The sequence below is a fragment of the Bombina bombina genome, chromosome 1 (assembly GCF_027579735.1).
Source record: "Bombina bombina isolate aBomBom1 chromosome 1, aBomBom1.pri, whole genome shotgun sequence".
NCBI classification, from domain to species: Eukaryota; Metazoa; Chordata; class Amphibia; order Anura; family Bombinatoridae; genus Bombina; species Bombina bombina.
The window spans coordinates 1,447,922,895-1,448,067,073 of record NC_069499.1 but is presented as its reverse complement, the minus strand read 5'-3'; the positions used below and the strand labels follow the sequence as shown (position 1 = coordinate 1,448,067,073).

At 40.2% G+C, this 144,179-nt stretch overlaps 1 protein-coding gene across 1 annotated transcript; it reads left to right on the top strand.

The window, feature by feature from the left end:
- Positions 1 to 43,580: 43,580 nt before the first annotated feature.
- On the top strand, positions 43,581 to 132,363 carry LOC128652650 (zinc finger protein 239-like). The gene is made up of 5 exons (XM_053705584.1): positions 43,581 to 43,786; positions 57,667 to 57,748; positions 67,042 to 67,168; positions 68,883 to 68,996; positions 130,225 to 132,363. The coding sequence occupies exons 2-5, from the start codon at positions 57,674 to 57,676 to the stop codon at positions 131,079 to 131,081; spliced, it is 1,173 nt and encodes a 390-aa protein (XP_053561559.1). The 5' UTR covers positions 43,581 to 43,786; positions 57,667 to 57,673; the 3' UTR covers positions 131,082 to 132,363.
- Positions 132,364 to 144,179: the final 11,816 nt, after the last annotated feature.

Sequence of the window (144,179 nt, the reverse complement as noted above, 5' to 3'; positions counted from 1 at the left end):
AAATACCAGACACCTATACCTTTTAGATTACCGTTAGTAACAACTTGGAATAAGAGGCACTTACAGATATATTGGTGCCTGTGGGTTACTGTACTAATACACTGGTCTGAAAATACCAGACATCTATACCTGTTAGTTTACCATTGGTAACAACTTATAATATAAGTCACTGTGGGAAAATATCTATACCTACAGGGAGTGCAGAATAATTAGGCAAGTTGTATTTTTGAGGATTAATTTTATTATTGAACAACAACCATGTTCTCAATGAACCCAAAAAACTCATTAATATCAAAGCTGAATAGTTTTGGAAGTAGTTTTTAGTTTGTTTTTAGTTATAGCTATTTTAGGGGGATATCTGTGTGTGCAGGTGACTATTACTGTGCATAATTATTAGGCAACTTAACAAAAAACAAATATATACCCATTTCAATTATTTTTTTTTACCAGTGAAACCAATATAACATCTCAACATTCACAAATATACATTTCTGACATTCAAAAACAAAACAAAAACAAATCAGTGACCAATATAGCCACCTTTCTTTGCAAGGACACTCAAAAGCCTGCCATCCATGGATTCTGTCAGTGTTTTGATCTGTTCACCATCAACATTGCGTGCAGCAGCAACCACAGCCTCCCAGACACTGTTCAGAGAGGTGTACTGTTTTCCCTCCTTGTAAATCTCACATTTGATGATGGACCACAGGTTCTCAATGGGGTTCAGATCAGGTGAACAAGGAGGCCATGTCATTAGATTTTCTTCTTTTATACCCTTTCTTGCCAGCCACGCTGTGGAGTACTTGGACGCGTGTGATGGAGCATTGTCCTGCATGAAAATCATGTTTCTCCAACATAGGTGTGTCCGGTCCATGGCGTCATCCTTACTTGTGGGATATTCTCTTCCCCAACAGGAAATGGCAAAGAGCCCAGCAAAGCTGGTCACATGATCCCTCCTAGGCTCCGCCTTCCCCAGTCATTCTCTTTGCCGTTGCACAGGCAACATCTCCACGGAGATGGCTTAGAGTTTTTTGGTGTTTAAATGTAGTTTTATTCTTCAATCAAGAGTTTGTTATTTTAAAATAGTGCTGGTATGTACTATTTACTCTGAAACAGAAAAGAGATGAAGATTTCTGTTTGTAAGAGGAAGATGATTTTAGCAACCGTTACTAAAATCGATGGCTGTTTCCACACAGGACTGTTGAGATGAAGTAACTTCAGTTGGGGGAAACAGTGGGCAGACTTTGCTGCTTGAGGTATGACACATTTCTAACAAGACTTGGTAATGCTGGAAGCTGTTATTTTCCCTATGGGATCCGGTAAGCCATTTTCTTAGTTTAAACATAAGAATAAAGGGCTTCACAAGGGCTTTAAAGACTGGTAGACAATTTTCTGGGCTAAAACGATTACTTTATAAGCATATTTAATGGATTATAACTTTGAAGAGTTATTTTAATCTTGGGAATTGTATTAAAAAAACGGCAGGCACTGTATTGGACACCTTTTTCACTGGGGGCCTTTTCTAGTCATAGGCAGAGCCTCATTTTCGCGCCACTAATGCGCAGTTGTTTTTGGAAAGCAAGGCATGCAGATGCATGTGTGAGGAGCTCAGATCCACTGAGAAAGCTTATTGAAGGCGTCATTTGGTATCGTATTCCCCTCTGGGCTTGGTTGGGTCTCAGCAAAGCAGATTCCAGGGACTGTATAGGGGTTAAATGTAAAAACGGCTCCGGTTCCGTTATTTTAAGAGTTAAAGAGTTTGGTGAATTTTGAACAATTCCTTCATACTTTTTCACATATTCAGTAATAAAGTGTGTTCAGTTTAAAATTTAAAGTGACAGTAACGGTTTTATTTTAAAACGTTTTTTGTGCTTTGTTATCAAGTTTATGCCTATTAACATGTCTGAACCATCAGATAGACGATGTTCTGTATGTTCGGAAGCCAAGGTTCCTCTCCATTTAAATATATGTGATGAATGTGACAAACAAAGTAGGGACAATGATGCCACTGATAATAATAATAATAATGTTGTATAATGATAATAATGTTGCCCAAGATGATTCCTTAAGTGAGGGGAGTAAGCATGGTACTGCATCATCCCCTTCTATGTCTACACCAGTCTTGCCCACTCAGGAGGTCCCTAGTTCATCTAGTGCGCCAATCCTCCTTACTATGCAACAATTAACGGCTGTAATGGATAATTCTATTAAAAACATTTTAGCCAAAATGCCCACTTATCAGCGAAAGCGCGACTGCTCTGTTTTAGATACTGAAGAGCATGAGGACGCTGATGATAATGGTTCTGACATGCCCTTACACCAGTCTGAAGGGGCCAGGGAGGTTTTGTCTGAGGGAGAAATTTCAGATTCAGGAAAAATTTCTCAACAAGCTGAACCTGACGTTATTACATTCAAATTTAAATTGGAACATCTCCGCGCTCTGCTTAAGGAGGTGTTATCTACTCTGGATGATTGTGACAATTTGGTCATTCCAGAGAAATTATGTAAGATGGACAAGTTCCTAGAGGTCCCGGTGCCCCCCGATGCTTTTCCTATACCCAAGCGGGTGGCGGACATTGTAAATAAAGAATGGGAAAGGCCCGGCATACCTTTTATCCCTCCCCCTATATTTAAGAAATTATTTCCTATGGTCGACCCCAGAAAGGACTTATGGCAGACAGTCCCCAAGGTCGAGGGGGCGGTTTCTACTCTAAACAAACGCACTACTATCCCTATAGAAGATAGTTGTGCTTTCAAAGATCCTATGGATAAAAAATTAGAGGGTTTGCTTAAAAAGATGTTTGTTCAGCAAGGTTACCTTCTACAACCAATTTCATGCATTGTTCCTGTCACTACAGCAGCGTGTTTCTGGTTCAAAGAACTAGAAAAGTCGCTCAATAAAGAATCTTCTTATGAGGAGGTTATGGACAGAGTTCAAGCACTTAAATTGGCTAACTCTTTTACCTTAGACGCCACTTTGCAATTAGCTAGATTAGCGGCGAAAAATTCAGGTTTTGCTATTGTGGCGCGCAGAGCGCTTTGGCTAAAGTCTTGGTCAGCGGCGACCGACGCCAGTCTGGTGGGCTGGGGCGCGGTCTGGGAACCCCTGAAAGCTCAGGGTCTATGGTCTCGGGAAGAATCTCTTCTCCCGATAAACATTCTGGAACTGAGAGCGATATTCAATGCTCTCAAGGCTTGGCCTCAACTAGCAAAGGCCAAATTCATAAGGTTTCAATCAGACAACATGACGACTGTTACATATATCAACCATCAGGGGGGAACAAGGAGTTCCCTGGCGATGGAAGAAGTGACCAAAATAATTCAATGGGCGGAGAATCACTCCTGCCACTTGTCTGCAATCCACATCCCAGGAGTGGAAAATTGGGAAGCGGATTTTCTGAGTCGTCAGACATTTCATCCGGGGGAGTGGGAACTCCATCCGGAAATCTTTGCCCAAATAACTCAATTATGGGGCATACCAGACATGGATCTGATGGCGTCTCGTCAGAACTTCAAGGTTCCTTGCTACGGGTCCAGATCCAGGGATCCCTAGGCGACTCTAGTAGATGCACTAGTAGCGCCCTGGACCTTCAACCTAGCTTATGTATTCCCACCGTTTCCTCTCATTCCCAGGCTGGTAGCCAGGATCAATCAGGAGAGGGCTTCGGTGATCTTGATAGCTCCTGCGTGGCCACGCAGAACTTGGTATGCAGACCTGGTGAATATGTCATCGGCTCCACCATGGAAGCTACCTTTGAGACAGGACCTTCTTGTTCAAGGTCCGTTCGAACATCCGAATCTGGCCTCACTCCAACTGACTGCTTGGAGATTGAACGCTTGATTTTATCAAAGCGTGGGTTCTCAGATTCTGTCATTGATACTCTTATTCAGGCTAGAAAGCCTGTAACTAGAAAAATTTACCATAAAATATGGAAAAAATATATCTGTTGGTGCGAATCTAAAGGATTCCCATGGAACAAGATAAAAATTCCTAAGATTCTATCCTTTCTACAAGAGGGTTTGGAGAAAGGATTATCTGCAAGTTCTTTGAAGGGGCAGATTTCTGCTTTATCTGTTTTACTTCACAAAAAGCTGGCGGCTGTGCCAGATGTTCAAGCTTTTGTTCAGGCTCTGGTTAGAATCAAGCCTGTTTACAAACCTTTGACTCCTCCTTGGAGTCTCAATTTAGTTCTTTCAGTTCTTCAAGGGGTTCCGTTTGAACCCTTACATTCCGTAGATATTAAGTTATTATCTTGGAAAGTTTTGTTTTTGGTTGCAATTTCTTCTGCTAGAAGAGTTTCAGAGTTATCTGCTCTGCAGTGTTCTCCTCCTTATCTGGTGTTCCATGCAGATAAGGTGGTTTTACGTACTAAACCTGGTTTTCTTCCGAAAGTTGTTTCTAACAAAAATATTAACCAGGAGATAGTTGTGCCTTCTTTGTGTCCGAATCCAGTTTCAAAGAAGGAACGTTTGTTGCACAATTTGGATGTAGTTCGTGCTCTAAAATTCTATTTAGAGGCTACAAAGGATTTCAGACAAACATCTTCCTTGTTTGTTGTTTATTCTGGTAAAAGGAGAGGTCAAAAAGCAACTTCTACCTCTCTCTCTTTTTGGCTTAAAAGCATCATCCGATTGGCTTATGAGACTGCCGGACGGCAGCCTCCTGAAAGAATCACAGCTCACTCCACTAGGGCTGTGGCTTCCACATGGGCCTTCAAGAACGAGGCTTCTGTTGATCAGATATGTAAGGCAGCGACTTGGTCTTCACTGCACACTTTTACCAAATTTTACAAATTTGATACTTTTGCTTCTTCGGAGGCTATTTTTGGGAGAAAGGTTTTGCAAGCCGTGGTGCCTTCCATCTAGGTGACCTGATTTGCTCCCTCCCATCATCCGTGTCCTAAAGCTTTGGTATTGGTTCCCACAAGTAAGGATGACGCCGTGGACCGGACACACCTATGTTGGAGAAAACAGAATTTATGCTTACCTGATAAATTACTTTCTCCAACGGTGTGTCCGGTCCACGGCCCGCCCTGGTTTTTTAATCAGGTCTGATGAATTATTTTCTCTAACTACAGTCACCACGGTATCATATGATTTCTCCTATGCATATTCCTCCTTTACGTCGGTCGAATGACTGGGGAAGGCGGAGCCTAGGAGGGATCATGTGACCAGCTTTGCTGGGCTCTTTGCCATTTCCTGTTGGGGAAGAGAATATCCCACAAGTAAGGATGACGCCGTGGACCGGACACACCGTTGGAGAAAGTAATTTATCAGGTAAGCATAAATTCTGTTTTTTCTTGAAGGATGCAGACTTCTTCCTGTACCACTGCTTGAAGAAGGTGTCTTCCAGAAACTGGCAGTAGGACTGGGAGTTGAGCTTGACTCCATCCTCAACCCGAAAAGGCCCCACAAGCTCATCTTTGATGATACCAGCCCAAACCAGTACTCCACCTCCACCTTGCTGGCGTCTGAGTCGGACTGGAGCTCTCTGCCCTTTACCAATCCAGCCACGGGCCCATCCATCTGGCCCATCAAGACTCACTCTCATTTCATCAGTCCATAAAACCTTAGAAAAATCAGTCTTGAGATATTTCTTGGCCCAGTCTTGACGTTTCAGCTTGTGTGTCTTGTTCAGTGGTGGTCGTCTTTCAGCCTTTCTTACCTTGGCCATGTCTCTGAGTATTGCACACCTTGTGCTTTTGGGCACTCCAGTGATGTTGCAGCTCTGAAATATGGCCAAACTGGTGGCAAGTGGCATCTTGGCAGCTGCACGCTTGACTTTTCTCAGTTCATGGGCAGTTATTTTGCGCCTTGGTTTTTCACACGCTTCTTGCGACCCTGTTGACTATTTTGAATGAAACGCTTGATTGTTCGATGATCACGCTTCAGAAGCTTTGCAATTTTAAGAGTGCTGCATCCCTCTGCAAGATATCTCACTATTTTTGACTTTTCTCAGCCTGTCAAGTCCTTCTTTTGACCCATTTTGCCAAAGGAAAGGAAGTTGCCTAATAATTATGCACACCTGATATAGGGTGTTGATGTCATTAGACCACACCCTTTCTCATTACAGAGATGCACATCACCTAATATGCTTAATTGGTAGTAGGCTTTCGAGCCTATACAGCTTGGAGTAAGACAACATGCATAAAGAGGATGATGTGGTCAAAATACTCATTTGCCTAATAATTCTGCACTCCCTGTATACCTGTAGATTACTATATAAATATAAGGGTCTGGAAATACCAGATATCTATACCATTTAGTTTACTGTGGTAACAGCTCCAAATATAAACCACACTCCTCAGTTAACTAAATATGGCTGTTAATATTGAGTATATTAGTAACAGCTGGTAGTGGAAATTAAGGGTGAATATATCTAAACCTATACCTGTGGGTTACAGTATGGATACCTAGGTCTGGAAATACCCAACACCTATACATGGGATATTCTCCTTCCCAACATGAAGTTGCAAGAGGATCACCCACAGCAGAGCTGCTATATAGCTCCTCCCCTCACTGCCATATCCAGTCATTCTCTTGCAACTCTCAACTAAGATGGAGGTCGTAAGAGGACTGTGGTGTTTTATACTTAGTTTATTTCTTCAATCAAAAGTTTGTTATTTTTAAATGGTACCGGAGTGTACTGTTTATCTCAGGCAGTATTTAGAAGAATAATCTGCCTGCGTTTTCTATGATCTTAGCAGAAGTAACTAAGATCCTTTGCTGTTCTCACATATGCTGAGGAGTGAGGTAACTTCAGAGGGGGAATAGTGTGCAGGTTTTCCTGTAATAAGGTATGTGCAGTTAAAATATTTTTCTAGGGATGTAATTTGCTAGAAAATGCTGCTGATACCGAAGTAATGTAAGTAAAGCCTTAAATGCAGTGATAGCGACTGGTATCAGGCTTATTAATAGAGATACATACTCTTATAAAAGTGTATTTTAAAACGTTTGCTGGCATGTTTAATCGTTTTTTTACATATGTTTGGTGATAAAACTTATTGGGGCCTAGTTTTTTCCACATGGCTGGCTTGAATTTTGCCTAGAAACAGTTCCCTGAGGCTTCCCACTGTTGTAATATGAGTGGGAGGGGCCTATTTTGGCGTTTTTTTGCACAGCAAAAATTACAGACACAGACATCCAGCTTCTTCCTGCATGATCCAGGACTTCTCTGAAGGGCTCAAAAGGCTTCAAAAGTCGTATTGAGGGAGGTAAAAAGCCACAGTAGAGCTGTGGCAGTTGTTGGGACTGTTTAAAAAACGTTTTTGTCATTTGTTATTCCGTTTTTGGTATTAAGGGGTTAATCATCCATTTGCAAGTGGGTGCAATGCTCTGCTAACTTATTACATACACTGTAAACATTTTGTTAGTGTAACTGCATTTTTTCACTGTTATTTCAAAATTTGGGAAAATTTGTGTTTCTTAAAGGCGCAGTAACGTTTTTTATATTGCTTGTAAACTTGTTTTAAAGTGTTTTCCAAGCTTGCTAGTCTCATTGCTAGTCTGTTTAAACATGTCTGACACAGAGGAACCTACTTGTTCATTATGTTTGAAAGCCATGGTGGAGCCCCATAGGAGAATGTGTACTAAATGTATTGATTTCACCTTAAACAGTAAAGATCAGTCTTTATCTATAAAAGAATTATCACAAGAGGGTTCTGTCGAGGGGGAAGTTATGCCGACTAACTCTCCCCACGTGTCAGACCCTTCGCCTCCCGCTCAGGGGACGCACGCTAATATGGCGCCAATTACATCAGGGACGCCCATAGCGATTACCTTGCAGAAGATGGCTGCAATCATGAATAATACCCTGTCAGAGGTTTTATCTAGATTGCCTGAATTAAGAGGCAAGCGCAATAGCTCTGGGGTTAGGAGAGATACAGAGCGCGCAAATGCTGTTAGAGCCATGTCTGATACTGCGTCACAGTATGCAGAACATGAGGACAGAGAGCTTCAGTCTGTGGGTGACATCTCTGACTCGGGGAAACCTGATTCAGAGATTTCTAATTTTAAATTTAAGCTTGAGAACCTCCGTGTATTGCTTGGGGAGGTATTAGCTGCTCTGAATGACTGTAACACAGTTGCAATTCCAGAGAAATTGTGTAGGCTGGTTAGATACTATGCGGTGCCGGTGTGTACTGACGTTTTTCCTATACCTAAAAGGCTTACAGAAATTATTAGCAAGGAGGGGGATAGACCCGGTGTGCCCTTTTCCCCACCTCCTATATTTAGAAAAATGTTTCCAATAGGCGCCACTACACGGGACTTATGGCAGACGGTCCCTAAGGTGGAGGGAGCAGTTTCTACTTTAGCAAAGCGTACCACTATCCCGGTTGAGGACAGTTGTGCTTTTTCAGATCCAATGGATAAAAAATTGGAGGGTTACCTTAAGAAAATGTTTATTCAACAAGGTTTTATTTTACAGCCCCTTGCATGCATTGCGCCTGTCACTGCTGCAGCGGCATTCTGGTTTGAGGCCCTGGAAGAGGCCATCCAGACAGCTCCATTGAATGAAATTATTGACAAGCTTAGAACGCTTAAGCTAGCTAACTCATTTGTTTCTGATGCCATTGTTCATTTGACTAAACTAACGGCTAAGAATTCCGGATTCGCCATCCAGGCTCGTAGGGCGCTATGGCTTAAATCCTGGTCAGCTAACGTGACTTCAAAGTCTAAATTACTCAACATTCCTTTCAAGGGGCAGACCTTATTCGGGCCTGGCTTGAAGGAAATTATTGCTGACATTACTGGAGGCAAGGGTCATACCCTTCCTCAGGACAGGGCCAAATCAAAGGCCAAACAGTCTAATTTTCGTGCCTTTGAAATTTCAAGGCAGGAGCAGCATCAACTTCCTCCGCTTCAAAACAAGAGGGAACTGTTGCTCATTCCAGACAGGCCTGGAAACCTAACCAGTCCTGGAACAAGGGCAAGCAGGCCAGAAAGCCTGCTGCTGCCCCCAAGACAGCATGAAGGAACGCCCCCCTATCCGGAAACGGATCTAGTGGGGGGCAGACTTTCTCTCTTCGCCCAGGCGTGGGCAAGAGATGTTCAGGATCCCTGGACGTTGGAGATCATATCTCAGGGATATCTTCTGGACTTCAAAGCTTCTCCTCCACAAGGGAGATTTCATCTTTCAAGGTTATCAGCAAACCAGATAAAGAAAGAGGCATTCCTAAGCTGTGTGCAAGACCTGCTAGTAATGGGAGTGATCCATCCAGTTCCGCGGACGGAACAAGGACAGGGATTTTATTCAAATCTGTTTGTGGTTCCCAAGAAAGAGGGAACCTTCAGACCAATCTTGGATCTAAAGATCTTAAACAAATTCCTCAGAGTTCCATCATTCAAAATGGAAACTATTCGGACCATCCTACCCATGATCCAAGAGGGTCAGTACATGACCACAGTGGATTTAAAGGATGCCTACCTTCACATACCGATTCACAAAGATCATCATCGGTTCTTAAGGTTTGCCTTTCTAGACAGGCATTACCAATTTGTAGCTCTTCCCTTCGGGTTGGCCACTGCCCCGAGAATTTTTACAAAGGTTCTGGGCTCACTTCTGGCGGTTCTAAGACCGCGAGGCATAGCGGTGGCTCCGTATCTAGTCTCATACAGAGATAGTTCTGGCATTTCTGAGGTCGCATGGGTGGAAAGTGAACATGGAAAAGAGTTCTCTATCACCACTCACAAGAGTCTCCTTCCTAGGGACTCTTATAGATTCTGTAGAGATGAAAATTTACCTGACGGAGTCCAGGTTATCAAAACTTCTAAATGCTTGCCGTGTCCTTCATTCCATTCCACGCCCGTCAGTGGCTCAGTGCATGGAAGTAATCGGCTTAATGGTAGCGGCAATGGACATAGTGCCATTTGCGCGCCTGCATCTCAGACTGCTGCAATTATGCATGCTAAGTCAGTGGAATGGGGATTACTCAGATTTGTCCCCTCTACTAAATCTGGATCAAGAGACCAGAGATTCTCTTCTCTGGTGGCTTTCTCGGGTCCATCTGTCCAAGGGTATGACCTTTCGCAGGCCAGATTGGACGATTGTAACAACAGATGCCAGCCTTCTAGGTTGGGGCGCAGTCTGGAACTCCCTGAAGGCTCAGGGATCATGGACTCAGGAGGAGAAACTCCTCCCAATAAATATTCTGGAGTTAAGAGCAATATTCAATGCTCTTCTAGCTTGGCCTCAGTTAGCAACACTGAGGTTCATCAGGTTTCAGTCGGACAACATCACGACTGTGGCTTACATCAACCATCAAGGGGGAACCAGGAGTTCCCTAGCGATGTTAGAAGTCTCAAAGATAATTCGCTGGGCAGAGTCTCACTCTTGCCACCTGTCAGCGATCCACATCCCAGGCGTAGAGAACTGGGAGGCGGATTTTCTAAGTCGTCAGACTTTTCATCCGGGGGAGTGGGAACTCCATCCGGAGGTGTTTGCTCAACTGGTCCATCATTGGGGCAAACCAGAACTGGATCTCATGGTCTCTCGCCAGAACGCCAAGCTTCCTTGTTACGGATCCAGGTCCAGGGACCCGGGAGCAACGCTGATAGATGCTCTAGCAGCTCCTTGGTTCTTCAACCTGGCCTATGTGTTTCCACTGTTTCCTCTGCTCCCTCGACTGATTGCCAAAATCAAACAGGAGAGAGCATCGGTGATTCTGATAGCGCCTGCGTGGCCACGCAGGACCAGGTATGCAGACCTAGTGGACATGTCATCTCTTCCACCATGGACTCTGCCTCTGAGGCAGGACCTTCTAATGCAAGGTCCTTTCAATCATCCAAATCTAATTTCTCTGAGACTGACTGCATGGAGATTGAACGCTTGATTCTATCAAGGCGTGGCTTCTCCGAATCAGTCATTGATACCTTAATACAGGCTCGGAAGCCTGTCACCAGGAAAATCTACCATAAGATATGGCGTAAACATCTTTATTGGAGTGAATCCAAGAGTTACTCATGGAGTAAGGTTAGGATTCCTAGGATATTGTCCCTTCTCCAAGAGGGTTTGGACAAAGGCTTATCAGCTAGTTCTTTAAAAGGACAGATCTCTGCTCTGTCTATTCTTTTGAACAAGCGTCTGGCAGAAGTTCCAGACGTCCAGGCATTTTGTCAGGCTTTGGTTAGGATTAAGCCTGTGTTTAAAACTGTTGCTCCCCCGTGGAGCTTAAACTTGGTTCTTAAAGCTCTTCAGGGAGTTCCGTTTGAACCCCTTCATTCCATTGATATTAAACTTTTTTCTTTTTTTTTTAACAATTTTTATTGAGGAATTATACGATACAGTTGACATGCTTTTATAGAAATGCACAATACAATAATAAGTTGATATAGAAAAAAACATGCTGATAGGCCCTGAATAGTAGTCCTCATTTTCCATCCCTTTGAGTAACATTGCAGACCGCTCATGGGTCTTCCATATTGTAATATAAACACAAAGATAGGAATTGTATAGATATAATGCATAAAAAAAAAAAAAAAAAAAACAACAAATGAACAAAACAATAATAAAGAAAAAACAAACAAAGACAAACCATAAGTTGTCAATAAAGGGTGTCTGCTGGACAGGCATTGCTTGAATTGATATAACCACTTATCTGCTAATCTATCAGGCTTTTTTTTTTTTCTCAAGAAGTGTAATGTGTAGAGGCTAGATAAAATAGTGGGCAAATTATTTGTCATAGCAAGGAAGAGAGGGGGGGGGGGATAATATGTAATGCCTTATGTGAGTATACTGGATCAGATATGTAGTTAACTGTTAGATAGGGGGACAGGGGACATGATGCAGGGTAGCACTAGGGGATGTACAAATTAGTGCATTAATGGCCATGTCCCCCCTCTAAAGTGTATAGGCAACTTTGTAAAGATATTAAGTGGGCAAACTATACTTTATTGGGCCATATCCCATTAGTGGGTGTAGTCACAAATAGTTGTGGGATTGGTGGGTCATACTTGGTCTACTAAGATGCATATGGCAATATCTATAATAGCAATGCAAGATGAGGGAGGGGGAAGCTTAACAATATCGCTGAATCACGAGCAACATTAACGGTATAAACAAACCATTGATTAAAAAATAACAGTTAGTAAAGTAGTACTGGAGCAGACTTGGTTACCTCCATATAAATTAGCCCTCTGTGTAACCTATAACTATAAAACAAATGCATACTCGTGATTAAAGTTACATAATATACCACTCTCAGAATGTCTTGACTGTTTACCCCTCTCCAGTTTTAATAACAGTCTCTCCTCTTTGAACACGGATGTGATCCCCGTTCCTTGCTGCCAAGATATTGCCAAAACATGCGGCTCCACCAAAGTTAGTCTGAGAGTCTCTCCACCCAGCAGCTATTACTGTAAGATAGTAAGGGTAGATCATGCCACTGTATAGGAGCTCACGATCATATAGGATGCAGGAACATCAACCGCCAGCGCATCATCATGTGAGCCTGTGTCTTCCTTGAATAAAGGACTCGCCTGGGGCGGAGAGACCGCATCTCCTGATACCTTCAGTAAAAAAGTGAAGGGCTTTACCTCTATAGCGGTCCGCGGGGCCAAATGATGCCACGCTGATACCGCTTGTCCCACAAGGTGAATGTACAGGGGTTCAGAATGATCGAGTAGCATGTCTGATGCTATCGCAGAGTGACTGTGTATACCGGCTCGGATGTCGGTGAGTGACCCCCAATCCTTATGTCTAGCTGGTGTGAGATGTGCGTTCTCAGGGGCCAGATTTTCTCCTCTCAACCTGTCGCTTGATGAAACCAGCCTAAGTGCTTCTTCGGGTGCAGTCTGCGTAAGGAGCAAAACTTCCCACCGGGCATCTGAGATATGCTCCTGACAAGCTTTATCTGCTGAGTAGCGCTCCCTAGTAATAAACCCCTGGTCTGACGCTTGTGTGAGACCCAGTTTCCCAGTGATCACCGGCTGAGTGATCTCCTCCTCATGTGGCCAGCTGCGATCTCTAGTGTTGTCGGCAATGCCAGTGCTGGGATATTGTGTTGCCCCTGACTGTCTCTCCGGGCTTTTTGCGGTCGTTTCCTTCGCTGTTATGCGATTTATCAGGTAGTCATATGGGGCCTTTTCAACAAGTTTGGTCATGAGATATGCAAGTTTTTCGGGAAAGTCCTCATGGTATAGCAGGCAGTCCCCTTCCATTATGTCCGCCATGTTTTAGAGTTATTTCGCCTCTCCTCCAGAAGCCTTGTAATCAAGCAATTATAATGGGTAATGTAATAGGTAAATGTCCAGTTAGTAGTATGCTTTGAAGAGATTCAGTAAGTTGGGCTAACCCAACAGCACTAATGACCCGGCTCTTCCCGGGGGGAGGTGTTGGCCTAGAGGTATCAGGCCGCCGCCTTAGGCCTTAATACTCCGATCTGAGCCCCAGTTTCATAAAAGCAGCAAGATGAGGTGATATAGGACCGCAGTCACTATTACTGTGGTAAATATTTTCTTGTTCTTGCTGAAAAAAAACTAATAATCGGCGGATTATTAGGGATTCTTCTGGAGCCTACAGAAGATACGTCCTGCCAAGAACGTTGCACGGACACGCCCCCGATATTAAACTTTTATCTTGGAAAGTTCTGTTTTTGATGGCTATTTCCTCGGCTCGAAGAGTCTCTGAGTTATCTGCCTTACATTGTGATTCTCCTTATCTGATTTTTCATTCAGACAAGGTAGTTCTGCGTACCAAACCTGGGTTTTTACCTAAGGTGGTTTCTAACAGGAATATCAATCAAGAGATTGTTGTTCCATCATTGTGTCCTAATCCTTCTTCAAAGAAGGAACGTCTTTTGCATAATCTGGACGTAGTCCGTGCCTTGAAGTTTTACTTACAGGCTACTAAAGATTTTCGTCAAACATCTGCCCTGTTTGTCGTTTACTCTGGACAGAGGAGAGGTCAAAAAGCTTCGGCATCCTCTCTCTCCTTTTGGCTTCGGAGCATAATACGCTTAGCCTATGAGACTGCTGGACAGCAGCCCCCTGAAAGGATTACAGCTCATTCTACTAGAGCTGTGGCTTCCACCTGGGCCTTTAAAAATGAGGCCTCTGTTGAACAGATTTGCAAGGCTGCGACTTGGTCTTCGCTTCACACCTTTTCAAAATTTTACAAATTTGACACTTTTGCTTCTTTGGAGGCTGTTTTTGGGAGAAAGGTTCTACAGGCAGTGGTTCCTTCCGTTTAAGTTCCTGCCTTGTCCCTCCCATCATCCGTGTACTTTAGCTTTGGTATTGGTATCCCACAAGTAATGGATGATCCGTGGACTGGATACACTTAACAAGAGAAAACATAATTTATGCTTACCTGATAAATTTATTTCTCTTGTAGTGTATCCAGTCCACGGCCCGCCCTGTCCTTTTAAGGCAGGTCTAAATTTTAATTAAACTACAGTCACCACTGCACACTATGGTGACTGGATATGGCAGTGAGGGGAGGAGCTATATAGCCGCTCTGCTGTGGGTGATCCTCTTGCAACTTCCTGTTGGGAAGGAGAATATCCCACAAGTAATGGATGATCCGTGGACTGGATACACTACAAGAGAAATAAATTTATCAGGTAAGCATAAATTATGTTTTTTACCTCCTTGTGTACATAGCTTTTCTGTGACCATTACTTTACTTCAATATTTACATTTTCTATATAGATAGGGATGCAACAGGCAAAAGCAGCAGTTTCAAATTGCAAAATAAAGGCAAAGATGTTAAAAGTTTTAGTGCAACCTGAGCAAAAACATTTAAATGGACATTAAACACTAAATAAATGCTAGATAGAATGATGCATTCAAAGAAAAGATTAGTCTGTGAATAACATGTAGATTATTTTTTTTAAAGTTGAATTAGCTGTTTAAATATTGACATACGTTTTATGAGTTTTAGTACCTATAAAGCAATGGGAGCTGCCATGTTGTAACTTAGGTTACCTTCTCTGCTGAGGCCAATTAGACACAGTTATAAATAGGTCACACTAGAATGTGCAGCCAATGGCTGTGTGGAGTATAACAGTGTTCTGCGCCTCCATTTCTAACAGGAACTGAAAAGCTCATAATTTACAGGGGACAAAATAAATAATGAAAGTATATTGCAGTTATTTTATATATATATATATATATATATATATATATATATATATATATATATATATATATATATATATATATATATATGTAGCCCTTCCTGTTGAACATTTTCCTGTGAACTTTTGCACCTGTATACAATCTGCAGGAGATGTTGCCTAGGCAACTATTAGACTGGTTGGTCATGTGATCAAGTGAAACTGAAAGAAGAGTGTAAGACACAGGAGGAAGCAGACATGTCAGAGCAGTGAAGGTGTGTGTGAGGCCTGGCTGTGAGAGAGCTGCAGACTTCATCTTGTAAAGTAACAGCATTCCTCTGCTGATTTAGTGTTTGCTGCCAGCTGCAGTCTGTCCCTGTTAGAGAGCTGTGGAGAAGAATGCAGACAAAGTAAATGACTGGCAGACCTTGGAGTTTTCTTTCAGCCTGTGCAGAATCCTGTCAGTGGTAAGAAGTATCCTCTCTCCTTGTCATACTGACAGGGCATTCTGTCCATCACATAAACTTATAAACAGCTCTTCCTGTGGATTGCAGTTTCCTATGAGCTGTAACTGTTTAAATGCATGTGGATTACCTTAAAGGGCCCCAACATTTCTGTGCACCAACTGGTACCCATCAGCCATTAGGGTGAAGTCTGAGGGTGGGTTCGCAGGTGGTTTGGGAGGGTGCTGGGCCTGGTTAGAGAGAGTTGGTGTGTTAGTTAGTCACTGTATTTCTTGCCTTATTTTTTATTTGCCATAATCCTTTAATACATGTTCATACTGTTTTACTGTTATTACTGTGTGTGTTGTAGTTATTTATTATGTTCCTGTCTGGGAAACCCATTCTTGCCCTGGATGCCCAGTCAGGTGGAGGCACTGCCACAGTCATGTACCCCAACTCCCAGGTAGCGGAGACTCAGGATCAGCCTGCAGAGCACATGGAGGTAGCTGGGGTAAAGACCCACAGGGGTAATTGTGGGCCTAGGCCAAACCCCGTTACATTTGGTGGTACTGCTGAGATAAATTGGGGTACACCCAGTAAGGATACGTTAATTCCCCGGCCCACACTCCCATTTGTAACAGATTGGGCCCAGCAACAGAAGGTACCATTGCATCATGCAGTGATGATATGCCAGGTACCTCCCTATAGTGAAATAAAACATATCACCAAGTGCGTAGAGATTGTACTGGGAATAGAGATGGCTACCATCAGAGATATCCTGCATGATTCATACGGTCAAACTTACATGTTAGTATATTCCCATGCAGATTTGAGAGGCCGTCATAGGCCTACATGTCTATACCTTCTTGAAGCAGCTCCTGAAGGATGTCGCTTAGTGTATGCTCTCCCTGATAAGGAGGAAGGGGTTACACTGCAGCAACCCTCCAGTATAGGCCAAAGAGACTTTAATGTATCAAGTTATTCCCAGATTCTGTCCCCTTTGTCAGAGAAACCCGCCAGGAGATTACCGGTTACCCCTGTAGAGACTGGGGCCATCCCCAAACGAAATGTCTACTTTTCCAGTGTGCAAGGGACAACTGCCCCTAAGACCCAAGATCTAGTGGTTCCCTCATCTCCAACATCCCCAAAACCAGGCGATTCCCTATTGAGAGCCACAAGTTCAGGAGAGAGTAACATATCTGAAATACTGCAAAAACTTTCAGAAGCCATAGTAACAGCTACCCATACCCACAGTTACCGTAAGCTGAAAGTGTTTTCTGGGAATCAGCCTGTTCCTGCCGGGGAGGAACCCTTTAAGGCCTGGAAGGATAATGCTGTACAATTATTGGAAGAATGGTCTTGTACGGATAACATAAAAAAACAACGGATAATGGAGAGTCTTCGTTTCCCAGCTACGAATATGATAAGGCTGTTTAGGGGAGTGAATGAACAAGCTACTGCACAAGATTACCTGAAAGTTTTGCAGGATGCGTATGGAAAATCAGAGGACTCTGATGATCTATTAATTAAGTTCCTAGCCACTAAACAGAAGGAACATGAGAAAGCTTCAGACTATATCAATCGATTACAATTGTCACTGGGAAAACTGTTTCATAATGGAGCAGTCACTGCATCTGAGTTGGATGCTCGACTATCCAAACAAATTCAGAAGGGAGGCCTTAGCAATGATCCAGTCATGATCATGTTAAGAGTTAAGTTGGATGATCAAGTCTTGTCCTATTCCACACTGATCCGAAAAGCAAAAGTACTGGAGAACCAAATGTCCCCATCTCCTCCACAAAAAGGAAATTCTTCTAAAGCTGCAGAGAAAGAGGATATGGAACTGTTCGTCCTTAAAAAAAAGGTAGCTGAATTAGAATTATTGTCTAAGTCATTGCCAAGAAGAACAGATTATTCTCCTACCAGGAGGCAGCACCGCAGGGAGACCACAGGAAGGTTATTCCCAGAGGAACAGTCCCCCCAAGGGAACTGTTTTAAGTGTGGAAAATCAGGACATTTCAAGCGGGAGTGTCCCACTAATTCATCAGATACAGGAGTGGAAGTGCTAGCTATTGAGCTGGAGGAGGCTCAAGTTACCAGTCCTTTCAGGAAAAGAGGAAAAAAAACCACACCCATGTTATCTGTGGGGGCCAAGATCGGGCCCAAATCTCTGATACAGTTACAAATAGAAGATATTCATGCCTCGGCCTTGTTAGATACTGGATCCCAGGTCACCATCATTAATAGAGACTTCTATGACCATCATCTAAAACATATTCCCCTGGAGCCAGCAGGAGAGTTGCAGTTGTGGGGAGTGGGATCTCAGGCCCAGCCTGTAGAGGGATGTATAAGAGTGACAATAACCATCCCACAGTTAAACACAGGAATGATCTGCCCTATGGAATTGGAAGCTCTTGTATGCTCCATGAAGAAAACAATGTGCGCCCCAATAATTTTGGGTACCAACGCAAGAATGGTGCAGGACATGTTCAGGGCCTACCTAACTGAAGTGGGAGATGTATCTCTAACCAGACTGATGGAAGTCAGCCCTGTTCTAGGGAAAGAGTGCCATCGACTAGCCCTACAAGCTAGACCAGGATCATGCCACTACTCGGGGAAAGAACCTTTATTTGTAAGGCCTGGAGAGACTAAGACTCTACGAGCCATAGCATCTATGCACCATGAAATATCAGGAGGAACCAGGCAATACCTCATTGAGTCCTTGCCTGAGGAGGATGCAAAAAAGGGGTGGACTCTCATACCTGAGGTGAAAGACTGGCGGAATCACTGGTGTAAAGATTTTCCGATAATGATAAGAAACTTAACACCCACAGAGATCAGAATTGATCGTCACCAGAAGATTGGTGTGATTCACTTGTTGGACCAAGTCTCTTCAGTAATGTCTGTAAAGGCAGAACAGGGAGGTGATCATGAAGGACCTATAGTTTTTGAACTGGAAGATTCTCCTCTACCACAAAAGTGGAGAGATAGCCTCCGATCCAAATTAGCTACTCGAGAGAAAGTCTTCTCCAGGAAAGAAATGGATGTGGGATGTGCAAAGAGTGCCACACATGCTATCAGACTTTCTGACCCAGCTCCTTTCAGAGAAAGATCAAGGAGAATACCCCCTCGAGATGTGGAAGATGTCCGGGATATACTCAAACAGATGGAAGAATCTGGCATTATTAGAGAGTCCAGAAGTCCATATGCCTCACCCATAGTGGTAGTTAGGAAAAAGAATGGCACAGTCCGGCTCTGCATAGACTATCGGACTTTAAACATAAGGACTGTGCCAGATCAATATACTCTGCCACGGATAGAAGATCTGCTAGATGCCCTTTCTGGAAGCCAGTGGTTCAGCGTTCTGGACTTGAGGTCTGGGTATTATCAGGTACCCATGAAGAAGGAGGATCAGGAAAAGACAGCTTTCATCTGTCCCTTGGGATTCTACGAGTTTACCAGGATGCCCCAAGGGGTCACTGGAGCTCCCGCCACCTTTCAAAGGCTGATGGAGAAGACTGTGGGGGATATGAATCCCAAAGAGTGCCTAGTCTATCTTGATGACCTCATAGTGTTTGGAAGGACACCAGAAGAGCACGAACAGCGATTGCTGAAGGTGTTGGATCGACTCCAAGCAGAGGGTCTGAAATTATCAATAGACAAATGTCGGTTTGCCCAGAACTCTGTTACATATGTAGGTCACATTGTTTCCGCACAAGGTGTGACAACTGACCCGACCAAAATTGAAGCGGTGATGAACTGGCCCAGGCCAGATAACATCAGTGAGCTGCGCTCATTTCTTGGATTCTGCGGTTACTACCGGAGGTTTGTGAAAGACTATTCAAAGATTGCTCGAGAGCTACACAACCTGTTAAAGACTACCTCTGCTATAGAGGGTGTTAAGGCGCCAAGTCCTAAAGACTCCTTCGGAAAGAAATGGACCTCAGGATGCGAAGAAGCCTTCTTAATCTTGAAGAAAAGACTCACAGAAGCTCCTGTATTGGCATATTCAGATCCTGAGAAACCATATGTGCTCCATGTTGATGCCAGTATGGAAGGCCTAGGGGCCGTATTGCATCAGAGCTACCCGGAAGGGTTAAGACCAGTGGCCTACATAAGTAGAAGTCTAACTGGTGCAGAGAAAAACTATCCGGTCCATAAGCTAGAATTCTTGGCGCTCAAGTGGGCAATTGTGGACAAGTTACATGACTATTTATATGGAGCAACATTCGAGGTAAGGACGGATAACAATCCGCTTACTTATATTCAAACAACAGCAAAGCTGGATGCCACAGGGCATAGGTGGCTGGCAGCATTGTCGAACTATAGTTTCAGCCTTAAATACAAGCCAGGCCCTAAGAATGTCAGTGCGGATGCTCTGTCCCGCAGACCTGGACTTCCTCCTCATGAAGAAAAGGAGGAATGGGAAGAAATCCCTGTGCCTGGGGTAGGAGCCCTGTGCCAAACATATGTAGTGGCTGAGAGGCAGGATGAGTTCTCTGAACTCAGAGGAATAGACTCCATATGTCACTCCCCAGAAGCCGTACCAGAGGTATTCTGTGCTCCTGCAATGCTCCAACAGTGGTCTCACATAACCAATGAAGACAAGAAGAAAGCCCAGTCACAGGACTGGTATATAGGGACAGTCCTCAAGGCAATGAGAGCCAAGAACCCTAAATTACTGAGCTCCCTTCCCATTGGACAAAGAGATTTGTACCGGAGAGAATGGAGTAAACTACATCTAGAAGATGGAATCCTTTATAGAATTATAAAATACCATGACCACCCTGGTCGAAAGCAGCTAGTGTTACCTCATAGATATCGGGGAATGGTCCTAAGAGCCCTCCATGATCAACATGGGCATCTTGGGGTAGACAAGACCTATGGCCTGGTACAAGACCGGTTCTATTGGCCTCGCATGAGAGAACATGTTGAACATTATGTGAAGACCTGCAGAAGATGTATTCAGAGAAAGACTCTGCCTGTGAGAGCTGCCCCTATGGGCCACCTGAGAAGTACAGGACCCCTGGATCTTGTGTGCATGGACTATCTATGTATTGAGAATGATACTACCGGAATTGGGAATGTTCTGGTAGTAACAGACCATTTCACCAGATACGCTCAGGCTTTTCCCACTAAAGACCAGAAGGCTGTGACCGTAGCCAAGGTCCTCTGGCAGAAATATTTTATGCACTACGGTCTGCCCAATCGAATACATTCTGATCAAAGTAGAGACTTTGAGAGTAAGCTGATCAAAGAACTGTTGGATATGTTGCAGGTTCACAAGTCCAGAACAACACCCTACCACCCTGAGGGTGATGCCCAGCCTGAGCGTTTTAATAGGACACTCCTAGACATGCTCGGGACTCTGAAACAAGTGGAGAAGCGGTCCTGGAGTAAGCATGTAGAAGCCATGGTCCACGCATATAATTGCACAAGGCATGAGTCTACAGGATTCTCACCCTATTTCCTAATGTTTGGAAGGGAAGCCAGACTACCGATAGATGTCCGGTTGGGGGTGTCCCCAGATGGGACAAAGTCAGACTCTCACTTCCAGTATGTGAGGACCCTCAGACAAAACCTTCACAGTGCCTACGAGTTGGCCACTCAAGCTGCGGCAAAAATGGAGGAACGCAACAAAAGAAGATACGATACCAAAGTGAAGCATCGGGAAGTCCAAGCGGGAGATAAGGTTCTCCTCCGGAATCTAGGGGTACCTGGGAAACACAAATTAGCAGACAGATGGAAGGATACCGTATTTGAAGTTGTGTCTAAGCTAAAGGGGCTGCCAGTGTATAATATAAAAGGCCCAGAAGGCCGGATCAAAGCTTGGCATAGGAACCATCTACTACCAATAGCCTATATCGATGAAGAGGAAGGGAGTAGTAGTGAATGGGAGAAAAGCACAACGGAGAGTCCTGAAAATGAGGCAGTAGAGACTCCAGAAGCTCTTAGTGCTGAGGATCAATGGTGGTCTCCTCCTGCTGAGGAAACACAGCACTTTCCTTCCTCTCCTCCCTTAGCCTCCTCTACATTGAATCCCAACAGCCCCAACTTTGTGCCTGGGACCCCAAAAAGAGACTCTTGTATCATGGGAGAGCCAGGGTCTCAAGCATCTGGTGATCTCCCCACCCAAGTGGCCAGAGCTGAAGATTCCCAGGCACATTCTGGACTTCCTCAGAGAGAACAGAGACTGGGTACTAGAATACGACAGCCTCCCAGGGTTCTTACTTACGATCAAGTCGGAGAACCCAGTTATGTACATATGCCCCAGGTACAGTCTAAAATGGTTGATTTTCTGTATGCGGTTGCGGACATTATGAATGTTGGAACCCCTCTGTACTAGAATAAACTGTAAGATAGTTAACATTTGTTTATAGGACTGTTAGTGCATTTATTATTATTTATATGTTTTGTTTTTTCAATTACCTCTTGGTGGAACCTTGCCAGTGGAAGGCAAGGATTTTACGAGGGGGAGAATGTAGCCCTTCCTGTTGAACATTTTCCTGTGAACTTTTGCACCTGTATACAATCTGCAGGAGATGTTGCCTAGGCAACTATTAGACTGGTTGGTCATGTGATCAAGTGAAACTGAAAGAAGAGTGTAAGACACAGGAGGAAGCAGACATGTCAGAGCAGTGAAGGTGTGTGTGAGGCCTGGCTGTGAGAGAGCTGCAGACTTCATCTTGTAAAGTAACAGCATTCCTCTGCTGATTTAGTGTTTGCTGCCAGCTGCAGTCTGTCCCTGTTAGAGAGCTGTGGAGAAGAATGCAGACAAAGTAAATGACTGGCAGACCTTGGAGTTTTCTTTCAGCCTGTGCAGAATCCTGTCAGTGGTAAGAAGTATCCTCTCTCCTTGTCATACTGACAGGGCATTCTGTCCATCACATAAACTTATAAACAGCTCTTCCTGTGGATTGCAGTTTCCTATGAGCTGTAACTGTTTAAATGCATGTGGATTACCTTAAAGGGCCCCAACATTTCTGTGCACCAACTGGTACCCATCAGCCATTAGGGTGAAGTCTGAGGGTGGGTTCGCAGGTGGTTTGGGAGGGTGCTGGGCCTGGTTAGAGAGAGTTGGTGTGTTCGTTAGTCACTGTATTTCTTGCCTTATTTTTTATTTGCCATAATCCTTTAATACATGTTCATACTGTTTTACTGTTATTACTGTGTGTGTTGTAGTTATTTATTATGTTCCTGTCTGGGAAACCCATTCTTGCCCTGGATGCCCAGTCAGGTGGAGGCACTGCCACAGTCATGTACCCCAACTCCCAGGTAGCGGAGACTCAGGATCAGCCTGCAGAGCACATGGAGGTAGCTGGGGTAAAGACCCACAGGGGTAATTGTGGGCCTAGGCCAAACCCCGTTACATATATATATATATATATATATATATATATATACAGTATATATACAATTTATACCTTTATATTACCATCTCAAAGTGTTTAATGTCCCTTTAATGGCTCCTGTTGACTTCTGCTACTGATGAAACTGTCGAAAGGGAAATCCAACACCTTTGTGAACAGCTAAAAATTGTAGCAGTTTTGTACTGTGGCCTGTCAAAACTTACTAACTTTAGAGTTGAATATCCCAAAGAAGTGATTGCATGTTATTAGTACATCTGCTATTAATCTCCCCCTTTGCTCTTTATTACTGATGGTATAGTTCATGCAGCTCCCAGCTAAAAACATTGTTCAATAATCGCTATTTTGAGCATTACCCGAAGCTTTAGGTTAGCTACCTCTCTGGGTACATGTTTTTATTTTTGTAGTTTGCGAGTTTATCTTTTTTTTGTCTTGGGTATAACCTAGACTAGAGAAATAATTTTCTAGTAATAAGTGAGACGTTACTGTCAACCTATATAAATAGCCCAAATGGTTGAGCCAATTCCTCATTATAATGAATGTGTAAAAATGTAAGACATATCGATAAATAAATAAAACAAGCATCCACTATGTTTATTTTAAAAATGTGAATCAGTAATGTATTTATTTTTTAATGTAAAACCAGTTTCATTAACATATACGGATGCTTAGCTGAGACATTTTGCAAGTTGTCAGCAAAACTAACTGACTTTCTAGTTTTGATGTTAAAACAAATAATCCCTATACTTATGTTTGATGCAGATTTTATTCTGCATCAACTTCATGCAACTGCAATTGCCTGCCAAAAAGTGGCCGAATGCACGATCCTGTTGGTAGTTGACGAATCTCGTGCTGACTCCCTCATAATAAGAGACAGGACATACAGGGAATTGTAGTTCAAAGACCCGAAAATGTATCAGGTCACGAAAGGCAAGAGAAAGGTCTAGCAACAGACTGGAGCTCAACTCTACACAGGAATCATGTGACCTCCACTCAAAGTGTTTATTTTTTTAATCAACTTTAATGTAACAAACAACCTATAGACGATCATTCTGAAAACTAAACATTTTGCAGCTTTCTTGTTCTTAATATTCATTCACAGTGGTTTATGCTGATTTTCATTTAAAAGGTAACCACTGTGAATGAACATTAAAGGGGCAGTAAACTTACAAACTTATGTTATATAATTCTGCAAATAGTGCAGAATTATATAACATTAGCTTACCGGCAGATTTATACACTAAAGTATTGCAGAAATTTTTTATGTAAAAGCTCCTTTTTCCAGAACACCGCTCCTTGCTCTACTGAGCGTGTCTGGTTTTTCCACAGCGCATCGCTGCAACACTGTCTAGACACAGTGTGTCCGGTCGTGCCATTAAAATAAATGTAGGGGGGCGGAGCCAAGCCAGCAACAGAGATACCAATTAGTTTACAGTGGTAACAGCTCCAAATATGAACCACACTCCTCAGTTAACTAAATATGGCTGTTACTATTGAGTATATTAGACTATACAGGCCTGAGCCAAATTGGCGTTCTGCGACTGGGGTGAGGTGAATCCTCAGGGCGGTCTATGTGACATAAGATGTCAGACAGTTATCGTAAATAATTTAGTAGACATATCGGTTAAAAACATAGAAAAAACACACAGGGAAGGGAGAGGGAGGTGGCCCTTCACTGCAGAAAAAAATAAATAAAGGCAGAGGGAGGGATGGGGAGCTACACTACAGAAAAAAGGTGTTCCTAACTAACGATAATGGGGGGAGGGGGGGACCACTACATTACAGTAAATGTGTAAAAAATATATGTATGCTATAGGTACTGGCGGACAGCTGCCAGTACTAAAGATGGACGCAAGTAGTGGGAGGAGGAGGGTTGAAGAGCTATTTGGGGGGGATCAGGGAGGGTTGAAGAGGATCACTACACTGCAGAAATAAAGAAACTGTCAGCCAGTACCTAAGATGGTGGAGACCAGTAGGGAGTGAGGGAGGGAAGAGAGCTGTTTGGGAGGGATCAGGGGGTGGGAGGGTAATATCTACACTACAGCTAAAATTTACTTTACTAGCTAGCTGATTTAACCAAGGTAACCACTGTGAATGAACATTAAAGGGGCAGTAAACTTACAAACTTATGTTATATAATTCTGCAAATAGTGCAGAATTATATAACATTAGCTTACCGGCAGATTTATACACTAAAGTATTGCAGACATTTTTTATGTAAAAGCTCCTTTTTCCAGAACACCGCTCCTTGCTCTACTGAGCGTGTCTGGTTTTTCCACAGCGCATCGCTGCAACACTGTCTGGTCACAGTGTGTCCGTTCGTGCCATTAAAATAAATGTAGGGGGCGGAGCCAAGCCAGCAACAGAGATGGCAGCTTAGATAGTTTGCTCCGTGCAGATCAAGCCACAAAAGTGCTTTTCCGGAGAGGTGCAGAACATAGAGGATCTCAGCAGACAACTATCTGGCAGACATGACAACGCTGAGAAGCCACAATGTGCGCAACGATTCATACTGAAGACGGCTGCAGGGGAGCTCAGCGCCACCTTGCCTAACCTCGTGGCGAGGTGCAAGAAGTTGAGACGGCCGAGGACTTGATCAGCTAAAGCGGCAAGCAGGGAGGTGTGAGTAATCAGCCTAAACACCCAAGGCGGATTGTTGTATGGGGCAGAGCACTGAAAAGAAGAGGCTGAAAACAACGGAAGCCAAGCGTAGTTGGCCTACTACAAATCTAGGGCCAGAGTGAGGAAAAGCTGACGACTAACGGCTGGAAGGTGAGCTGATAGCTCCTCATTGCCTTTATCACCTTTTTTTTTTTTCTGTCTATCATGCCCAAAAGTATAAAGAGCCAGAGAATGGGAAGGTGCCATAGAATAAGGGCAACTAGATGAATATAATACCTGCCACCACCAAGATAACAATGGCTCTGGGCATGTTGTATATCTGTTATAAAGGAGATAGCTATATACAGGGCAATAAAGGGACAGATATAATTATGTTTTAAGATTGGGACCCTACCACTGGGACCCTAGCGGAAATACATTTTACTGGAAGAGTGAGAGTATAGCTTGCATTAAAGTTCAAGGAGAGAGAGGCCTAGAATATATTTGGGCACATAATTTTAAATCTGCACGCAAACAGTAGCCTCTAGAAAAGATTTAGTGAATCCGTAGAAAAGGAAAGGCACTGTTTAAGCACTATACCTCATATACAGTTGGGACACTGACAAGTGTTACAATGTCAGCAAGAAAATTAACTAAGTTCACGTCAGCAGGAAACGCGGCGGCAGCCAGTATGTTTTTTAAGTACTCAAAGGAAGGAAATATTACAGATCGATAGGAGGCAGACTTGGAGGAAGACGCTGAATTAGAGTCCTTGGAACAGAACAACCCAGGTGACCGAACCCCGGTCACTAAAGCTGATATCAAAAACCTGTTGTCTAAACAGGATATCAATGTCAACTTTGAAAAACTGTAGGGTAAAATGGATGCCATACAAACTACCGTCACCAATAGCCTTGCAGAAATCAAGCAGGACATCCAGGAACTGGGTACTAGAGTGTCCGCTCTGGAAGATACAGAGAACTCTACAGAATAAAAATGGATACCATTTCCCAACAAGTTGACATATCTATAATCTAAACGACAAGCTAAAGGACTTGGAAAACCACACGCGAAGATGTAATATTAGGCTTAAGGGAATACCGGAGTCTATCACACAACCTGCAGCAGTACTTAAAACATCTCTTTCAGTCAATAACAGGCCACAAAAGGGAAGAGGCTTTCCAAATGGAGAGAGCACACCGGGCCCTCAGAGCTAAGCCAAAGGGGGACTATCCCCCGAGAGATGTCATAGTTAAAATGTTCTGGTTTCCAGAGAAAGAAGCCATTTTGCAAGCTGCAAGAAAGAACCCAACCTTCAAGTTTCAAGGTTCGGTGATCCAGCTCTATCAGGACCTGTGCATGAGAACCCTACAAAGACAGAACTCACTCAGGCCTCTCACTCTCTCATTACGCAAAAAACAGGTGAACTACCGCTGGGGATTCCCCTTTGCCTTGCATATTCATCATGACAGCAAGGTTTTGACAATCAGGAATCGTCAAGATATACCAGAAATATGTAACTACCTGAAAATGGACCCCCCAGAGCTGCTAGCAGATAATCAAGCCCCAGAGATAAATTCTACCTTGCAAAAAGACGACTCTGTTAGAAGATCCAAATGGACAGAGGTCAACAGAAAGAAACCGAAATAGAGTCTCTTAAGGATTCAACACTCCATAGCCATCCGAGGGTACCCCCGGGACTAGATGGAACTCACAAGCTCTCCGTATTCAGCATTGCACCAGCAGCTCACAAGTGCTGCTGGTGCAACGCGGCCCCCTGCAGACTCGCGGCCAATGAGTAGCTAGCACGGAGGTGTTAATCAACCTGATCCTACTCAATCGGGTTTAATTGTGGCAATGTCTGTCCGCCTCATCAGAGCAGGTGGACAGGGTTAAGGAGCAGCGGTCTTTTGACTCGCCAGAAACACGGGCCCACAAGCTCCATACGGAGCTTGATAAATGGGCCTCTTTGTCCTAGCCAAGAGAGGGTTTTCTGAGAGAGTTATTTTTACTCTCATTCAAGCTCGTAAGCTGGTTGCTCGTCGCATCTATCATAAGGTGTGGAGGACCTACTTATTCTGTTCTCCAGGATGAACTGGAGAAGGGCTTTTCTGCAAGTCCCCTGAAGGGAGAGTTTTCGGCCCTATCTGTGTTACTGCACAAGAGGTTTGCCGAGCTTCCAGATGTGCAGCCATTTGTTAAGGCTCTGCTGGGATCAGACCTGTGTTTAGATCTAAGTCTTGAGGTTTAAATCTTGTCCTTAAGGTTTTGCAATGGGCTCCGTTGGAGCCTATGCATTAAGTAGACATTAAATTGTTGTCTTGGAAGGTTCTTTTTCTACTAGCTATTACTTATGCGCGAGATTGCTGCCTTGCAATGCGACCCTCCTTATCTGGTGTTTCATGCCGATAAGGCTGTTCTACGAACCAAGTTAGGTTTTCTTCCTAAGGTTGTGTCAATTTGCAAAATCAATCAAGAGATTGTGGTTCCTTTCTTATGTCCTAATCCTTCTTCGTCGAAGGAACGTTTACAACGTATTTCTGGATGTGGTTTGTGCCTTGAAGTTCTATCTTCGGGCTACGAAGGAATTTAGACAAACCTCTTTCTCTGTTCGATCTATTTTCCAGGAAGCGAAGGGGTAAGAGCCTCTTCAACTTCCTTATCTTTTTGTCTGAGGAGTGTCATCAGTTTAGCATAGAAATGGTGGGACATATGCCTCCTCTGAGGATTACGGCTCATTCTACGAGAGCAGTGGTTCCTCTTGGGCCTTCAAAACTGAGGCCTCTATGGACCAGATTTGTAAGGCGGCTATCTGGTTCTCCTTACATACTTTTCCCAAAATTTTACAAGTTTGATGTTTTTGCCTCAGTTTTGCAGGCTGTGGTGCCCTCAGATTAGGGTACGCCTCTTCTGGCACCTTTTTCACCCTAATATTTCTCCTACTGTTCCTTGTTCCCTCGGCAGAATGACTGGGGATATGAGGAATTGGGGGAGGTATTTAAGCCTTTAGCTGGGGTGTCTTTGCCTCCTCCTGGTGGCCAGGTTCAGTATTTCCCACAAGTAAGGAATGCAGCTGTGGACTATTCCCATACAGATGGAAATTAATTTATCATGTAAGCATAATTTATGTTTCTGCACTATGTGCAGAATTATATAACATTAGTTTGTAAGTTTACTATCGCTTTAAGTACAAGAAAGCTGCAAAATGTACAAGGCTGAAGTTGTCTTCTTATTTAGTCAGCTTCTTATTCTGCAACTGATTGCAATTTGCAAAATAAAGATTTATAAACAAAATATCTACAGTTATTTTTATTTTAAATAAAATAATACACTTTCCAAAAACCTAAACAAACTTACATTTTATAAAAAGAAACGTCCTTCAAAAACTGTCAGTCAGTGACAATGGACGTACCTGGCCACTTTGAAAGACTGTTAGTCAAAAGATCGTGGGACAGCCGCTGTGGAAAAAAGAGCAAAGCCACACTCTCTAAATATAATCCTTACGCGTTTCGAAGCGTTAAACGTGCTTCTTCATCAGAGGAAGTTTTTAAAAAAAGGGATCAGGGGGTCGGGATGTGTCAGGTGGGAGGCTGATCTCTACACTAAAGCTAAAATTAACCCTGCAAGCTCCCTACAAGCTACCTAATTAACCCCTTCTCTGCTGGGCATAATACAAGTGTGGTGTGCAGCGGCATTTAGCGGCCTTCTAATTACCAAAAAGCAATGCCAAAGCCATATATGTCTGCTATTTCTAAACAAAGGGGATCCCAGAGAAGCATTTACAACCATTTGTGCCATAATTGCACGAGCTGTTTGTAAATAATTTCAGTGAGAAAGCTAAAGTTTGTGAAAAAAATAGTAAAAAAAGTAAACAATTTTTTTTTATTTGATGGCATTTGGCGGTGAAATGGTGGCATGAAATATACCAAAATGGGCCTAGATCAATACTTGGGGTTGTCTACTACACTACACTAAAGCTAAAATTAACCCTTCAAGCTCCCTTATTAACCCCTTCACTGCTGGTCATAATACACGTGTGGTGTGCAGCAGCATTTAGCGGCCTTCTAATTACCAAAAAGCAACCCCAAAGCCATATATGTCTGCTATTTCTGAGCAAAGGGGATCCCAGAGAAGCATTTACAATAAGGTGACTAGATTTTTAAAATTAAATCCGGGACATTTTTGTCTTTTATTGGCAAATGTTAAAAAACTATTTTATTAGCATATTTTCCTCAAATTATAAATGCAGTGTGTTTGGTATAGGTTTATGGAGCACACACAAGTATAAATATACACACATGCACATACACATACACACACAAGCATACATATACACCAATGCACATACAAGATACATATACACACATGCACATACAAGCATACATATACAAACACACACAAGCATACATATACACACATACTCATACATACAAGCATACATATACACACACACAAGCATACAAATACACACATACAATCATATATATACACACACAAATATACATATACACACATACTCACATACATACAAGCATACATAAACACACACACAAGTATACATATACACACATGCACATACACATACAAGCATACATATATACACATACACGCAAGCATACATATACACACATACTCAAATACATACAAGCATACATATACACACAATAGCATACAAATACACACATCATACATATACACACATACAAGCATACATATATACACATACAAGCATACATATATACACATACACACATACTCACATACATACAAGTATACATAAACACACACACAAGTATAAATATACACACATGCACATACACACACACATACAAGCATACATATACACACATACACACAAGCATACATATACACATACACACACACACATATATATATATATATATATACACACACACAAGCTTACATATACACACATGCACATACAAACATACATATACACACATGCTCGCACACACACACACACACAAGCATAAATATACACACATGCACATACAAGCATACATATACACACATGCACATACAAGCATACATATACACACATGCACATACAAGCATACATATACACATATGCCCATACAAGCATACATATACACATATGCACATACAAGCATACATATACACACATGCACATAATTTTTCCAGGGACAGTCTCCTCAATCCGGGGATTGTCCCCTAAAATCGGGGACGTCTGGTCACCCTAATTTACAACCATTTGTGCCATAATTGCACAAGCTGTTTTTAAATAATTTCAGTGAGAAACCTAAAATTTGTTACAAAATTTGTGAAAAACTGAACGATTTGTTTAATTTTTTCGCATTTGGCAGTGAAATGGTGGCATGAAATATACCAAAATGGGCCTAGATCAATACTTTAGGTTGTCTTCTAAAAAAAATATATACATGTCAAGGGATATTCAGGTATTCCTGACAGATATCAGGGTTCCAATGTAACTATCGCTAATTTTGAAAAAAAGTGGTTTGGAAATAACAAAGTGCTACTTGTATTTATGGCCCTATAACTTACAAAAAAAGCAAAGAACATGTAAACATTGGGTATTTCTAAACTCAGGACAAAATTTAGAAACTATTTAGCATGGATGTTTTTTGGTGGTTGTAGATGTGTAACAGATTGTGGTGGTCAAAGTTAGAAAAAGTGTTTTTTTTTTTCCATTTTTTTCTCATATTTATTTTTTTATAGTAAATTATAAGATATGATGAAAATAATGGTATCTTTAGAAAGTCCATTTAATGGCGAGAAAAACGGTATATAATATGTGTGGGTACAGTAAATGAGTAAGAGGAAAAATACAGCTAAACACAAACACTGCAGAAATGTAAAAATAGCCCTTGTCCTTAAAGTGAATGTAAATTTTGATGTTAAAGTGCCCGGTTTTTAAAAATTCGATTAAAAACAGGGGCACTTTAATTCATCAAAATTTACATTTCACTCCTGTTGTGAAAAAATACTTACCTTTTAATCTTGACAGCCGATCCAGCTTCCTCCAACCGTCGCAAAGCCTCTTCCTGGGTCTAAAATGAGGAATCCGGCTTCCTCCAATCACAGCATTGAATCAGACACTGATTCCCCCGGGGGGGGGAAGCCGTGATTGGAGGATGACCTATCCATAATTTCTGACGTCAGAAATTGCTTGCGACGACCGGAGGAAGCTGGAGCTGCTGTCAAGTTTAAAAGGTAAGTATTTTTTCACAACAGGAGTGAAATGTAAATTTTGATGAATTAAAGTGCCCCTGTCTTTAATCAAATTTTTAAAAACCGGGCACTTTAACATCAAAATTTACATTCACTTTAAGGACAAGGGCTGTTTTTACATTTCTGCAGTGTTTGTGTTTAGCTGTATTTTTCCTGTTACTCATTTACTGTACCCACACATATTATATACCGTTTTTTTATTGGCAAATGGTAAAAAACTATTAGCATATTTTCCTCAAATTATAAATGCAGTGTGTTTGGTATGGGTTTATGGAGCACACACAAGTATAAATATACACACATGCACATACACATACACACACAAGCATACATATACACACATGCATACATATACAAACACACACAAGCATACATATACACACATACTCAAATACATACAAGCATACATATACACACACAGAAGCATACAAATACGCACATACACACACACACACACATACAATCATATATATACACACACAAGTATACATATACGCATACATATATATACACATACACACATACTCACATCCATACAAGCATACATATACACACACACACACACAAGTATGCATATACACACATGCACATACACACACACACACACATACAAGCATACATATATACACATACTCAAATACATACAAGCATACATATACACACACAGAAGCATACAAATACGCACATACACACACACACATACAATCATATATATACACACACAAGTATACATATACGCATACATATATATACACATACACACATACTCACATCCATACAAGCATACATATACACACACACACACAAGTATGCATATACACACATGCACATACACACACACACACACACATACAAGCATACATATATACACATACACACAAGCATACATATACACACATACTCAAATACATACAAGCATACATATACACACAATAGCATACAAATACACACATACATACAATACATACATATACATACACAACATACATATACACACTCACAAGTATACATATACACACATACACACACATACAAGCATACATATATACACATACACACATACTCACATACATACAAGCATACATACACACACACACAAGTATAAATATACACACATACACATACAAGCATACATATATACACACATGCACATACACACACATACAAGCATACACATATACACATACACACACAAGCATACATATACACACAAGCATATATATATATATATATATATATATATGGCACTGTTTTTTCCATTTCAGGAGTCATTTCAGGAGTCTGATGACGGGCATCACAGCCCGAAAACGTTTACTCGTATGAGATAATAAAGCACATTTGTAACACGGCGAGTGCCTCTGTTCACTTGAACCACCAATCAATATATATATATATATATATATATATACACGCACACACACACACACACACACAAGCATACATATACACACACACATACACATATATACATATATATATATATATACACACACACACAAGCATATATATACACACATGCGCATACAAACATTCATATACACACATGCGCGCACACACAAGCATAAATATACACACATGCACATACAAGCATACATATACACATATGCACAAGCTCTTCCCTCCTGACCTGCGCGCTGCCTGGGGACAGCTCAACAGGAGCCGGGGACAGTTCAACAGGATCCGGGGACATTTCTGGGGACATCATTTCTTTTAAGTAATTGGCAAGAGTCCATGAGCTAGTGACATATGGGATATACAATCCTTCCAGGAGGGGCAAAGTTTCCCAAACCTCAAAATGCCTATAAATACACCCCTCACCACACCCACAATTCAGTTTTTCAAACTTTGCCTCCTATGGAGGTGGTGGAGTAAGTTTGTGCTAAGATTTCTACGTTGACATGCGCTTCTCAGCATTTTGAAGCCCGATTCCTCTCAGAGTACTGCGAATGTCAGAGGGACGTGGAGAGTATTACCTTTTGAATGCAGTGATTTCCCTAGCGGGGGTCTATTTCATAGGTTCTCTGTTATCGGTCGTAGAGATTCATCTCCTACCTCCCTTTTCAGATCGATGATATACTCTCATATGCCATTACCTCTACTGATAACTGTTTCAGTACTGGTTTGGCTATATGCTATATGTGGATGGGTGTCTTTGGTAAGTATGTTTTTATTTCTTAAGTCACCTCAGCTATGGTTTTGCACTTTATGCATTTATATAAAGTTCTAAATATATGTATTGTACTTATATTTGCCATGAGTCAGGTTCATGTATTTCCTTTTGCAGATTGTCAGTTTCATATTTGGGAAGGTTAATATTGATGAAATATTTTTTCTTACCTGGGGTTTAGTCTTTTTTTTCCAATTGACTACTTGTTTTAATTTGCGGGCTGTCTTAGGCTCGCGGGTGCGCTAAATGCCACACTTTATTGCGTCATTCTTGGCGCAAGAATTTTTTGGCGGCGAAAAGGGCACGTCCGTTGACTCAAGTTCATAATTTCCGTCGTCGTAGTTGACGCAGGGGTTCACACAGGGTTGCGTCGTTAGCGACGCGAGTGTGTCACTTCCGGACATGGTTGGCGCAAAAAAATGTTCTAGTTACGTTGTGCGTCATACTTGGCGCCCATTTTTTTTCATTATTTATTGCCCCATTACTTTTGCCTCTTGCCTTTTTCTAAGTCAGAGGGCTATGCTATTTGCATTTTTTCCCATTCCTGAAACTGTCATATAAGGAAATTGATCATTTTGCTTTATATGTTGTTTTTTCTTTTACATTCTGCAAGATGTCTCAATCTGATCCTGCCTCAGAAGTATCTGCTGGAACTTTGCTGCCTGACATCGGTTCTACCAAAGCTAAGTGCATTTGTTGTAAAATTGTGGAGATTATATCTCCTAATGTCATTTGTATTAGTTGTCATGATAAACTTTTACATGCAGATAGAGTGTCCATCTCTAATAGTACATTACCGGTTGCAGTTCCTTCAACTTCTAATGTACATGATATACCTGTGAATTTTAAAAAGAATTTGTTACTGATTCTATTCAGAAGGCTTTGTCTGCATTTCCACCTTCTAATAAGCGTAAGAGGTCTTTTAAAACTTCTCATAAAGTTGATGAAATTTCAAATGACTGACAACATAATGAATTATCCACTTCTGATGAGGATCTATCTGATTCAGAAGATCCTTCCTCAGACATTGACACTGACAAATCTACTTATTTATTTAAAATAGAGTATATGTGTTCTTTGTTAAAAGAGGTGTTAATTACTTTGGATATTGAGGAAGCTAGTCCTCTTGATATTAAAACTAGTAAACAATTAAATGCTGTTTTTAAACCTACGGTGGTTACTCCAGAGGTTTTTCCTATTCCTGATGCTATTTCTGACATTATTTCTAAGGAATGGAATAAGCCAGGTACTCCTTTTAATCCTTCTGCAAGGTTTAAAAAATGGTATCCTTTACACAGTGGTTGCAATAGAGTTTTGGGAAAAAATCCCCAAAGTTGATGGGGCTATTTCTACTCTTGCTAAACGAACCACTATTCCTATGGAAGATAGTACTTCCTTTAAAGATCCTTTAGATAGGAAGCTTGATTCTTATCTAAGGAAAGCCTATTTATATTCAGATCATCTTCTTAGGCCTGCAATTACTTTGGCTGATGTTGCAGCTGCTTCAACTTTTTGGTTGGAGAATTTAGCGCAACAAGAATTGGATTCTGACATATCTAGCATTGTTCGCTTACTGCAACATGCTAATAATTTTATTTGTGATGCCATTTTGATATTTTCAAAATTGATGTTAGATCCATGTCTTTAGCTGTTTTAGCTAGAAGAGCTTTGTGGTTTAAATCTTGGAATGCTGATATGACATCTAAGTCTAGATTACTATCTCTTTCTTTCCAAGATAATAATTTATTTGGTTCTCAGTTGGATTCTATTATTTCAACTAATGGGGGGAAAGGAGTTTTTTTGCCTCAGGATAAAAAACCTAAGGGTAAATCTAAGGCTTCTAATCGTTTTAGTTCCTTTCGACAAAATAAGGAACACAAACCTAATCCTTCCCCCAAGGAATCTGTTTCCAATTGGAAGCCTTCCTCAAATTGGAATAAATCCAAGCCTTTCAAGAAACCAGCCCCTAAGTCTGCATGAAGGTGCGGCCCTCATTCCAGCACAGCTGGTAGGGGGCAGATTAAGGTTTTTCAAGGATGTTTGGATAAATTCTGTCCAAAATCAATGGATTCAGAGCATTGTCTCTCAGGGGTACCGAATTGGATTCAGAGTAAGACCTCCTGTGAGGAGATTTTTTCTCTCACGCATCCCAGTGAATCCAGTAAAAGCTCAGACTTTCCTGAAGTGTGTTTCAGATCTGGAAGTTTCAGGGGTAATCATGCCGGTTCCTTTTCAGGAACAAGGCCTGGGGTTTTATTCAAATCTATTCATTGTCCCAAAAAAAGAAAATTCATTCAGACCAGTTCTGGATCTGAAAATTTTGAATCGTTATGTAAGAGTACCAACTTTCAAGATGGTAACTATAAGGACTATTCTGCCTTTTGTTCAGCAAGGACATTATACGTCTACAATAGACTTGCAGGATGCTTACCTTCATATTCCGATTCATCCAGTTCCTGAGATTCTCTTTTCTAGACAAGCATTATCAATTTGTTGTTCTTCCATTTGGCCTAGCAACAGCTCCAAGAATCTTTTCAAAGGTTCTGGGTGCCTTACTCTCTGTAATCAGAGAACAGGGTATTGCGGTGTTTCCTTATTTGGACGATATCTTGGTACTAGCTCAGTCTTTACGTTCTGCAGAATCTCACACGAATCAACTTGTGTTGTTTCTTCGAAAACATGGTTGGAGGATCAATTTACCAAAAAGTTTTTTGATTCCTCAGACAAGGGTCACCTTTTTAGGTTTCCAGATAGATTCAGTGTCCATGTCTCTAACAGACAAGAGATGTTTGAAATTGGTTGCAGCATGTTGGCACCTTCAGTCTCAGTCATTCCCTTCAGTGGCTATGTGCATGGAAGATTTAGGCCTCATGACTGCAGCATCGGACGCGATTCCTTTTGCTCGTTTTCACATGAGACCTCTCCAGCTTTGCATGCTGAATCAATGGTGCCGGATTATACAAAGATATCACAATTAATATCCTTAAATCCCAATGTTCAAGAGGCCTCTTTTGTTCGGCCAACCTGGACTGTAATCACAACATATGCAAGTCTTTCAGGTTGGGGAAGCTGTCTGGGGATCTCTGACAGCACAAGGAGTTTGGAAATCTCAAGAGGCGAGATTACCAATCAATATTTTAGAATTCCGTGCAATTTTCAGAGCTCTTCAGTTTTGGCCTCTGTTGAAGAGAGAACCGTTCATTTGTTTTCAGACAGACAATATCACAATGGTGGCATATGTCAATCATCAGGGTGGGACTCACAGTCCCCTAGCTATGAAAGAAGTATCTTGGATACTTGCTTGGGCGGAATCCAGCTCTTGTCTAATTTCTGCGGTTCATATCCCAGGTGTAGACAATTGGGAGGCGGATTATCTCAGCCATCAGACTTTATATCCAGGGGAGTGGTCTCTCCATCCAGATATGTTTTCTCAGATTGTTCAGATGTGGGGTCTTCCAGAAATAGATCTGATGGCCTCTCATCTAAACAAAAAAACTTCCCAGATACCTGTCCAGGTCCAGGGATTCTCAGGCGGAAGCAGTGGATGCGCTGACACTTCCTTGGTGTTATCAACCTGCTTATATCTTCCCGCCTCTAGTTCTTCTTCCGAGAGTGATCTCCAAGATCATCATGGAACAATTGTTTGTGTTGCTAATGGCTCCAGCTTGCCCCCACAGGTTTTGGTATGCGGATCTTGCTCAAATGTCCAGTTGCCAACCTTGGCCACTTCCGTTAAGGCCGGACCTACTGTCTCAAGGTCCGTTTTTCCATCAGGATCTCAAATCATTAAATTTGAAGGTATGGAAATTGATAGCTTAGTATTAAGTCATAGAGGTTTCTCTGACTCAGTAATTAATACTATGTTACAAGTTCGTAAATCTGTCTCTAGGAAGATTTATTATCGAGTTTGGAAGATTTACATTTCATGGTGTTCTTCTCATAAATTCTCTTGGCATTCTTTTAGAATTCCTAGACTTTTACAGTTTCTCCAGGATGGTTTGGATAGGGGTTTGTCTGCAAGTTCCTTGAAGGGACAAATCTCTGCTCTTTCAGTTTTATTTCACAGAAAGATTGCTAAACTTCCTGATATTCACTGTTTTGTACAGGCTTTAGTTCGTATTAAGCCCGTCATTAAATCAATTTCTCCTCCTTGGAGTCTAAATTTGGTATTGAAGGCGTTACAGGCTCCTCCGTTTGAGCCTATGCATTCTTTGGACATTAAACTACTTTCTTGGAAAGTGTTGTTCCTTTTGGCCATCTCTTCTGCTAGAATAGTGTCTGAGCTATCTGCTCTTCCTTGTGAATCTTCTTTTCTGTTTTTTCATCAGGATAAGGCGGTTTTGTGGACTTCATTTGAATTTTTACCTAAGGTTGTGAATTCTAACAACATTAGTAGAGAAATTGTTGTCCCTTCTTTGTGTCCTAATCCTAAGAATCCTTTGGAAAGATCCTTACATTCTTTGGATGTGGTAAGAGCTTTGAAATATTATGTTGAAGCTACTAAAGATTTCAGGAAGACTTCTAGTCTATTTGTTATATTTTCTGGTCCTAGGAAAGGTCAGAAGGCCTCTGCTATTTCCTTGGCTTCTTGGTTAAAGCTTTTGATTCATCAAGCTTATTTGGAGTTGGGTCAAGCCCCGCCTCAGAGAATTACAGCTCATTCAACTAGATCAGTCTCCACTTTGTGGGCTTTTAAGAATGAAGCTTCAGTTGATCAGATTTGCAAAGCAGCGACTTGGTCCTCTTTGCATACATTTACTAAATTCTACCATTTTGATGTATTTGCTTCTTCTGAAGCAGTTTATGGTAGAAAAGTTCTTCAGGCAGCTTTTTCAGTTTGATTCTTCTGCTGCTATTTTCAGTTTTTCTTTTCTTCATAAGAATAACTTATATTTGGGTTGTGGATTATTTTTTCAGCCTTTGGCTGTTTATTTTTTATCCCTCCCTTTCTAGTGACTCTTGCGTGGAGTTCCACATCTTGGGTATTTGATATCCCATACGTCACTAGCTCATGGACTCTTGGAAATTACATGAAAGAAAACACAATTTATGTAAGAACTTACCTGATAAATTCATTTCTTTCATATGGGCAAGAGTTATGATTTTTTGTATAAAGCACAATTATTCCAAATTTCTTTGTTGATGCTTTTTACTCATTTCTTTATCACCCCACTACTTGGCTATTCATTAAACTGAATTGTGGGTGTGGTGAGGGGTGTATTTATAGGCATTTTGAGGTTTGGGAAACTTTGCCCCTCCTGGTATATCTCATACGTCACTAGCTCATGCAGGCCCATTTATCAAGCTCCGTATGGAGCTTGAAGGGCCGTGTTTCTGGCGAGTCTTCAGACTCGCCAGAAACACAAGTTATGAAGCAGCGGTCTAAAGACCGCTGCTCCATAACCCTGTCCGCCTGCTCTGAGCAGGCGGACAGAAATCGCCGGAAATCAACCCGATCGAATACGATCGGGTTGATTGACACCTCCCTGCTGGCGGCCGATTGGCCGCGAGTCAGCAGGGGGCGGCGTTGCACCAGCAGCTCTTGTGAGCTGCTGGTGCAATGTTAAATGCGGAGAGCGTATTGCTCTCCGCATTTAGCGAGGTCTTGCGGACCTGATCCGCAGTGTCGGATCAGGTCCGCAAGCCCTTTGATAAATGGGCCCCATGGACTCTTGCCAATATGAAAGAAATGAATTTATCAGGTAAGTTCTTACATAAATTATGTTTTTTCCAGGGATAGTCTCCTCAATCCGGGGACTGTCCCCTAAAATCGGGGACGTCTGGTCACCCTAATTTACAACCATTTGTGCCATAATTGCACAAGCTGTTTTTAAATAATTTCAGTGAGAAACGTAAAGTTTGTGACAAAATTTGTGAAAAAGTGAAGATTTTTTTTTTATTTGATCACATTTGGCAATGAAATGGTGGCATGAAATATACCAAAATGGGCCTAGATCAATACTTTAGGTTGACTTCTAAAAAAAATATATACATGTCAAGGGATATTCAGGGATTCCTGACAGATATCAGTGTTCCAATGTAACTATCGCTAATTTTGAAAAAAAGTGGTCTGGAAATAGCAAATTGCTACTTTTATGTAGTGCCCTATAACTTGCAAAAAAAGCAAAGAACATGTAAACTTTGGGAATTTCTAAACTCAGGACAAAATTTAGAAACTATTTAGCATGGGTGTTTTTTGGTGGTTGTAGATGTGTAACAGATTTTGGGGGTCAAAGTTAGAAAAAGTGTGTTTTTTCAATTTTTTTCTCATATATATATATATATATATATATATATATATATATATTTTTTATATATATAGTAAATTTTAAGATATGATGAAAATAATGGTATCTTTAGAAAGTCCATTTAATGGCGAGAAAAACGGTATATAATATGTGTGGGTACAGTAAATGAGTAAGAGGAAAAATACAGCTAAACACAAACACTGCAGAAATGTAAAAATAGCCCTTGTCCTTAAAGTGAATGTAAATTTTGATGTTAAAGTGCCCGGTTTTTAAAAATTCGATTAAAAACAGGGGCACTTTAATTCATCAAAATTTACATTTCACTCCTGTTGTGAAAAAATACTTACCTTTTAATCTTGACAGCCGATCCAGCTTCCTCCACCCATCACAAAGCCTCTTCCTGGGTCTAAAATAAGGAATCCGGCTTCCTCCAATCACAGCATTGAATCAGACACTGATTCCCCCAGAGGGGAAGCCATGATTGGAGGATGACCTATCCATAATTTCTGATGTCAGAAATGGCTTGCGACGACCAGAGGAAGCTGGAGCTGCTGTCAAGTTTAAAAGGTAAGTATTTTTTCACAACAGGAGTGAAATGTCAATTTTGATTTATTAAAGTGCCCCTGTTTTTATTCAAATTTTTAAAAAACGGGCACTTTAGCATCAAAATTTACATTCACTTTAAGGGTAAGAAATTGAAAATGCTCTGGTCATTAAGAGGTTAAACACATAGGTAGATCTGCAGAAAGGGAGCAAAAAATAAATAAAACGTAACTTTTACTGTCAAATCGTTGAGGCTCTAAGAAAGCCTAGGCGAAACGTGTGTTAGGCGTTCGCCTGTCTGGACATGGTTATACTTTATTTGTGTGCTCTCTGTGATTGATATACAGGTAATTCTGGTGATTCCTTAGTCACTGCAAGCCCGGACCTTTTTCACAATAATTGTAAGCAGCTGCCTACCAAGAGTCTGATAAGTTCCATCCTTCACCCACCTTTGCGGGCAGCACCAAATCATAGTCAGTAGTTTATTAGGGATCTTTTTCTATCTCGGTGGACATCTTACAATGGGCCTCTGACAATGTTTGAATCTGCTTAATTTTGCAAACTTAGAGCCTCAACTATTATTGTCTTATTTTGAAATAGACAATTGTAGTGTGTTTAATCCAGATGCTCCAATATTTGTATTTTAATATTTCTGCGGATCTACCTGTGTGTTTAAGTGTGTGCCAATTAGTGGTTTACCAACCACTAGGGCACCCCCCCCCCCCCCGCACTCCCCTAAGGAATTTGAGTGTATGGGTTATAGATGGAACCATAATTTGATGAATAAGTCAGTTCTATACCTATCTCATTGATATACACTTCATATATTTTACCTTTTCTGAATAAGTAACTGGTATTTTAAAAGGGTTAAAATCCTTTGAGCCATTAATTTCTACGTGGATACATACACAACGTGAAGCCCTTCATAGGATAAACATGTTTTCAGCCTGGCCCAATGGTTTCTATGGCCAAAAACTATTGCCATCCTTGCCACTTCATATATTTGACCTTTTCTAAATAAATAACTGGTATTTCAAATGGTTTAAAATCCTGGCAAAGAAACTTTTTCAAAATAGCAGTAACTTATTTAGAAAAGGTAAAATATGTGATTTGACAAGGTCGACACCGGTTTGTTTGTCATAAAAAGCCTTGGGCCTGGCTGAGAACATGTCTGTGCTATAAAGGGGCTTACGCCCTGTATATATCCACACAGAAATGATTGGCCCACAGGAGTTTAACCCTTTAAAAATACTACTTATTCAGAAAAGGTAAAATATATGAAGTAGCAAGGTTGTCACCAATTTGTTTGCCATAAAGAGCGTTGGGCCAGGCTGACAACATGTCTTTCCTATGAAGGGTTCATGCCTTGTATATTTCACACATAAATGAGTGGGACAAAGGATTTTAACCCTTTCAAATTACCAGTTACTTATTCAGAAAAGGTAAAATATATGAGATAGCAAGTTTGGCACTTGTTTGTTAGCTATAAAAAGCATTGGGCCAGGCTAAAAACATGCTTATCCTATGAAGGGCTTCACGGCCACGCCGTTTATGTATCCACACAAAAACTAGTGGCCCAAAGGATTTTAAAACGATAGCACCAGATTGTTTGCCTTAAAAAGCATTGGGTCAGGCTGAAAATATGTCTATTCTATAAATGGGGTTAAAGCCCTGTATATATCTACACAGAAATGAGTGACCCAATGAATTTTAACCCTTTTAAAATACCAATTACTTTTTCAGAAAAGGTAAAATATATGAAGTGGCAAGGTTGGCACCAATTTGTTTGTCATAAAGAGCGTTTGGGACAGGCTGATAACTGGTCTATCCTATGATGGGTTCACGCCTTGTATATATACACACATTTTATCCTTTTTTAAATACCAATGACTTATTTAGAAAAGGTAAAATATACAAAGTGGCAAGGTTGTCACCAATTTGTTTGCCATAAAGAGCGTTGGACAAGGCTGATAACGTCTGTCTCATGAAGAGGCTCACACCTTGTATATATCCACACATAAATGAGTGGAACAAAGGATTTGAACCCTTTTATAATATCAGTTACTTATTCAAAACAATCAAAATTATGCCATGTTTGCCATCTGTTTATTGAATATAAGATGATTTGTTTTAATAAAATGTAAGTTTGTTTAGGTTTTTTGAAAGTGTATTATTTTATTTAAAATAAAAATAACTGTAGACATTTTGTTTATAAATCTTTATTTTGCAAATTGCAATCAGTTGCAGAATAAGATGCTGACTGAATAAGAATCCAACTTCAGCCTTGTACATTTTGCAGCTTTCTTGTTCTTAAAGGGACATAAAACCCATTTTTTTTCTTTCATAAATCAGATAGAGCATACAATTTTAAACAACTTTCCAATTTACTTCTGTTATCAAATGTTCTTCGTTTTCTTGTTATCCTTTGTTAAAAAGCTGGTAAGTAAGCTCATGAGTGTACACGTGTCCACATTACTATATGGCAGCAGCTTTGCAACATTGTTATACATTAGCAGGAGCACTAGATGACAGCACTATTTCCTGTCATGTAGTGCTTCAGGCATGTGCACACTACCTACCTAGGTATCCCTTCAACAAAGAATAACATGAGAACGAAACAAATTTGATAATAGAAGTAAATTGGAAACTTTTTAAAAATTGTATTCTCTATCTAAATAACGAAAGAAAATTTTTGGGTTTACTGTCCCTTTAATGTTCATTAACAGTGGTTACCTTATAAATGACAATCAGCATAAACCACTGTGAGTGAACATTAAGAACAAGAAAGCTGCAAAATGTTTAGTTTTCAGAATGATTGTCTATAGGTTTTGTTACATTAAAGTTGATTTAAAAAAAAAACCTTTGAGTGGAGGTCACATGTTTCCTGTCTAGAGTAGAGCTCCAGTCTGAGTCTGCAGCTATACTCCTTTTGAAAGGCAAACTAGCAGTCTGGACTACAATTCCTAGAATCCCCTATGGCATTGCTCTCATTGCTACTATGCCCTGGCATAGAAACAAGCCATCCCAGAAATTCATGCCACACACCACCTTTCTTGCAGGTCCCTCCTCTTGGTGTCAGAGATCCGGAGATTCCTTGATGTGGTGATGAGCTGCAGAAATAATAGATCCGGTAGGGAATGTTGTGGGGTGTTGATATATAGACATGCACATGGGGAGATACCATAGTTGCCAACAGTCCCTGATTTCCAGGGACAGTCCCTGGATTTTGTTGTATGTCCCTGGATTTTTTTTTGTCCCTGAAATGTCCCTGAAAATCTCTTTTGCACAACATTTGTTGTTTTTGTATATATATATATATATATATATATATATATATATATATATATATATATATATATATATATATATATATATATATATATATATATACACACACATACACACATATATATATATATATATATATATATATATATATATATATACAGATAGATAGATGATAATTAGATAGAGTGTATTATTTAAATATAATTCATTCCTAATGGAATATTGTTATTATTATTGAATGGGTTCACATATTATTTGTCTTTCTAATTTTGATGCTGTGTTGTACAAATAACCATATGCCCACAATGTGTTCCAGAGACTGGGTAGGTGTAAGAGCTTGGTCCTGTAATCGGTATATTAAACTATGGATAAGTCTAAATTATACTATTACTTTCAAATGGGTGTGTTTTGATTGCAGAACTGAGGGGGCGGAGCAGTTGAACAGTAGGTCGTCAATACTCCAGTAACCCGCTTGCTTGCTCTGCTGCAAAGTGTCCCTGGAATTTTTTTTGAAATGTTGGCAACTATGGGAGATACATAAGGCATTTTGCAGAGGTAATGATGAGTGGGTTGCTCTTAATATCATGAGCAGCAAACAATGGAATGCTGGCATGGGGAGGGGGTGAGGGCAGAATGCCCAGATGCAGGTGGGAGAGGAGGAGGGAGAATGTAGAGCTCAAGCCAGGTGGGAGGGGGTAACAGACATACTTACAGGACTGTAGGACACACTAGCTGGAAAATGCATAAGAAATGTAGTTGTGAAAAGTGCAGACGTGAGATCCAAATGCTGGAGGTAACAGATGACAATAAATATGTAAGTGCGATTACTGAGCAGGGGCTGGATGTCAGATGAAATTCTGAAAGATAGCAGTTAAAAGGGCATAAGTTATTCATATGGAAATGAAGGTGATACATTTGCGCACGATATTGCAGGTATACGTATAAAGGCTGTGACACACTGCAAGCAGAGCGACGCGCAGCGTGTAGATGCAGCTGTGCGCGCTCAGTGTGTCTTGCCTTTTCATCTCTGAGCACTCTGCTGCGTCAGGTCGCGTAGCTAAGCGCTCAGAGATGAAATATTTGAACTTCAGAAGCGACGCGGAGCGAAGCAGCTGCATCGCCCCGTGCCGCATCGCTTGCAGTGTGTCACGGACTTAAAGGCTGTGACACACTGCAAGCAGAGCGACGCGCAGCGTGTAGATGCAGCTGTGCGCGCTCAGTGTGTCTTGCCTTTTCATCTCTGAGCACTCTGCTGCGTCAGGTCGCGTAGCTAAGCGCTCAGAGATGAAATATTTGAACTTCAGAAGCGACGCGGAGCGAAGCAGCTGCATCGCCCCGTGCCGCATCGCTTGCAGTGTGTCACGGACTTAGCTGAGAGCAGCAGAGACGTTAGAAGGAATTCTCTAGCGTGTAATGTAACAGGACGATCACGACCTGTTGACAGTTCATTTAAAAATAATTGTTAGACATAATGTCCATTATTTAACAGAAATAAAACTGCTGCAGAACACTTCAAGTCTTTATAAACTAATAAACTGGTAAATTGCTAAGCAGCAGTGAACAAGAAGAGATGAATTTGATGTTGAGTTTAAATAGTTTAAATAGAAGGGTTTGGGGTAAAAGTTATCAACAGTCATAAGGGCAAATGCAGTGCATTATGGTTAATGGGAAAGATGCCCATTGTGAAAGCAACAGCACTGCAGTAGGAGAAAGGAAGCTGAGTTTAAAGTGAAGGTTACAGAAAAGTGATCAGGGGGCTACAGAGATGTTCTGGGGACCAGAAAACAAGGGAGGGAAGAAAGTAAACAGACAGAAAAGGGCAGAGGCAGGTGAAGGGAGGATATGAAGGTCAGATGTAGTGTAAGTTGCATAAAACTAGAAGGAAAAACTAAATAGAAATGCATAGATGGGAAGAAAAGATTTTCTTTTTAATCAGCAAATAATATAGACCAAAGAAGATGAGGGTAGTTGGTTAAAAGAGATGTAGAGAGCAAAATAGGCTGTAACTAACGATTATTTTCATAATCGATTAATCATCCGATTATTTTTTTCAATTAATCGACTAATCAGATAAAAAAAAGAATCAATAATAGTTTCCTACATTTTAAATAAAATCCACATACTGAGTGTTACAAATATAAACTTCAGACTAAAGCTTTACATTAACACAACTGTTTTAAGCAGCAGAGCACAGTTTTATAATTAAGTAAAACAAAACCTCAAACTGCTTGAAAAGAGTTAGAACTAGAAACAGATAGACGATCATTGTTTTTGACATTCTGTTATTCACTCTTTCATAAACTTTGCATTGAAATGCAAAAATCTCGACATGTTCCTGGTTCTCTGTTTGCAGCTATGTTTCCTGCAGCAGAGAAGAGGCACTCAGATGGTGTTGAGGTGCTTGAGATGCATAAGTAGGGTTTTGCGAATTTCGCCAAAGTGGGATATTTATCTGTATTAGCTCTTCACCAATGCAAAGTGTTTTCCACCTTGGCAAGGGGCCTCTCAATAAAGTAAACCTGGACTTCATTCTAACAAAAAAAATATCTTGAATATCTATATGCAATGGTAAATAACCAGCTATAAAGGTTAGGGGAAAATATATAGTCCGCTCTAAAAATAACAGATATATTCTTATAAAGGTTGAATCTGTACATATTATCACAATTTATAAAAAAAAATAATTAAAAAGCGTTAAGGAATATATATTAATAACAGGACAAAGCCTTACACATTTATTTTTACAGTACATATAATCAGCAATAGCAAGCAATCTGCTAATAATTGTGCAAACAGATAATAGTGCACATCAATTAAAATAACTCAATCAATCTAGGGGCTGGGTGTAAATAACAAGCTCGGCACTATATCATGCAAAGCATAGTCCCAAATCACCTGATTTAATATAAACAATCCAAATGATGACTATTATATCTGGGTTGCACATAAGCCTGGGGTAGTTGTAAACTTATACTGTCCTGAAAAAGTAAACTTCTGTAGACGTCCTTTAGGCTAAGGGCATAACCGTAAAACACAATACCAAGTGCAGGAGCTCATCACAGTGAAGCAGCTGGTGCTGTGCACAGACCAACTAATTGCAAACCAACTAATTGCAAACCAACTAATCGATTATGAGATTCATTGACAACTATTTTCATAATTGATTATTATCGATTATGACGATTAGTTGTTGCAGCTCTAGCAGATAATAAAATAAGTTATAGGAACATACATGTATGTCAGATAAATGTTTGCGTGAGTGTATTAAAGGGACAGTTTACTTAAAGGGACACTCAAGTCAAAACAAACTTGTATGATTCTGATAGATCATGCATTTTTAAGACACTTTCTAATTTACTTCTATTATCAATTTTTGCACAGTCTTTTTATATTCTCACTTTCTAGGGAACAAGATCCTACTGAGCATGTGCACAATCTCACAGAGTATACATATACTAGTCTGTGATTGGCTGATTTCTGTAACATGATGCAGGGGGAGAAAAAATAAATTTGTCAGAAAAATAATCTACTGCTTATTTGAAAATTCAGAGTAGATGTTAAATCATGGTCTTTTTATTATGTACTTGTTAATTATGTAATCCTACTGCATTGAGTGATCCTTTAAAGGGCCACTATAAGTAAATATTTTCTATGCCTGTTACTAACTAACTACCCCAAATACGCTTTTTATCAATAGCATTTCATTAACATATCTCTACCGTATATCAGAAATCTTGTCTGCAAATTTAATTGTTTTCCAAACCCACTCCATGGGTATCCTTTGCTCTGTACCAATCCGTTTACAATACCTAGGTTTCAAAATGGCGCTTTAAACACAAAGTTATTGGTTTAAGTATTTTGAACACTCAGTGCTGAAAATAGTGGGCAGGATAACGTGACATCATCGGCGAATAAAAGATATAACTTTTAGAACGTTATGAAACTTCGTTTTGGAGAAAATATAGGTCAGTAGGTTTTAATTAATGTTTATTAACTTTAATATGTTAGTTGTTTAGCTTAAAAATTATAACAGAAAGTAATCCTTTAATAAAATCCCTTTATTACCAATTCCCCAGTTTTGCATAAACAACACTGTTATATTAATACACTCTTTACCTCTGTGATTGCCTTGTATTTAAGCCTCTGCAGACTGACCCCTTATCTCAGTTCTTTTTAAAAAAAAGACTTGCATTTTATCCAATCAGTGCTGACTCACTGAGCACAATGTTATATATATGACACACATGAACTAGCAGTGTCTAACTATGAAAAACTGTCAAAATGCACTGAGATAAGAAGCGGCCTTCAAGGGGTTAGAAATCAGTTTATGACTGAGCTTACCTAGGTTTAACTTTCAACAAAGAATATCAAGAGAACAAAGCAAATTTGATGATAAAAGTAATTTGGAAAGTTGGTTAATCATGATATATCTGAATCATGAAAGTTTAATTTTGACTTGAATGTCCTTTTAACATGAGAATGAGTGTGTGTGCATTTGAGTGAGTGATGAATGTGAGTGGGTGAGGGTCTGACTGAATGCATGGATGTGAGTTTGAGAGTCAGTAAAGAGTGAGAGATTGTGGTGTTGAGTATGAGTAAGTGAATATGTGCTCAGATAATGAGTATAAATAAGTGAGATTATGAGATTAAAATGGTACTGAAATCTCTTCTTTTTTTCTTTGTTTCATGTAAAAGAGAATATTTTAATGTTACTTTTAAAAGAATGTGCATGTCCCTTTCAACCATTAGAGCTGTAGGAGTTTTCCTTACCAGCCGGCCTGCAACTCATCCCTCACAAAGAGAAATGTCGTATTAGTTTCACTATCAGTTAAAATAGTGACATATACACAAAATCAGATCTCACAATAACTGTTTAATTAAGCTTAAAGTACATGTATTATTTTTCCTTTTCCTTTTATTTATGGTTTAAAAATGTATGTGCAACTGGTATTAGCTTAGTTCATTTTGCCATTTTTTTTAATTGTATCTAGATTATTTATGCACTTGCCAACTTGCACCTAGATTACGAGTTTTGCGTTGCGGTTTTAATGCTGAAAAAAATGTCAATTTCAGCGTAAAAACCGTAACGCAGCCATTACGAGTCGTGTCGGTATAGCTGTACCGCAAGCATTTTAGCCTGTATCGCAACGTCAATCCCGCACTCAAATAAATTACGTTTTTGCGTGGGATTTCCATAGCACCGGTATTACAGGTTGCGGTGAGGCTAAAATGCTTGCGTTCCAGCCTATACCGACACGATCCGTTCCACAATCTGAGACCAGTAGTTATGAGTTTTGCGCAAAAAAACTGTTACACAAAACTCATAACTTAAATATTACAAAGTACACTAACACCCATAAACTACCTATTAACCCCTATTCCGCCACCCTCCCGTATCACAAACACTATAATAAAGTTATTAACCCCTAATCTGCCGCTCCTGACATCGCCGCCACTAATAAAAGTTATTAACCCCTATTCCGTCACTCCCTGACATCGCCACCACTATAATAAAGTTATTAACCCCTATTTCCCTGCACCCCAACATCGCCGACACTATAATAAAGATATTAACCCTTATTCTGCCGCTCCCTGACATCGCCGCCACTAAATAAAGTTATTAACCCCTAAACCTCTGGCCTCCCAAATCACAGACACTAAATAAACCTAATAACCCCTAAACTGCCAGCCCCCAACATCGCAAAAAACTAAATTCAACTATTAACCCTTAAACCTAACAACCCCCTAACTTTAAATTAAAATTACAATATCCCTATCTTAAAATAAATAAAAACTTACCTGTGAAATTAAAAAAAACTAAGTTTAAACTAACAATTTACCAAACATAGCTATTATACTAAAATAAAATAACTACCAATTAAATAAACTAAATTACACATTAAAAAAAACTAACACTACTAAAAAAATGTAAATCTAAAATTACGAAAAATAACAAACAAAATTATCCAAAATAAAAACAATTACACCTAATCTAATAGCCCTATAAAAATAAAAAAGCCCCCCCCCCAAAAAAAAAATAAAATAAAAACCCTTGCCTACAATAAACTACCAATAGCCCTTAAAAGGGCCCTTTGTATGGCATTGCCCTAAAGAAATCAGCTATTTTCCCTGTAAAACAATACAAAGACCCCCCCAACAGTAAAACCCACCACCCAACCAACCCCCCAAAATAAAAAACTAACTCTAGCAAAAACTTAAGCTACCCATTGCCCTGAAAAGGGCATTTGTATGGGCATTGCCCTTAAAAGGGCATTTAGCTCTTTTGCATTACCCGTAAACACCCGTAACACTTACCCCTGACGATCCACTTACAGTTTCTGAACTCCGGACATCCAGGCAGCGAGAAGTCTTCATCCAGGCGGCGAGGTCTCCATCCATCCATCCAGGCGGCATCTTCTATCTTCATCCAGGCGGCATCTTCTATCTTCATCCCAGCGGCACGGAGTGGGTCCATCCTTCAAGACATCCGGCGTGGGGCGTCCTCTTCATACGGTCGCCGCCGTACATTGAATCTTCAATGCAAGGGAGCCTTTTTCAAAATGGCGTCCCTTGCATTCATATTGGCTGATTTGATTTTTGAAATTCAAATTAGCCAATAGGATGAGAGCTACTGAAATCCTATTGGCTGTTTAAATCAGCCAATAGGATGAGAGCTACTGATATTCTACTGGCTATTCAAATCAAAGCCGGATGTCTTGAAGGATGGACCTGCGCCGCTGGGATGAAGATAGAAGACGCCGCCTGGATTAATGAAGACCTCGCCACCTGGATGAAGACTTCTCGCCGCCTGGATGTCCGGACTTCAGAAACTGTAAGTGGATCGTCGGGGGTTAGTGTTTTTTTTTTTTTTTACTTTTTTTGGGTGTTTTTTTTTTTAGATGAAAGTTTGGGCTTTTTTAAAAGAACTAAATGCCCTTTTAAGGGCAATGCAAAAGAGCTAAATGCCCTTTTAACGGCAATGCCCATACAAATGCCATTTTCAGGGCAATGGGTAGCTTAGGTTTATTATCTTGGTGGGTTGGTTGGGTGGTGGTTTTTACTGTTGGGGGGGTCTTTGTATTTTTTTTTACAGGGAAAAGATCTGATTTCTTTAGGGCAATGCCCTACAAAAGGCCCTTTTAAGGGCTATTGGTAATTTATTGTAGGATAGGTTTTTTTTTTATTTTGGGGGGCTTTTTTATTTTTGTAGGGCTATTAGATTAGATGTAATTGTTTTTATTTTGGATAATTTTGTTTGTTATTTTTGTAATTTAGTGTTTGTTATTTTTTGTAATTTAGTATTTTTTATTTTTTATAATTTTAGATTTAATTTTTTTTAGTAGTGTTAGTTTTTTTTAATGTGTAATATAGTTTATTTAATTTGTAGTTATTTTAATTTTAGTATAATAGTTATGTTAGGTTAATTGTTAGTTTAAACTTATTTTTTTTTAATTTCACAGGTATTTTTTTATTTATTTTAAGATAGGGATATTGTAATTTTAAATTAAAGTTAGGGGGTTGTTAGGTTTAGGGGTTAATAGTTTAATTTAGTTTTTTTGCGATGTGGGAGACTGGCAGTTTAGGGGTTAACAGGTTTATTTAGTGGCGGTGATGTAGGAGGCCAGATGTTTAGGGGTAAATAACTTTCATTAGTGGCGGTGATGTCGGGGTTAATATCTTTATTATAGTAACAGTGATGTTGGTGTGCGGGGGAATAGGGGTTAATAACTTTATTATAGTGGCGGCGATGTCAGGGCGTGGCGGAATAGGGGTTAATAACTTTTATTAGTGGCGACGATATTGGAAGCGGCAGATTAGGGGATAATAACTTTATTTCAGTGTCGGGGGTGGGAGATTAGGGGTGTTTAGAGATTTATGTTAGGGTGTTAGGTTTAAACGTAACATTTTTTCTCCCATAGACATCAATGGGGTTGCGTTACGGCGATTGCCATTCCGCGCTTCATATGCTAGTTTTTTTTCTAGCACTCTCTCCCCATTGATGTCTATGGGGAAAGCGTGCACAAGCACGTATTCTCAGCCCTTGGATTTTGTGCGGTATGGAGCTTATAGCCACCATATCGCACGCACAAGACAGCTTTTCAAAAACTTGTAATGGAAGCTCTTTGAGGGGGGAAATAACGCAACTTTTGCTGCGTTCGTTTGGCACCCTCTAAAGCGCAAACCTTGTAATCTAGGCGTTGGTTAGTTAATGATTTAAAAGGACATGCAAAATTAAGGGGGTAGTGAAGTGTAAAATTGGTTTCCCCTTAATTTGTTTACAATGGCTTGTTATACCAGCTGCAGAGTATAAAATATATCGGAAATTGTACTTTTGGGTATATTTTTTATATGAAATAGGTGTGTGTGCTAATTTAATTGCAACCTAATTAAATGGGCTATGTTTGCTTGGAGAGCAGACCTCATTAGTGTATCTATAGTTACTCCTTATCTCTTTATAAACAGTGAGAAAACAATGGGAATTAGCATTTTTTCACTTTGTCCCACCCGTCACTGGGAGTATAATGTGTTCTGTACCTTCTTGTTTACATATATTTTCTATAACCAGTGCTTAACTATTGAAATAGTCAGTATAGGTGGGGATATATAAAATAAAAGCCACTATTTCAAATAACAAAACAAAGGTAATGGAGCTATTTGTTAACAATTGTATACACTCCAGCAATTTATATGGATCATTGGGAACACATTAAAAGGATATTAAACTGTCTGTTTCTTTGATGTATTAAAAGGCACTACACAGTGGGTTATAATTAAAGGAACAGTCTTGTCAAAATCAAACTTTCATGATTCAGATAGGGTATGCAATTTTAAACATCTTTCCAACTTACTTTTATCATCAAATTTGCTTTGTTCTCTTAGTATTCTTTCTTGAAAGCTAAACCTAGGCAGGCTCATATGCAAATTTTTAAGCCCTTGAAAGTCATCTCTTATCTCATTTTGACAATTTTTCACAGTTATTGCTAGTTTGTGTGTCATATAAATAACATTGTGCTCAGTCCTGTGGAATAATTTATGAGTCAGTACTAAAATACAAGTCTGTCAAAAGAACTGAAATAAGGGGGCAGTCTGCAGAGGCTTAGATATAAGGTAATCACAGAGGTAAAAAGTGTATTAAAGGGACAGTCTACACCAGATTTGTTATTGTTTTTAAAGATAATCCCTGTATTACCCATTCCCCAGTTTTGCATAACCAACACAGTTATATTAATAAACGGTACTTATTACCTCTATGATTACCTTGTATCTAAGCATCTTCTGACAGCCCCCTGATCACATGACTTTTTTATTTATTATCTATGGACTTGCATTTCAGGCATTTAATGCTAACTCTTAAATAACTCCACGTGTGTGAATACAATGTTATCTATATGGCCCATATGAACTAGCAGTCTCCTGTTGTGAAAAGCAAATAAAAAAGCATGTGATAAGAGGCTCTCTGTAGTGGCTTAGAAACAGGCAGACATTTAGAGGTTTAAATGTTATAAAGTGTATTAATATAACAGTGTTGGTTATGGAAAACTGGGGAATCTATACTATAATTGTGTTTGTAATATACGTTGCCAGTTGCGCACGCATCCTCAAAGGAATGTTGGATGTGCGCGCAGCCACCTCGCGGCAACAGACAGCTTCAGGAGCTCCATATAACATAACAGCTGAGAGCTGGAGCCTCTGAAGCTTCAGGCATCTGCCGCATATGGAGCTGGAGCGTGATCTTTGCTCCGCCTCCATATAAGGCCAGATGCCTGATCATTACAGACGGTGACACTGTTTGTGTCACCGTCTGTAACGAGCTTCTGCTAGTGGAGGTGTGGGCAAACTGACCTGGCGTGGACGACCGGGTGTGAAGTAGGCGGGGGCGACCGTGCATTACGGGGGCAGAGCTGGGGCGTGTGGGGGCAGAGCCGGGGCGTGACTGGGCTGGGCCAGACGGAAGCAGCCGTGGCTGTCTGCATCAGAGCGCACAAGAGGGGTGAAAGAGAGCAAAAGAGGGGGGAGATAGAGAAGGGTGAGAGAGAGCAAAAGAGAAGGGGGAGAAATGAAAAGAGAGGGGAAGAGAGCAAAATGGGGGGGGGAGAGCAAAAGAGGGGAGAGAGAGCAAAAGAGAGGGAGAGCAAAAGCAAAAGAGAGGGGAGAGAGAGCAAATGAGAGCTGGAGACAGAGCAAAATAGAGGGGAGAGAGAGCAAACGAGAGGGGGGAGAGAGAGCAAAAGAGAGGGGGGAGAGAGCAGATGAGGGGAGAGAGAGCAAATGAAGGGAGAGAGAGCAAAAGAGAGGGGAGAGAGAGCAAATGAAAGGGGAGAGAGAGAGAGCAAAAGAGAGGGGGGAGAGAGAGCAAAAGAGAGGAGAGAGAGCAAAAGGGAGGGGAGAAAGAGAGCAAAAGAGAGGGCGGAGAGTCAGAGCAAAAGAGAGGAGGGAGAGCAAAAGAGATGGGGGGAGAGAGAGAGCATAAGAGAGGGGGGTAGAGAAAGCAAAAGAGAGGGGAGAGAGAGAGCAAATGAGAGGGGAGAGAGAGAGCAAATGAGAGGGGAGAGAGAGAGCAAATGAGAGGGGAGAGAGAGAGCAAATGAGAGGGGAGAGAGAGAGCAAATGAGAGGGGAGAGAGAGAGCAAATGAGAGGGGAGAGAGAGAGCAAATGAGAGGGGAGAGAGAGAGCAAATGAGAGGGGAGAGAGAGAGCAAATGAGAGGGGAGAGAGAGAGCAAATTAGATGGGGGAGAGAGCAAATGAGAGTGGGGAGGGAGAGCAAAAGAGAAGGGGAGAGTGAGCAAAAGAGAGTGAGCAAAAGGGAGGGGAGAAAGAGAGCAAAAGAGAGGGCGGAGAGTCAGAGCAAAAGAGAGGAGGGAGAGCAAAAAAGATGGGGGGAGAGAGAGAGCATAAGAGAGGGGGGTAGAGAAAGCAAAAGAGAGGGGAGAGAGAGAGCAAATTAGAGGGGAGAGAGAGAGCAAATGAGAGGGGAGAGAGAGAGCAAATGAGAGGGGAGAGAGAGAGCAAATGAGAGGGGAGAGAGAGAGCAAATGAGAGGGGAGAGAGAGAGCAAATGAGAGGGGAGAGAGAGAGCAAATTAGATGGGGGAGAGAGCAAATGAGAGTGGGGAGGGAGAGCAAAAGAGAAGGGGAGAGTGAGCAAAAGAGAGTGGGAGAGTGAGCAAAAGAGAGGGGGAGAGAGAGCAAAAGAGAGGGGGGAGAGAGAGCAAAAGAGAGGGGGGAGAGAGAGCAAAAGAGAGGGGGGAGAGAGAGCAAAAGAGAGGGGGGAGAGAAGAAAACAGAGGGGGAGAGAGAGCGCAAAAGAGAGGGAGAGAGAGAGCAAAAGAGAGAAAGCAAAAGAGAGGGGAGAGAACACAAAAGATAGGGGGAGAGAGAGCAAAAGAGAGGGGAGAGAGAGAGCAAAAGAGAGGGGAGAGAGAGAGCAAAAGAGAGGGGAGAGATAGAGCAAAAGAGAGTGGAGAGAGAGAGCAAAAGAGAGGGGAGAGAGAGAGCGAAAGAGAGGGGGGAGGGAGAGCAAAAGAGAGGGGGGAGAGGTAGAGCAAAAGAGAGGGGGAGAGCAAAAGAGAAGGGAGAGAGGGAGAGCAAAAGAGAGGGGGGAGAGCAAAAGAGAGAGGGAGTCAAAGGAAAGGGGTAGAGAGAGCAAAAGAGAGGGAGGAGAGAGTGCAAATTGAGGGGGGATAGAGCAAAAGATAGGGGAGAGAGAGAGAGCAAAAGATAAGGGAGAGAGAGCAAAAGATAAGGGAGAGAGAGAGAGCAAAAGATAGGGGAGAGAGAGAGAGCAAAAGATAGGGGAGAGAGAGAGAGCAAAAGATAGGGGAGAGAGAGAACAAAATATAGGGGAGAGAGAGGGAGCAAAAGATAGGGGAGAGAGAGAGAGAGAGCAAAAGATAGGGGAGAGAGAGCAAAAGATAGGGGAGAGAGAGAGAGAACAAAATATAGGGGAGAGAGAGAGAGAGCAAAAGATAGGGGAGAGAGAGAGAGCAAAAGATAGGGGAGAGAGAGAGAGAGCAAAAGATAGGGGAGAGAGAGAGAGCAAAAGATAGGGGAGAGAGAGAGAGCAAAAGATAGGGGAGAGAGAGAGAGCAAAAGATAGGGGAAAGAGAGAGAGAGCAAAAGATAGGGGAGAGAGAGAGAGCAAAAGATAGGGGAGAGAGAGAGAGCAAAAGATAGGGGAGAGAGAGAGAGCAAAAGATAGGGGAGAGAGAGAGAGCAAAAGATAGGGGAGAGAGAGAGAGCAAAAGATAGGGGAGAGAGAGAGAGCAAAAGATAGGGGAGAGAGAGAGAGCAAAAGATAGGGGAGAGAGAGCGAGCAAAAGATAGGGGAGAGAGAGCGAGCAAAAGATAGGGGACAGAGAGAGAGCAAAAGATAGGGGAGAGAGAGCGAGCAAAAGATAGGGGAGAGAGAGCGAGCGAGCAAAAGATAGGGGAGAGAGAGCAAAAGATAGGGGAGAGAGAAAGAGCAAAAGATAGCGAAGAGAGAGAGAGCAAAAGATAGGGGGGAGAGAGAGAGCAAAAGATAGGGGAGAGAGAGAGAGCAAAAGATAGGGTGGAGAGAGAGAGCAAAAGATAGGGGAGAGAGAGAGAGCAAAAGATAGGGGAGAGAGAGAGAGCAAAAGATAGCGGAGAGAGAGAGAGCAAAAGATAGGGGGGAGAGAGAGAGCAAAAGATAGGGGAGAGAGAGAGAGCAAAAGATAGGGGAGAGAGAGAGAGCAAAAGATAGGGGAGAGAGAGAGCAAAAGATAGGGGAGAGAGGGAGCAAAAGATACCCCAGAGAAAAAAAGAGTTACCCCATTTTTCCAATATTAAGCTATACATGTTCTAGTCATTGTGCACAGTATTCTGATAAAGTTGTTAATAGCTTAATTGAACCTCCCTATATGTTCATGCAAAAGAGCTTGGGAGATTGTAAGTTGAATATTTTCCTCCAAGAGTGTGCTGATAAGGCGCGACAAAGATTGGCAAATTTCCTTAACCCCCACACAGTCCCACCACATATGTTTATAAGGGCCCGCTTCGCTGCATCCTCTATAACATAGTCTGCTGTTTGACTTTAATATATGATGTGTTTTTATAGGGGTCAAGTACCAGCCTGGAACCAAACTTTAAAGGGACACTCAAGTCAAAATTAAACTTTAGTGATTCATATAGAGCAGCAGTTTTAAACACATTTCCATATTCTTTTTATATTTACACTTTTTGAGACACCAGTTCCTGCTGAGCATGTGCAAGACTTGACAGAATATACGTATATGCATTTGTGATTGGCTGATTGCTGTCACATGATACAGGAGGAGTGGAAATAGACATAAATTTAGAGTTTTGCAGAATAAAAATCTTCTCATTTAAAGTTCAGACGCAGTGCTATTGCATTGTCTTTTTATCATGCATTTGTTGTTTATGCCAGTCTACTGTATTTACTGTTCCTTTAACATCTACAGAGGGGTTAAACTTAGGGGCCGATTACGATCCTTTAGAAAAGTTTAACAATGTTTCTACAAATTCACTATTAAAGCTTAGGGGGATTTTTGGAGATAAATCATCTGATAACCTTTTCTAAATGATTGTGACCAGCCCCATAGTTATATGCAAGTAATAGTGCACATTTATGTCGCTTCAACCATAATTTTAGGCTTGAATAAAATGCAAACTGTCTATGGATATTTCTGTATATAACTGGGTTAAAGGTTCCGTAATCCCATCTCATTTGTATCTTTCAGCATCACCATGGATGAAAGTGTAGCGGATTCTGTCACTGATGATGCCTCAAATACTAACGATACAGTTTATGTAGATAATGAGGTAATTTTTTTAAAAATGTTTTATTTGCAGCTCATATATTTGTATAATCCCTTATCTTCAATTTACACAATGGGCTCGATTTATCAAGCTACGGTGGACAGGGGTGTACATATGTGCCTCTATCCGCCGCATCTCGCCTCTGGCGGACAGAATTCCGCTGGCAGAATTTAACAATGCACACGAGAGCTATTTTGTGCTTGTGTGCAATGCTGCCCCCTTCCCACACACAGCCAATCACACGCGGGCAGGAGCTGTCAATCTCCCCGGTCAGTGAAGAGGTGGAAAAGAGTTAGGGAAGCAGCAGTATGATGACCCCTGCTTGATAAATACGGACTGTGGGTTCTCTTGTGAGAACCTGCAGTCATAGGCCCATATTTATCAAGCTCCGAACGGAGCTTGAAGGGCCGTGTTTCTGGCGAGTCTTCAGATATGGCGATCGGGTTGATTGACACCTCCCTGCTGGTGGCCGAATGGCCGCGAGTCAGCAGGGGGCGGCGTTGCATTTTGCTAATTTGTAGCCAGGTTAGATGAATGTACAGTAACTGTATGAAAGCACAACAAAGGATCATTTCATATAACTTATTCGCTTTGAAACCCCTATTGTGCCATTAATTAGTATAATGTGAAAAATGTCTGCATCTCAACAGAGAGGCAGTTCTAATTTACTTAAAGGGACCAGAAATCCAAAAATTTTGTTTTCTGATTCAAATAGAGTATACCATTTGATTTGTTCTCTTGGTATCCTTTGTTGAAAAGTATTTCTAGGTAGGCTCAGGAGCTTAGAGCTAGCTGCTGATTGAAGGCTGCACATACTGTATATGCTTCTTGTAATTGGCTTACCGATGTGTTCAGCACTGCTGCTCCTTCATTAAAGGATACCAAGAGAATGAAGCAAATGTGATCATTGAGGACTGAAGTTGAAAAACACTGTTCTATCTGAATTATGAAAGAAAATGTTTGAGTTTCATGTTTAAATATCTAATAAATATATTCTATTGATAATTATTTTAAAGAAGAAAGTCATAATCTTGTAGTCATTTTTTTAATGATTTGTAAACTGGGTTTTTACAGCTTTCAGCAATAAGTTTGTAACAGGTTTTTTACAGATTTCTCTTTCATTTAAAGGGACAGTAAACACATTGATGTTTGATATAAAATGTTATAATTTTGTGTATTAAAAATTTTTTGCAGTATACTTTTATTATTTATTTTGCTCCCTTTTAATGTAATTGAACTCTGAAATGTGTGCGTTTTCTCAGTCTCAGAATTACAAATGCACACTGCTACATGCCAGGCTGTCGTCAACTGGCCCCTGCAGAACTTCTCAAATAACAAACTGCAAAACAAAACCGTTTTTGCTAACAAAATAAGAACAGCTAGCCTTATCTACTCCAATAACAAATTCTAATTGCCTTCATTCATAGTGGTGGAGTTTGGCTATAGAAAAACAATTGCAACTAACAAAGTGTTCATTTCTCCTGTTAAGTGTAGTCAGTCCACGGGTCATCCATTACTTATGGGATTATAACTCCTCCCTAACAGGAAGTGCAAGAGGATCACCCAAGCAGAGCTGCTATATAGCTCCTCCCCTCTACGTCACACCCAGTCATTCTCTTGCACCTAACTAATAGATAGGACGTGTGAGAGGACTGTGGTTGTTAAACTTAGTTTTTATTTCTTCAATCAAAAGTTTGTTATTTTAAACAGCACCGGAGTGTGTTGTTTTTTCTCAGGCAGCATTAGAAGAAGAATCTACCTGAGTTGTGTATGATCTTAGCGGACGTAACTAAGATCCATTTGCTGTTCTCGGCCATTCTGAGGAGCGCGGTAACTTCAGAACAGGGGACAGCAGGCAGGGTTCACCTGCAAAGAGGTATGTTGCAGTATATTATTTTCTAAGGAATGGAATTGACTGAGAAAATACTGCTAATGCCGATGTAATGTAAGTACAGCCTTAAATGCAGTAGTAGCAACTGGTATCAGGCTGATATGTATGTATGTTTGCACTGAAGTATTTCTGGGGAATGGCACTTCACTAAGAAAATACTGTATGCATATAAATTATAGCCTTTTCTGCAGTGAAAGCGACTAGCAACAGGCTTTTTATTGACATTTCACATATTTATATTTAAAACGTTTACTGGCATGTTAATCGTTTTTTTCTCTGAGGTACTTGGTGAAAAATTTTATGGGCTTTATATTTCACATGGCTATCGTTTATTTTTGAATAAATTTCAGTTTACTGAGCTTCCCCACTGTTGTATTATGTGTGGGAGGGGCCTATTTTGGCGCTTTATGGCGCACTAGAAATTCAGTCACAGGCTTCCTTGTTCTCCCTGCATGATCCAGGACGTCTCTACAGAGCTCAGGGGTCTCCAAAATCTAGTTTTGAGGGAGGTAATCACTCACAGCAGACCTGTGAGATTGTGCTTGACTGTGACAAAAACGTATATATATTTTATTTGTTATCCGGTTTTGTTATTAAGGGGTTAATCATCCATTTGCTAGTGGGTGCATTCCTTTGCTAATTTAATGCATTTAATGTAAAAATTTGTTGCTATAACTAATCCGGTTCCTTGTTATTTCAACTGTGACAGTTTTTTTGTGTGCTTCTTAAAGGCACAGTAACGTTTTTTATATTGCTTGAAAATTTAGTTGATAAGCATTTTCCAAGCTTGCTAGTCTAATTGCTAGTTTGTTTAAACATGTCTGACACAGAGGAATCTCTTTGTGCTATATGTTCAAAAGCCAATGTGGAGCCCAATAGAAATTTGTGTACTAATTGTATTGATGCTACTTTAAGTAAAAACCAATCTGTACATGTAAAGAATATTTCACCAGACAACGAGGGGAAAGTTATGCCGACTAACTCTCCTCACGTGTCAGTACCTGCATCTCCCGCTCAGGAGGTGCGTGATATTGTGACGCCAAGTACATCAGGGCGGCCATTACAAATCACTTTGCAAGACATGGCTAATGTTATGACTGAAGTTTTATCTAAATTACCAGAACTTAGGGGTAAACGCGACCACTCTGGGATGAGAACAGAGTGCGCTGATAATACTAGGGCCATGTCTGATATTGCGTCACAGTTTGCAGAACATGAAGACGGAGAGCTTCATTCTGTGGGTGACGGTTCTGATCCAAATAAACTGGATTCAGACATTTCAAATTTTAAATTTAAGCTTGAGAACCTCCGTGTGTTACTAGGGGAGGTATTAGCGGCTCTGAATGATTTTAGCACGGTTGCAATCCCAGAGAAAATATGTAGGCTGGATAAATATTTCGCGGTACCGACGTGTACTGACGTTTTTCCTATACCTAAAAGGCTTACAGAAATTGTTAACAAGGAGTGGGATAGACCCGGTGTGCCCTTCTCACCCCCTCCTATATTTAGAAAAATGTTTCCAATAGACGCCACCACACGGGACTTATGGCAGACGGTCCCTAAGGTGGAGGGAGCAGTTTCTACTTTAGCTAAGCGTACCACTATCCCGGTGGAGGATAGCTGTGCTTTTTCAGATCCAATGGATAAAAAGTTAGAGGGTTACCTTAAGAAAATGTTTGTTCAACAAGGTTTTATATTACAACCCCTTGCATGCATTGTGCCTGTCACGGCTGCGGCGGCATTCTGGTTTGAGTCTCTGGAAGAGACCATTAGCTCAGCTACGTTGGATGAGATTACAGACAAACTTAGAGTCCTTAAGCTAGCTAATTCATTTATTTCTGACGCCGTAGTACATTTAACTAAACTTACGGCTAAGAATTCCGGATTCGCCATTCAGGCGCGCAGAGCGGTGTGGCTTAAATCCTGGTCAGCTGATGTGACTTCTAAATCTAAATTGCTTAACATACCTTTCAAGGGGCAGACATTATTCGGGCCCGGTTTGAAAGAAATTATAGCTGACATTACTGGAGGTAAGGGCCATGCCCTGCCTCAAGACAAAGCCAAACCAAGGGCTAGACAGTCTAATTTTCGTGCCTTTCGTAACTTCAAGGCAGGAACAGCATCAACTTCCTCCGCTCCAAAACAGGAGGGAACTGTTGCTCGCTACAGACAGGGCTGGAAACCTAACCAGTCCTGGAACAAGGGCAAGCAGGCCAGAAAACCTGCTGCTGCCCCTAAGACAGCATGAAGTCAGGGCCCCCAATCCGGAAACGGATATAGTGGGGGGCAGACTTTCTCTCTTCGCCCAGGCTTGGGCAAGAGATGTCCAGGATCCCTGGGCGTTAGAGATCATATCTCAGGGATATCTTCTGGACTTCAAAGCTTCTCCTCCAAAAGGGAGATTTCATCTTTCAAGGTTGTCAACAAACCAGATAAAGAAAGAGGCGTTTCTACGCTGTGTACAAGATCTTTTTCTAATGGGAGTGATTCACCCGGTTCCGCGGTCGGAACACGGACAAGGGTTTTACTCAAATCTGTTTGTGGTTCCCAAGAAAGAAGGAACCTTCAGACCAATCTTGGATTTAAAGATCCTAAACAAATTCCTAAGAGTTCCATCGTTCAAAATGGAAACTATTCGGACAATTTTACCCATGATCCAAAGGGGTCAGTACATGACCACAGTGGATTTAAAGGATGCCTACCTTCACATACCGATTCACAAGGATCATTATCGGTACCTAAGGTTTGCCTTTTTAGACAGGCATTACCAATTTGTAGCTCTTCCCTTCGGGTTAGCTACTGCTCCAAGAATCTTCACAAAGGTTCTGGGTTCTCTTCTGGCGGTACTAAGACCGCGAGGAATATCGGTAGCTCCGTACCTAGACGACATTCTGATACAAGCGTCAAGTTTCCAAATTGCCAAGTCTCATACAGAGTTAGTACTGGCATTTCTAAGGTCACATGGGTGGAAGGTGAACGAAGAAAAAAGTTCTCTGTTGCCACTCACAAGAGTTCCCTTCTTAGGGACTCTTATAGATTCGCTAGAAATGAAAATTTACCTGACGGAGGACAGGTTAACAAAGCTCCTAAATGCTTGCCGTGTCCTTCATTCCATTCCACACCCGTCAGTGGCTCAATGCATGGAGGTAATCGGTTTAATGGTAGCGGCAATGGACATAGTACCTTTTGCACGCCTACATCTCAGACCACTGCAATTGTGCATGCTAAGTCAGTGGAATGGGGATTACTCAGATTTGTCCCCTATGCTGAATCTGGATCAGGAGACCAGAAATTCTCTTCTATGGTGGCTCTCTCGGCCACATCTGTCCAAGGGGATGCCCTTCTGCAGACCAGATTGGACGATTGTAACAACAGACGCCAGCCTGCTAGGTTGGGGCGCTGTCTGGAATTCCCTGAAGACTCAGGGATCATGGACTCAGGAGGAGAGTCTCCTACCCATAAACATTCTGGAATTAAGAGCAGTTTTCAATGCCCTTCTAGCTTGGCCTCAGTTAGCAACTCTGAGGTTCATCAGGTTTCAGTCGGACAACATCACGACTGTGGCTTACATAAACCATCAAGGAGGGACAAGGAGTTCCCTAGCAATGATGGAAGTCTCAAAGATAATTCACTGGGCAGAGTCTCACTCTTGCCACCTATCAGCAATCCACATCCCAGGTGTGGAGAACTGGGAGGCGGACATCCGGGGGAGTGGGAACTTCATCCGGAGGTCTTTGCCCAAATACTTCGACGTTGGGGCAAGCCGGATCTGGATCTCATGGCGTCTCGCCAGAACGCCAAGCTTCCTTGTTACGGTTCCAGGTCCAGGGACCTGGGAGCGGTTCTGATAGATGCTCTGACAGCACCTTGGGCCTTCAACACAGCTTATGTGTTTCCACCCTTCCCGATGCTTCCTCGATTGATTGCCAGGATCAAACAGGAGAGAGCATCGGTGATTCTGATAGCGCCTGCGTGGCCACGCAGGACCTGGTATGCAGATCTAGTGGACATGTCATCCTGTCCACCTTGGTCTCTGCCACTGAGACAGGACCTTCTAATTCAGGGTCCTTTCAAACATCAAAATCTAATTTCTCTGAGGCTGACTGCATGGAGATTGAACGCTTGATTTTATCAAAGCGTGGATTTTCGGAGTCAGTAATTGATACCTTAATACAGGCTAGGAAACCTGTTACCAGGAAAATTTACCATATGGCGTAAATACTTACATTGGTGCGAATCCAAGAGTTACTCATGGAGTAAGGTTAGGATTCCTAGGATATTGTCTTTTCTACAAGAAGGTTTGGAAAAGGGTTTATCTGCAAGTTCTTTAAAGGGACAGATCCCAGCTCTGTCCATCCCTTTACACAAACGTCTGTCAGAAGTTCCAGACGTTCAGGCTTTTTGTCAGGCTTTGGCCAGGATTAAGCCTATGTTTAAGTCTGTTGCTCCTCCGTGGAGCTTAAACTTAGTTCTTAACGTTTTACAGGGTGTTCCGTTTGAACCCCTTCATTCCATTGATATCAAACTGTTATCTTGGAAAGTTCTGTTTTTAATGGCTATTTCCTCGGCTCGAAGAGTCTCTGAGTTATCGGCCTTACATTGTGATTCTCCTTATCTGATTTTTCATTCAGATAAGGTAGTTCTGCGTACTAAACCTGGGTTCTTACCTAAGGTAGTCACTAACAGGAATATCAATCAAGAGATTGTTGTTCCATCATTGTGTCCTAACCCTTCTTCAAAGAAGGAACGACTTCTACACAATCTAGACGTAGTCCGTGCCCTGAAATTTTATTTGCAGGCAACTAAAGAATTTCGCCAAACTTCTTCCCTGTTTGTCGTTTATTCTGGACAGAGGAGAGGTCAAAAAGCTTCTGCTACCTCTCTCTCTCTCTTTCTGGCTTCGTAGCATAATACGTTTAGCCTATGAGACTGCTGGACAGCAGCCTCCTGAAAGAATTACAGCTCATTCTACGAGAGCTGTGGCTTCCACTTGGGCCTTTAAGAATGAGGCCTCTGTTGCACAGATTTGCAAGGCTGCAACTTGGTCTTCACTTCATACTTTTTCCAAATTTTACAAATTTGACACTTTTGCTTCTTCTGAGGCTGTTTTTGGGAGAAAGGTTCTTCAGGCAGTGGTTCCTTCCGTGTAAAGATCCTGCCTGTCCCTCCCGTCATCCGTGTACTTTTAGCTTTGGTATTGGTATCCCATAAGTAATGGATGACCCGTGGACTGACTACACTTAACAGGAGAAAACAAAATTTATGCTTACCTGATAAATTCCTTTCTCCTGTAGTGTAGTCAGTCCACGGCCCGCCCTGTTTTTACGGCAGGTCTAAATTTAAATTAAACTCCAGTCACCACTGCACCCTATAGTTTCTCCTTTCTCGTTTGGTTTCGGTCGAATGACTGGGTGTGACGTAGAGGGGAGGAGCTAAATAGCAGCTCTGCTTGGGTGATCCTCTTGCACTTCCTGTTAGGGAGGAGTTATAATCCCATAAGTAATGGATGACCCGTGGACTGACTACACTACAGGAGAAAGGAATTTATCAGGTAAGCATAAATTTTGTTTTTTATTTGAATGTTTACACTTGACTGATATGTTACTCTATAGCAAGACAACAGAAATGTCTTGTGATGACATGGTGCTTACTGTCCCTTTTACAGTTTTCCGTATTTTAAAGGGGCATTGTAATACAAAACATACTTGCAGTATTTTGTTAGAGCGTGTCATTTTTGCACTGCTGATGTATTTACAGTTTATAAAGTCAGCTCCGGAGCAGAAAAGCATTTTTGATCCGGAACTGATCATAGCTGCTGATCAAATAAAGGGTGGGATATGTTAATATCTGCCAGTCAGTCTGGCCCTCTTCAGTTTAGGATTGTATTGTTGCTTTTTTACTATATGTTCAACCTATTTGTGGTGGTTTAGTACATAGGATTAGGCAAGAAAAGTGTAATAAGAAAATAGTCTAATTCATTAAATGCATCCCTTTAAAGGGACAGGGATACCAAAATTAAACTTAAAGGGACTGGATAGAGCATGACATTTTTAACAACTTTCCTATTTACTTCTGTTATCAATTTTGCTGAATTTTTTTGGTATCCATTGTTTAAGAGTAATCCAAGGTGAGCTCAGGAGTGTTCACATCTATGGCATCATTGTTTGAAACATGGTTTATAGCAGTGTTATACATAGATACAAACACTGATGCCATAGACTGCTAAAGACACATGCACACTCCTGAGCTTCTATTAACCTACCTAGCTTTACTTTTAATAAAGGATATCAAAAGAACAAAGCAAATTTGATAATAGAAGTAAATCGGCAAGTTGTTTAAAATAACATGCCCTATCTGAATCCTGACAATTTAATTTTGACTTTACTTCCTCTTTAAAGGGCCTCAAGTCAAACTAAACTTTCATTATTTAGATCGAGCACACAATTTTTTAACAACTTTCCATTTCACTTCCATTATCTAAACGTGCACCCTTTCTGAGGCACCAGCACCTGCTGAGCATGGGCAAGATTCACAGAATATGTGTATATGCATGTTGTGATTGGCTGATGGCCGTCACATGATGCAGTGGGAGGGAAAATAAAACTAACTTAGAACGAACTTTAAAATAAATTTGTCAGAAAAAAATCTACTCATTTGAAATTCAAACTAAGTGCATTTGCATTGTCCTTTTATTATGCATTTATTGATTATGCTGTTCTACTGTTCTAAGGGACAGTGTACCTGGAAATGTTTATTGTTTAAAAAGATAGATAATCCCTTTATTACCCATTCCCCAGTTTTGCATAACCAACAGTTTTATATTAATATACTTTTTATCTCTGTGATTACCTTGTATCTAAGCCTCTGCAGACCGCCCCATTATATAAGTGCTATTTACAAACTTGCAGTTTAGCCAATAAGTGCTGCTTCTTTAATAACTCCACAGGACTGAGCACAATGTTATCTATATGACACACATGAACTAGCACTGTCTAACTGTGAAACGCTGATAAAATGCACTGGCATAAAAGGGGGGCTTGCAGAGGCTTAGAAACAGTCAGAAAGTTAGAGGTTTAAAGGTTATAAAGTATATTAATATAACAATGCTGGTTGCTCAAAGCTGGGAAATGGTTAGTAAATGCATATACTATGTTTTTAAACAATAAAAAATCAAGTAGACTGTGCCGTTAACTATCCATTGTGCTACTGAGGTCTCTTATTTCGCTACTGCTGCTGCCCCACACTGCAGGACTCTACCCCGTAGACCACACCATTAGAAACTAGCAATGTGGAAATTCAGAGCAGCAGGGGAAGATCCATGTCCCTTTATTGTTCTCTTACATGTTAAAGCTCTCCTACATGCTGCCAAAATGTAAATGCAGATATAAACTATTCTGTGTTTTAGGAAACAATGAAAATCGATGATGTGACTGTGTGTTTCTCAGTTGAGGAACTGGATTCTTTGGAAGACAGAGAAAAGGGGCAACATAACAATCAAAACACAAAAAATCACCAGAGCCCCAATTTAGTGGGTGAGTGACAGAGCATGTGCTGGTTTGGCCCTAGGAATTTCCCTTTTAGTTAATAGTGGACTAGATTACAAGTGGAGCTCAAAAATAGTGGCACTTGTGTGCTCTAACATTGCCCAGTTTGAATCAATAGCTCTTTTAGTTATGAGCTAATATTATAAGTTGAAAGCATTTTTTTATTGATTGAGCAGTATTCTAGGGCGTGTACACATCTGGATGTCAGTGTAGGTGCGCTAGGTCTCTCATATAATTAACTTTTATGGGGGAATGCTAAAAAACTCAGCTATTGCTCAAGCTCTAAACTGAAGGTGCAAAAGTAGTGTTCTTCACTTATACAGTTATATACTCTGATTTTCTATTGAAATATAAGATACCAACAGCTCACACATACATACATATGTATACACACACCTGAGCCCTTTTAAATCCCAGTTAAAGTATTTATTTCAATAAGAAACCTTTTTTTACATTTAATATGCATAAATTTAAGTGAAAATACAATTTAAAATGTTCACACTTTTACATCAGGTCTCGAAAAGTGCAAAATTTGTCAGCTTTAATTTGTTTTGAACTCAAACAAAGTAATTCTTTTTTAATTGCTTGGTCCCTGATAATGCAGAGCTTATTTGGATAGCGGGCCTATCTTGAACAGTATGCGCCATTTTATTGGCAGTGAGTGGAGAATGGGTGTCCCAAAGTTTGACTGGGCAGAGTTTTATACCAACTGCAGGCAATGGAGTAGTTTTTCTCGGAGACCATAATAAACAGCATTGCAGTAGTCCAAACGTAATGTCACCAAAGCATGGAAGATCATGGGAAGACTTTCTATAGGAATCAGGAGCTTTCTCCTGGTTATATTCATTAAATGCAAGAATGAGGCTTGTATTGTGGCTGATATATGATGTTTCAGGGAGAGTTCACTGTCAAGCATAGCACCCAAGATTTATTGCTAGATTTGAGGTTTGTAGTTTTGATACTCCACATTCTAGACCAATTTGTTGATGTTGTTGCAGCTTAGTCTCATACTATCTGTACCCTTGACAAGTACTTCAGTTTTGTCTGGGTTTAGTTTCAACCAACTGGCATTCATCCATTCGAAGAGATCAGCAAGACATTTATTGACTGTTTCTATCGGAACATTTGAGTTTGGCTTAAAGGAAATGTATACTTGTGTGTCATCTGCATAACAGTGGTAACTGAGGCCATGCTGAGTTATGATATCTCCCATTGGAAGCATATACACTGCAAATATCATGGGAGATAAGATGGACGGGTGCAGAGGCGTATACTCTATATAACAGTCTCTAGGTTCTGTTAGACAGAAATGATTTGAACCATCTTAGAACTGTACCACTCAGCCCACAGACATCCTGCAGGCGGTTTAATAAAAGGCCATGGTCCATGGTGTCAAATGCAGCAGAGGGGTCAAGGAGGATTAGTATTGAACACTTACCCCTGTCTTTTGTAATCAAGAGACCATTTAGTACCCGTAGCATCAGTGCAGTTGCAGTACTATGCTGTGTCATGAAACCTGACTAGAATATTGTTTGTTGACGGCCATGTTTTTACTAAAAACTTGTCATACCAGATATTCTTTTAACAAGGTCGAGCAATATATAACGCACCTTGTGCTATCGATTGTGCGCCACTTGTAGCTGTCAAAGGGTTTACCTTACATGGTTACTTAGCATAACTCATTCTTTTTTTATGTATTCAGGTTATCTCTATGTGAAGCCAGAGACTGTACCCAGAATTCATCGCGGAGAAGAGCTGTGCGTAAAGAGTGATTTATACACTCACAAGAGGAAAAAACGTGCAAATTGCTCATTAGGTGAGAGATGGTGAACATGTAAAGATATTTTACTTCTAGATAAATGTTTAGTATATTTTTTTAAGAAAAAATATTACTATAGTTTAAAGGGACACGATGGTCCAAATTAAACGGTTAATGATTTAGATAGAGCAGGCGCTTTTTGGGAGACTTTTTAATTTTACGTACTTATTATCAAACTATCTTTTTTTCTGCTGGGCGCTAGCAAATATACCTCTTGTCATTGTCTCACCTGAACTATTCAGCTTTAGCGGAGCTGACTTTATCTATGTATTTAACCCATTTGCAGAATTTAGTTTTGTATTCTTATGTCTCTCTAAGTTAATTTTAAAAGCGGTTTTTCAGGTGAGTGTAACTTTGTAAAACTACATTTCATTAAAGGGATAAAAGGTCAAAATTGCCGTGCCTAAGGGTAGTAGAACCGCAATTTTGAAGGAGCGGAGAAATTAGTAAGTGACAATTTCATATTCCGGTGAAGAGAGAGTCACTGACTCTGAGAACTACTTCTAAAAAGTAATTTTCTTCTGTTATGTGTGATCAGTCCACGGGTCATCATTACTTCTGGGATATAACTCCTCCCCAACAGGAAATGCAAGAGGATTCACCCAGCAGAGCTGCATATAGCTCCTCCCCTCTACGTCAGTCCCAGTCATTCTCTTGCACCCAACGACTAGATAGGATGTGTGAGAGGACTATGGTGATTATACTTAGTTTTTATGACTTCAATCAAAAGTTTGTTATTTTAAAATAGCACCGGAGCGTGTTATTACTTCTCTGGCAGAGTTTGAGGAAGAATCTGACAGAGATTTTTTACTATGATTTTAACCGGAGTCGTTAAGATCATATTGCTGTTCTCGACCATCTGAGGGAGGTAAAGGCTTCAGATCAGGGGACAGCGGGCAGATGAATCTGCATTGAGGTATGTGGCAGTTTTTATTTTCTGAATGGAATTGATGAGAAAAGCCTGCCATACCGTTAAAATGACATGTATGTATACACTTCAGTATTCTGGGGATGGTATTTCACCGGAACTACTGTGTTAAGGTCACTAATCCTTTTAATAACTATTCTCATGTTAAACGTTTTTGCTGGAATGTAGAATCGTTTACATTGCTGAGGTACTGTGTGAATAAATGTTTGGGCATTATTTTCCACTTGGCAGTTTTTTGCTTTAATTGTGACAGTTTCGTTTCTCTTCACTGCTGTGTGGGAGAGGGAGGGGCCGTTTTTGGCGCTCTTTGCTACGCATCAAAAAATTCCAGTCAGCTACTTTTATATGTCCTGCATGATCCGGTTCATTTCTGACAGATCTCAGGGGTCTTCAAACTTCTTTGAAGGGAGGTAAATTCTCTCAGCAGAGCTGTGAGAATTCTTATAGTGACTGTGTATAAAAAACGTTGTTTTGTTTTCTTATGTACAAATTTAATTAGTGTTGTTTTTTACTAATGGGAACAAACCTTTGCTAAAAGTTGTGTTGTTTTAAAATTTGATGCAATAACTGTTTTTCAGTTCATTATTTCAACTGTCATTTAATCGTTAGTACCTCTTTGAGGCACAGTACGTTTTTTGCTAAAAAAGATTATAACCAAGTTGTAAGTTTTTTGCTAGTGTGTTAAACATGTCTGACTCAGAGGAAGATATCTGTGTCATTTGTTCCAATGCCAAGGTGGAGCCCAATAGAAATTTATGTACTAACTGTATTGATGCTACTTTAAATAAAAGTCAATCTGTACAATGTGAACAAATTTCACCAAACAGCGAGGGGAGAGTTATGCCGACTAACTCGCCTCACGCGACAGTACCTGCATCTCCCGCCCGGGAGGTGCGTGATATTTTGGCGCCTAGTACATCTGGGCGGCCATTACAGATAACATTACAAGATATGGCTACTGTTATGACTGAAGTTTTGTCTAAATTACCTGAACTAAGAGGCAAGCGTGATCACTCTGGGGTGAGAACAGAGTGCGCTGACAATGCTAGGGCCATGTCTGATACTGCGTCACAGCTCGCAGAGCATGAGGACGGAGAGCTTCATTCTGTGGGTGACGGTTCTGATCCAAACAGATTGGACTCAGATATTTCAAATTTTAAATTTAAATTGGAGAACCTCCGTGTACTAGATCATATCTCAGGGATACCTTCTAGACTTCAAATTATCTCCCCCAAGAGGGAGATTTCATCTGTCAAGGTTGTCAACAAACCAGATAAAGAAAGAAGCGTTTCTACGCTGCGTACAAGATCTGTTAACAATGGGAGTGATCCATCCGGTTCCGTGGTCGGAACAAGGACAAGGGTTCTACTCAAACCTGTTTGTGGTTCCCAAAAAAGAGGGAACTTTCAGGCCAATCTTAGATTTAAAGACTCTAAACAAATTCCTAAGAGTTCCATCGTTCAAAATGGAAACTATTCGGACTATTTTACCCATGATCCAAGAGGGTCAGTTCATGACCACAGTGGATTTAAAGGATGCTTACCTTCACATACCGATCCACAAAGATCATCACCGGTATCTAAGGTTTGCCTTCTTAGACAGGCACTACCAGTTTGTAGCTCTTCCATTCGGATTGGCTACGGCTCCAAGAATCTTCACAAAGGTTCTGGGTGCCCTTCTAGCGGTACTAAGACCGCGAGGGATTTCGGTAGCTCCGTACCTAGACGACATTCTAATACAAGCTTCAAGCTTTCAAACTGCCAAGTCTCATACAGAGTTAGTTCTGGCATTTCTAAGGTCGCATGGATGGAAAGTGAACGAAAAGAAGAGTTCTCTCTTTCCTCTCACAAGAGTTCCATTCTTGGGGACTCTTATAGATTCTGTAGAAATGAAGATTTACCTGACAGAAGACAGGTTAACAAAACTTCAAAATGCATGCCGCGTCCTTCATTCCATTCAACACCCGTCAGTAGCTCAATGCATGGAGGTGATCGGCTTAATGGTAGCGGCAATGGACATAGTACCTTTTGCACGCCTACACCTCAGACCGCTGCAACTATGCATGCTAAGTCAGTGGAATGGGGATTACTCAGATTTGTCCCCTACTCTGAATCTGAATCAAGAGACCAGAAATTCTCTTCTATGGTGGCTTCATCGGCCACACCTGTCCAGGGGAATGCCATTCAGCAGGCCAGACTGGACAATTGTAACAACAGACGCCAGCCTACTAGGTTGGGGCGCTGTCTGGAATTCTCTGAAGGCTCAGGGACTATGGAATCAGGAGGAGAGTCTCCTTCCAATAAACATTCTGGAATTGAGAGCAGTTCTCAATGCCCTTCTGGCTTGGCCCCAGTTAATAACTCGGGGGTTCATCAGGTTTCAGTCGGACAACATCACGACTGTAGCTTACATCAACCATCAGGGAGGGACAAGAAGCTCCCTAGCAATGATGGAAGTATCAAAGATAATTCGCTGGGCAGAGTCTCACTCTTGCCACCTGTCAGCAATCCACATCCCGGGAGTGGAGAACTGGGAGGCGGATTTCTTGAGTCGCCAGACTCTTCATCCGGGGGAGTGGGAACTTCATCCGGAGGTCTTTGCCCAAATACTTCGACGTTGGGGCAAACCAGAGATAGATCTCATGGCGTCTCGCCAGAACGCCAAACTTCCTCGCTACGGGTCCAGATCCAGGGATCCGGGAGCAGTTCTGATAGATGCTTTGACAGCACCTTGGAACTTCAGGATGGCTTATGTGTTTCCACCCTTCCCGCTGCTTCCTCGATTGATTGCCAAAATCAAACAGGAGAGAGCATCAGTAATTCTAATAGCACCTGCTTGGCCACGCAGGACTTGGTATGCAGATCTAGTGGACATGTCATCCTGTCCGCCTTGGTCTCTACCTCTGAGACAGGACCTTCTGATACAGGGTCCATTCAAACATCAAAATCTAACTTCTCTGAAGCTGACTGCTTGGAAATTGAACGCTTGATTTTATCAAAACGTGGTTTTTCTGAGTCGGTTATTGATACCCTGATTCAGGCTAGGAAGCCTGTTACCAGAAGGATTTACCATAAAATATGGCGGAAATACCTATACTGGTGCGAATCCAAAGGTTACTCCTGGAGTAAGGTTAGGATCGCTAGGATATTGTCTTTTCTACAAGAAGGTTTAGAAAAGGGTTTATCAGCTAGTTCATTAAAGGGACAGATTTCAGCTCTGTCCATCTTGTTACACAGACGTCTGTCAGAAAATCCAGACGTCCAGTCCTTTTGTCAGGCTTTAGCTAGGATCAAGCCTGTGTTTAAAGCTGTTGCTCCACCATGGAGTTTAAACTTAGTTCTTAACGTTTTACAGGGTGTTCCGTTTGAACCCCTTCATTCCATTGATATAAAAATGTTATCTTGGAAAGTTCTGTTTTTAATGGCTATTTCCTCGGCTCGAAGAGTCTCTGAGTTATCAGCCTTACATTGTGATTCCCCTTATCTGATTTTTCACTCAGACAAGGTAGTTCTGCGTACTAAACCTGGGTTCTTACCTAAGGTAGTCACTAACAGGAACATCAATCAAGAGATTGTTGTCCCATCCTCGTGTCCAAATCCTTCTTCAAAGAAGGAACGTCTTTTACACAATCTGGATGTAGTTCGTGCCCTCAAGTTCTACTTGCAGGCAACTAAAGATTTTCGCCAAACTTCTTCCTTGTTTGTCGTTTACTCTGGACAGAGGAGAGGTCAAAAAGCTTCTGCTACCTCTCTCTCTTTTTGGCTTCGTAGCATAATACGTTTAGCCTATGAGACTGCTGGACAGCAGCCTCCTGAAAGAATTACAGCTCACTCCACTAGAGCTGTGGCTTCCACTTGGGCCTTTAAGAATGAGGCCTCTGTTGAACAGATTTGCAAGGCTGCAACTTGGTCTTCGCTTCATACTTTTTCCAAATTTTACAAATTTGACACTTTTGCTTCTTCGGAGGCTATTTTTGGGAGAAAGGTTCTTCAGGCAGTGGTTCCTTCTGTATAATGAGCCTGCCTATCCCTCCCGTCATCCGTGTACTTTTGCTTTGGTATTGGTATCCCAGAAGTAATGATGACCCGTGGACTGATCACACATAACAGAAGAAAACATAATTTATGCTTACCTGATAAATTCCTTTCTTCTGTTGTGTGATCAGTCCACGGCCCGCCCTGTTTTAAGGCAGGTAAATATCTTTTAAATTATACTCCAGTCACCACTTCACCCTTGGTTACTCCTTTCTCGTTGTTTCTTGGTCGAATGACTGGGACTGACGTAGAGGGGAGGAGCTATATGCAGCTCTGCTGGGTGAATCCTCTTGCATTTCCTGTTGGGGAGGAGTTATATCCCAGAAGTAATGATGACCCGTGGACTGATCACACAACAGAAGAAAGGAATTTATCAGGTAAGCATAAATTATGTTTTTCTGTAGTGAAGAGCCCTTCCCACTGCCTCCCCTCTCTGCCTCTGTGCCACTCATCCGCCTTCCCTCCCACCGGCACAAGAAGCTAATTGTTACAGATAATGACACACACAGCGTCACTGTCTGCCACGATCAGGCATCTATCTTGATATGGAACCGATTGTGCTCCTGCTCCATTTGCAGGGAGATTCCTGGAGCTCATTAACTCCAGCTCTGGCTGTAACTTTACAGCCGAGACTGTTGGAGCTTCCTGCAGCTCCAACGTATATATACGTTGTGCGGTACGATGAGCTTCATACCGCATGATGTGTTTATACGTCACATTGGGTAAAGGGGTTTAACTCAGTTTTTACTTTAAAAACAGAGTGCCTCGCTGAAGGGCGTATACTGCATTTTCATATTGGAAGAATAAATATGTAACAAAGTGCATAATGAAAATCGTAATTTTAAAAAGCATACAAAGCAAATAACTGAACCATTTACACAAAATACACAGGAACAAAATGTATTGTTTAAAGGACATGACATGAAATTGTTTTTCTTTCATGATTCAGATAAAGCATGAAATTTTAAACACTTTAATTTACAGCTATTATTACATTTTCTTAATTCTCTTGGTATCTTTTGTTAAAAAGCAGGGACATGAGCTTATGAGCATGCACGTGCTTGGATCACTATATGGCAGCAGTATTGCAAGAATGTTGACCCATATGGCATTAGTTCCTGCCATGTTGTGCCCCAGACACCTACCTACGTATCTCTTCAACAAAGATTGCCATGGGAACAAAGCAAATTTGATAATAGAAGGAAATTTACTTTTTTTTTAATTTTATGCGCCGTCTGAATCACAAAAGAAAAGGTTGCGGTTTCATGTCCCTTTAAAGTGCATTAAAAATCGTGACAAAATTATTTACAAAAAATCTTAATACAACTTATTAGTTTCCTTTTGTGCACACTTTGTCAAAAACAGTTGTCATCTATCTCTGAGATCAAAATGCATTTAATTTAAAATTGGGTCAGTTTTGTATAGCGTCATTTTATTAGCTTGCATATTTGATTCATTCTTGTATGTGTAAAGTGCAAAATCACAAAAGAAAAAAATCTATTTTCATCTTATTTTTATGAAATCAAAAAGCTGCAATTTGCAAAATAATGACTTGCATGCTAAACCATATACTGCTTAAGGATTTGTATGTAAAACACTGTGGGCTAGATTACAAGTTGAGTGCTAATTTATTGTGCGCCTGTAAATGGGCAAATTTACGGGAGCACAATAAATAACCAGCCATAACAAGTGGCAGGTTATTGTTACCGCGAGCTTGCGGTACAATTAGCACTCCAAAAATTAATTAGGGGTCAGACCTCTGGTTCATTTTTAAAATGTGCCCCAACTGCCCCCAGAAAATATGTACTGTGCCTTTTATAAAATAAAAAATATTAGCATTTTAAAAGAAAAGCAAAACAGCACTAAGCCTATATATATATATATATATATATATATATATATATGTGTATGCTTATATACATATCAGGGCTTCACGATTTTTTCGCTGTTGCGGGTTTAAACTGCAATTAATCGCCGCGGTTTTAAAACTGCTAGAGTATGCAATTTTTAGCCCTGCCCCATTTGACATCACCTATGACCTACAGGACGGCCGCCAACTTACGCTGTGGCTGATGCGGGTTACAGAGAGGGGGCTGTCTTACCGGGGATCGCTGTATACTGCTGTATGCTGTATACCTGTGTTTATACTGTTGTATTTATATGCAGGTACTGCTGTATACCTGTGTATATACTGCTGTATTTAAATGCAGGTACTGCTGTATACCTGTGTATATACTGCTGTATTTAAATGCAGGTACTGCTGTATACCTGTGTATATACACTGCTGTATTTATATGCAGGTACTTCTGTATACCTGTGTATATACTACTGTATTTATATGCAGGTACTGCTGTATACCTGTGTATATACTGCTGTATTTAAATGCAGGTACTGCTGTATACCTGTGTATATACACTGCTGTATTTATATGCAGGTACTGCTGTATGCCTGTGTATATACTGCTGTACATATATGTAGGTACTGCTGTATACCTGTGTATATACTACTGTATTTATATGCAGTTACTGCTGTATACCTGTGTATATATACTGCTGTATTTAAATGCAGGTACTGATGTATACCTATGTATATAGTGCTGTATTTATATGCAGGTACTGCTGTATGCCTGTGTATATACTGCTGTACATATATGTAGGTACTGCTGTATCCCTGTGTATATACTACTGTATTTATATGCAGGCACTAATTTATACCTGTGTATATACTCCTGTATTTATATGCAGGTAGGTACTGCTGTATCCCTGTGTATATACTGCTGTGTTTATATGCAGGTACTGCTGTATGCCTGTGTATATACTACTGTATTTATATGCAGGTACTGCTTTATACCTGTGTATATACTGCTGTACATATATGTAGGTACTGCTGTATCCCTGTGTATATACTGCTGTATTTATATGCAGGTACTGCTTTATACCTGTGTATATACTGCTGTATTTAGATGCAGGTACTGCTGTATACCTGTGTATATACTGCTGTATTTATATGCAGGTACTGCTGTATACCTGTGTACATACTGCTGGATTTAGATGCAGGTACTGCTGTATAACTGAGTATATACTGCTGTATTTATGTGCAGGAACTGCTGTATCCCTGTGTATATACTGCTGTATTTATATGCAGGTACTGCTGTATACCTGTGTATATACTGCTGGATTTATATGCAGGTACTGCTGTATACCTGTGTATATACTGCTGTATTTATATACAGGTACTGCTATATACCTGTGTATATACTGCTGTATTTATATGCAGGTACTGCTGTATCCCTGTGTATATACTGCTGTATTTATATGCAGGGACTGCTGTATCCCTGTTTATATACTGCTGCATTTATATGCAGGTACTTCTGTATACCTGTGTATATACTGCTGTATTTAAATACAGGTACTGCTGTATACCTGTGTATATACTGCTGTATTTATATGCAGGGACTGCTGTATCCCTGTGTATATATTGCTGTATTTATATGCAGGTACTGCTGTATCCCTGTGTATATACTGCTGTATTTATATGCAGGGACTGCTGTATCCCTGTGTATATACTGCTGTATTTATATGCAGGTACTGCTGTATACCTGTGTATATACTGCTATATTTAGATGCAGGTACTGCTGTATACCTGTGTATATACTGCTGTATTTATATGCAGGTACTGCTATATACCTGTCTATATACTGCTGTATTTATATGCATGTACTGCTGTATTTATATGCAGGTACTGCTGTATACCTGTGTATATACTGCTGTATTTATATGCAACTACTGTTGTATTCATGTGTATATACTGCTGTATTTATATGCAGGTACTGCTGTATACCTGTGTATATACTGCTGTATTTAAATGCAGGTACTGCTGTATACCTGTTTAAATACTGCTGTATTTAAATGCAGGTAATGCTGTATACCTTTGTATATGCTGCTGTATTTATATGCAGGTACTGCTGTATCCCTATGTATATACTGCTGTATTTATATGCAGGCACTGCTGTATCCCTGTGTATATACTGCTGTATTTATATGCAGGTACTGCTGTATACCTGTGTATATACTGCTGTATTTAAATGCAGGTACTGCTGTATTCGTGTATATATACTACTGTATTTATATGCAGGTACTGCTGTATACCTGTGTATATACTGCTGTATTTAGATGCAGGTACTGTTGTATACCTGTGCATATACTGCTGTATTTATATGCAGGTTCTGCTGTATACCTGTGTATATACTGCTGTATTTATATGCAGGTATTGCGGTATACCTGTGTATATACTGCTGTATTTAAATGCAGGTACTGCTGTATACCTGTGTATATACTACTGTATTTATATGCAGGTACTGCTGTATACCTGTGTATATACTGCTGTATTTAAATGCAGGTACTGCTGTATACCTGTGTATATACTGCTGTATTTATATGCAGGTACTGCTGTATACCTGTGTATATACTGCTGTACATATATGTAGGTACTGCTGTATCCCTGTGTATATACTGCTGTATTTATATGCAGGTACAGCTGTATGCCTGTGTATATACTACTGTATTTATATGCAGGCACTGATTTATACCTGTGTATATACTGCTGTATTTATATGCAGGTAGGTACTGCTGTATACCTGTGTATATACTGTTGTATTTAGATGCAGGTACTGCTGTATACCTGTGTATATACTGCTGTATTTAAATGCAGGTACTGCTGTATTCCTGTGTATATACTGCTATATTTATATGCAGGTACTGCTGTATGCCTGTGTATATACTGCTGTACATATATGTAGGTACTGCTGTATCCCTGTGTATATACTGCTGTATTTATATGCAGGCACTGCTGTATCCCTGTGTATATACTGCTGTATTTAATTGCAGGTACTGCTGTATACCTGTGTATATACTGCTGTATTTATATGCAGGTACTTCTGTATACCTGTGTATATACTGCTGTATTTATATGCAGGCACTGCTGTATCCCCGTGTATATACTGCTGTATTTATATGCAGGTACTGCTGTATGCCTGTGTATATACTGCTGTATTTATATGCAGGCACTGCTGTATCCCTGTGTATATACTGCTGTATTTATATGCAGATACTGCTGTATACCTGTGTATATACTGCTGTATTTGTATGCCGGTACTGCTGTATACCTGTGTATATACTGCTGTATTTATATGCAGGTACTGCTGTATACCTGTGTATATACTGCTGTATTTATATGCAGGTACTGCTGTATACCTGTGTATATTCTGCTGTATTTATATGCAGGTACTGCTGTATACCTGTGTATATACTGCTGTATTTAAATGCAGGTACTGCTGTATACCTGTGTATATACTGCTGTATTTATATGCAGGTACTGCTCTATACCTGTGTATATACTGCTGTACATATATGTAGGTACTGCTGTATCCCTGTGTATATACTGCTGTATTTATATGCAGGTACTGCTGTATGCCTGTGTATATACTACTGTATTTATATGCAGGTACTGATTTATACCTGTGTATATACTGCTGTATTTATATGCAGCTACTTTTGTATCCCTGTGTGTATACTGCTGTATTTATATGCAGGCACTGCTGTATCCCTGTGTATAAACTGCTGTATTTATATGCAAGTACTGCTGTATACCTGTGTATATACTGCTGTATTTATATGCAGGTACTGCTGTATACCTGTGTATATACTGCTGTATTTAAATGCAGGTACTGCTGTATTCCTGTGTATATACTGCTGTACATATATGTAGGTACTGCTGTATCCCTGTGTATATATTGCTGTATTTATATGCAGGTACTGCTGTATTCCTGTGTATATACTGCTGTACATATTTGCAGGCACTGCTGTATCCCTGTGTATATACTGCTGTATTTATATGCAGGTACTGCTGTATACCTGTGTATATACTGCTGTATTTAAATGCAGGTACTGCTGTATTCCTGTGTATATACTGCTGTACATATATGTAGGTACTGCTGTATCCCTGTGTATATACTGCTGTATTTAAATGCAGGTACTGCTGTATTCCTGTGTATATACTGCTGTACATATATGCAGGCACTGCTGTATCCCTGTGTATATACTGCTGTATTTATATGCAGGTACTGCTGTATACTTGTGTATATACTGCTGTATTTATATGCAGGTACTTCTGTATACCTGTGTATATACTGCTGTATTTATATGCAGGGACTGCTGTATACCTGTGTATATACTGCTGTACATATATGTAGGTACTGCTGTATCCCTGTGTATATACTGCTGTATTTATATACAGGTACTGCTGTATGCCTGTGTATATACTACTGTATTTATATGCAGGCACTGATTTATACCTGTTTATATACTTCTGTATTTATATGCAGGTACTGCTGTATACCTGTGTATATACTGCTGTATTTAAATGCAGGTACTGCTGTATACCTGTGTATATACTGCTGTATTTATATGCAGGTACTGCTGTATCCCGGTGTATATACTGCTGTATTTATATGCAGGTACCGCTGTATTCCTGTGTATATACTGCTGTATTTAGAGGCAGGTACTGCTGTATACCTCTGTATATACTGCTGTATTTATATGCAGGTACTGCTGTATGCCTGTGTATATACTACTGTATTTATATGCAGTCACTAATTTATACCTGTGTATATACTGCTGTATTTATATGCAGGTAGGTACTGCTGTATCCCTGTGTATATACTGCTGTGTTTATATGCAGGTACTGCTGTATGCCTGTGTATATACTACTGTATTTATATGCAGGTACTGCTTTATACCTGTGTATATACTGCTGTACATATATGTAGGTACTGCTGTATCCCTGTGTATATACTGCTGTATTTATATGCAGGTACTGCTTTATACCTGTGTATATACTGCTGTATTTAGATGCAGGTACTGCTGTATACCTGTGTATATACTACTGTATTTATATGCAGGTACTGCTGTATACCTGTGTATATACTGCTGGATTTAGATGCAAGTACTGCTGTATACCTGTGTATATACTGCTGTATTTATGTGCAGGAACTGCTGTATCCCTGTGCATATACTGCTGTATTTATATGCAGGTACTGCTGTATACCTGTGTATATACTGCTGGATTTATATGCAGGTACTGCTGTATACATGTGTATATACTGCTGTATTTATATACAGGTACTGCTATATACCTGTGTATATACTGCTGTATTTATATGCAGGTACTGCTGTATCCCTGTGTATATACTGCTGTATTTATATGCAGGGACTGCTGTATCCCTGTTTATATACTGCTGCATTTATATGCAGGTACTTCTGTATACCTGTGTATATACTGCTGTATTTAAATGCAGGTACTGCTGTATACCTGTGTATATACTGCTGTATTGATATGCAGGGACTGCTGTATCCCTGTGTATATATTGCTGTATTTATATGCAGGTACTGCTGTGTCCCTGTGTATATACTGCTGTATTTATATGCAGGGACTGCTGTATCCCTGTGTATATACTGCTGTATTTATATGCAGGTACTGCTGTATACCTGTGTATATACTGCTGTATTTAGATGCAGGTACTGCTTTATACCTGTGTATATACTGCTATATTTAGATGCAGGTACTGCTGTATACCTGTGTATATACTGCTGTATTTATATGCAGGTACTGCTATATACCTGTCTATATACTGCTGTATTTATATGCAGGTACTGCTGTATACCTGTGTATATACTGCTGTATTTATATGCAGCTACTGTTGTATTCATGTGTATATACTGCTGTATTCAAATGCAGGTAATGCTGTATACCTTTGTATATGCTGCTGTATTTATATGCAGGTACTGCTGTATCCCTGTGTATATACTGCTGTATTTATATGCAGGCACTGCTGTATCCCTGTGTATATACTGCTGTATTTATATGCAGGTACTGCTGTATACCTGTGTATATACTGCTGTATTTAAATGCAGGTACTGCTATATTCGTGTATATATACTACTGTATTTATATGCAGGTACTGCTGTATACCTGTGTATATACTGCTGTATTTAGATGCAGGTACTGTTGTATACCTGTTTATATACTGCTGTATTTATATGCAGGTTCTGCTGTATACCTGTGTATATACTGCTGTATTTATATGCAGGTACTGCGGTATACCTGTGTATATACTGCTGTATTTAAATGCAGGTACTGCTATATACCTGTGTATATACTACTGTATTTAGATGCAGGTACTGCTGTATACCTGTGTATATACTGCTGTATTTAAATGCAGGTACTGCTGTATACCTGTGTATATACTGCTGTATTTATATGCAGGTACTGCTGTATACCTGTGTATATACTGCTATATTTATATGCAGGTACTGCTGTATACCTGTGTATATACTGCTGTACATATATGTAGGTACTGCTGTATCCCTGTGTATATACTGCTGTATTTATATGCTGGTACAGCTGTATGCCTGTGTATATACTACTGTATTTATATGCAGGCACTGATTTATACCTGTGTATATACTGCTGTATTTATATGCAGGTAGGTACTGCTGTATACCTGTGTATATACTTCTGTATTTAGAGGCAGGCACTGCTGTATACCTGTGTATATACTGTTGTATTTAGATGCAGGTACTGCTGTATACCTGTGTATATACTGCTGTATTTAAATGCAGGTACTGCTGTATTCCTGTGTATATACTGCTATATTTATATGCAGGTACTGCTGTATGCCTGTGTATATACTGCTGTACATATATGTAGGTACTGCTGTATCCCTGTGTATATACTGCTGTATTTATATGCAGGCACTGCTGTATCCCTGTGTATATACTGCTGTATTTAATTGCAGGTACTGCTGTATACCTGTTTATATACTGCTGTATTTATATGCAGGTACTGCTGTATACCTGTGTATATACTGCTGTATTTATATGCAGGCACTGCTGTATCCCTGTGTATATACTGCTGTATTTATATGCTGGTACTGCTGTATACCTGTGTATATTCTGCTGTATTTATATGCAGGTACTGCTGTATACCTGTGTATGTACTGCTGTATTTAAATGCAGGTACTGCTGTATACCTGTGTATATACTGCTGTATTTATATGCAGGTACTGCTGTATACCTGTGTATATACTGCTGTACATATATGTAGGTACTGCTGTATCCCTGTGTATATACTGCTGTATTTATATGCAGGTACTGCTGTATCCCTGTGTATATACTGCTGTACATATATGCAGGCACTGCTGTATCCCTGTGTATATACTGCTGTATTTATATGCAGGTACTGCTGTATACTTGTGTATATACTGCTGTATTTATATGCAGGTACTTCTGTATACCTGTGTATATACTGCTGTATTTATATGCAGGGACTGCTGTATACCTGTGTATATACTGCTGTACATATATGTAGGTACTGCTGTATCCCTGTGTATATACTGCTGTATTTATATACAGGTACTGCTGTATGCCTGTGTATATACTACTGTATTTATATGCAGGCACTGATTTATACCTGTGTATATACTTCTGTATTTATATGCAGGTACTGCTGTATACCTGTGTATATACTGCTGTATTTAAATGCAGGTACTGCTGTATACCTGTGTATATACTGCTGTATTTATATGCAGGTACTGCTGTATCCCGGTGTATATACTGCTGTATTTATATGCAGGTACCGCTGTATTCCTGTGTATATACTGCTGTATTTAGAGGCAGGTACTGCTGTATACCTCTGTATATACTGCTGTATTTATATGCAGGTACTGCTGTATGCCTGTGTATATACTACTGTATTTATATGCAGGCACTAATTTATACCTGTGTATATACTGCTGTATTTATATGCAGGTAGGTACTGCTGTATCCCTGTGTATATACTGCTGTGTTTATATGCAGGTACTGCTGTATGCCTGTGTATATACTACTGTATTTATATGCAGGTACTGCTTTATACCTGTGTATATACTGCTGTACATATATGTAGGTACTGCTGTATCCCTGTGTATATACTGCTGTATTTATATGCAGGTACTGCTTTATACCTGTGTATATACTGCTGTATTTAGATGCAGGTACTGCTGTATACCTGTGTATATACTACTGTATTTATATGCAGGTACTGCTGTATACCTGTGTATATACTGCTGGATTTAGATGCAGGTACTGCTGTATACCTGTGTATATACTGCTGTATTTATGTGCAGGAACTGCTGTATCCCTGTGCATATACTGCTGTATTTATATGCAGGTACTGCTGTATACATGTGTATATACTGCTGTATTTATATACAGGTACTGCTATATACCTGTCTATATACTGCTGTATTTATATGCAGGTACTGCTGTATCCCTGTGTATATACTGCTGTATTTATATGCAGGGACTGCTGTATCCCTGTTTATATACTGCTGCATTTATATGCAGGTACTTCTGTATACCTGTGTATATACTGCTGTATTTAAATGCAGGTACTGCTGTATACCTGTGTATATACTGCTGTATTGATATGCAGGGACTGCTGTATCCCTGTGTATATATTGCTGTATTTATATGCAGGTACTGCTGTATCCCTGTGTATATACTGCTGTATTTATATGCAGGGACTGCTGTATCCCTGTGTATATACTGCTGTATTTATATGCAGGTACTGCTGTATACCTGTGTATATACTGCTGTATTTAGATGCAGGTACTGCTTTATACCTGTGTATATACTGCTATATTTAGTTGCAGGTACTGCTGTATACCTGTGTATATACTGCTGTATTTATATGCAGGTACTGCTATATACCTGTCTATATACTGCTGTATTTATATGCAGGTACTGCTGTATACCTGTGTATATACTGCTGTATTTATATGCAGGTACTGCTATATACCTGTCTATATACTGCTGTATTTATATGCAGGTACTGCTGTATACCTGTGTATATACTGCTGTATTTATATGCAGCTACTGTTGTATTCATGTGTATATACTGCTGTATTTAAATGCAGGTAATGCTGTATACCTTTGTATATGCTGCTGTATTTATATGCAGGCACTGCTGTATCCCTGTGTATATACTGCTGTATTTATATGCAGGTACTGCTGTATACCTGTGTATATACTGCTGTATTTAAATGCAGGTACTGCTATATTCGTGTATATATACTACTGTATTTATATGCAGGTACTGCTGTATACCTGTGTATATACTGCTGTATTTAGATGCAGGTACTGTTGTATACCTGTTTATATACTGCTGTATTTATATGCAGATTCTGCTGTATACCTGTGTATATACTGCTGTATTTATATGCAGGTACTGCGGTATACCTGTGTATATACTGCTGTATTTAAATGCAGGTACTGCTATATACCTGTGTATATACTACTGTATTTAGATGCAGGTACTGCTCTATACCTGTGTATATACTGCTGTATTTAAATGCAGGTACTGCTGTATACCTGTGTATATACTGCTGTATTTATATGCAGGTACTGCTGTATACCTGTGTATATACTGCTATATTTATATGCAGGTACTGCTGTATACCTGTGTATATACTGCTGTACATATATGCAGGCACTGATTTATACCTGTGTATATACTGCTGTATTTATATGCAGGTAGGTACTGCTGTATACCTGTGTATATACTTCTGTATTTAGAGGCAGGCACTGCTGTATCCCTGTGTATATACTGCTGTATTTAATTGCAGGTACTGCTGTATACCTGTTTATATACTGCTGTATTTATATGCAGGTACTGCTGTATCCCTGTGTATATACTGCTGTATTTATATGCAGGCACTGCTGTATCCCTGTGTATATACTGCTGTATTTATATGCAGGTACTGCTGTATGCCTGTGTATATACTGCTGTATTTATATGCAGGCACTGCTGTATCTCTGTGTATATACTGCTGTATTTATATGCAGATACTGCTGTATACCTGTGTATATACTGCTGTATTTATATGCCGGTACTGCTGTATACCTGTGTATATACTGCTGTATTTATATGCAGGTACTGCTGTATACCTGTGTATATACTGCTGTATTTATATGCAGGTACTGCTGTATACCTGTGTATATTCTGCTGTATTTATATGCAGGTACTGCTGTATACCTGTGTATATACTGCTGTATTTATATGCAGGTACTGCTGTATACCTGTGTATATACTGCTGTACATATATGTAGGTACTGCTGTATCCCTGTGTATATACTGCTGTATTTATATGCAGGTACTGCTGTATGCCTGTGTATATACTACTGTATTTATATGCAGGTACTGATTTATACCTGTGTATATACTGCTGTATTTATATGCAGCTACTGTTGTATCCCTGTGTGTATACTGCTGTATTTATATGCAGGCACTGCTGTATCCCTGAGTATAAACTGCTGTATTTATATGCAGGTACTGCTGTATACCTGTGTATATACTGCTGTATTTATATGCAGGTACTGCTGTATACCTGTGTATATACTGCTGTATTTAAATGCAGGTACTGCTGTATTCCTGTGTATATACTTCTGTACATATATGTAGGTACTGCTGTATCCCTGTGTATATACTGCTGTATTTAAATGCAGGTACTGCTGTATTCCTGTGTATATACTGCTGTACATATATGCAGGCAATGCTGTATCCCTGTGTATAAACTGCTGTATTTATATGCAGGTACTGCTGTATACTTGTGTATATACTGCTGTATTTAAATGCTGGGACTGCTGTATACCTGTGTATATACTGCTGTACATATATGTAGGTACTGCTGTATCCCTGTGTATATACTGCTGTATTTATATACAGGTACTGCTGTATGCCTGTGTATATACTACTGTATTTATATGCAGGCACTGATTTATACCTGTGTATATACTTCTGTATTTATATGCAGGTACTGCTGTATACCTGTGTATATACTGCTGTATTTAAATGCAGGTACTGCTGTATACCTGTGTATATACTGCTGTATTTATATGCAGGTACTGCTGTATACCTGTGTATATACTGCTGTACATATATGTAGGTACTGCTGTATCCCTGTGTATATACTGCTGTATTTATATGCAGGTACTGCTGTATGCCTGTGTATATATTACTGTATTTATATGCAGGCACTGATTTATACCTGTGTATATACTGCTGTATTTATATGCAGGTAGGTACTGCTGTATACCTGTGTATATACTGCTGTATTTAGAGGCAGGTACTGCTGTATACCTGTGTATATACTGCTGTATTTATATGCAGGTACTGCTGTATCCCGGTGTATATACTGCTGTATTTATATGCAGGTACCGCTGTATACCTGTGTATATACTGCTGTATTTAAATGCAGGTACTGCTGTATACCTGTGTATATACTGCTGTACATATATGTAAGTACTGCTGTATCCCTGTGTATATACTGCTGTATTTATATGCAGGTACTGCTGTATGCCTGTGTATATACTACTGTATTTATATGCAGGCACTAATTTATACCTGTGTATATACTGCTGTATTTATATGCAGGTAGGTACTGCTGTATCCCTGTGTATATACTGCTGTGTTTATATGCAGGTACTGCTGTATGCCTGTGTATATACTACTGTATTTATATGCAGGTACTGCTTTATACCTGTGTATATACTGCTGTATTTATGTGCAGGCACTGCTGTATACCTGTCTATATACTGTTGTATTTAGATGCAGGTACTGCTGTATACCTGTGTATATACTGCTGTATTTAAATGCAGGTACTGCTGTATTCCTGTGTATATACTGCTATATTTATATGCAGGTACTGCTGTATGCCTGTTTATATACTGCTGTACATATATGTAGGTACTGCTGTATCCCTGTGTATATACTGCTGTATTTATATGCAGGCACTGCTGTATCCCTGTGTATATACTGCTGTATTTAATTGCAGGTACTGCTGTATACCTGTGTATATACTGCTGTATTTATATGCAGGTACTACTGTATACCTGTGGATATACTGCTGTATTTATATGCAGGCACTGCTGTATACCTGTGTATATACTGCTGTACATATATGTAGGTACTGCTGTATCCCTGTGTATATACTGCTGTATTTATATGCAGGTACTGCTTTATACCTGTGTATATACTGCCGTATTTAGATGCAGGTACTGCTGTATACCTGTGTATATACTGCTGTATTTATATGCAGGTACTGCGGTATACCTGTGTATATACTGCTGTATTTAAATGCAGGTACTGCTGTATACCTGTGTATATACTACTGTATTTATATGCAGGTACTGCTGTATACCTGTGTATATACTGCTGTATATATATGTAGGTACTGCTGTATCCCTGTGTATATACTGCTGTATTTATATGCAGGTACTGCTTTATACCTGTGTATATACTGCTGTATTTATATGCAGGCACTGCTGTATACCTGTGTATATACTGCTGTACATATATGTAGGTACTGCTGTATCCCTGTGTATATACTGCTGTATTTATATGCAGGTACTGCTTTATAACTGTGTATATACTGCTGTATTTAGATGCAGGTACTGCTGTATACCTGTGTATATACTACTGTATTTATATGCAGGTACTGCTGTATACCTGTGTATATACTGCTGGATTTAGATGCAGGTACTGCTGTATACCTGTGTATATACTGCTGTATTTATGTGCAGGAACTGCTGTATCCCTGTGTATATACTGCTGTATTTATATGCAGGTACTGCTGTATACCTGTGTATATACTGCTGGATTTATATGCAGGTACTGCTGTATACATGTGTATATACTGCTGTATTTATATACAGGTAATGCTATATACCTGTGTATATACTGCTGTATTTATATGCAGGTACTGCTGTATCCCTGTGTATATACTGCTGTATTTATATGCAGGGACTGCTGTATCCCTGTTTATATACTGCTGCATTTATATGCAGGTACTTCTGTATACCTGTGTATATACTGCTGTATTTAAATGCAGGTACTGCTGTATACCTGTGTATATACTGCTGTATATATATGCAGGGACTGCTGTATCCCTGTGTATATATTGCTGTATTTATATGCAGGTACTGCTGTATCCCTGTGTATATACTGCTGTATTTATATGCAGGGACTGCTGTATCCCTGTGTATATACTGCTGTATTTATATGCAGGTACTGCTGTATACCTGTGTATATACTGCTGTATTTAGATGCAGGTACTGCTTTATACCTGTGTATATACTGCTATTTCTTCTGTTAAGTGTGATCAGTCCACGGGTCATCATTACTTCTGGGATATTACTCCTCCCCAACAGGAAGTGCAAGAGGATTCACCCAGCAGAGCTGCATATAGCTCCTCCCCTCTACGTCACTCCCAGTCATTCTCTTGCACCCAACGACTAGATAGGATGTGTGAGAGGACTATGGTGATTATACTTAGTTTTATATCTTCAATCAAAAGTTTGTTATTTTAAAATAGCACCGGAGTGTGTTATTACCTCTCTGGCAGAGTTTGAAGAAGAATCTACCAGAGTTTTACTATGATTTTAGCCGGAGTAGTTAAGATCATATTGCTGTTTCTCGGCCATCTGAGGAGAGGTAAACTTCAGATCAGGGGACAGCGGGCAGATGAATCTGCATAGAGGTATGTAGCAGCTTTTATTTTCTGACAATGGAATTGATGAGAAAATCCTGCCATACCGATATAATGTCATGTATGTATACTTTACACTTCAGTATTCTGGGGAATGGTACTTCACTGGAATTACACTGTAAGAAATACATAAAACTTTTTAATAACTAAGAAATTATGTTTAACGTTTTTGCTGGAATGTAAAATCGTTTTCATTTGCTGAGGTACTGAGTGAATAAATGTTTGGGCACTATTTTTCCACTTGGCAGTTGCTTGATCTTTTTTCTGACAGTTTCTGTTCTCTCTCACTGCTGTGTGTGAGGGGGAGGGGCCGTTTTTTGGCGCTTTTGCTACGCATCAGAAATTTCAGTCAGCAGCTCATTGTATTTCCGGCATGATCCGGTTCTTCTCTACAGAGCTCAGGGGTCTTCAAAACTTGTTTTGAGGGAGGTAATTTCTCTCAGCAGAGCTGTGAGATTATAGTTGACTGAGATAAAAAACGTTTATTCTGTAATTTTTTTCTGCTTTCAGAATTAGTTGTCTTTTGCTAATGGGATCAAACCTTTGCTAAAGTTGTGTTGTTTACAAGGATTGAGGCTATAACTGTTTCAATTTATTAATTTTCAACTGTCATAAATCTTCTGTGCTTCTTAAAGGCACAGTACGTTTTTAATAATATTCTAATAGAATTGTATTCCAAGTTGCAAGTTTATTTGCTAGTGTGTTAAACATGTCTGATTCAGAGGAAGATACCTGTGTCATTTGTTGCAATGCCAAAGTGGAGCCCAATAGAAATTTATGTACTAACTGTATTGATGCTACTTTAAATAAAAGTCAATCTGTACAAATTGAACAAATTTCACCAAACAACGAGGGGAGAGTTATGCCGACTAACTCGCCTCACGTGTCAGTACCTGCATCTCCCGCTCGGGAGGTGCGCGATATGGTGGCGCCCAGTACAGCTGGGCGGCCATTACAGATAACTTTACAAGATATGGCCACTGTTATGACTGAAGTTTTGGCTAAATTACCAGAACTAAGAGGCAAGCGTGATCACTCTGGGGTTAGAACAGAGTGCGCTGATAATATTAGGGCCATGTCAGACACTGCGTCACAGGTGGCAGAACATGAGGACGGAGAACTTCATTCTGTGGGTGACGGTTCTGATCCAAACAGACTGGATTCAGATATTTCAAATTTTAAATTTAAGCTGGAAAACCTCCGTGTATTACTAGGGGAGGTGTTAGCGGCTCTGAATGATTGTAACACAGTTGCAATACCAGAGAAAATGTGTAGGTTGGATAAATATTTTGCGGTACCGGCGAGTACTGATGTTTTTCCTATACCTAAGAGACTTACTGAAATTGTTACTAAGGAGTGGGATAGACCCGGTGTGCCGTTCTCACCCCCTCCGATATTTAGAAAAATGTTTCAAATAGACGCCACCACACGGGACTTGTGGCAAACGGTCCCTAAGGTGGAGGGAGCAGTTTCTACTTTAGCTAAGCGTACCACTATCCCGGTGGAGGATAGCTGTGCTTTTTCAGATCCAATGGATAAAAAATTAGAGGGTTACCTTAAGAAGATGTTTGTTCAACAAGGTTTTATATTGCAACCCCTTGCATGCATTGCGCCGGTCACGGCTGCAGCGGCATTCTGGATTGAGTCTCTGGAAGAGAACATTAGTTCAGCTACTCTGGACGACATTACGGACAGGCTTAGAGTCCTTAAACTAGCTAATTCATTCATTTCGGAGGCCGTAGTACATTTAACTAAACTTACGGCTAAGAATTCAGGATTCGCCATTCAGGCACGCAGGGCGCTGTGGCTAAAATCCTGGTCAGCTGATGTTACTTCTAAGTCTAAATTGCTTAATATAGCTTTTAAAGGGCAGTCCTTATTTGGGCCTGGTTTGAAAGAAATTATCGCTGACATTACAGGAGGTAAAGGCCACGCCCTGCCTCAAGACAGGGCCAAACCTAAGGCCAAACAGTCTAATTTCTTTCATGTAATTAGCAAGAGTCCATGAGCTAGTGACGTATGGGATATACATTCCTACCAGGAGGGGCAAAGTTTCCCAAACCTTAAAATGCCTATAAATACACCCCTCACCACACCCACAATTCAGTTTTACAAACTTTGCCTCCTATGGAGGTGGTGAAGTAAGTTTGTGCTAGATTCTACGTTGATATGCGCTCCGCAGCAGGTTGGAGCCCGGTTTTCCTCTCAGCGTGCAGTGAATGTCAGAGGGATGTGAGGAGAGTATTGCCTATTTGAATGCAATGATCTCCTTCTACGGGGTCTATTTCATAGGTTCTCTGTTATCGGTCGTAGAGATTCATCTCTTACCTCCCTTTTCAGATCGACGATATACTCTTATATATATACCATTACCTCTGCTGATTTTCGTTTCAGTACTGGTTTGGCTTTCTACAACATGTAGATGAGTGTCCTGGGGTAAGTAAGTAAGCTTATTTTCTGTGACACTCTAAGCTATGGTTAGGCACTTTTTTATAAAGTTCTAAATATATGTATTCAAACATTTATTTGCCTTGACTCAGGATGTTCAACATTCCTTATTTTCAGACAGTCAGTTTCATACTTGGGATAAATGCATTTGTTTCAATCATTTTTTCTTACCTTAAAAAATTTGACTTTTTCCCTGTGGGCTGTTAGGCTCGCGGGGGCTGAAAATGCTTCATTTTATTGCGTCATTCTTGGCGCAGACTTTTTTGGCGCAAAAAAATTTTCTGTTTCCGGCGTCATACGTGTCGCCGGAAGTTGCGTCATTTTTTGACGTTTTTTTGCGTCAAAAGTGTCGGCGTTCCGGATGTGGCGTCATTTTTTGGCGCCAAAAGCATTTAGGCGCCAAATAATGTGGGCGTCTTTTTTGGCGCTAAAAAATATGGGCGTCATTTTTGTCTCCACATTATTTAAGTCTCATTATTTATTGCTTCTGGTTGCTAGAAGCTTGTTCACTGGCATTTTTTTCCCATTCCTGAAACTGTCATTTAAGGAATTTGATCAATTTTGCTTTATATGTTGTTTTTTCTTTTACATATTGCAAGATGTTCCACGTTGCAACTGAGTCAGAAGATACTTCAGGAAAATCGCTGCCCAGTGCTGGAGCTACCAAGCTAAGTGTATCTGCTATAAACTTTTGGTATCTGTTTCTCCAGCTGTTGTTTGTATTGCATGTCATGACAAACTTATTAATGCAGATAAAATTTCCTTTAGTACTGTTACATTACCTGTTGCTGTTCCGTCAACATCTAATTTTCAGAGTGTTCCTGATAACATAAGAGATTTTATTTTTTAAATCCATTAAGAAGGCTATGTCTGTTATTTCTCCTTCTAGTATACATAAAAGTCTTTTAAAACTTCTCTTTTTTCAGATGAATTTTTAAATGAACAGCATCATTCTGATACTGATAATGGTTCTTCTGGTTCAGAGGTTTCTGTCTCAGAGGTTGATGCTGATAAATCTTTGTATTTGTTCAAGATGGAATTTATTCGTTCTTTACTTAAAGAAGTATTAATTGCATTAGAAATAGAGGATTCTGGTCCTCTTGATACTAAATCTAAACGTTTAAATAAGGTTTTTAAATCTCCTGTAGTTATTCCAGAAGTGTTTTCTCTCCCTGATGCTATTTCTGAAGTAATTTCCAGGGAATGGAATAATTTGGGTAATTCATTTACTCCTTATAAACGTTTAAGCAATTATATCCTGTGCCATCTGACAGATTAGAGTTTTGGGACAAAATCTCTAAGGTTAATGGGGCTGTCTCTACTCCTGCTAAACGTACTACTATTCCTTAGCGGATGTTGCTGCAGCTTCAACTTTTTGGTTAGAAGCTTTAGCGCAACAAGTAACATATCATAATTTTATAGCATTATTATTATTCTATAACATGCTAATAATTTTATTTGTGATACCATCTTTTGATATCATTAAAGATGATGTCAGGTATATGTCTCTAGCTATTTTAGCTAGAAAAGCTTTATGGCTTAAAACTTGGAATGCTGATATGTCTTCTAAGTCAACTTTGCTTTCCCTTTCTTTCCAGGGTAATAAATTATTCAATTTTCAGTTGGATTCTATTATCTCAACTGTTACTGGAGGGAAGGGAACTTTTTTACCAAAGGATAAAAAATCTAAGGTAAATTTAGGTCTAATAATCATTTTCGTTCCTTTCCTCACAACAAGGAACAAAAGCCTGATCCTTCATCCTCAGGAGCGGTATCAGTTTGGAAACCATTTCCAGTTTGGAATATATCCAAGCCTTATAGAAACCTATAGCCAGCTCCTAAATACCCATGAAGGTGCGGCCCTCATTCCAGCTCAGCTGGTATGGGGCAGTTTACGTTTTCTACAAGGAAATTTGGATCAATTCCGTTCACAATCTCTGGTTTCAGAACATTGTTTCAGAAAGGTACAGAATTGGCTTCAAGTTAAGGCCTCCTGCAAAGAGATTTTTTTCTTTCCCGTGTCCCAGTAAACACAGCAAAGGCTCAGCATTTCTGAAATGTGTTTCAGATCTAGAGTTGGCTGGAGTAATTATGCCAGTTCCAGTTCTGGAACAGGGGCTGGGGTTTTATTCTATCTCTTCATTGTACCAAAGAAGGTCAATTCCTTCAGACCAGTTCCGGATCTATCTATATTGAATCGTTATGTAAGGATACCAACATTCAAGATGGTAACTGTAGGACTATCCTGCCTTTTGTTTAGCAAGGGCATTATATGTCTACAATAGATTTACAGGATGTATATCTGCATATTCCGATTCATCCAGATCACTTTTAGTTTCTGAGATTCTCTTTTTAGACAAGCATTACCAGTTTTGTGTCTCTACCGTTTGGCCTAGCGGCAGCTCCAAGGATTTTTTTCAAAGGTTCTCGGTGCCCTTCTGTCTGTAATCAGAGAACAGGGTTTTGGTATTTCCTTATTTGGACGATATCTTGGTACTTGCTCAGTCTTCACATTTTCGCAGAATCTCATACGAATCGACTTGTGTTGTTTCTTCAAGATCATGGTTGGAGGATCAATTTACCATTCAGTTCATTGTTTCCTCAGACAAGGGTAACCTTTTTAGGTTTCCAGATAGATTCAGTGTCTATGACTCTGTCCTTGTCAGATAAGAGAAGTTTAACATTGATATCAGCTTGTCAAAACCTTCAGTCACAATCATTCCCTTTGGTAGCCTTATGCATGGAAATTTTAGGTCTTAGGACTGCCGCATCGGATGCGATCTCCTTTGCTCGTTTTCACATGCGACCTCTTCAGCTCTGTATGCTGAACCAGTGGTGCAGGGATTACACAAAGATATCTAAATTAATATCTTTAAACCGATTATACGACACTCTCTGACATGGTGGACAGTTCACCATCGTTTAGTTCAGGGGGCTTCTTTGTTCTTCCGACCTGGCCTATAATCTCAACAGATGCAAGTCTTACAGGTTGGGGAGCTGTGTGGGGGTCTCTGACGGCACAAGGGGTTTGGGAATCTCAGGAGGTGAGATTACCGATCAATATTTTGAACTCCGTGCAATTTTCAGAGCTCTTCAGTCTTGGCCTCTTCTGAAGAGAGAGTTGTTCATTTGTTTTCAGATAGACAATGTCACAGCTGTGGCATACATCAATCATCAAGGAGGGACTCACAGTCCTCTGGCTATGAAAGAAGTATCTCGAATTTTGGTTTTGGCAGAATCCAGCTCTTGTCTAATCTCTGCGGTTCATATCCCAGGTATAGACAATTGGGAAGCGGATTATCTCAGTCGCCAAATGTTGCATCCGGGCGAATGGTCTCTTCACCCAGAGGTATTTCTTCAGATTGTTCAAATGTGGGAACTCCCAGAAATAGATCTGATGGCTTCTCATCTAAACAAGAAACTTCCCTGGTATCTGTCCAGATCCCGGGATCCTCGGGCGGAAGCAGTGGATACATTATCACTTCCTTGGAAGTATCATCCTGCCTATATCTTTCCGCCTCTAGTTCTTCTTCCAAGAGTATTCTCCAAGATTCTAAAGGAATGCTCGTTTGTCCTGCTGGTAGCTCCAGCATGGCCTCACAGGTTTTGGTATGCGGATCTTGTCCGGATGGCCTCTTGCCAGCTGTGGACTCTTCCGTTAAGACCAGACTTTCTGTCGCAAGGTCCTTTTTTCCATCAGGATCTCAAATCCTTAAATTTTAAGGTATGGAGTTTGAACGCTTGATTCTTGGTCAAAGAAGGTTTCTCTGACTCTGTGATTAATACTATGTGACAGGCTTGTAAATCTGTATCTAGAGAGATATATTATAGAGTCTGGAAGACTTATATTTCTTAGTGTCTTTCTCATCATTTTTTCTTGGCATTCTTTTTGAATACCGAGAATTTTTCAGTTTCTTCAGGATGGTTTAGATAAAGGTTTGTCCGCAAGTTCCTTGAAAGGACAAATCTCTGCTCTTTCTGTTCTTTTTTCACAGAAGGATTGCTAATCTTCCTGATATTTCATTGTTTTGTACAAGCTTTGGTTCGTATAAAACCTGTCATTAAGTCAATTTCTCCTCCTTGGAGTTTGAATTTGGTTCTGGGGGCTTTTTCAAGCTCCTCCTTTTGAACCCATGCATTCTTTGGTCGTTATATTACTTTCTTGGAAAGTTTTGTTTCTTTTGGCCATCTCTTCTGCCAGAAGAGTCTCTGAATTATCTGCTCTTTCTTGTGAGTCTCCTTTTCTGATTTTTCATCAGGATAGGGCGGTGCTGCGAACTTCTTTTGAATTTTTTACCTAAGGTTGTGAATTCTAACAACCTTAGTAGAGAAATTGTGGTTCCTTCATTATGTCCTAATCCTATGAATTCTAAGGAGAAATCATTGCATTCTTTGGATGCTGTTAGAGCTTTGTATTATTATGTTTAAGCTACTAAGTCTTTCCGAAAGACTTCTAGTCTATTTGTCATCTTTTCCGGTTCTAGAAAAGGCCAGAAAGCTTCTGCCATTTCTTTGGCATCTTGGTTGAAATCTTTATTTCATCATGCCTATGTCGAGTCGGGTAAAATTCCGCCTCGAAGGATTACAGTTCATTCTACTAGGTAAGTTTCTACTTCCTGGGCATTTAGGAATGAAGCTTCGATTGATCAGATTTGCAAAGCAGCAACTTGGTCCTCTTTGCATACTTTTTCTAAATTCTACCATTTTGATGTGTTTTCTTCTTCTGAAGCAGTTTTTGGTAGAAAAGTACTTCAGGCAGTGGTTTCAGTTTGAATCTTCTGCTTATGTTTTTCATTAAACTTTATTTTGGGTGTGGATTATTTTCAGCAGGAATTGGCTGTCTTTATTTTATCCCTCCCTCTCTAGTGACTCTTGTGTGGAAAGATCCACATCTTGGGTAGTCATTATCCCATACGTCACTAGCTCATGGACTCTTGCTAATTACATGAAAGAAAACATAATTTATGTAAGAACTTACCTGATAAATTCATTTCTTTCATATTAGCAAGAGTCCATGAGGCCCGCCCTTTTTTGTGGTGGTTATGATTTTTTTGTATAAAGCACAATTATTCCAATTCCTTATTTTATATGCTTTCGCACTTTTTTCTTATCACCCCACTTCTTGGCTATTCGTTAAACTGAATTGTGGGTGTGGTGAGGGGTGTATTTATAGGCATTTTAAGGTTTGGGAAACTTTGCCCCTCCTGGTAGGAATGTATATCCCATACGTCACTAGCTCATGGACTCTTGCTAATATGAAAGAAATGAATTTATCAGGTAAGTTCTTACATAAATTATGTTTTTCGTTCCTTTCGGAATTTCAAAGCAGGAGCAGCATCAACTTCCTCTGCCCCAAAGCAAGAAGGATCTGTTGCTCGCTACAGACAAAACTGGAGACCTAACCAGTCTTGGAACAAGGGCAAGCAGGCCAGGAAACCTGCTGCTGCCCCTAAAACAGCATGAATTGAGGGCCCCCGATCCGGGATCGGATCTAGTGGGGGGCAGACTTTCTCTCTTCGCCCAGGCTTGGGCAAGAGATGTCCAGGATCCCTGGGCGCTAGAGATAATATCTCAGGGATACCTTCTGGACTTCAAATACTCTCCTCCAAGAGAGAGATTTCATCTGTCAAGGTTGTCAACAATCCAGACAAAGAAAGAGGCGTTTCTACGCTGCGTACAAGAGCTCTTGTTAATGGGAGTAATCCATCCAGTTCCACGGTCGGAACAGGGAAAAGGGTTTTACTCGAATCTGTTTGTGGTTCCCAAAAAAGAGGGAACTTTCAGACCAATCCTGGACTTAAAGATCCTAAACAAATTCCTAAGAGTTCCATCGTTCAAGATGGAGACTATTCGGACAATTTTACCTATGATCCAAGAGGGTCAGTACATGACCACTGTAGATTTAAAAGATGCTTACCTTCACATACCGATTCACAAAGATCATTACCGGTACTTAAGGTTTGCCTTCCTAGACAGGCATTACCAGTTTGTGGCTCTTCCATTCGGATTGGCTACAGCTCCAAGAATCTTCACAAAGGTTCTGGGTGCTCTTCTGGCGGTACTAAGACCGCGGGGAATCTCGGTAGCTCCATACCTAGACGACATTCTGATACAAGCTTCAAGCTTTCAAACTGCCAAGTTTCATACAGAGTTAGTACTGGCATTTCTAAGGTCACATGGATGGAAGGTGAACGAAAAGAAAAGTTCACTCGTTCCACTCACAAGAGTTCCCTTCCTGGGGACTCTTATAGATTCTGTAGAAATGAAGATTTACCTGACAGAGGACAGGCTAACAAGACTTCAAAGTGCTTGCCGCACCCTTCATTCCATTCAACACCCGTCAGTGGCTCAATGCATGGAGGTAATCGGCTTAATGGTAGCGGCAATGGACATAGTACCCTTTGCACGCTTACACTTCAGACCACTGCAACTGTGCATGCTAAGTCAGTGGAATGGGGATTACTCAGACTTGTCCCCTTCTCTGAATCTGGATCAAGAGACCAGAAATTCTCTTCTATGGTGGCTTTCTCGGCCACATCTGTCCAGGGGGATGCCATTCAGCAGACCAGACTGGACAATTGTAACAACAGACGCCAGCCTTCTAGGTTGGGGTGCCGTCTGGAATTCTCTGAAGGCTCAGGGACAATGGAGTCAGGAGGAGAGTCTCCTGCCAATAAACATTCTGGAATTGAGAGCAGTTCTCAATGCACTCCTGGCTTGGCCCCAGTTGACAATTCGGGGGTTCATCAGGTTTCAGTCGGACAACATCACGACTGTAGCTTACATCAACCATCAGGGAGGGACAAGAAGCTCCCTAGCAATGATGGAAGTATCAAAGATAATTCGCTGGGCAGAGTCTCACTCTTGCCACCTGTCAGCAATCCACATCCCGGGAGTGGAGAACTGGGAGGCGGATTTCTTAAGTCGTCAGACTTTTCATCCGGGGGAGTGGGAACTTCATCCGGAGGTCTTTGCCCAAATACTTCGACGTTGGGGCAAACCAGAGATAGATCTCATGGCGTCTCGTCAGAACGCCAAGCTTCCTCGTTACGGGTCCAGATCCAGGGATCCAGGAGCAGTCCTGATAGATGCCCTGACAGCACCTTGGGATTTCAGGATGGCTTACGTTTTTCCACCCTTCCCGATGCTTCCTCGATTGATTGCCAGAATCAAACAGGAGAGAGCATCAGTGATTCTAATAGCACCTGCATGGCCACGCAGGACTTGGTATGCAGACCTAGTGGACATGTCATCCTGTCCACCTTGGTCTCTACCTCTGAAACAGGACCTTCTGATACAGGGTCCTTTCAAACATCAAAATCTAACTTCTCTGAAGCTGACTGCTTGGAAATTGAACGCTTGATTTTATCAAGACGTGGGTTTTCTGAGTCAGTTATTGATACCTTAATACAGGCTAGGAAGCCTGTTACCAGAAGGATTTACCATAAGATATGGCGTAAATACCTATATTGGTGTGAATCCAAAGGTTACTCTTGGAGTAAGGTTAGGATTCCTAGGATATTGTCTTTTCTACAAGAAGGTTTAGAAAAGGGTTTATCTGCTAGTTCTTTAAAGGGACAGATCTCAGCTCTGTCCATTCTGTTACACAAACGTCTGTCAGAAGTTCCTGACGTCCAGGCTTTTTGTCAGGCTTTGGCCAGGATTAAGCCTGTGTTTAAAACTGTTGCTCCACCATGGAGTTTAAACCTTGTTCTTAATGTTTTACAAGGCGTTCCGTTTGAACCCCTTCATTCCATTGATATAAAGTTGTTATCTTGGAAAGTTCTATTTTTAATGGCTATTTCCTCGGCTCGAAGAGTCTCTGAATTATCAGCCTTACATTGTGATTCTCCTTATTTGATTTTTCATTCGGATAAGGTAGTTCTGCGTACTAAACCTGGGTTCTTACCTAAGGTAGTCACTAACAGGAATATCAATCAAGAGATTGTTGTTCCTTCTTTGTGCCCAAATCCTTCTTCGAAGAAGGAACGTCTACTGCACAACCTGGACGTAGTCCGTGCTCTAAAATTTTACTTACAGGCAACTAAGGAATTTCGACAAACGTCTTCTCTGTTTGTCGTTTACTCTGGTCAGAGGAGAGGTCAAAAGGCTTCTGCTACCTCTCTTTCTTTTTGGCTTCGTAGCATAATTCGTTTAGCTTATGAGACTGCTGGACAGCAGCCTCCTGAAAGAATTACAGCTCATTCTACTAGAGCTGTGGCTTCCACTTGGGCCTTCAAGAATGAGGCCTCTGTTGAGCAGATTTGCAAGGCTGCAACTTGGTCTTCGCTTCATACTTTTTCCAAATTTTACAAATTTTACACTTTTGCTTCCTCGGAGGCTATTTTTGGGAGAAAGGTTCTTCAGGCAGTGGTTCCTTCTGTATAAAGAGCCTGCCTATCCCTCCCGTCATCCGTGTACTTTTGCTTTGGTATTGGTATCCCAGAAGTAATGATGACCCGTGGACTGATCACACTTAACAGAAGAAAACATAATTTATGCTTACCTGATAAATTCCTTTCTTCTGTAGTGTGATCAGTCCACGGCCCGCCCTGTTTTTAAGGCAGGTAAATATTTTTTAAGTTATACTCCAGTCACCACTACACCCTTGGCTTCTCCTTTCTCGTTGGTCCTTGGTCGAATGACTGGGAGTGACGTAGAGGGGAGGAGCTATATGCAGCTCTGCTGGGTGAATCCTCTTGCACTTCCTGTTGGGGAGGAGTAATATCCCAGAAGTAATGATGACCCGTGGACTGATCACACTACAGAAGAAAGGAATTTATCAGGTAAGCATAAATTATGTTATTTAGATGCAGGTACTGCTGTATACCTGTGTATATACTGCTGTATTTATATGCAGGTACTGCTATATACCTGTGTATATACTGCTGTATTTATATGCATCTACTGTTGTATTCATGTGTATATACTGCTGTATTTATATGCAGGTACTGCTGTATACCTGTGTATATACTGCTGTATTTAAATGCAGGTACTGCTGTATACCTGTGTAAATACTGCTGTATTTAAATGCAGGTAATGCTGTATACCTTTGTATATGCTGCTGTATTTATATGCAGGTACTGCTGTATCCCTGTGTATATACTGCTGTATTTATATGCAGGCACTGCTGTATCCCTGTGTATATACTGCTGTATTTATATGCAGGTACTGCTGTATACCTGTGTATATACTGCTGTATTTAAATGCAGGTACTGCTGTATTCGTGTATATATACTACTGTATTTATATGCAGGTACTGCTGTATACCTGTGTATATACTGCTGTATTTAGATGCAGGTACTGTTGTATACCTATGTATATACTGCTGTATTTATATGCAGGTTCTGCTGTATACCTGTGTATATACTGCTGTATTTATATGCAGGTACTGCGGTATACCTGTGTATATACTGCTGTATTTAAATGCAGGTACTGCTGTATACCTGTGTATATACTACTGTATTTATATGCAGGTACTGCTGTATACCTGTGTATATACTGCTGTTTTTAAAGCAGGTACTGCTGTATACCTGTGTATATACTGCTGTATTTATATGCAGGTACTGCTGTATACCTGTGTATATACTGCTGTACATATATGTAGGTACTGCTGTATCCCTGTGTATATACTGTTGTATTTATATGCAGGTACAGCTGTATGCCTGTGTATATACTACTGTATTTATATGCAGGCACTGATTTATACCTGTGTATATACTGCTGTATTTATATGCAGGTAGGTACTGCTGTATACCTGTGTATATACTGTTGTATTTAGATGCAGGTACTGCTGTATACCTGTGTATATACTGCTGTATTTAAATGCAGGTACTGCTGTATTCCTGTGTATATACTGCTATATTTATGTAACGGTACCAACCGGATACCAAGGGTTAACACCAGGGAACAATGTCCTGCATAGGGAATCAGCAATTCACAACCCAGCCAGTTTTCAGGTTTTAAACAGAATGAATTTTTATTAAGGCTCATATGCCCAGTATTTATGCAGGTCTGACCCCCCCAGAAGGGGGGTTGAAAGAATGTTGTACATTGAATGGAGGGAACACGCCCTTTTACATGATACAATAGAATACCTTGCTCAAGCTGATAACAATTTAAACACAGACACACACTTGTCTTTCCTTATCATCTAGGGTCTGCTCTCTGAGGTTGATTAAACAATGGACTGTGTATCAATAACATTAATGACAGTGCACAATAGCTGAACACAGTTAACTCTTTCAGTGCTGACAGAAGGGTCTGTCACATCTACATAGCACAATATACAGCCTATAGACAACCTTTCTTATGTTATAGTCCAGAAGTGGCTAGGTTTGCCACAATGCTCCCCCAGAACCAAGCCGGCATACACAGTCTGATCCCAACGGATCGGCTTGGGGATGTCCGGGGCAACAACTTTCGGCTCAAGTAGGCTACGGGGTGTTCTCCGCCATCTGCTCCAACTTGGCTCAGTACTGCCCCCACCCCAAACATGGAAGCGTCTCTTCCCGGAGGGACTGGGCTTGGGTAGTCACAGGGTTAACATCAGCGGGATCCATGGGAGCATAGGCAGAAACAAGGGGGGCCAAGTCATTTCCAAGGAGAACATCAGCAGGTAAGTCCTTCTTGACCCCCACATTCACAAGTCTAGCGCCCACTCCCCAATCCAAATGTACCCTGGCAACAGGTAGGCGGAACACAGTGCCCCCTGCTACCCTCACAGCCACAGTGTCTCCAGTGTGCTGTTTCTCAGGCACCAAGTTCTCTTGAAGCAAGGTCATGGTAGCACCAGTATCCCGTAGACAACTGACCTCCTTCCCATTCACTTTAACCCGTTGCCGGTTATTCCGGTGGGCAGCTTGCACGGGGTCTGCTTCATGTAGGCTGCCCCAGCATTCTGGCGCCTCTACGTAGCGGGCCACAGGCTGAGGATTATGTGGGATTCCGCCAGCGGGTCTTCTCCAGGACTGTGCTTGATTCGCTGCGTTTAGGGGACACTCTGGTCTTTTGTGCCCTAGTTGCTTACATCCAAAGCACCGAATAGGTTGTGAGTAGCCCCGCGAATTGAACCGGGCTCTCTGAGGGTAGTTCGTGGCCGGAGGCCGTGTGGTATAGCGGTGCGCCGGGGGTTGGTAACTGGCAGCTGCTGGGGTGACTGGGGGTCTGTACTCCACTCTAGCAGTGGGCAATCGGTATACTGCTCCCCCTGCCCCTCGTACTGCCACGGATCCGCCAGTGGGTGCTGTATCCGGCACCAAATGGGGAGCTATCAGGGTTAAAGTAGCTCCCGAATCCCGAAGTCCCTGGACCGACATCACCTCATGCAGAATTCCCAGGGGTTCCTCGGCTTGGGTGCTCAACACCTCATGAGCGGCTGGCTCCGTTTGGTAATGGTGAGCAGCCGCCCTTGGGGCCAGGTTCTGTCTGACCTGGTTCCAAGCTTGTCTGCTCCGATTTTGGGTGCACTCACGTGCCATATGTCCCCACTGCTTGCAGGTGTGGCATTGTATATTAGCCCGTCCGTTGTTAGGCTGTAGTCCATGGTGCCTCCTGGCATCAAAATGCTGGTCTGCTAATCTGGCTGCTTCGGTTAAGGTGAGGGGTTTTCGATCTCTCACCCATTCTTGGGCTTCTGGGGACAAGCCGTTAAAGAATTGCTCCAACAGCATCAGTTGTCGCAATTCTTCCATGGTGGTAGCTTGGCTGGCCTGTATCCACCCCTGAGATGCTTGATCCAGCTTGTGGGCCCACTCTGCATGGGAATCTCTTTCTGGCTTGCGCAGGCCTCTAAACTTGCGCCGGTATGCCTCTGAGGTAATGGCATATCTTTCCAAGATCGCTCTCTTCACTTTAGCGTAATCCTTGCTGTCCTCCCTGGGTACAGCGCGATACGCTTCCGATGCCCTACCGGCTAGCTTGCCTGCTAGCACCGGCACCCATACGGACTGCTCCAAATCATGTAACTCGCACAGTCTCTCAAAATCCTGTAAATACCCATCAATCTCATCCTTCTCCTCACAAAACATTTTAAATGCATGGTATTGGATTTTGGGTCTTACTGGGTTGCTGAGTGCGTCCAAAATGGATTCTGCTCGGGAGGATGCATTCCGCGGACTGTGTGCCATCACGTACTCCTGCACATCTGCCATTACCACGGATAGCATATCCCGTGGTACAGGTTGGGGTAAAAATTCCAGCCTGGTCCTCATTTCCCTCTGGTATAGGGTCTCCTCCATGGCTGCTGGAGGCGTAGCGCTGCGAGCTCTGTCTCCCTCCATCAGCTCAGCAATTAATATAGCCTTGGGTTTGCTGCTGCCTATCTTTCCCCTGGCTTCTAGCAGTTCCTTTTACGTTTGTCTCTTTAGCTTAGAATAATCCATCTCCATTCACTTCGGTCCCTGGTACTCCTTCCATCTTAGTCAGTATTGTAGTAATCCCCCTCTTCCTGAGGTTACTGGCTTGTGTAGTTGCTCTTCTGGGCGATAAGGTTCTGTAACGGTACCAACCGGATACCAAGGGTTAACACCAGGGAACAATGTCCTGCATAGGGAATCAGCAATTCACAACCCAGCCAGTTTTCAGGTTTTAAACAGAATAACACTTTATTTGAAGGCAGCATACAGATTTATACAGGTTTTTGACCCCCCCCCCCCCAGATGGGGGTGGAAAGAATGTTGTACATTAGATAAAAGGGAGAAGCGCCCTTGACATGATACAATAGGATTATATTACTTAAACACTTCAACCACCGGACACTCTTGACTCTCCTTATCACTTAGGCGTTTCTCTCTGGGGGTGATCAAACAATAGAATGCTAAGCATTAATTAGATTGTAGCTGGAGCCAGCCACTTGTGGTTAGAAAATAAAGTTAACACTTTCAGTCCTGACCGAAGGGTCTGTCACAGACAACCTTTCTTACGTTATAGTCCAGAAGTGGCTAGGTTTGCCACAATGCTCCCCCAGAACCAAGCCGGCATACACAGTCTGATCCCAACGGATCGGCTTGGGGATGTCCGGGGCAACAACTTTCGGCTCAAGTAAGCTACGGGGTGTTCTCCGCCATCTGCTCCAACTTGGCTCAGTACTGCCCCCACCCCAAACATGGAAGCGTCTCTTCCCGGAGGGACTGGGCTTGGGTAGTCACAGGGTTAACATTAGCGGGATCCATGGGAGCATAGGCAGAAACAAGGGGGGCCAAGTCATTTCCAAGGAGAACATCAGCAGGTAAGTCCTTCTTGACCCCCACATTCACAAGTCTAGCGCCCACTCCCCAATCCAAATGTACCCTGGCAACAGGTAGGCGGAACACAGTGCCCCCTGCTACCCTCACAGCCACAGTGTCTCCAGTGTGCTGTTTCTCAGGCACCAAGTTCTCTTGAAGCAAGGTCATGGTAGCACCAGTATCCCGTAGACAACTGACCTCCTTCCCATTCACTTTAACCCGTTGCCGGTTATTCCGGTGGGCAGCTTGCACGGGGTCTGCTTCATGTAGGCTGCCCCAGCATTCTGGCGCCTCTACGTAGCGGGCCACAGGCTGAGGTTTATGTGGGATTCCGCCAGCGGGTCTTCTCCAGGACTGTGCTTGATTCGCTGCATTTAGGGGACACTCTGGTCTTTTGTGCCCTAGTTGCTTACATCCAAAGCACCGAATAGGTTGTGAGTAGCCCCGCGAATTGAACCGGGCTCTCTGAGGGTAGTTCGTGGCCGGAGGCCGTGTGGTATAGCGGTGCGCCGGGGGTTGGTAACTGGCAGCTGCTGGGGTGACTGGGGGTCTGTACTCCACTCTAGCAGTGGGCAATCGGTATACTGCTCCCCCTGCCCCTCGTACTGCCACGGATCCGCCAGTGGGTGCTGTATCCGGCACCAAATGGGGAGCTATCAGGGTTAAAGTAGCTCCCGAATCCCGAAGTCCCTGGACCGACATCACCTCATGCAGAATTCCCAGGGGTTCCTCGGCTTGGGTGCTCAACACCTCATGAGCGGCTGGCTCCGTTTGGTAATGGTGAGCAGCCGCCCTTGGGGCCAGGTTCTGTCTGACCTGGTTCCAAGCTTGTCTGCTCCGATTTTGGGTGCACTCACGTGCCATATGTCCCCACTGCTTGCAGGTGTGGCATTGTATATTAGCCCGTCTGTTGTTAGGCTGTAGTCCATGGTGCCTCCTGGCATCAAAATGCTGGTCTGCTAATCTGGCTGCTTCGGTTAAGGTGAGGGGTTTTCGATCTCTCACCCATTCTTGGGCTTCTGGGGACAAGCCGTTAAAGAATTGCTCCAACAGCATCAGTTGTCGCAATTCTTCCATGGTGGTAGCTTGGCTGGCCTGTATCCACCCCTGAGATGCTTGATCCAGTTTGTGGGCCCACTCTGCATGGGAATCTCTTTCTGGCTTGCGCAGGCCTCTAAACTTGCGCCGGTATGCCTCTGAGGTAATGGCATATCTTTCCAAGATCGCTCTCTTCACTTTAGCGTAATCCTTGCTGTCCTCCCTGGGTACAGCGCGATACGCTTCCGCTGCCCTACCGGCTAGCTTGCCTGCTAGCACCGGCACCCATACGGACTGCTCCAAATCATGTAACTCGCACAGTCTCTCAAAATCCTGTAAATACCCATCAATCTCATCCTTCTCCTCACAAAACATTTTAAATGCATGGTATGGGATTTTGGGTCTTACTGGGTTGCTGAGTGCGTCCAAAATGGATTCTGCTCGGGAGGATGCATTCCGCGGACTGTGTGCCATCACGTACTCCTGCACATCTGCCATTACCACGGATAGCATATCCCGTGGTACAGGTTGGGGTAAAAATTCCAGCCTGGTCCTCATTTCCCTCTGGTATAGGGTCTCCTCCATGGCTGCTGGAGGCGTAGCGCTGCGAGCTCTGTCTCCCTCCATCAGCTCAGCAATTAATATAGCCTTGGGTTTGCTGCTGCCTATCTTTCCTCTGGCTTCTAGCAGTTCCTTTTACGTTTGTCTCTTTAGCTTAGAATAATCCATCTCCATTCACTTCGGTCCCTGGTACTCCTTCCATCTTAGTCAGTATTGTAGTAATCCCCCTCTTCCTGAGGTTACTGGCTTGTGTAGTTGCTCTTCTGGGCGATAAGGTTCATCCCACCGCTGCCACCAATTGTAACGGTACCAACCGGATACCAAGGGTTAACACCAGGGAACAATGTCCTGCATAGGGAATCAGCAATTCACAACCCAGCCAGTTTTCAGGTTTTAAACAGAATAACACTTTATTTGAAGGCAGCATACAGATTTATACAGGTTTTTGACCCCCCCCCCCAGATGGGGGTGGAAAGAATGTTGTACATTAGATAAAAGGGAGAAGCGCCCTTGACATGATACAATAGGATTATATTACTTAAACACTTCAACCACCGGACACTCTTGACTCTCCTTATCACTTAGGCGTTTCTCTCTGGGGGTGATCAAACAATAGAATGCTAAGCATTAATTAGATTGTAGCTGGAGCCAGCCACTTGTGGTTAGAAAATAAAGTTAACACTTTCAGTCCTGACCGAAGGGTCTGTCACAGACAACCTTTCTTACGTTATAGTCCAGAAGTGGCTAGGTTTGCCACAGGTTCATTCCGTCGCTTGCCACCAATTGTAACGGTACCAACCGGATACCAAGGGTTAACACCAGGGAACAATGTCCTGCATAGGGAATCAGCAATTCACAACCCAGCCAGTTTTCAGGTTTTAAACAGAATGAATTTTTATTAAGGCTCATATGCCCAGTATTTATGCAGGTCTGACCCCCCCAGAAGGGGGGTTGAAAGAATGTTGTACATTGAATGGAGGGAACACGCCCTTTTACATGATGCAATAGAATACCTTGCTCAAGCTGATAACAATTTAAACACAGACACACACTTGTCTTTCCTTATCATCTAGGGTCTGCTCTCTGAGGTTGATTAAACAATGGACTGTGTATCAATAACATTAATGACAGTGCACAATAGCTGAACACAGTTAACTCTTTCAGTGCTGACAGAAGGGTCTGTCACATCTACATAGCACAATATACAGCCTATAGACAACCTTTCTTATGTTATAGTCCAGAAGTGGCTAGGTTTGCCACAATTTATATGCAGGTACTGCTGTATGCCTGTGTATATACTGCTGTACATATATGTAGGTACTGCTGTATCCCTGTGTATATACTGCTGTATTTATATGCAGGCACTGCTGTATCCCTGTGTATATACTGCTGTATTTAATTGCAGGTACTGCTGTATACCTGTGTATATACTGCTGTATTTATATGCAGGTACTACTGTATACCTGTGTATATACTGCTGTATTTATATGCAGGCACTGCTGTATCCCTGTGTATATACTGCTGTATTTATATGCAGGTACTGCTGTATGCCTGTGTATATACTGCTGTATTTATATGCAGGCACTGCTGTATCCCTGTGTATATACTGCTGTATTTATATGCAGATACTGCTGTATACCTGTGTATATACTGCTGTATTTATATGCCGGTACTGCTGTATACCTGTGTATATACTGCTGTATTTATATGCAGGTACTGCTGTATACCTGTGTATATACTGCTGTATTTATATGCAGGTACTGCTGTATACCTGTGTATATTCTGCTGTATTTAAATGCAGGTACTGCTGTATACCTGTGTATATACTGCTGTATTTATATGCAGGTACTGCTGTATACCTGTGTATATACTGCTGTACATATATGTAGGTACTGCTGTATCCCTGTGTATATACTGCTGTATTTATATGCAGGTACTGCTGTATGCCTGTGTATATACTACTGTATTTATATGCAGGTACTGATTTATACCTGTGTATATACTGCTGTATTTATATGCAGCTACTGTTGTATCCCTGTGTGTATACTGCTGTATTTATATGCAGGCACTGCTGTATCCCTGTGTATAAACTGCTGTATTTATATGCAGGTACTGCTGTATACCTGTGTATATACTGCAGTATTTATATGCAGGTACTTCTGTATACCTGTGTATATACTGCTGTATTTAAATGCAGGTACTGCTGTATTCCTGTGTATATACTGCTGTACATATATGTAGGTACTGCTGTATCCCTGTGTATATATTGCTGTATTTATATGCAGGTACTGCTGCATTCCTGTGTATATACTGCTGTATTTATATGCAGGCACTGCTGTATCCCTGTGTATATACTGCTGTATTTATATGCAGGTACTGCTGTATACCTGTGTATATACTGCTGTATTTAAATGCAGGTACTGCTGTATTCCTGTGTATATACTGCTGTACATATATGTAGGTACTGCTGTATCCCTGTGTATATACTGCTGTATTTAAATGCAGGTACTGCTGTATTCCTGTGTATATACTGCTGTATTTATATGCAGGCACTGCTGTATCCCTGTGTATATACTGCTGTATTTATATGCAGGTACTGCTGTATACCTGTGTATATACTGCTGTATTTAAATGCAGGTACTGCTGTATTCCTGTGTATATACTGCTGTACATATATGTAGGTACTGCTGTATCCCTGTGTATATACTGCTGTATTTAAATGCAGGTACTGCTGTATTCCTGTGTATATACTGCTGTACATATATGCAGGCACTGCTGTATCCCTGTGTATATACTGCTGTATTTATATGCAGGTACTGCTGTATACTTGTGTATATACTGCTGTATTTATATGCAGGTACTTCTGTATACCTGTGTATATACTGCTGTATTTATATGCAGGGACTGCTGTATACCTGTGTATATACTGCTGTACATATATGTAGGTACTGCTGTATCCCTGTGTATATACTGCTGTATTTATATGCAGGTACTGCTGTATGCCTGTGTATATACTACTGTATTTATATGCAGGCACTGATTTATACCTGTGTATATACTTCTGTATTTATATGCAGGTACTGCTGTATACCTGTGTATATACTGCTGTATTTACATGCAGGTACTGCTGTATACCTGTGTATATACTGCTGTATTTATATGCAGGTACTGCTGTATACCTGTGTATATACTGCTGTACATATATGTAGGTACTGCTGTATCCCTGTGTATATACTGTTGTATTTATATGCAGGTACAGCTGTATGCCTGTGTATATACTACTGTATTTATATGCAGGCACTGATTTATACCTGTGTATATACTGCTGTATTTATATGCAGGTAGGTACTGCTGTATACCTGTGTATATACTGTTGTATTTAGATGCAGGTACTGCTGTATACCTGTGTATATACTGCTGTATTTATATGCAGGTACTGCTGTATACCTGTGTATATACTGCTGTACATATATGTAGGTACTGCTGTATCCCTGTGTATATACTGTTGTATTTATATGCAGGTACAGCTGTATGCCTGTGTATATACTACTGTATTTATATGCAGGCACTGATTTATACCTGTGTATATACTGCTGTATTTATATGCAGGTAGGTACTGCTGTATACCTGTGTATATACTGTTGTATTTAGATGCAGGTACTGCTGTATACCTGTGTATATACTGCTGTATTTAAATGCAGGTACTGCTGTATTCCTGTGTATATACTGCTATATTTATATGCAGGTACTGCTGTATGCCTGTGTATATACTGCTGTACATATATGTAGGTACTGCTGTATCCCTGTGTATATACTGCTGTATTTATATGCAGGCACTGCTGTATCCCTGTGTATATACTGCTGTATTTAATTGCAGGTACTGCTGTATACCTGTGTATATACTGCTGTATTTATATGCAGGTACTACTGTATACCTGTGTATATACTGCTGTATTTATATGCAGGCACTGCTGTATCCCTGTGTATATACTGCTGTATTTATATGCAGGTACTGCTGTATGCCTGTGTATATACTGCTGTATTTATATGCAGGCACTGCTGTATCCCTGTGTATATACTGCTGTATTTATATGCAGATACTGCTGTATACCTGTGTATATACTGCTGTATTTATATGCCGGTACTGCTGTATACCTGTGTATATACTGCTGTATTTATATGCAGGTACTGCTGTATACCTGTGTATATACTGCTGTATTTATATGCAGGTACTGCTGTATACCTGTGTATATTCTGCTGTATTTAAATGCAGGTACTGCTGTATACCTGTGTATATACTGCTGTATTTATATGCAGGTACTGCTGTATACCTGTGTATATACTGCTGTACATATATGTAGGTACTGCTGTATCCCTGTGTATATACTGCTGTATTTATATGCAGGTACTGCTGTATGCCTGTGTATATACTACTGTATTTATATGCAGGTACTGATTTATACCTGTGTATATACTGCTGTATTTAAATGCAGGTACTGCTGTATTCCTGTGTATATACTGCTGTACATATATGTAGGTACTGCTGTATCCCTGTGTATATATTGCTGTATTTATATGCAGGTACTGCTGCATTCCTGTGTATATACTGCTGTATTTATATGCAGGCACTGCTGTATCCCTGTGTATATACTGCTGTATTTATATGCAGGTACTGCTGTATACCTGTGTATATACTGCTGTATTTAAATGCAGGTACTGCTGTATTCCTGTGTATATACTGCTGTACATATATGTAGGTACTGCTGTATCCCTGTGTATATACTGCTGTATTTAAATGCAGGTACTGCTGTATTCCTGTGTATATACTGCTGTACATATATGCAGGCACTGCTGTATCCCTGTGTATATACTGCTGTATTTATATGCAGGTACTGCTTTATACCTGTGTATATACTGCTGTATTTATATGCAGGGACTGCTGTATACCTGTGTATATACTGCTGTACATATATGTAGGTACTGCTGTATCCCTGTGTATATACTGCTGTATTTATATGCAGGTACTGCTGTATGCCTGTGTATATACTACTGTATTTATATGCAGGCACTGATTTATACCTGTGTATATACTTCTGTATTTATATGCAGGTACTGCTGTATACCTGTGTATATACTGCTGTATTTACATGCAGGTACTGCTGTATACCTGTGTATATACTGCTGTATTTATATGCAGGTACTGCTGTATACCTGTGTATATACTGCTGTACATATATGTAGGTACTGCTGTATCCCTGTGTATATACTGCTGTATTTATATACAGGTACTGCTGTATGCCTGTGTATATATTACTGTATTTATATGCAGGCACTGATTTATACCTGATTATATACTGCTGTATTTATATGCAGGTAGGTACTGCTGTATACCTGTGTATATACTGCTGTATTTAGAGGCAGGTACTGCTGTATACCTGTGTATATACTGCTGTATTTATATGCAGGTACTGCTGTATCCTGGTGTATATACTGCTGTATTTATATGCAGGTACCGCTGTATACCTGTGTATATACTGCTGTATTTATATGCAGGTACTGCTGTATACCTGTGTATATACTGCTGTATTTAAATGCAGGTACTGCTGTATACCTGTGTATATACTGCTGTATTTAAATGCAGGTACTGCTATATACCTGTGTATATACTGCTGAATTTATATGCAGGTACTGCTTTATACCTGTGTATATACTGCTGTATTTATATGCAGGTACTGCTGTATACCTGTGTATATACTGCTGTATTTATATGCAGGTACTGCTGTATTCCTGTGTATATACTGCTGTATTTATATACAGGTACTGCTGTATCCCTGTGTATATACTGCTGTATTTAGATGCAGGTACTGCTGTATACCTGTTTATATACTGCTGTATTTATATGCAGGTACTACTGTATACCTGTGTATATACTGCTGTATTTAAATGCAGGTACTGCTGTATACCTGTGTATATACTACTGTATTTATATTCAGGTACTGCTGTATACCTGTGTATATACTGCAGTGTTTAAATGCAGGTACTGCTGTATACCTGTGTATATACTGCTGTATTTATATGCAGGTACTGCTGTATACCTGTGTATATACTGCTGTATTTATATGCAGTGACTGCTGTATACCTGTGTATATACTGCTGTACATATATGTAGGTACTGCTGTATCCCTGTGTATATACTGCTGTATTTATATGCAGGTACTGCTGTATGCCTGTGTATATACTACTGTATTTATATGCAGGCACTGATTTATACCTGTGTATATACTGCTGTATTTATATGCAGGTATGTACTGCTGTATACCTGTGTATATACAGGGAGTGCAGAATTATTAGGCAAGTTGTATTTTTGAGGATTCATTTTATTATTGAACAACAACCATGTTCTCAATGAACCCAAAAAACTCATTAATATTAAAGCTGAATAGTTTTGGAAGTAGTTTTTAGTTTGTTTTTAGTTATAGCTATTTTAGGGGGATATCTGTGTGTGCAGGTGACTATTACTGTGCATAATTATTAGGCAACTTAACAAAAAACAAATATATACCCATTTCCAATTATTTATTTTTACCAGTGAAACCAATATAACATCTCAACATTCACAAATATACATTTCTGACATTCAAAAACAAAACAAAAACAAATCAGTGACCAATATAGCCACCTTTCTTTGCAAGGACACTCAAAAGCCTGCCATCCATGGGTTCTGTCAGTGTTTTGATCTGTTCACCATCAACATTGTATTTATATGCAGATACTGCTGTATGCCTGTTTATATATTACTGTATATGCAGGCACTGATTTATACCTGTGTATATACTGCTGTATTTAAATGCAGGTACTGCTGTATACCTGTGTATATACTGCTGTATTTATATGCAGGTACTGCTTTATATCTGTGTATATACTGCTGTATTTATATGCAGGTACTGCTGTATACCTGTGTATATACTGCTGTTTTTAAATGCAGGTACTGCTGTATACCTGTGTATATACTGCTGTATTTAAATTCAGGTACTGCTGTATACCTGTGTATATACTGCTGTATTTAAATGCAGGTACTGCTGTATACCTGTGTATATACTGCTGTATTTATATGCAGGTACTGCTGTATACTTGTGTATATACTGCTGTACATATATGTAAGTACTGCTGTATCCCTGTGTATATACTGCTGTATTTATATGCAGGTACTGCTGTATCCCTGTGTATATACTGCTGTATTTATATGCAGGTACTGCTGTATCCCTGTGTATATACTGCTGTATTTATATGCAGGTACTGCTGTATACCTGTGTATATACTGCTGTATTTATATGCAGGTACTGCTGTATTCCTGTGTATATACTGCTGTATTTATATGCAGGTGCTGCTGTATCCCCCTGTATATACTGCTGTATTTATATGCAGGTGCTGCTGTATACCTGTGTATATACTGCTGTATTTATATGCAGGTACTGCTGTATACCTGTGTATATACTGCTGTATTTAGATGCAGGTACTGCTGTATACCTGTGTATATACTGCTGTATTTATATGCAGGTACTGCTGTATACCTGTGTATATACAGCTGTATTTATATGCAGGTACTACTGTATACCTGTGTATATACTGCTGTATTTAAATGCAGGTACTGCTGTATACCTGTGTAGATACTACTGTATTTATATTCAGGTACTGCTGTATACCTGTGTATATACTGCGGTGTTCAAATGCAGGTACTGCTGTATACCTGTGTATATACTGCTGTATTTATATGCTGGTACTGATGTATACCTGTGTATATACTGCTGTATTTATATGCAGGGACTGATGTATACCTGTGTATATACTGCTGTACATATATGTAGGTACTGCTGTATCCCTGTGTATATACTGCTGTATTTATATGCAGGTACTGCTGTATGCCTGTGTATATACTACTGTATTTATATGCAGGCACTGATTTATACCTGTGTATATACTGCTGTATTTATATGCAGGTAGGTACTGCTGTATACCTGTGTATATACTGCTGTATTTAAATGCAGGTACTGCTGTATACCTATGTATATACTACTGTATTTATATACAGGTACTGCAGTATACCTGTGTATATACTGCTGTATTTATATGCAGGTACTGCTGTATGCCTTTTTATATATTACTGTATTTATATGCAGGCACTGATTTATACCTGTGTATATACTGCTGTATTTATATGCAGGTAGGTACTGCTGTATACCTGTGTATATACTGCTGTATTTAGAGGCAGGTACTGCTGTATACCTCTGTATATACTGCTGTATATAGATGCAGGTATTGCTGTATTTATATGCAGGTACTGCTGTATCCCTGTGTATATACTGCTGTATTTATATGCAGGTACTGCTGTATCCCTGTGTATATACTGCTGTATTTAAATGCAGGTACTGCTGTATGCCTGTGTATATACTGCTGTATTTATATGCAGGCACTGCTGTATCCCTGTGTATATACTGCTGTATTTATATGCAGGTACTGCTGTATACCTGTGTATATACTGCTGTATTTATATGCCGGTACTGCTGTATACCTGTGTATATACTGCTGTACATATATGTAGGTACTGCTGTATCCCTGTGTATATACTGCTGTATTTATATGCAGGTACTGCTGTGTTCCTGTGTATATACTGCTGTACATATATGCAGGCACTGCTGTATCCCTGTGTATATACTGCTGTATTTATATGCAGGTACTGATGTATACCTGTGTATATACTGCTGTATTTAAATGCAGGTACTGCTGTATTCCTGTGTATATACTGCTGTACATATATGTAGGTACTGCTGTATCCCTGTGTATATACTGCTGTATTTAAATGCACGTACTGCTGTATTACTGTGTATATACTGCTGTACATATATGCAGGCACTGCTGTATCCCTGTGTATATACTGCTGTATTTATATGCAGGTACTGTTGTATACTTGTGTATATACTGCTGTATTTATATGCAGGTACTGCTGTTTACCTGTGTATATACTGCTGTATTTAAATGCAGGTACTGCTGTATACCTGTGTAGATACTACTGTATTTATATTCAGGTACTGCTGTATACCTGTGTATATACTGCGGTGTTCAAATGCAGGTACTGCTGTATACCTGTGTATATACTGCTGTATTTATATGCTGGTACTGATGTATACCTGTGTATATACTGCTGTATTTATATGCAGGGACTGATGTATACCTGTGTATATACTGCTGTACATATATGTAGGTACTGCTGTATCCCTGTGTATATACTGCTGTATTTATATGCAGGTACTGCTGTATGCCTGTGTATATACTACTGTATTTATATGCAGGCACTGATTTATACCTGTGTATATACTGCTGTATTTATATGCAGGTAGGTACTGATGTATACCTGTGTATATACTGCTGTATTTAAATGCAGGTACTGCTGTATACCTATGTATATACTACTGTATTTATATACAGGTACTGCAGTATACCTGTGTATATACTGCTGTATTTATATGCAGGTACTGCTGTATGCCTTTTTATATATTACTGTATTTATATGCAGGCACTGATTTATACCTGTGTATATACTGCTGTATTTATATGCAGGTAGGTACTGCTGTATACCTGTGTATATACTGCTGTATTTAGAGGCAGGTACTGCTGTATACCTCTGTATATACTGCTGTATATAGATGCAGGTATTGCTGTATTTATATGCAGGTACTGCTGTATCCCTGTGTATATACTGCTGTATTTATATGCAGGTACTGCTGTATCCCTGTGTATATACTGCTGTATTTAAATGCAGGTACTGCTGTATGCCTGTGTATATACTGCTGTATTTATATGCAGGCACTGCTGTATCCCTGTGTATATACTGCTGTATTTATATGCAGGTACTGCTGTATACCTGTGTATATACTGCTGTATTTATATGCCGGTACTGCTGTATACCTGTGTATATACTGCTGTACATATATGTAGGTACTGCTGTATCCCTGTGTATATACTGCTGTATTTATATGCAGGTACTGCTGTGTTCCTGTGTATATACTGCTGTACATATATGCAGGCACTGCTGTATCCCTGTGTATATACTGCTGTATTTATATGCAGGTACTGCTGTATACCTGTGTATATACTGCTGTATTTAAATGCAGGTACTGCTGTATTCCTGTGTATATACTGCTGTACATATATGTAGGTACTGCTGTATCCCTGTGTATATACTGCTGTATTTAAATGCACGTACTGCTGTATTACTGTGTATATACTGCTGTACATATATGCAGGCACTGCTGTATCCCTGTGTATATACTGCTGTATTTATATGCAGGTACTGTTGTATACTTGTGTATATACTGCTGTATTTATATGCAGGTACTGCTGTTTACCTGTGTATATACTGCTGTATTTATATGCAGGGACTGCTGTATACCTGTGTATATACTGCTGTACATATATGTAGGTACTGCTGTATCCCTGTGTATATACTGCTGTATTTATATGCAGGTACTGCTGTATGCCTGTGTATATACTACTGTATTTATATGCAGGCACTGATTTATACCTGTGTATATACTGCTGTATTTATATGCAGGTAGGTACTGCTGTATACCTGTGTATATACTGCTGTATTTAAATGCAGGTACTGCTGTATACCTGTGTATATACTACTGTATTTATATGCAGGTACTGCTGTATACCTGTGTATATACTGCTGTATTTAAATGCAGGTACTGCTGTATACCTGTGTATATACTGCTGTATTTATATGCAGGTACTGCTGTATACCTGTGTATATACTGCTGTATTTAGAGGCAGGTACTGCTGTATCCCTTTGTATATACTGCTGTATTTATATGCAGGTACTGCTGTATGCCTGTGTATATATTACTGTATTTATATGCATGCACTGATTTATACCTGTGTATATACTGCTGTATTTATATGCAGGTAGGTACTGCTGTATACCTGTGTATATACTGCTGTATTTAGAGGCAGGTACTGCTGTATACCTGTGTATATACTACTGTATTTATATTCAGGTACTGCTGTATACCTGTGTATATACTGCGGTGTTTAAATGCAGGTACTGCTGTATACCTGTGTATATACTGCTGTATTTATATGCAGGTACTGCTGTATACCTGTGTATATACTGCTGTATTTAAATGCAGGTACTGCTGTATACCTATGTATATACTACTGTATTTATATACAGGTACTGCAGTATACCTGTGTATATACTGCTGTATTTATATGCAGGTACTGCTGTATGCCTGTTTATATATTACTGTATTTATATGCAGGCACTGATTTATACCTGTGTATATACTGCTGTATTTATATGCAGGTAGGTACTGCTGTATACCTGTGTATATACTGCTGTATTTAGAGGCAGGTACTGCTGTATACCTCTGTATATACTGCTGTATATAGATGCAGGTATTGCTGTATTTATATGCAGGTACTGCTGTATCCCTGTGTATATACTGCTGTATTTAAATGCAGGTACTGCTGTATGCCTGTGTATATACTGCTGTATTTATACGCAGGCACTGCTGTATCCCTGTGTATATACTGCTGTATTTATATGCAGGTACTGCTGTATACCTGTGTATATACTGCTGTATTTATATGCCGGTACTGCTGTATACCTGTGTATATACTGCTGTACATATATGTAGGTACTGCTGTATCCCTGTGTATATACTGCTGTATTTATATGCAGGTACTGCTGTGTTCCTGTGTATATACTGCTGTACATATATGCAGGCACTGCTGTATCCCTGTGTATATACTGCTGTATTCATATGCAGGTACTGCTGTATACCTGTGTATATACTGCTGTATTTAAATGCAGGTACTGCTGTATTCCTGTGTATATACTGCTGTACATATATGTAGGTACTGCTGTATCCCTGTGTATATACTGCTGTATTTAAATGCAGGTACTGCTGTATTACTGTGTATATACTGCTGTACATATATGCAGGCACTGCTGTATCCCTGTGTATATACTGCTGTATTTATATGCAGGTACTGTTGTATACTTGTGTATATACTGCTGTATTTATATGCAGGTACTGCTGTATACCTGTGTATATACTGCTGTATTTATATGCAGGGATTGCTGTATGCCTGTGTATATACTGCTGTACATATATGTAGGTACTGCTGTATCCCTGTGTATATACTGCTGTATTTATATGCAGGTACTGCTGTATGCCTGTGTATATACTACTGTATTTATATGCAGGCACTGATTTATACCTGTGTATATACTGCTGTATTTATATGCAGGTAGGTACTGCTGTATACCTGTGTATATACTGCTGTATTTAAATGCAGGTACTGCTGTATACCTGTGTATATACTACTGTATTTATATGCAGGTACTGCTGTATACCTGTGTATATACTGCTGTATTTAAATGCAGGTACTGCTGTATACCTGTGTATATACTGCTGTATTTATATGCAGGTACTGCTGTATACCTGTGTATATACTGCTGTACATATATGTAGGTACTGCTGTATTTATATGCAGGTACTCCTGTATGCCTGTGTATATACTGCTGTATTTATATGCAGGTAGGTACTGCTGTATACCTGTGTATATACTGCTGTATTTAGAGGCAGGTACTGCTGTATACCTGTGTATATACTACTGTATTTATATCCAGGTACTGCTGTATACCTGTGTATATACTGCGGTGTTTAAATGCAGGTACTGCTGTATACCTGTGTATATACTGCTGTATTTATATGCAGGTACTGCTGTATACCTGTGTATATACTGCTGTATTTATATGCAGGTACCGCTGTATACCTGTGTATATACTGCTGTATTTATATGCAGGTACTGCTGTATACCTGTGTATATACTGCTGTATTTAAATGCAGGTACTTCTGTATACCTGTGTATACAGGGAGTGCAGAATTATTAGGCAAGTTGTATTTTTGAGGATTAATTTTATTATTGAACAACAACCATGTTCTCAATGAACCCAAAAAACTCATTAATATCAAAGCTGAATAGTTTTGGAAGTAGTTTTTAGTTTGTTTTTAGTTATAGCTATTTTAGGGGGGGATATCTGTGTGTGCAGGTGACTATTACTGTGCATAATTATTAAGCAACTTAACAAAAAACAAATATATAGCCATTTAAATTATTTAATTTTACCAGTGAAACCAATATAACATCTCAACATTCACAAATATACATTTCTGACATTCAAAAACAAAACAAAAACAAATCAGTGACCAATATAGCCACCTTTCTTTGCAAGGACACTGAAAAGCCTGCCATCCATGGATTCTGTCAGTGTTTTGATCTGTTCACCATCAACATTGCGTGCAGCAGCAACCACAGCCTCCCAGACACTGTTCAGAGAGGTGTACTGTTTTCCCTCCTTGTAAATCTCACATTTGATGATGGACCACAGGTTCTCAATGGGGTTCAGATCAGGTGAACAAGGAGGCCATGTCATTAGATTTTCTTCTTTTATACCCTTTTTTGCCAGCCACGCTGTGGAGTACTTGGACGCGTGTGATGGAGCATTGTCCTGCATGAAAATCATGTTTTTCTTGAAGGATGCAGACTTCTTCCTGTACCACTGCTTGAAGAAGGTGTCTTCCAGAAACTGGCAGTAGGACTGGGAGTTGAGCTTGACTCCATCCTCAACCCGAAAAGGCCCCACAAGCTCATCTTTGATGATACCAGCCCAAACCAGTACTCCACCTCCACCTTGCTGGCGTCTGAGTCGGACTGGAGCTCTCTGCCCTTTATCAATCCAGCCATGGCCCATCCATCTGGCCCATCAAGACTCACTCTCATTTTATCAGTCCATAAAACCTTAGAAAAATCAGTCTTGAGATATTTCTTGGCCCAGTCTTGACGTTTCAGCTTGTGTGTCTTGTTCAGTGGTGGTCGTCTTTCAGCCTTTCTTACCTTGGCCATGTCTCTGAGTATTGCACACCTTGTGCTTTTGGGCACTCTAGTGATGTTGCAGCTCTGAAATATGGCCAAACTGGTGGCAAGTGGCATCTTGGCAGCTGCACGCATGACTTTTCTCAGTTCATGGGCAGTTATTTTGCGCCTTGGTTTTTCCACACGCTTCTTGCGACCCTGTTGACTATTTTGAATGAAACGCTTGATTGTTCGATGATCATGCTTCAGAAGCTTTGCAATTTTAAGAGTGCTGCATCCCTCTGCAAGATATCTCACTATTTTTGACTTTTCTGAGCCTGTCAAGTCCTTCTTTTGACCCATTTTGCCAAAGGAAAGGAAGTTGCCTAATAATTATGCACACCTGATATAGGTTGTTGATGTCATTAGACCACACCCCTTCTCATTACAGAGATGCACATCACCTAATATGCTTAATTGGTAGTAGGCTTTCAAGCCTATACAGCTTGGAGTAAGACAACATGCATAAAGAGGATGATGTGGTCAAAATACTCATTTGCCTAATAATTCTGCACTCCCTGTATACTGCTGTATTTAAATGCAGGTACTGCTATATACCTGTGTATATACTGCTGAATTTATATGCAGGTACTGCTTTATACCTGTGTATATACTGCTGTATTTATATGCAGGTACTGCTGTGTACCTGTGTATATACTGCTGTATTTATATGCAGGTACTGCTGTATTCCTGTGTATATACTGCTGTATTTATATGCAGGTACTGCTGTATCCCTGTGTATATACTGCTGTATTTAGATGTAGGTACTGCTGTATACCTGTGAATATACTGCTGTATTTATATGCAGGTACTGCTGTATACCTGTGTATATACAGCTGTATTTATATGCAGGTACTGCTGTATCCCTGTGTATATACTGCTGTATTTAAATGCAGGTACTGCTGTATACCTGTGAATATACTGCTGTATTTATATGCAGGTACTGCTGTATACCTGTGTATATACTGCTGTATTTAAATGCAGGTACTGCTGTATACCTGTGTAAATACTGCTGTATTTAAATGCAGGTACTGCTATATACCTGTGTATATACTGCTGAATTTATATGCAGGTACTGCTTTATACCTGTGTATATACTGCTGTATTTATATGCAGGTACTGCTGTATACCTGTGTATATACTGCTGTATTTATATGCAGGTACTGCTGTATTCCTGTGTATATACTGCTGTATTTATATGCAGGTACTGCTGTATCCCTGTGTATATACTGCTGTATTTAGATGCAGGTACTGCTGTATACCTGTGAATATACTGCTGTATTTATATGCAGGTTCTTCTGTATACCTGTGTATATACAGCTGTATTTATATGCAGGTACTACTTTATACCTGTGTATATACTGCTGTATTTAAATGCAGGTACTGCTGTATACCTGTGTATATACAGCTGTATTTATATGCAGGTACTGCTGTATCCCTGTGTATATACTGCTGTATTTAAATGCAGGTACTGCTGTATACCTGTGAATATACTGCTGTATTTATATGCAGGTACTGCTGTATACCTGTGTATATACTGCTGTATTTAAATGCAGGTACTGCTGTATACCTGTGTAAATACTGCTGTATTTAAATGCAGGTACTGCTATATACCTGTGTATATACTGCTGAATTTATATGCAGGTACTGCTTTATACCTGTGTATATACTGCTGTATTTATATGCAGGTACTGCTGTATACCTGTGTATATACTGCTGTATTTATATGCAGGTACTGCTGTATTCCTGTGTATATACTGCTGTATTTATATGCAGGTACTGCTGTATCCCTGTGTATATACTGCTGTATTTAGATGCAGGTACTGCTGTATACCTGTGAATATACTGCTCTATTTATATGCAGGTTCTTCTGTATACCTGTGTATATACAGCTGTATTTATATGCAGGTACTACTTTATACCTGTGTATATACTGCTGTATTTAAATGCAGGTACTGCTGTATACCTGTGTATATACTACTGTATTTATATTCAGGTACTGTTGTATACCTGTGTATATACTGCGGTGTTTAAATGCAGGTACAGCTGTATACCTGTGTATATACTGCTGTATTTATATGCAGGTACTGCTGTATACCTGTTTATATACTGCTGTATTTATATGCAGGTACCGCTGTATACCTGTGTATATACTGCTGTATTTATATGCAGGTACTGCTGTATACCTGTGTATATACTGCTGTATTTAAATGCAGGTACTGCTGTATACCTGTGTATATACTGCTGTATTTAAATGCAGGTACTGCTATATACCTGTGTATATACTGCTGAATTTATATGCAGGTACTGCTTTATACCTGTGTATATACTGCTGTATTTATATGCAGGTACTGCTGTATTCCGGTGTATATACTGCTGTATTTATATGCAGGTACTGCTGTATACCTGTGTATATACTGCTGTATTGATATGCAGGTAGGTACTGCTGTATACCTGTGTATATAATGCTGTATTTAAATGCAGGTACTGCTGTATACCTGTGTATGTACTACTGTATTTATATACAGGTACTGCTGTATACCTGTGTATATACTGCTGTATTTATATGCAGGTACTGCTGTATTCCTGTTTATATATTACTGTATTTATATGCAGGCACTGATTTATACTTGTGTATATACTGCTGTATTTAAATGCAGGTACTGCTGTATACCTGTGTATATACTGCTGTATTTATATGCAGGTACTGCTTTATATCTGTGTATATACTGCTGTATTTATATGCAGGTACTGCTGTATACCTGTGTATATACTGCTGTATTTAAATGCAGGTACTGCTGTATACCTGTGTATATACTGCTGTATTTAAATGCAGGTACTGCTGTATACCTGTGTATATACTGTTGTATTTATATGCAGGTACTGCTGTATACTTGTGTATATACTGCTGTACATATATGTAGGTACTGCTGTATCCCTGTGTATATACTGCTGTATTTATATGCAGGTACTGCTGTATGCCTGTGTATATACTACTGTATTTATATGCAGGCACTGATTTATACCTGTGTATATACTTCTGTATTTAAATGCAGGTACTGCTGTATCCCTGTGTATATACTGCTGTATTTATATGCAGCTACTGTTGTATTCATGTGAATATACTGCTGTTTTTATATGCAGGTACTGCTGTATACCTGTGTATATACTGCTGTATTTAAATGCAGGTACTGCTGTATACCTGTGTATATACTTCTGTATTTAAATGCAGGTACTGCTGTATACCTGTGTGTATACTGCTGTATTTATATGCAGGCACTGCTGTATCCCTGTGTATATACTGCTGTTTTTATATGCAGGTACTGCTGTATACCTGTGTATATACTGCTGTATTTATATGCAGGTACTGCTGTATACCTGTGTATATACTGCTGTATTTATATGCAGGTACTGCTGTATTTCTGTGTATATACTGCTGTATTTATATGCAGGTACTGCTGTATCCCTGTGTATGTACTGCTGTATTTATATGCCGGTACTGCTGTATACCTGTGTATATACTGCTGTATTTATATGCAGGTACTGCTGTATACCTGTGTATATACTGCTGTATTTATATGCAGGTACTGCTGTATACCTGTTTATATACAGCTGTATTTATATGCAGGTACTACTGTATACCTGTGTATATACTGCTGTGTTTAAATGCAGGTACTGCTGTATACCTGTGTATATACTACTGTATTTACACCTCGTGTACTGTTAAAGGAGGTTTAAGCTACTTGGATGACATTGATTCCCCTGTCGTTGTCAACCCTTGGAAGTTTGTAAATGTTATCATTTCGATGATGTTCCCTTCTATGAGGAAATGTTCTAGACATGCTTTGGATATTTCAACGGGAATAGGAGAAGCTAGGGATACTTTTTCCCTATCTCCTGCCTTTTAAAAGGACTTTCCTGTTGCTGTCTCCATTAAAATGCACAATGCTTTGAATAGAAGGGAGCTCTCCTATTATGGCTCAGAGAACTTCGATCCCTATAGAGGATAAATGCTCCTTTACAGATCCATGGGTAAGAAGCTGGTGGTTAATTGTTCATTTAGAGCAATACCTTGTCTTATTAGACTTGCTGTGCTAGCCCGACGGGCATTGTGGCTGGAATTTTGGTCAGCTGTGAAGCCTACCTGTGGCTTAGGGGTACAGCCTAGGCTTTATAGTTCTGTTGTTGCAGGTTCTATATTTTATGTGTTCTCCATATTCACGCTTCTGGCGTTTCCTCTCAAGGATGAGACCTTGATTGGACTTGGTCTGGCAGACCTATCCAGGTGAAATAAGGTTTTTCTTCCACTTGTCAAGAGAGTGAGACTAAAGAAAAAATCTCCTTTTCCTCTTTCTGGAGGGTCAGTCATTTTTTTTGGAATCCAACCAAACTTAGTCTAATCTAAGTTTTCCTCCCGGGGCAGATTTATCCTTCTATCTGCATTCCAGGTATAATGAGAGGCATTCCTTGAACTGGGTTCAGGACGTTCCTCTCTCGGAGTGATGGTTCCAGTCCCAGCTTGGGAACGGGATCTAGGTATTTACCTCAAGTTTCTCAGGGTCTGACCTTCAAAGTAGTATCCATTCTACTTTGGTTCAAGAGGGCCTGTTCAAAACGAACATAGACCTGAAGGATGTATATTTATTTGTCCCTTGATTCAGGATTTTCTCAAGTTTCTGAGTTTCTTCATCCTAGAAAGACTTGGAGTATTACTAAAGTACCTTCATTGACAATAGATGGTTCAGATGTCACTTTTCCTTCAAGCAAACTCTCTTTTAAGAGATCTTGCCCAATCTACTGTCCATGGATGGGAAATGAATCTGGAGAAGAGTTCCTTTGTTCCATCTACAAGAGTGATTTTTCTGGGACCTTATTAAATTCTCTATCTAGGAGAAGATTTCTAACAGAGGTCAGATAATCATGGATTTATTCCTTTTCCTCTCTCTGTAGTCTACTGTCCGGCCAGCAGCAAGCTCTAGTAGTCCCGTAGATAGCTTAGTCATGTCGCAACCAGAGGGTTGGGAGTTTGCATCTAGCTGCAGTGGATTTCCTTCACTTTTCATTGATTCAATGTATAGAAGGTATTGGTCTGATGGTTACTATGGACATCATTCCTTTTGTTTTTTTCTATAAAATAGAGAATGTTCTATCAGTCGACAAGTGAGTCTCTCCTGTGGCATTTTTTTCAGGAACATCTGTCTCAGAGCGTGTGCTTTTGAAGACATTCCTGGGTGATGTGTCCACAGATGCCAACCCTGCTGGGCTGGGAAGCAGCTTGGGACCCGTTGAGGCACAGAAGTATCTGCTCTCCTCTTTAACATCTTGGAGTCGAGAACGATTTACAATGCTCTGATAGCTTGGCCTCAGTTGTCCTTAGTTTGGTTCCAGTCGGACATGATCACCTAAATCACTTACATCAGCCACCAGGGAGGAACTTGGAGTTCCTTAGCCATTGAGGTGGTGTCTTAGATAGTTCATTGGGCTGAAGCTCTCAATTGCTGTCTATCTGCCATCCACATTCCAGGAGTGGTTAACTGGGAAGCGGATTTCCTGAGCAGCCAGACTGTTCATCCCGGGGAGTGGGAACTCCATCTGGAGGTGTTCTCTAGCTTAAAGGGACAGTCTACAATAGAATTTGTATTGTTTTAAAAGATGCATAATCCCTTTCTTACCCATTCCCCAGTTTGGCACAACCAACACTGTTATATTAATATACTTTTTACCTCTGTAATTACCTTGTACCTAAGAACCTTCTGACAGCCCCCTGATCACATGACTGTGACTGTTTATTATCTATTGACTTGCATTTAGCATTGTGTTGTGCTAAATCTTAAATAACCCCCTGTGCCTGAACACAGTGTTATCTATATGGCCCACGTGAACTATCAAGTCTTTTGTTGTGAAAAGCAATTTAAAAAGCATGTGATTAGAGACTGCCTTCAAGGGCTTAGAAATTAGCATATGAGCCTACCTAGGTTTAGTTTCAACTAAGAATACCAAGAGAAAAATGCAAATTTGATGATAAAAGTAAATTAGAAAGTTGATTAAAATTACATGCCTGCTAAACCTGTTAGCGCTCTACAAATACCTAATAATAATAATAATAATGCCCTATCTGAATAATGAAAGTTTAATTTTGACTAGACTGTCCCTTTAATCTTCAAATAGGGGGTGCCGGATTTGGATCTGATGGCGTCTCAGCTGAATGTCAAGCTTCTGATAGATGCTCTGGTGGTTCTTTGGGATTTCAGACTGGCATACTTGTTTTCTTCGCTTTGCTCTCCTTCCACGAGTCATTGCTCATATCAAGCAGGAGAGATCGTCAGTGATTCTAATAGCCCCTGCGTGGCCTCAAGGGATCTGGTATGCAGACCTAGTGGAGATGTCGTCTCCCCCACCTTGGAATCTGCCTCTGAGGATGGACCTTCTGATTCAGGGTCCCTTCCTTCATCCGAATCTCTTTTTCCTGAAGCTGGCTGCTTGGAGATTAAGCGCTTATTTCTGTATGAGTGTGGTTTTTCTGAGTTGGTCATTGAGACCATGATTCAGGTTCACAAACCTGTTACTAGAAGGATTTACCATAGGATATGGTGTAACTTTCTTTATTGGTATGAATCCAAGGGCTACTCTTGGAGTAGGGTCAGGATTCCTAGGATTTTGTCTTTTCTCCAGGAAGGTTTGGAGAAGGGTTTGTCAGTCTGTACCCTGAAGGGTCAGATTTCTGCATTATCTATTTTGCTACATAAACGTCTGGCGGCTGTACCAGATGTGCATTTTTTTGTCAGCCCTTGGCAGAATCAGGCCTGTGTTTAAGTCTGTTGCTCCTTTTTGGAGTCTTTACCTTGTTCTTAAAGTTTAGCAGCAGGCTCCGTTTGAGTCTTTGCATTCCATAGATATTAAGTTGTTATCTTGGAAGGTTTTGTTTCTTATTACTATATCTTCTGCTCGGAGTCTCGGAACTCTCAGCTTTGCAGTGTGTTTCACCTTATCTTACCTTTTATGTCAATAAGGCAGTTCTTCATACTGAGTTAGGTTTCCTTCCTAAGTTGGTTTGGATAGAAATATTAATCAGGACCTAATCCTTCTTCTCATAACAAACGTTGGTTGCACAACTTGGATGTTGTGTGTGCTCTTAAATTCTATCTACAGGCGACTAAGGATTTTCGCCAGTCTTCTGCCCTGTTTATTTGTTTCTCTGGAAACTTAAAGATCAGAAAGCTAATGCTGTTTCTCTTTCTCTTGCAAGGTGTATCCAGTCCACGGATTCATCCATTACTTGTGGGATATTCTCCTTCCCTACAGGAAGTGGCAAAGAGAGCACACAGCAGAGCTGTCCATATAGCTCCCCCTCTAGCTCCACCCCCCAGTCATTCTCTTTGCCGGCTCTAAGCACTAGGGTCTCTCTATGGGAGGGTAAAGTGAATGTGGAGATTGAACGCTTAATTCTATCAAAGCGTGGTTTCTCTGAGTCAGTTATAGATACTCTGATTCAGGCTAGTAAGCCTGTCCCCAGGAAAATCTATCATAAGATATGGCGAAAATATCTTTGTTGGTGTGAATCCAGGGGTCACTCATGGAGTAAGATTAGGATTCCCTGGACATTGTCTTTCCTCCTAGAAGGATTGGAGAAAGGATTGTCAGCTAGTCCCTTAAAAAGACAGATATCTGCTCTGTCTATTCTTTTATACAAGTGTCTGGCAGAGGTTCCAGACGTACAGGTGTCTACTCAGGCTTTAGTGAGAATCTAACCTGTCTATAAGACTGCGGCTCCGCCAAGGAGTCTAAATCTAGTTCTTTCAGTTCTTCATGGGGTTCCGTTTGAACCTTTACATTCCATAGATATTAAGTTGTTATCTTGGAAAATTTTTGTTTTGGTAGCTATCTCTTCTACTCGAAGAGTCTCAGAGTTATTTGCCTTACAGTGTGATTCACCTTCCGCTGGTGTTCCATGCAGATAAGGTAGTTTTTCGTTCCATACCTGGTTTTCTTCATAAGGTTATTTCTAACAAGAATATTAACCAGGAAATTGTTGTTCCTTCTCTGTATCGAAGAAGGAACGTCGCTTAAATAATCCTGATGTGGTTTGTGCTTTAAAGTTCTACTTACAAGCAACTAAGGATTTCAGACAAACATCTTCCTTTTGTGTTGTCTATTCTGGTAAGAGGAGAGGTCAGAAAGCGACTGTTACCTCTCTTTCCTTTTGGCTGAAAAGCATCATCCGTTTGGCCTACGAGACTGCTGGCCAGCAGCTTCCTGAAACAATTACTGCTCATTCTACCAGAGCAGTGGCTTCCACATGATCTTTTAAAAAACAAAGCTTCTGTTGAACAGATTTGTAAGGCAGCGTACTTTTTCCAAATTTTACATATTTGATACTTTTGCTTCCTTGGAGGCTATTTTTGGGAGAAAGGTTTTACAAGCAGTGGTGCCTTCCGTTTAAAGGGTACCTGTCTTGTTCCCTCCCTTCATCCATGTCCTAAAGCTTTGGTATTGGTATCCCACAAGTAATGGATGAATCCGTGGACTGGATACACCTTGCAAGAGAAAACAGAATTTATGCTTACCTGATAAATTACTTTCTCTTGCGGTGTATCCAGTCCACGGCCCGCCCTGGCATTTAAGTCAGGTAAAAAATTTTTTGTTTAAACTACAGTCACCACTGCACCCTATGGTTTCTCCTTTTTCTTCCTAACCTTTGGTCGAATGACTGGGGGGTGGAGCTAGAGGGGGAGCTATATGGACAGCTCTGCTGTGTGCTCTCTTTGCCACTTCCTGTAGGGAAGGAGAATATCCCACAAATAATGGATGAATCCGTGGACTGGATACACCGCAAGAGAAAGTAATTTATCAGGTAGGCATAAATTCTGTTTTTTCTCTGGTTGAGAAGTATTCGTTTGGTTTTTGAGACTGCTGGACAGCAGCCTCCTGAAAGAATTACGGCTCATTCCACGAGAGCTGTTTCCTCTTCTTGGGCTTTCAAAAATGAAATTTCTGTGGGACAATTCTGCAAGACTGCAAATTGGTCTTCTCTGCATAATTTTTCCAAAATTTCTAAATTTGATTCTTTTGCCTTCCAATGACTGGGGTTTGTGGGAAGGGAAGTGATACTTAACAGCTTTGCTGTGGTGCTCTTTGCCTCTTCCTGCTGGTCAGGAGTGATATTACCAACAGTAATTGATGAATCCGTGGACTCACCATATCCGGAAAGAAAGAAATTTATCAGGAAAGAATGAATTTTGTTTTTTTTCTGCTTTATGAATTTTATTCATGAGTAAATGGGAGCATTTTGTAGTGTGGTTCTAGAAGTTGATGCCACATAATTATAGTAAAGCACAATGTTATTATGTTTTCATTATTTTTTTAGATGAATTAATCTATAGAAACAAATTAAAAACCCCAGAATCACCTGATCTGACAATTGGAGATGATCAATTTTTGCAAAAACCTGATAGAGGAGAAAACATAACATCAGCAAGAGTAAACAAAAAACATGCAATTTGGAAAAGCTTATCAACAAAGATGAAGTTCACCAGTGAAAGAGAAGGTCCATTATATAAAAAATGCATACCGTCTGGCAAGGACGAAAGTCAAAAGAATACTCAAGAAAGGAGCTACAAGTGCAATGATTGTGGAGATTATTTCAGTGAGCATTCATTCTTTCTTGTTCACCAAACATCCCATATAGGGCAGAAACTCAACCCTATTATTAAGCGTAGTATAACAAAACATATTATATATGGCTCAAAGCCAGGGACAGAAAGGAGAATCCAGACAGAAGCAAAGTCCTATACATGTAAAGAATGTGGAAAGAGTTTTACTCAGAATGCAAGTCTTATTGTTCACAAGAGAACTCACACAGGGGAAAGACCACACAAATGCAAAGTGTGCGGAAAAAGTTTTATCAGTGGGTCATACCTTGTAATGCACCAGAGGGTCCATACAGGAGAACGGCCATATGTCTGCAATGAATGTGGGAAAAGGTTTATTAGCAGCTCAAATCTTATAATACACAAGAGAGTTCACACCGGAGAGAAGCCATATCTCTGCACAGAATGTGGCAAATGTTTTGGTCACAGCTCACATCTTGTTAGACATCAGAAGGTTCATACTGGAGAGAGACCTTTTACATGTGCTGAATGTGGAAAATCCTTCTCCCGAAGATCACATTTGGTTAGACATCAGACTATTCATACAAGAAGCCCACCAAATAAAGTTGTTTGAAATTTTATTAATGTACTTGAACATTAATATTGTGTTGACTATAAAGAATATTAATGTTTTAGAGATGATATTCAGGTACATATGTTGTCTTTAATGAAGGAGTATGTGCATACTTTTTTTTGGGGGGGGGGTTACACTTTCATTGTAAATCATGGATGTAATATACAAAATTTGACACAAAGTTGGTGAAAAAATTTTTTGCTTAATGCTTTATAGGCAATATAATTATGTTCTACACTTCTACCCGTTAAAAGGACATTGCAGTGCGAAAATGACATGCTCTTGTTAGTTTAAATATGTAATTAAGCACTATTGACTCTGGAAGCCTGCAAGGGGCTGAACACATATTTAAAGTCACACTTAGAAACTGCAAACATTGCAGCTGCTGAACAGAACTCGGCTGCTAATTGTCAAGGTCACACAATTACCTCTCTTGGTCATCTCACCAGTCGTGCCTGCTCAATTTCCCTGTGGCTTCCGAGTGAGCGTTTTAAAGGGACATGAAACCCCAATTTAAACAACTTTCCAAGTTACTTCTATAATCAAATGTGCTTCATTATCTTGTTATCCTTTGCTGAAGGAACATCATTGCACTACTGACAGCTAGCGGAACACATCTAGTTAGCAAATCACAAGAGACAAATGTGTGCAGGTACCAATAAGCAGCTAGCTCCCACTAGTATAGGATATGTGAGTATTCTTTTTCAACAAGGGATACTAAGAGAACCAAGCACATTTAAATATAGAAGTGGAATTAAAAATCTCTTAAAATGACATGCTCTGCCTCATCTTCCACAAGTGGAAAGATAAGGCAATACCTAAATTTATAGAAATAATGAGTTTTATTAAAAAGCAATGTATCATCGAACAGAGAGACACTGATGCCAATTTAGAACCACAAGTGTGGTCTTTTTTTTGGAAAATGGTCAATTTTTATTAAATCCCTCTCTAATGAAGAACAGGGCATTATTACATTTCCATTTAAAAATACAGACTTAGTCCTACTTGGAATATATTGGCAGACTCTATATACTGTGCTCCAGAGGAAGAGAGAGGGGAAAATTATATTATTATTTTATTTTTTTTCTCTCTCTCGAGGTTTGGTATTATAAGAAAACTCAGACAGAGAGTACAATTTTCAGTTTCAATTTAACACAGATGTTTTGACATCATGAACTATTTATATTTAAAATTCTACATGTCTGTTTATAATATTTTCCCTTTCCTTTTTGTCTTCTGTACCCTGTCTCTTTATAAATAAAAAAATTTAAAGAAAAAAAAATACATGCTGTATCTGAATCCTTCAAGATTATTTTTGACTTTCCTATCCCTTTAATTATGTGTAAAGTCTAGTGTGTCTAGCCGGGGGATTTAATACTTTAGCGTTCTAGGGTCAGGAGTGCCAAAATTACACTCAATGTTATCACTACAATCTGACTTTGTAATTGGGAAATTGAATGATGAAGCTTTAATTATAACAATCAAAAAGTCAAGTTTAACTCTTAGCCTTCACTTCCATTTTATCAGAAGGTTTTTGTAAAATGTATGACAGCTAGAGTAATTTTAGTTTTTGTTTTTTTTTCTAAGCCGTTCAACTGCAACAGTAAATTAGTAAAACCATTTAAATTTAGCTAAGAATATAACAGAAAAATCTAGCCAAACACACAAGAAGGGGGTTATTGCACATTTTATTTACATACTTATATAAGATATGCACTAAAGTCTAATTGATTTCATGTTGCCAATGTTTACCTAATATGTTTAGATAACTAACAATATGTAGTCATTTCTTTCTGAGTGATTTTGAGGTCAATCTCAATTCTTAAAAGGGACACAAGTCAAAATTAAACTTTCATGATTCAGATAGCACATGTAATGTTAATCAACTTTCCAATTTACTTAAATGAACAAAATGTGCAGTCTTTTTATATTTACACTTTTTGAGTCAATAGCTCCTACTGAGCATGTGCAATAAATATACGTAGATGCATTTGTGATTGGCTGATGGCTGTCACATGATACAGGAGGAGTGGAAATAGACATAACTTTGAAATTTGTCAGAAAAAAATCTACTGCCCATTTGAAGTGCTATTGCATTGTCTTTTTATTATGCTTTTGATGATTATGCATTTTACTATATTTACTGTTCCTTTAAGAAAAATTTATCAGGTAGAGAATACAATTTTAAAACACTTTTTAATTTATTTCTACTATCTAATTTGCATTGTTCTCTTGCTATTCTTAATTGAAAAGCATACCTAGGTAGGCTGGGAGCTAGCTGCTGATTGGGTGCAGCACATAAACACCTGTTGTCATTGGCTCAACCTATATGCTCAGCTAGCTCTCAGTAGTGCATTACTGCTCCTTCAACAAAGGATACAAAGATAATCAAATCTGATAATAGAAGCAAATTCTAAAGTTGTTTAAAATTGTATGCTCTGTCTGAATCATAAAAGAAAAAAAATTGTGTTTCATGACCCTTTAAAGGGACATTAAACACTAAATACATGCTAGATAGAATGATGCATTCAAATAAAAGATTAGTCCATGAGTAACATGTAGATGTATTTTTTAAAGTTTCATTAGTTGTTTAAAAAGTGACAAAATAAGTGTAAAGTTTTAGTGTCTATAAAACACTGGGAGCTGCCATGTTGTAACTTGTGTTACCTTCTCTGCTGTGGCCAATTAGGGACAGTTATACATAGGTCACTAGAGTGTGCAGCCAATAGTTGTGCTGGATTTAACAGTGTTTTGCACTTCCATTTCTAACAGGAACTAAAAAGCTCACAATTTCAGAATGGAATTACAGGCAAAGAGGACAAAATAATAAATGAAAGTATATTGCAGAGCTGTTTTATTATATACAATTTATCATTTTATATTACCATCTCAAAGTGTTTAATGTCCCTTTAATGGTATGATCAACCCATTTTAATTATTGTATTTCTCACACACTTTATTGTAATGACCAAAGAACATTATTTAATTTGAATAAAGGTTTCATAATTTAAAAGTTATTTCAGCAATTTATTAAACCAAATGCACAAAATAATTAACATTAGAAAAACCATGCAGAAAACTCCTAAATGCTGCGAAAAATTGTTCCCATTCAAAGTTTAAAGGTTTTTCTCTCCACTAATGCATTTAAAAATGTGGTTATTGTAGAGTCTCATTTCATAATGAATGGAACAGTTTCATAATGAATGGAACAAACCTTGTTTTAAAAACTCTGAGAAAAGCATTTTCTTTGCACGAGAATTCTGATGAACTGGAAGAGGGCATTAGATTGCATTCAGACTGTTAACTCCAAGCATGGGAGATAATAATATGTGAAATTATATTTTTGATCCTTGTTAAATGACTTTAGGTAAATTAATTTTCAGACAAAAAAGATTCATGGTCAGAATTTGAGGCCATATTCATTTTCTATAAAATAGGATTTTGTTTGTACTGTTTTATATTAAATATAATTGAGGTGGCATCTAAGAATTGTGAGTTAATAATCTGGACCAGTCAGAAGATACTGATTAGACAAGCCAAGGATTTTGAGACAAACGTATAAAACCAGGTGTCCTAAAACCATTTTATTTTATTCTGCCCAATGCACTTCATATTGATATAGGAAACCTTTTTTTCTTTCATGTAAGTAGCAAGAGTCCATGAGCTAGTGACGTATGGGATATACATTCCTACCAGGAGGGGCAAAGTTCCCCAAACCTCAAAATGCCTATAAATACACCCCTCACCTCACTCATACCTCAGTTTTACAAACGTTGCTTTCTGTGGAGGTGGTGAAGCAAGATGTGCTTGATTTTCTTCTGTGATAGGCGCTTCTAAGCATTTTGAAGCTCAAATTCCTCTCAAAGTACAGTGTTTGTCTGAGGGATGTGAAGGGAGTATTGCCTGATGATGCCATGTTTTCACCTATGGGAAAACTATTCTAAGGCTCTCTGTAAATCAGTTGCAGGGATTCATCTGTTGCCTCCCTTTACAGATATGTTTCAGTACTGGTTTGGCTGTCTGCTATACAGGGAGTGCAGAATTATTAGGCAAATGAGTATTTTGACCACATCATCCTCTTTATGCATGTTGTCTTACTCCAAGCTGTATAGGCTCGAAAGCCTACTACCAATTAAGCATATTAGGTGATGTGCATCTCTGTAATGAGAAGGGGTGTGGTCTAATGACATCAACACCCTATATCAGGTGTGCATAATTATTAGGCAACTTCCTTTCCTTTGTCAAAAGAAGGACTTGACAGGCTCAGAAAAGTAAAAAATAGTGAGATATCTTGCAGAGGGATGCAGCACTCTTAAAATTGCAAAGCTTCTGAAGCGTGATCATCGAACAATCAAGCGTTTCATTCAAAATAGTCAACAGGGTCGCAAGAAGCGTGTGGAAAAACCAAGGCGCAAAATAACTGCCCATGAACTGAGAAAAGTCAAGCGTGCAGCTGCCAAGATGCCACTTGCCACCAGTTTGGCCATATTTCAGAGCTGCAACATCACTGGAGTGCCCAAAAGCACAAGGTGTGCAATACTCAGAGACATGGCCAAGGTAAGAAAGGCTGAAAGACGACCACCACTGAACAAGACACACAAGCTGAAACGTCAAGACTGGGCCAAGAAATATCTCAAGACTGATTTTTCTAAGGTTTTATGGACTGATGAAATGAGAGTGAGTCTTGGTGGGCCAGATGGATGGGCCCGTGGCTGGCTTGGTAAAGGGCAGAGAGCTCCGGTCCGACTCAGACGCCAGCAAGGTGGAGGTGGAGTACTGGTTTGGGCTGGTATCATCAAAGATGAGCTTGTGGGGCCTTTTCGGGTTGAGGATGGAGTCAAGCTCAACTCCCAGTCCTACTGCCAGTTTCTGGAAGACACCTTCTTCAAGCAGTGGTACAGGAAGAAGTCTGCATCCTTCAAGAAAAACATGATTTTCATGCAGGACAATGCTCCATCACACGCGTCCAAGTACTCCACAGCGTGGCTGGCAAGAAAGGGTATAAAAGAAGAAAATCTAATGACATGGCCTCCTTGTTCACCTGATCTGAACCCCATTGAGAACCTGTGGTCCATCATCAATGTGAGATTTACAAGGAGGGAAAACAGTACACCTCTCTGAACAGTGTCTGGGAGGCTGTGGTTGCTGCTGCACGCAATGTTGATGGTGAACAGATCAAAACACTGACAGAATCCATGGATGGCAGGCTTTTGAGTGTCCTTGCAAAGAAAGGTGGCTATATTGGTCACTGATTTGTTTTTGTTTTGTTTTTGAATGTCAGAAATGTATATTTGTGAATGTTGAGATGTTATATTGGTTTCACTGGTAAAAATAAATAATTGAAATGGGTATATATTTGTTTTTTGTTAAGTTGCCTAATAATTATGCACAGTAATAGTTACCTGCACACACAGATATCCCCCTAAAATAGCTATAACTAAAAACAAACTAAAAACTACTTCCAAAACTATTCAGCTTTGATATTAATGAGTTTTTTGGGTTCATTGAGAACATGGTTGTTGTTCAATAATAAAATTAATCCTCAAAAATACAACTTGCCTTATAATTCTGCACTCCCTGTATGTGGATGGGTGTCTTCTGGTAAATATATATTATTTTTTAAGACACTCTCGGCTATGTTTGGCACTTTATATTATAAAGTTTTTAATGTATATTTGCCATGAGTCAGGTCTGTGTATTTCCCTTTTGCAGTCTAACAGTTTCAGCATGGAAATTATGTTTATGGCAGAGTTAGTTGTAACTCGGAGTCTGTTTTTAAAAATTTTCATGGGCTAATTAGGCCCGCGATGATGCAAAATGCTTCTATTTATTGCGTCATTTTTGGCGTGAAAATTTATGGCGCAAAGTCGTGTCTGTCATGACGCAAGTTGCGTCATTTCTTGCGTCTTTATTGGGGCAAATTTCATTTTGTTAGCTTTGGCGCCTTAAGTTTTTTTCTCTGCATTTGCGTCATCTTTATTTGCGTTATTCTTGGCGCCAAAATTTGTTATATTAAAGAGACGCTCAACCCAATTTTTTTCTTTCGTGATTCAAATAGAGCATGGAATTTTAACCAACTTTCTAATTTACTCCTATTATTAATTTTTCTTTGTTTTCTTGCTATGTTTATTTGAAAAAGAAGGTATCTAAGCAAAGGAGCCAGACAATTTTTTTGTTCAGCACCCTATACAGCACTTGTTTATTGGTGGGTGAATTTATCCACCAATCAGCCAGAACAACCCAGGTTGTTCACAAAAAATGGGCCGGTATCTAAACTTACATTCTAATTTTTCAAATAATGATACCAAGAGAATGAAGAAAATTTGATAATAGGAGTAAATTAGAAAGTTGCTTAAAATTCTGCTTCAACTTTTTGGTTGGACAGTTTAGCACAGCAGTTATCAGATCCTGAATTGTCTAGCATTGTACTTTTGCTTCAACATGCTAATCATTTCATTTGTGATGCTATATTTGATGTCATTAAGATTGATATTAAATCTATGTCTTTAACTATTCTTACTCAATCATTTTCGTTCCTTTCGTCAGAATAGAGAACAAAATTCTTCTCCTTCCCCTAAGGCCTATGGCTCTAATTGGAGACTATGGCCTCTATTTATCAAGGTCTGGCGGACCTGATCCGACACTGCGGATCAGGTCCGCCAGACCTCGCTGAATACGGAGAGCAATACGCTCTCCATATTCAGCATTGCACCAGCAGCTCACAAGAGCTGCTGGTGCAACGCCGCCCCCTGCAGACTCACGGCCAATCGGCCGCCAGCAGGGGGTGTCAATCAACCCGATCGTACTCAATCAGGTTGATTTCCGGCGATGTCTGTCCGCCTGCTCAGAGCAGGCGGACAGGTTATGGAGCAGCGGTCTTTGTGACCGCTGCTTCATAACTTGTGTTTCTGGCGAGTCTGAAGACTCGCCAGAAACACGGCCCTTTAAGGAGCTTGATAAATATGGGTCCATCTCCGAATTGGAATAAATCAAGCCTTAAAAGAAACCAAATCCAGCCCATAAGACTGCAACTGGTGGGAGGCAGATTTAAATTATTTCAAGACATTTGGATAGATGCTGTTCAAATTCAGTGGATTCAGGATATTGTTTCTCAGGGGTATCGAATAGGTTTCAGAATAAAACCTCCTATGGGAAGATTCTTTCTCATGTTCCAACAAACCCTGTGAAGGCTCAGGCTTTTCAAAAGTGTGTTTCAGACCTAGAGCTTTCAGGGGTAATTGTTACAGTTCCTCAGCAGGGTTGGGTTTTTATTCAAATCTATTCATTGTCCCAAGGAAAGAAGATTCGTTCAGACCAATTTTGGACCTGGAAATTTTAAATCGTTTTGTAAGAGTTCCAACTTTCAAGATGGACTATAAGGACTATTCTGCCTTTTGTTCAGCAAGGTCATTTCATGTCCACAATAGACTTACAGGACGCTCATCTTCACATTCCGATTCATCCAGACCACTATCGTTTTCTGAGATTCTCTTTTCTAGACAGGCATTACCAATTTGTCGCTCTTCCATTTGGCCTAGTGACAGCTCCAGGAATCTTCTTTTCATTTAGCAGAATCTCACTCGAAACAACTAGTGTAGTTTCTTTAAAGACATGGTTGGAGGATCAATTTACAAAAGAGTTTCTTGATTCCTCAGACAAGGGTCACCTTTTTAGGTTTCCAGACTCTCAGTGTCCATGACTCTTTCTCTGACAGACAAGAGATGAATGAAGTTGTTTTTAGCTTGTCTAAACTTTCAGTCTCTATCATTCACTTCAGTGGCTATGTGAATAGAAGTTCTAGGTCTCATGACTGCAGCATCGGACGCAATCCCCTTTGCTCATTTTCATATGAGGCCTCTACAGCTTTGCATGTTGCACCAATGGTGTAAGGATTATACTCAGACATCACAACTGTTATACTTAAATCCCAACACTCAACTCTCTCTGACTTGGTGGTTAGACCATCATCTTATTGTTCAAGGGGCCTTCTTTGTTCGTCTTTCCTGGACTGTGATCTCACCAGATGCAAGTCTTACTGGTTTGGGGGTCTCTGACAGCACAAGGGGTTTGGAATCCTCAAGAGGCGAGGTTACCAATCAATATTTTAGAACTCTGTGCTATTTCCAGAGCTCTTCAGGCCTCTATTGAAGAGAGAACTTTACATTTGTTTTCAGACAGACAATATCACAACAGTGGCATATGTCAATCATCAAGGAGGGACTCGCAGTCCTTCAGCAATGAAAGAAGTATCTCAGATACCTTCTTGTGCGGAATCCAACTCTTGTCTAATTTCTTTTATTCATATCCCAGGTGTAGAGAATTGGGAAGCGGATTATCTCAGCCGTCAGACTTTACATCTGGGGGAGTGGTCTCTCCATCCAGATGTGTTTTTTCATCCTGTACAGATGTGGGGTTTTCCAGAAATAGATCTGATGGCCTCTCGTCTAAACAAGTAGCTTCCCAGATACCTTTCCAGGTCCAAGGATCCTCAGGTGGAGATGGTGGATGCTTTAGCAGTTCATTGGTTTTACCAACTTGCTTACATTGTTCAGCCTCTGGTTTTTCTTACAAGGGTGATCTCCAAGATCATAATGGAACAATCTTATGTGTTTCTGATAGTACCAGCATGGCCCCACAGGTTTTGGTATGTGGATCTTGTCCGGATGTCCAGTTGCAAGCCTTGGCCACATCCTTTAAGGCCAGACCTTTTGTCTGAAGGGTTGTTTTTCTATCAGGATCTCAAATCTTTAAATTTGAAGGAATGGAAATTGAATGCTTAGTGCTTAGTCATAAAGGTTTCTCCGACTCTGTAGTTAGCACTATGATACAGGCTCGTAAGTCTGTTTCAAGGAAGATTTATCATCAGGTTTGGAAAATCTATATTTCATGGTGTTCCACTCATGATTATACTTGGCATTCTTTCAGAATTTCTAGGATTTTACAGTTTCTTCAGGATGGTTTGGATAAAGGGTTGTCTGCAAATATTTTGAAAGGACACATTTCTGCTCTTTCTGTCTTATTTCATAGAAAGATTGCTAAGTTTTCAGATATTCACTGTTTCAGGCTTTGACTCATATCAAACCTGTTATTAAATCTATTTCTCCTCCTTGGAGTCTAAATTTGGTTTTGAAGATTTTACAGGCTTCTCCTTTTGAGCCTATGCATTCTCTGGATAATTAATTACTTTCTTGGAAAGTGTTATTTCTTTTGGCTATCTCTTCTGTTAGAAGAGTTTCTGAATTGTTTGCTCTCTCTTGTGAGTCTCCTTATCTGATTTTCCATCAAGATAAAGCTGATTTGCGGACTTCGTTTACATTATTGCCTAAAGTTGTGAATTCTAACAACAATAATAGGGAAATTGTTGTTCATTCCTTGTGTCCTAATCCTAAGAATACTCTTGAAAGGTCTTTACATTCTTTGGATGTGGTAAGAGCTTTGAAATATTATGTTGAGGCTACTAAAGATTTCCGAAAGACTTCTAGTCCATTTGTTATTTTTTCTGGTTCCAGGAAAGTTCAGAAAGCCTCTGCCATTTCTCTGGCATCTTGGTTGAAACTTTTGATTCACAAAGCTTATTTAGAGGCGTGACAGTCTCTGCCTCAGAGAATTACAGCTCATTCTACTAGATCAGGTGCCACTTCTTGGGCTTTCAAGAATGAAGCTTCAGTTGATCAAATTTGCAAAGCAGCAACGTGGTCTTCTTGGCATACATTTACTAAATTTGACCATTTTGATGTGTTTGCTTCTTCGGAAGCAGCCTTTGGTAGAAAAGTTCTTCAGGCAGCTGTCTCAGTTTGATTCTTGTGCCTTTATTTTGAGTTTTTTTGAAAATTTTAAGAAAACTTAATTATTTTTAATTTCTCAGCGGATTTAGCTGTTTTTATTTTATCCCTCGCTCTCTAGTGACTTGTGGACTTCCACATCTTGGGTATTATATCCCATACGTCACTAGCTCATGGACTCTTGCCACTTGCATGAAAGAAAACATAATTTATGTAAGAACTTACCTTATAAATTAATTTCTTTCATAGTGGCAAGAGTCCATGAGACCCACCCTATTTTTTTTTTTATAAAACACATTATTTTTCCAGTTCCTCTTTTTGTATGCTATTTACTCCTTTTTTTTTTATTTACACCTCACTACTTGGCTATAAGTTAAACTGGTGTATGAGTGAGATGGGAGGTGTATTTATAGGCATTTTGAGGTTAGGGAAACGTTGCCCCCTCCTGGTAGGAAGGAATATCCCATACGTCACTAGCTCATGGACTCTGCCACTATGAAAGAAATTAATTTATCAGGTAAGGTCTTACATAAATTATCTTATATATATTTTTTGGCATTTTTTATTGGTTTGTACCATAGCTGTTTTGACTCAGCAATATTGTCTGTGCTAGCTGCAGAATTTTGCTATGACTATGTATTTGTACATTTATGTAAATTTATGTATATTGACACTATGTAAAATATCCAATTGAAACCATATTGTTTGTGTAATTTTCTTTTTATATATATATATATATATATATTTGGACTTGTAAATGTTTGTAAAATTGTAATGAAATTACAATGAACATTTTGTTTTTATATACAATAACAATCTGGACCATCAAAAATATATGGATAATTATCTAGAAATTGTATTGATTTTAAAGCTGTGTCATAGAAATACAAATTATTGTCACCTATTAGAAATGAAATTGTACCGATGTAAGAATAATTTACTGATTCTGTAATATAATGTATATTAGACATTTGTGTTTATAGTACTATCACATATTTCTATAGAAAGTATATTAACTAGAGCACAAGTGAAATAATCAGCTTACCCATCAGTTGATTATTTCACCTGTGCTCTAGTTAAAGGGACAGTATACACCAATTGTCATATAACTGCATGTAATAGACAATACTATAAAGAAGAATATGCACAAATACTGATCTAAAATCCAATATAAAACCTTTTAAAAATGTACTTAGAACCTTGCAGTTTAGCATTGTTGATGAGGTTAGGATGGGATACCCAATGAAAGGGTCTGTGAAAGCAGAAACAGCAGACACCCCCCTACCCTCTCCCCTGCTTATAAAAAGACCCTTTACACAAACAGGAGCAAGCTAGATCTGTAGAAATCAGTATACATCAAAAAGTGTGGGGCTTGGTTAGGAGTCTGAAAATCAGCACAATGTTCTTTAAAAAACCAGAAACCCCGAGATGGGCTACATACATAGATTGTGCTCATAAGTTTACTTGGCCATTTTTCAGAGAATATGAATGACAACGCAAAAACTTTTCTTTCACTCATGGTTAGTGTTTGGCTGAAGCCATTTATTATCAATCAACTGTGTTTACTCTTTTTAAATCATAATGACAACAGAAACTACCCAAATGAGCCTGATCAAAAGTTTACATACCCTGGTGATTTTGGCCTGATAACATGCACACAAGTTGACACAAAGGGGTTTGAATGGCTATTAAAGGTAACCATCCTCATCTGTGATCTGTTTGCTTGTAATTAGTGTGTGTGTATAAAAGGTCAATGAGTTTCTGGACTCCTGACAGACCCTTGCATCTTTCATCCAGTGCTGCACTGACGTTTCTGGATTCTGAGTCATGGGGAAAGCAAAAGAATTGTCAAAGGATCTGCGGGAAAAGGTAGTTGAACTGTATAAAACAGAAAAGGGATATAAAAAGATATCTAGGGGGCGGAGCCAACTGGCAAAGTGAATGGACGCTTCTCTGCAGATCTCCTCCATATAATAAGATATAGAAGCTATAAATCAGCTACAAAGGATGCAGATTTCTCTAAAAAAATCTATTGGGACATTAATTGATACAGGATCAGTAAGATTCGCTGAACACAATCCTTCTACTACCCACCTAACGCTGGATCATATTCTACAGGGGAGGTAGGCCTAAGACGGCAGATAATGAACGCCATGGTTCTAAACTAACCCCCATGTGCTCTTGGAACTCCGCAGTTCTGCAGGCTGTGTTTCTCGAGGAAGCAGCATATGGAGATGGAGCCCTACTGGCTTGAGATTAATGGCTAGTAAGGGGGGTGAAGGAACAAGTAGCGCGATAATTGTCATTGCTACAGGCGACATCACATAGAAACATAGAATTTGACGGTAGATAAGAACCAAAAAGGCCCATCAAGTCTACCCATATTACATGTTACTTTTTCCTTAGGATAGCCTTATACATGTCCCAGGCATTTTTAAATTCCTTTACAGTCTTTGTGTTTACCACCTCAAATGGAAGTTTATTCCATGAATCCACCACCCTTTCTGTAAAAAAATGCTTCCTCAAATTTCTCCTGAATCTACTACCCTCTAACTTTAGATTGTGACCCCTTGTTTTGGCATTTACTTTTTTGTGAAAAATGCTTTCAGCTTCTATTTTATTAAGTCCCTTCATATATTTGAAGGTTTCTATCATGTCACCTCTTTCCCTTCTATCCTCTAAACTATACATGTTTAGATCATAGAGTCTTTCTTTGTACGTTTTATATTTTAGACCATGTACCATTTTAGTAGCCCTCCTTTGGACAGCTTCTAGTTTATTTATATCTTTCTGAAGATATGGTCTCCAGAACTGTACACAGTATTCCATATTTGGTCTAACTAATGATCTGTAAAGTGGCATTAGAACCTTGCTATTTCTGCTACTAAAACCTCTTCCAATGCAACCAAGCATTTGACTGGCCTTGCTGGCTGCACTGCGGCATTGTGTACCAAATTTTAAATCATCTGAAATAATAATTCCCAAATCCCTTTCTTCTTTAATTACAGTCAGTAATGTACCATTGAGACTATAATTGGCCTTTGGCTTTTTGGATCCTATATGCATAATTTTGCTCTTGGTAATATTAAATTTCAGATCCCATTTATTTGACCAGTCCTCTAGTTTATTAATATCACAGTTCATTTGATTAACTCCTCCTGGAACATCTACCCTGTTACAAATTTTTGTATCATCAGCAAACAAGCAAACCTTCCCCTTAAGCCCACTTCCAATATCACTTATGAACATGTTAAACAAAACAGGCCCAAGAACTGACCCTTGGGGAACACCACAAGTAACTGATGCCTCATTTGAA

Bases quoted from the DNA above. Each gene is read 5' to 3' on its own strand.
- LOC128652650 (XM_053705584.1), top strand. From the start codon at position 57,674: ATGGATGAAAGTGTAGCGGATTCTGTCACTGATGATGCCTCAAATACT. The intron at 57,749-67,041 runs GTAATTTTTTTA...TCTGTGTTTTAG, and splicing joins CAGTTTATGTAGATAATGAG to GAAACAATGAAAATCGATGA. The intron at 68,997-130,224 runs GTGAGAGATGGT...TTATTTTTTTAG, and splicing joins ACGTGCAAATTGCTCATTAG to ATGAATTAATCTATAGAAAC.